This window comes from Camelus ferus, chromosome 6 (genome assembly GCF_009834535.1).
Source record: "Camelus ferus isolate YT-003-E chromosome 6, BCGSAC_Cfer_1.0, whole genome shotgun sequence".
Taxonomy (NCBI): domain Eukaryota; kingdom Metazoa; phylum Chordata; class Mammalia; order Artiodactyla; family Camelidae; genus Camelus; species Camelus ferus.
The window spans coordinates 83,996,541-84,140,719 of NC_045701.1; the positions used below are offsets into that span (position 1 = coordinate 83,996,541).

The 144,179-nt window shown below is 36.4% G+C and overlaps 1 protein-coding gene across 3 annotated transcripts; it reads right to left on the reverse strand.

The window, feature by feature from the left end:
• Positions 1-467: 467 nt before the first annotated feature.
• Positions 468-84,145, reverse strand: BTBD7 (BTB domain containing 7). Of its 3 annotated transcripts, none has more exons than XM_032482549.1 (11): positions 83,877-84,145; positions 50,458-50,645; positions 48,675-49,754; positions 21,258-21,466; positions 19,647-19,722; positions 16,425-16,585; positions 13,678-13,821; positions 11,845-12,034; positions 8,896-9,074; positions 7,362-7,796; positions 468-5,759 (listed from the first exon to the last, which is right to left on the reverse strand). In XM_032482549.1, exons 2-11 carry the CDS (start codon positions 50,537-50,539, stop codon positions 4,944-4,946), a joined length of 3,372 nt encoding a protein of 1,123 aa, XP_032338440.1. In that variant the 5' UTR covers positions 50,540-50,645; positions 83,877-84,145; the 3' UTR covers positions 468-4,943. The 3 variants fall into 3 exon arrangements, with proteins under 3 accessions (XP_032338440.1, XP_032338441.1, XP_006184241.1); XM_032482550.1 differs by lacking the exon at positions 83,877-84,145 and adding an exon at positions 83,355-83,378; XM_006184179.3 differs by lacking the exons at positions 468-5,759; positions 7,362-7,796; positions 8,896-9,074; ... (4 more) ...; positions 21,258-21,466; positions 83,877-84,145 and adding an exon at positions 38,211-44,568.
• Positions 84,146-144,179: the final 60,034 nt, after the last annotated feature.

Consider the following 144,179-nt stretch of genomic DNA (forward strand, 5'->3'; position numbering starts at 1 on the left):
CAGATCGTGACTGCATTTCCCTGTCAAATTGAGAAATACTAACGTGCCAGAGTTTGACTCTAAGCCAGGCCTCTGAAACTCAGAGGCCTCTGAATCTTGGGGCACATCTGGGTCTCTCACTGTCTGGCCACAGCCCTTTCAGGTGCTGACCCATTCCAGGTGCGGGGGCCACGTGGACGAAATGCGCAGCTTCCTCTGGAGATCCCTGAGCAAGTAACGTTTGGCTCAAATTGTAAAATGAAATCTCTCAGAAATGCCCCAATGAAATCACAGAAAAATTTGACCTTGATTCAAATGAAAATTTTAATACTCTAAAAAAGCCTCTGAACAACTGAAATCCTAGAGACAGAGGAGAAGCTCCCCTAGAAAACCTCCCTCTTCTACCCTGGTGGCGGGGGGACAAGATCGCTTCTGTAATTGGGGGCTGTGTGCTGCCTGCCAAAACAGACTATATCCAACTCAGCAGGTTCTATCCAAGCCATTTATTTGAAACGCCAACTATATGTAGGATAAAGTCAGTGTTACATGCTTATCAGGAACAGTAGAAAAATAGAACCAGTGAAAACCTTTGTACAACTGTGATGATACTCAAAAGAGAAATGTATCGTTTTACAATGCTTCACACAGACGAATTCAAGTTTGGAGGTACCTAAATAAAAATACTATATATTTCTTTAAAAAACACTATGTACAATTGAAGCGTAAACAAGTTTTACAAAGTACTGGTTATGCAGGTTGTAGAAAACACTTGCATAGGACATGAAATCAGTTTAAGAAAAATTTCTGAGCCTTTAGCATTGAAGGCACTTGACTTAATACCAGTAACAGCACAACCACAAGAAATGCAGTGTTGTAGAAGATACCGCCTCTCTGAAGTACAGACGTGGTACCTGAACAGCAAGTGGAGATCAGGAATCTTTAGCTTTCAGCCACCCCACCTCAGAGCAGGATTCCGTCCTACCTGCCCATGGAACCCAGAAGCAGTCACGTGCAGGTACATGATGAAGCTTCCAGAGCTCATCTCATCTCTAAGACAGAACCCACGTAAACACACAAACGCAAGAGGTTATTTTCAAGACACACACTTGAAGTAATCTTTCTATAGAAACGGCCACAGCATTATAATATTCCAAATATGGAAGACTGACTCACGGTCTGAGAGTTTTCTAGAGGAAAAAAAAAATCAAAAGACTTGCCAGTACAACAATTACATAACAGCTATTGCAATCTACAGGACAAAAAGACAACTTAACAATTCATAAAACATTGTTCATACAACAGTGTTAATGGAAAATAGTAAAATATTTTTTAGCGTGTGATGGTAATTCTTTTAGTAAGGTTATCTGTAATGAGGTTTGAAAGTAAATTCCTTAGTAGACAAAGTAAACCACTGCAGAACGGGGAATAGCACCCATCACTGCTGCTTTAATAGTAACTTTCAACAGTAAGCTGAAAGTCAGCCAAACAATTAAAAAAAGTGAGATAAACATTTCCCTTTGAGTTCAGTCCTAAGATAAATGCCTTAGAATTGTAAAACAAGTATTTTACAAGTGTTTCATGAAACATATTTTCCCCTCAGAGGCAGATTAAACATTATGAAAATACATATTTTGCTGAGTAGCTACTGAGAAGTGTTCACCTGTCACCTCCAGAGACTGATGCACGGGGACATCTCTGCGCCCACTGCTGCTGCTGCGTGTGCTGCTCCCCCTCCAACACCTAAACTCAAATGCACCAGTGCTGTCCACTGACACTAAAACCTGAATGACAAATCCAAAGAAAACCCAATAAATAACAGGTTTTTAAAGAAGCAAAAACAAGAATTGGGTGAAGTTTCATCAAGAGTTCAAGAAAAAAAAAAAAAGAAAAAGAAAAACCCTCAAATATAAAGAACCCATTTACAATCCTTAAAATCTATCTGGTTATCAAAATGTCAGAAGCGCTTAGGTCCAGGCACGTGCCTACAAGAAGCTAAAGGGGTGAGAGAGGGTATGGGTAGTACATGGAAAATTCAAACGATTACTTTTTCAGGAATCATTTTTGCCTTTCACGCTGGTATCTTTTTTCCTTAGGAGTCACAGGTGACTTTGAGCAGAAATTATTAACCACAATCACAAAACTAAAACAAAAATATAAGAAAAAAGACCAACAGCATCTTGAAGAAATGGGGATCTTCTCCTTCCGCTCCAGGGTCTCACAGGTATCTTCTAACCTCAACAACGCGGGCACCAAAGGTGGCGATTGTCTGACGGCCTGATTGTCCATGGCCTCAGGAGGAGATCTGTTTTCTGAGGTTTGGTTCTCATGGAATTTCTACACTGAGTAAAATGCTAGCTCCTGGGGCCTAAATTTTATATTATACATACTTTTTTCCTGACAGCAATCTTACTCAGACTTCACATTTATCTTAGTACAGCATTAAAAGATTTTAACGCTTAGTAAGCAATAAAAAAGATTGAATAGATGGGTTCAAAAGCCAGAGGCACAGAGCTATCCAACCTACCCAACTGACCATACTTCACAAGAGACATTAAACATCCATTAACACTTTCCCTAACACACACAAGACCACACCTGTTTTACTTTCTGCAAGTCACAGCAGTCCACAGTCCACCACAATTCTCTCTATACATATAGTTTAGCAAGGTATGCTACTCAATTATTAAAAGCAAACTTTATAAATTAAATAAAACTATAAACAATGGCCACTTTTGTTATAATTATATTTAGAAATATGAAAGAATATTTAATAAATTTTCAGAAAAATCAATGTGTGGCATCAATAGCTCTTTCTCTAACATTGGAAAAAAACAGGTAAGAGATGAAAAAGATATTTTTACCACCAATTAGCCCTACTCACTCCTATTTGCAGTACCAGCGCAGTATAGTCTGAATTCGTAACAGAAATCTGAAACTGTATCAAAAGAATTCATGTCAACACATGTATATAAATCCACATTAAGGGATATGATAGAATTAACACTTTCTGTTTCTGAAGAGAGACAGACTGAGATTGGCTTCAAAAGACACCATCATCTATTATAAAGAGTCAAACCTCCTAAAAATGAGACCAGAGTCCTATGCTTTTCTTTAAGAAAAAGGAGCCTCCAGGGCGACGACGCGTAGCCGACCTCGCAGGGGCCTGGGGTTGACTCTGGGAGATCCGGAGCGCGGTGTGCAGCTGGGCGGACATCGAGGGACGCACGCGCAGCAGCGAACTAGCCAGGCAGCAGAGCGAACGGCAGCGTCTGCCGGTGTGTACAGATAAACTGACGTGTTCCCATCTTTGAGACTATCTACTGTTAGTATTTTTTTTTTTAATGTCAGATTATTCCTGAGTGTACATCCACAGGGTAAAGTAGGAAAAGACTGTAAGAGAAACTACAGTTTCAGGAGAAATCAGAGTTGTTGACACCCAAATAGAAACCTATTTACTTAAAAGTGCATGTAATTCATTTATATGGTAGCTTGTAAAGGCTCCCTAGCCCTGCATAGTTTTAGAGTGAGTGAGTGATTCATAGTTTATATATATACATACATACACAGAAAAGAGGCTCCCAAACACCCTTCATGTGAGGGAGTGTTCAGAAACTCCCTTTTCTTCTAAGTGCTACGGCTGTGTGTGTATGTGTAAAAATACAAAGTGATGCTCAAATAATGTTGAAGTGACTAAAAAACTCAAATACTACTGTATTTACATTGGAGAGTAAGAAAAAAACAGTCCTTAGCTCACACATTGCCCTTCCAAGGGAGAGGATCTTAAAAGATCCCATGTGCTCAGTGGTTCAGTAAAATTCCAAACCAGCGTGCCCAGTGGAGTTCAAGTAGGACATGTAGTGTTTCACTGGAAAAAAAAATTTTTTTTCTTTTTTGGTGACAAAGCATTTTGCATTATACAACAACTTTTTAAAGGACACCAAAATTCAGACACACTATGAAAAACACTTAAAACATTTGCTTACAAACACCAAATGACATCCTTAAAACCGAAGCCCTTTTGTTTTTTTGCTTTTTTTCCCACACAGAGCAAGACAACTGAAGGCAGCAAGCAGTCACTTCCCCCACCTCAGCTGGAGAGTCGACACTCAGCACCAGCGATCCTGCAGTGCAAGCTTAAGTTACTTCGCTGTTTCCACTGCTTTAGGACTCCAAGAAAGCCAGTCTCTCTAGAACCTCATCTAGTGAAACTAAGCCATATTACCCGAATTTGCAGTGGTTCTAACAGCGTCCACACTGTGAATAAAGCAACACCTTTAGCCTGGACACAAAAGGCTTTTCTCCTTTCTGTTCTTTACTGACCAGAAAACTTCAGGATTCTGATTGGACTCCCGCTGCAGGAATGAAGACCAGCTCCCAAGACTTATTTAAAAAGTATGACATTAGATTTATGGAGACTGAGCAGGAAGATTTCTGAACTAAAACAATTACTGAAAAGAGAGGAGCATTTTGATGTGCTGTTCTTTGGAATTTCTATAATTAAAAAATAAACACAGAACTATTTCATAAGAAAATACATCTTAGTGTGCAATCCAATGCACGTGGAAATTGGTAGATGAAAGGTAAAATGCAAAAATGTATGAAAATACAGTCCTTTAAATGTGGCAATAAAGTTTAACATACTGATATAAAACCAATACAGATAAAATAAAGGTACAAGTGCAAAAAAATTCCATCATTTGTAAAGAGAAAAAAAAGTGCCAGCTTGCTTGCTCTTAAAAAATGCTTCCCCACACAATTGTTCAAACACAAAATAGACAGATGCAGCATTCAAAATAACCCTCTTAGCATGCCATGTCTAATAAACATGTATATACAAAAACTAGAATAAAATAATGTGAAACTGAGTTATCAGCTGGCATCAATAAACTGGTCTCTAAGTTGTTGGGTTACATCATAAAATGGGATGTTTCACATCTCAGGCACAGACGACTTGGAGGTTGCTCTCAAAGGGCAGACTTTTTGTAGAGGAAGTCTGGCTTGCTCGGTGACCTCCTCCCTCTGCTTACTGAATCTTCCCTTTCCAAATCCACACTTCGCTGAGCTCCATGGCCCAGGGACTCGCTGTCGGCCAGTCTTCTACCAGATCTCTCTTCTGGAGCTTCAGTGCTGCATGCAGAATGTGAAGGTCTGTTAGAAGTCAGCCCAAAAGTCAAGTCAGTTTCCGCTGCTGTTCGTCCCCGGACATGGGCTGCACCACTACCGGCATTTTCCGGGGCTGCCAAAGGAAAGTCTGACCGTTGGGGAGGCTGCTCCACAACGTCGAGGTGTATTGGCTCATTCTTTTGTCTGTGTGGATGCCCGTCAGGGGAAAGTGGATATTCTCTCCTAGCTTCTTCCTGCTTTTTAGGAGAGGTCTGGCCAGGTAGGTAGGCTGACTTTAAGCCACTTGGTGACGCCTTATTGTGGCTATACAAATCGGGACCGAAATATCCACCTTGCGAAGGGGAAGGGGTGCGCCTGCCAGGTGCAGGAGTAGACGGTCTGCAAGCAGCATTTGAGAAGTCATAGAAATCGGGATATTCCTGCTGATTTTCTCGAGCATCTGTCTTTTGCTCTAGTGTATGTTTCTTCCGAGACGTGTGTGTATGCCTCTGTGGAATACATGATAGATGCTGGGGAGGCCCTGGTCCTACTTCAGAAACTGATTGGCTTAATTCTGTGTCTACAGCAAGTTCTGGAAGCCTTCTGTCCTTGAGTGATAGTGTGGACACACCCATGGCGATATCTGGCATTAGGTCATTAAGCACAGGTTGTGTACACTGTGGACAGAAACAAAACAGGGGGAGGGTTAAAAGAAAAAAGGCTCTCGATTCCCATTTTTAAAAATGATGCTTACTGAGATAGCCACTATTATTAATTTCGAGGCACTTTTCTCACTTTTTAAAAGTCTGCACGTTAATTTTCATAAAATTTAGTGCATTTATAACACTGTCACTAAATTTTCTCTGAGACTATTATTTAAATTACTGCAAGATATTCCACTGTACTGATGAGGCATGACTCCTTAACCACTCTTCCACTGTTGGACCTTAAGGTTGTTTCCAATTTTTCATTATTATAATCAAGACTTTAATGAAAATACAGATAAATGACCTTTGAAGGAAGTTTTATCAGAAATATAAAGAAGTAGAACTTTTGTAATTGTAGAACTGAGGCGCAGGCCAACAGATGGGAATTTGGTTTATCCAACACTATCAACCTTTGTTATTTCTTTTTTTTTAGCGGGGGGTGTGGGGGAGACAGTAGGGAGAGCAGGTGTAAGGCTCTAAAGTGAGAAAGGACCATAATTTGACCCCAGGTGTATACTAGTCCACAGATTCCAAAAAGCCATCTTTTAATAAAGATTCCCTGAACTAATACACATATCTTTTTTTTTTTCTGTATTAAATGCTACTGAATAGTGTGTCACTAAGCAGGAAGACTTAAAAATCACTAGTGTTTTCAGAAACAGACTCATAGACATAGAATACAAACTTGTGGTTGCCAAGGGGGCAGGGGGATGGGAAGGGACAGACTGGGATTTCAAAATGTAGAACAGATAAACAAGATTATACTGTATAGCACAGGGAAATATATACAAGATCTTATGGTAGCTCACAGCGAAAAAATATGTGACAATGAATATATGTATGTACATGTATACCTGAAAAATTATGCTCTACACTGGAATTTGACACATTGTAAAATGACTATGACTCAATAAAAAAAAATCACTACTGTGTTTTTTCAAAGGGATTATATAAAATAGAAATTCAATCTCTAATGCAGTGCAAGATCAGGCAACGAATTTTCGCTTAATTTACTAACTACTAGCTAGCAACTGTGCTTCCTAATCAAATGGGTGCTCTAATGGGATGGTTTGCTAGAGGCAGGGACACGCATGAGGGCTTATTTTCTGCCCACTTCATGAACGAGGAGTCTTCTGCCACATGATTCCTGATGGTGTACTTGGTTGTAAGTAGTGCCCCCTTCCTGCCCACCAAAGCCTTTGGTAGAGGAGCAGACTCTACAGAAGAGAAGTCAGGGACAAACTCTAGAGGTGCCTGAACAGCACACTGCGAAACTGGTAGCACCCATCTGTACTGCCCAGCAATGCCACCCTCCCGAACACCCGCACACGAACTAAAGGCAGGCGCTCGCCTCCTCCACCAGACACCCCCAGTCTCTCTCCTCTGTCCCTGCTTGTCCCACTGCACTCTCTTTTTCTCTCCCTCCTGCACATCCCTTACATCCATGCTTTCAGCTTGTCAGTAACACTCCTGGGCGCTGATGAGTCCCAGGAGGCTCTCAGGGCCAAGGAACTGGCTTCTAATATCCCACAAACTTCTGACTTGACATGGGTTACTGACACGCTAACTCACCACCTGCTTCTCAGATGTTACAGCTGCTGCTGCGGCGGCGGCTACGGTCTGTCTGCCCAGCCCTGCGGGGCTGGTACAGTCGGGTGCTGCTGCTTTAACACTTGGCAAGTAGACGGGAGGGGGGCCAGCCTTAGGAGCTGTCCTGGAGTGAAACAGCGAATGATTACAGGGATACGAAAACGACCGTGAAGGATGCTGACTGGGAGGCCTTTGCTTCCAGCCTGCTTTGAGTTGGTTGTGGATTGGGGTAGCTGGGGGGTGGTACGGGGGTGGTGGAGGGGGCAAGGGTGGATGGAAGGCCACGAAAGAGTCCAGCTCTGTAAACATGGTTTCTGCGGTAGGGGTGCTGTTAACTCGACATCTCCCAGACTGTCTCACTGTCAAGAGTGGACTTTCATCCCCAAAACGTTCATCAGGAAAGAACTTGTGAGGATTCTAAGGAAGAGAGAAAAAAAAAGTTAGGATATTTATTAGCAGATTTCCTAGACAGACATTTAAATGCTGAGAGAATTAAGTGAGTGTGTAAAGAAAACCACACAGAGCCAGTGTAAAAGACATGACATATTTTCCTAGGCCAGAAGTCCAAGGAAAAATTACCTTAAAAAAAAGTACAAAAGGGCAGAGTGCAGCTTCTGTAGCCTGAAATACAGCTATCAAGGAGAGCTGCTTGACTGAATATTCCAGAAAGCAGGTCAGTAATCTTGTACGATTATGTGATAATGCAAAAGCAGAAAATAAGATCTACTTCAAATGTCTTCACTAAGAAAACAAAATTACCATTAAACATCAAAGGAAGAAAAGGCACACAGTGAGAATCCTCCTAGAACTTTCTGACAAAACATCTGCACACTTTCAGTCTGAAATAAAACTACAAAATACTGTTTCTTACCTATTACATAGGAATAAGTTTGATTATTATTTTGATAAACATTATATGGGAATACTTAAGTTATAAAGCTTATATACTTTAGAATATCAAATTACAATTTAGAATGGCAAAGAGAATAGAAATGAACAGAAAACAAAACTATTTCAGAGATGAAAAACCACAGCCAAAACTGAAAAATCAAGAACTTACAAACAGCCTGCTCCTTGCCCAAGACCACCATACCACGTTTCCCTTTGAAAACTCAGGCTAACGTTGTAGTCGGTGGCAAGCCAGTTCTCACTCTAGAGCTGTGCCCCGTCCACTCTACCACTCCTCTCACCGGGGGCTTTCAGGTCACCCAAGACACTAGGGGCAGTGAACGAGTAAGTACTAAGAACAAGACGTATGCTATGAGGGCTCCTCAGTATCTCTGAAGTACTGCCTGAATAAGTGGTCAAGGCTCCCTATTTATTTTTCATTCATTTATTTTTTGAGGGATAAAGTTGAATATTTATATAGAATTAGAAATTGCAAATTTAAAAAAATATGACAATTAACACAAACATCACAAAATCCAAAAGAAAACCATAATATTTTTCTTATTAATAATAATCGACAATCTGACACAAGGCTCCCTATTTTAAATGGTTTAATGCCGTTTCCCACCTGCAAGAGCTCTGCAGCAGCATCCGCAAGCCCAAACTCTCTCAGCACCCGAATCTGAATTTCGTAGCTGACCGTGGCGCCTTCCCCGCAGTTAAGCGCGTAGGCCCTCTGCACCTGCTCAGTGTGTCGTAGCTCTTGCAGACGTCTGACCATGTCTTTCATAATGAGGAGACGAGGAACTGGAAGGAGAGAAACAGTCTGTAGGCACAATACCTGAGCTACACAAAAGATCACCTGCTGAGTGCAAGAAAAAAAGGCATCCATTTTGCATCAGAATCTTCTCATAAATTTTTGATAATATTTTAATTTCCTGGAAAGATAGTCATTTATATACTTCTAATTATTTTTTCTAAGATTTTAAAATTTCATTGTGCCCAAAGGGCTCCTGGTTAATAACAAACAGCTCCTGCACTGCATTAGTTCACAGCCTAAGTAACATTTTACTTGCATATATTCTCTTCTGAATCTCGGGGTATTCTGAAAGTCTTTTAAATATATTCATTCTTCTATTCAAACAATTTTTTGAGTCTTGACTATGCACCAGGGGTTCGACTCAGGTTACTAGGGTGCACAGAACAAAAGATGTGACCCCTCTCCTTTCAGAGCTCTGGTTTTAGTGAAGTAAACTAGTACAGTTCCGGGCCATAAATGGTCGTAGAGAGAAACATGTAAAGAATACTGAAGGGATTTGGAGGAAGGGGTTCCCAGTCCAGACTGGAGGCAGACAGGGAAGGCTTCCTAGATGAGGTGAACCTGGCAGCAAAAAAAGTGGAGCCAAGCAGAAGGACCAGGCGTGTGTAAAACACGCAAGTGAGAGACAGCGGGGCACAAGCAGCTGGCACGCCCAGAAGAACTTATGGTTCAAAAGTGTTAGAGGATAAGGCTGGAAAGACAGTAGGAAGATGGGAAAGGGCAGATCTTGAATGACCCCGTATGTCACGATAAGGAATTTAATTTGTACCTTATGCACAACAGGTAGTCATTTGTGCAGGAGAATAAGATCAGAGTTGTGGTGGCACAAGTGTACTGAGTGTAGTATAAAGCAGGGGCTGGCAAACTGTGGCCTGTGGGCTAAACCAAGTATGCCACCTGTTTCTGTAAACAGTCTTACTGGCTCACAGCCACACCCATTTGTTTAGGTAGTGCCTATGGCGACTTCTGGTCCACAGTTGCAGAGCTGAGCAGAGTTAGCAGGTTCAACAGAGACCACATAGTCCACAAAACCTAAAATAGTTACTACCTGGCCCTTCACAGAAGATATCTGCTGGGCCCTGGTGTGAGGGCCAGAATGGGAGTGAGCAAGGTTAGAGGCAAGAACGTGGGCAAGGAACCTGGACTAAGGCCGTAGCAGATGGTTGGGGAAGAGGGGACAGTCTATAAATATCTATGAGACAAACTGACCAGAGTGGTCATTGATTATTTTGGGGGAACGGGGAACTACCATTTATTGAATGCTTTACTTTCTGCCAGGCAAACTCCTAAGCATGTTACTCACGATGTTTCCTTCAATCTTCACAACAATCCTAGAAAGAAGACATTATTCCCATCTCGCAGATGAGGAAATTAATACTTAGGGAAGTAAATATCTTGTGCAAAGTCACACAAATAAAGTGGCAGAGCCAGGATATGAGGCCAGGAGTCTTCTCTAATAAGCTAGATGCCTTTATTAGTGTGGTGGGCAAGGAAGAGAGAATTAGGATGACACCAGAATAGGGCCATGTCTCATTAAACAACAGAAAGACAAGTCCTATTTTGCTGAATATACTTAACTGTGGATGTCTTTGGGCTTTTGCAATTCAGTTCTAAGACTAAATTACGCTGCTATCCAACTGTATTAACTGAAGCCGATAAAATCTGTGCTAAATACCGAAGCTTCAAAATCCGCACAAATCAGCTACAGAAATATTTCCTTCATACTGTTATCCAATGTACACTTTTTAAAATAAACACATAGTGGTCAAATCTGATTAGGCAACAATTGATCAGACATTAGTTCCAGAATAAAAGAAATGCGTTCAATGAAAGGTTCTGTCATTATGTCTTCTATTTATCCTTAATTGAAACAGAGATTTATAAGCAAAAAGTGCATGGCATCATTTCCAATAATGCTATAGTTTGATGACTTTTTTTTTTTTTAAATCTTGCAGTGGTAACTAGCAAGAACTATACACTTCTAACCCCCAGATCTCTGTGGATTTTCTTACCTCAGAAACTGACATGACAGCCCTTTGGTTAAGGTCAGCACTGACTGATGCTCAGATGTTTTTGGACATGACAATTATACCTCTATCTATGGTCAGTTTCCTAAAAGTCATAAGACGTAAGCCTGCATTACAATAAAATACACAAAGCAGATCTTGTGAAACTGGATCTCTAGGAAAACAACAGTAATCACATTTTTGGGGGCCATATCTACACTTGAAAATGTAAGCTTACAATCCTCTCCCCAAAGGGTCTTATAATGTGAGAAACACCCTATGGTGATGAAAAATATGAATTCCATTAAACCAGTGGTTCTCAACAGGAGGCAATTTTACCCCAAAAGGCACATTTGGCAATGTTGAGAAACATAAAAATGTTCCACAAGGCTGTAACAAAGGAGTGTGTACGTGTGTGTGTGCACAAGCATTCGCACTGGTTTCTAGTGAGTACAGCCAGAGATGCTGCCAAACACCCTACAACGCACAGGACAGCCTCCACAACAAAGAATTACCCAGCCCTGTTAAGAGGACCAAGACTGAGAAACCCTGGGCTAAACTGAAAAACGGTATGTACTTGTTGCTACAAAATACAAAGCAAAAAACTACGCTTCTAAGTATTTATGCTTTAATGAGAACAATGCATAATGGGTATTGGAAGGTGGAAAGAATAGCATATATAAAGAGGTTACAAAAAATTATCAGATTATTCATTTAAATATAAATGCTTGACACAAGGCTACTGCCTTACCTGGGATTTCATTTGCCACAACCGAAGGAGGGCTTGACTGGTTACTGCTGATCTGCTGGTGGCTGATCATGTGACAGCACTGTGGCACGGCATTATTGACCATGTAAAGTGTGTCTGGCACATTAGACATTCTAACCATTCGCAAACGAACAAGATCTGTTTGTTCCACCATCATCTCGTCTAGCACTGACTGAAATAACAATTCAGTATTAACAGCATTAGTCAACCCTTCATCTCTGTTAAATCACATTTAGAGAAAGATTATTACCATCACCATATAAAAAGGGAATTAATTTACTGTTTCCAGTATATGAAGCTTAAAATTAGTGGTGGAAGGAAAAAGTACCTCTACCTCTTTAATTTTTTCCTACCTCTTTAATTTTTAAGGTATCTTTTTGGAGCATCTTTGAAAAGAAACAATCATTTTCTGAAAAGTTTGTTTTTAATTGAAGTATTTGAAATTTGAAGAAGGGATATAAAATTAATCAAAAGTAAATTACACATAAAGTTACTATAAAGAAAACAATGGACTCAATATCAGAGCTAATAAGAAATGCTCAAAATACAAAATATTAAAAATTGATATTAAATTCAACAGACCTATAAACCCATTTCCTGCTTATGCACAGGTACCGCCCCCTGAGAAAACAGGGGAAGTTCCAGGACTGTGATCAGCTTACTGCTATTCTATTTTGAGACAGAGCAGAAGGGAGGGTAGTTCTAGCTTTTTAGGACCTTTTATCACCAGACTCAACCTTCCAGAGGCCTTAGCTGCTTGAGTGACTTTAAGCACTGAACTTATTTCAGAAAAATCAGACCCAAACTCTGTTTAACAACTAAAGTGTCAACTGCTCAATAAGAGATAATTATCAACTAGTCAATAAAATGAATCTCTCACAAACCCTTTCATTCATGTATCTTAAACTATGGACTCTGACAACAAATATGAGAAAAATTTTAAGGTAACTTAATTCTATATCCAAACACATTGTTCTGTCTGTTAATTCATTTCATTTAATTAATTCATTTCTGACTCTCAAAGACTGTCAGTTCCTCAAAAGGCCACCTCAAAGTTCTTATGGCTGAATACATTTAATAAAAATTGCATTATTTCATTTTCATATTACCATATTTACTTAGAGAATTCTTGTATGTTACAATATACATAATGCCAACTTTTTACTTAATAGGCCTAAAATTTTGTCTTAGTTTGTACACTTATTCTAAAACTGAAGACAGTTTCCTGAAGTCAGCCATTACAGAAATACGTTACAAGAAGTCACGACATTTTTTTAGTTTATGAAAGGAAGAAAGTATGTGGGGAGGGTATATAGCTCAGTGGTAGACCACATGTTTAGCATGCCTAAGGTCCTGGGTTCAATCCCCAGTACCTCCATTAAAACAAACAAACAAACAAACAAACAAACAAGTAAACAAACTTAACTACCCCCCTCAAAATTTTTAAAAATAAAAGGAAGAAAATATGCATGCAATCTTCTTTTAGAACATTTTTCCCATCCTGAAGATCACAAAATACTGAAGACCATTTCATTAAAATGAAAAATTTTTTTCCAAGCTAACAATTTGTGGGAAATACTGAGATGAGAAAAATGTAAAATACACTTTAACATAACTTAAGTTATAAAAATGAAAATATGCTTGATAATTAAACATTTTGGAAAATACTTCGGTGGGTAGTCAAACTAGCATTTTACTTTCACTTTCCCTATTATTGGACATTTAGGCTATTTCCAAATATTTAATACCACAATAAATATCTGAGTTTATAGTTTGTAATAAAGGAGCCTAGTATCTTAAAACGTTTTTTATTACCTTTGCTTCTTCCACATAGGGTGAGAACAGTCGAGGACGAACATATATTCCGGCATTTTTCTGCCGTAACCAGGCATTTGACTTTCCACCTTCTGCTGTAGGAAGCATATCTGATGGAGGAGTACTGATCAAGCCTCTTTTCATCTTGGGAAAAAAAAAATCATTTTTTAGATAAACTAGAGAGTTGTGGAGCACTGCAATACTACTAAGATAAAAATAACTATACCTCTAAATCAAAATGTTCAAACTCTACCATTTAAATACAAATTTAGAAATACATGTGAAATTTTAAAATATTTCAAATGTTTAATAATATTTAAAGGATTCAGCAAGTAATAAAAAGGTATTACAACTTCTCATTTTTTCTCTAAATAGAGGGATGATGTGATGTTTTAAATACAAGAGCTATATTAATTAAAAATATGAGTCAGAGTAACTTCCAGAATTCTCTTTTTTCCTCCCATATTTTTGGCTTGTACTGTTTGTTTTTTATGAGGGGGAGGTAATGAAGTTTCTTCATTGATTTCCACTTGGAGGAGGTGCTGGGGATTGAACCCCTGACCCTGACCTCTTGGGTGCTGAGCATGCGCTCTACCACTTGAGCTATACTCCTCCCCTCAGAACTCTTAATGAAAACCAATTTCTGTTTTTTTCTTTACTCATCTAGGAACTGATTCCATCCCCACTCCACCCTTCACAAGTCAAAACAAGCACCTTCTTGGGCCTGCATTTACAGTCCAAAGATGCAGACAGTCTGCATGGTGGTTAGGGGTAGGAACTCCAGGGGAAGGAGAACTTGGCTCAAACCTTAATTCCCCATTTAACAGCCACATGACCATGGACATCTCCTTTTACCTGGGCCTCACCTCAAGGGCTCCTAGATAGCCCTGGAGATGCGACACTGCACAGCTAACTAAATGTAACAGCCCTGTTGTTTCCTCATGTATGCTAGGAGAATATAATCCAAGTACTTATAGCCCAAAAGGCGGTTGTGAGGATTAAATGCAGGTAAGGAAGATAACAAGCACTTGACACAGTGTTTAGCATATACTAAAAGAGCACCACAATTAAAAGCCATATTCGCTTTTACTGGGGACTTATTATGTATTAGGCATGGAATTAAGAGCAGAGATATACCTTTTCCAAGTCTATTAAAACAAAAGTTCTGCAACATTTTTCTAAACCAAATTCAGGGGTTAATTTGGTTTGAGTCTCAGGTTTTAAACAAAACCAAATATTGGTTCTCCGATATTACTCTTGTTAGATACAATAAACACCTAACTGCTGAATTAAAATTATTTTTAACTAATTAAATATAGCATTAGACATATTTTGAAAATAGGAAAAAACCTCACAACTCCAATCTGTTACAACTGTAATAATGTTGATATATGTCCTTCCAGTCTCTTTCAAATGAACTTCTACCTAACTAAATTTTAGAATACATATAAACACATATTTTGTATCCTTCTTTCTAAAAATACATTCCATTATTATGTTCCTATATTAGTCTTTACAACTATAATTCAGGGAAATAAAACATTCTGTTGAGTAGTTTAACTATAATTTATTTCCCGTTATCAGGCATTTAGCCTTTTCCCAAATATTTAATGATGATTCCGCCAATGTACCAGCTATATTTCCCTATGCACAGTAATATTACTTCATAAATTACTAACCTAATTAGTGAAAAAATGATAACTTACTGTTTAATTTTGATTTCTTTGGTGTGTGTGTGATTACTAGTGAGATTAAATATTTTTCTAATCAGAGATTCTATAAATATTTAAATGTTTTCTTCTAGTTTCTCCATGTTTCAACTTAATATTTAATTCTTCAATCCTAACAGGGATTAATTTTATCTGCAAGTGAAATGAGGGTTTAACTGTAAGCATATTTCCTCCCTCCCCCACTGATGGGTTAGTGTAGCTGACTGATTTGTGATAGCTCATTTAGTATATGTTTAATTCTTATATTAATTAGGATCTTTTTATGGGCTATTTCGTCTTCTCTGTTATGCATCATAGATTAAATATTAGAGTTTTGAAATATATTTTACATTATGGAAGAGTTATTTATCCCTCTTTAATTACATTCTTTTTAGAGAACTTTAAAAAAAATTCTGATCGGTTTTTTCTAGATGACTTTTATCATGGTTCTGTGCAGCTGAAAAAATTATTATGATGTTTATAGCATTATATTAAAGTTATAGACCAGTCTGTGAAGAACTAATATTTATAAAATTTATTTTCTCATCCATTAATTAGATCTAAAAAATTCACTTTTTAAAAAGAATTACAAAAGTAACATGATCAGTCAGCTCTATCATTTTTAACTGAAACACAACTGTAAGATTCATTCATCCCTTTTACATTGAATCAATCTCCTTCTCTCCTGCTCTCTGATTTACTGCTGTTCTTAAAGAGTCTCCAAAGATAATTTCTACCCTTTCCTTTTTTAATAAAGATCTACTTGATCTGCGCTGATAAATGGCTGGATTAACTCCCCTAGAAACCATTCTCTTGTAAAAGTTAGAATGATATACCACTCAGCTCTCATCCACCAAAAAGTTATTTGTGCCATGGGCCAGACACTGGGGACACACTATAGTACAAATCAGACATCTGTCTCTGTCTTCATGGAGTTTACAGTTTCACAAAACTCCATTAGTAGAAATTACTTACAATGGTTTATAAAAAAAAAAAATTTTCTTTTCATGAAAGGGATAAATGAAGAAAGACACTTACTGCATCACTTAGGACTTCACTGTTTATAGGTAAGATGTGTTCAATTCTCACAAAAGGTAAGAGAGAAGAAAGGATCTCTCTAAGCTCTTCGATGTCCAGGTCTCGTCTTTTTACACCTCTCTTGTTCACACTGTGAGCAGTGCCACTCAGTAAGTTTGGCTCTATGATAGAGACAGAAAATGAGAAGTCTCCAACCAAATCCAAATTTTCAGAGAAAGGCTTTCTTTCTTCTCCAGTACACTTTCAGTAATACTCTTTATACTGATGTATATCTCCTTTAAAAAGGGTTATAAAGAAATTATTTTATGTCTTGAAAGTCTTCTTAATAGAGATGTTCTTGGACAAAGAAAAAGCATGGTGTCCACAGCACAAAAACATTCTTTATGATTTTTTTGCACCAAAGAATACAGAATTCTCTCCCATATACTAACTCAAAGGAGGAAAAAAGGACAATCTGTTAAAATCTAGTTTGACCAAGGGCTTTTTCTTAAGGTTTCTCACTTTTGTTATATCAGTTTTTTAAAAAAGTACAATAATGACATTGCAGGGCCAGTGTTATCTCTGGTTACTTCAGGTTATCAGTATGTTCATTAGGCTACTACATGTTTAATGGCAATTTAATGAGTATTTAAAACAAAATCACCTGGTATCTAAGGCAGCAAAACCTAATGTACACTCTTAAATGTAAGATTTTTATGAGTCTCCTGAATTTCCATAATATGGGGATTTTACTGCATTAAGGTGAACCTTTTAATCCATGACATGTAATATATTTCCTGTCCAGAGCAGAGAATAAATGTTTTATTCATTGGGTATCAGTGAAAGGGGAAGACCTGAAGTACATATATGCTTTTGATACTGAGGTGGGGAGAAAGATTATGTAAATTTTGAGAATTTTTAATCATATCTTTAAACTAGGGGGCTGTATATTTTTCTTAAAAAAATAAGACCTTTGATCATTCACAAATACAAATGCTGGATTTTTCAAAACACTACAAGCAAACTGGTATTTTCCTTAAGTCATGTGACAGATAAAGAGATACTATTTTTGAGAGGCTAAGCTTTTCCTGGAATCATTAAAATAAAATTGTTGGAAGTGTGTGGGAAAAGGTTTTTTTTTTCTCGCCTTGCTATGCTTTAGCTTCAATACTTATACAAGGTATTGCTTTTCAAAAGAATTTTTTTCTCAAAGTAGGGGTGTCCTGTTTTCAAATGAAATCTTACATGAAATCCCAAAATACGTAACAGGAAAGGGCAGAAACCTCATATACAAAGGTGACTGAAAAAAATGTGCAGCCTAGTTCATGTAGCTTCCTCTTCATCCCTGTGGAAGAGTCCTCCATTCTAACTCAGTCTGAAAACTGCTGTTTTAGGGGAAATTTTATCAAAGATGTTCATTATCTGCCCAAAATAAATGTGACATTTCATCATTATCACCCTTACTGATGACTATTTACTGAACAAGCCTATGATGATTATATAGCATTATATACAATCAATTCTCGTTATTTGGGGTGGTTTTGTCCTATAAAGCCACTGCAAACAATCAATGAATACTGAACCACTGCTCCTAAGGGAAACACAGGGCTAGGTTCCTGCGAGCCTCTGGTCACAACATTTTTGTCAACCTATCAAGACATAACCTTGTTTTATGTGCGTTTCTGTTTAAAGTCACCTTATTAATATATTTTGTTGATTCATTAACAATGAACTTGTGGCCAACGGCACTGTAACTCAGGCCTGAATGAAGCTTATCTGACATACATATTTTCTTGGTAAGGCACATCATGGCCTTCTTAGGCTTAGGAATGCTAGACAGCACTAGGCATTATGTCTGGAGGCCACTTTAGATGGTGAGATCACTAGAAAAACCCATTAAGATGTGCAAAAACATGGCACTAACAGATTATGTAAAGGACACTTGTTTATAGCATGAGAGCTGAATAAGAAGACAGAGTATCACCTTGTTCCACCTTAAGCTGGAAACATGTGCATCAGGGGACTCAAATTTTTTGTCACTCTGCACATGTCTGCAAATGACCATGAAAGTGTTATCAGTACTGATTTGGGGATTACAAATAAATTTTAGCAAGTAGGTGAATTTGCAAATATAGAATCTGCAATTAAAGAGGACAGATTGTATGCTGGTATTTCAAAAATGTCCCAAATTAATAGCAGTGGTTTTTACATTAAAAAAAATTAAAATCTGAGAATTGCTAAAGGCTTTCTGCAGGCCACAAATAAATAAATTAGGAGAAATAAAATAGGAGGACTGCTTTTGTTCCCTAGCACTTGGGTAGTAGTATATTAAAGGGGCACTATAAAAAGATCTGAAGGCAGGTTAAGCTTGATTTCTTTTTTAATATATTTAAAAATGTGGCAGAACAACTCTGTTAAGTGTACTAAAAAACACTGACTTGAACACTTTAAATAAGTGAACTTTATGGTATGAAAATTATATCTACATAAAGTTGTCATAAACGACAGGAAAGGGAAATGCGTATTTAATTTTTCTAATTAAAATATTTTGATTTGGGTTCACTACATAGAGGAACACGATATTCTGTGAAGGAAGGCACACGGGTGGGTGGGCCAACCCCAGACATAAATAGAAGACTGCTATAGAATCATAACCTTCCAAAGTTGAAAGCCCACCTTCTACATATGATGCTTCCATCTCTTCTTTAAAAATATTATTTCTCCTTTATCTGTCTTCCACAAAATTTTAAAATAAACAACAAATATGCCTTCTCTGGGTAGTCATACATATATTTTAAATTGAGATAAAATTCACATAACATAAAACTCACCATTTAAACCATTTTAAAGTGTAAAATTTAGTGGCTTTTAGTACATTTAAAATGTACACCTATCACCACTGTCTAATTCTAGAACATTTTCATCAACAGCATGCTTTTGTAACACTTTAATCATTAAATGAAAAATTTCACTCTAATACTTCTGTAAATTAGTCAACATGTATTATTAAGCACATAGAAAGATAAAATATTAAGAATATTCTTTTGAAGTTAGTTTGCAAAATGAAATTTTCCAGTATATTTATTTCTAACAAAGTGTACCCTTTCTACTAAAGGATTTTACTGATGGTAAATATTTCTATTTCATAAGGCAACAGTGGGCACTGTCAAGACTGACGGGCAGCATGCAGTTCAGTAACTTTTGGGAAAAACTTAAAGTTGCAAGTTAGTTTTCTGAGCTTACCTCTGTCTGCTATTCTCTTCATTAACTGATGCTCACCCCATTTAATCAGATACTTAAGGATATCTTGTTCACTTGCCTATAATAAAAAAATAGTTCATATTTATTTTAGTGAAACTAGATAGATGGTTAATCTCATTAATGACTTTTCCTAGGTCATAAAGTAAACACAACATGCAAGCTGCCACGTTTCACTCTTTACACTGGCTGTTTCCAACGCTGGAGTTAAACCCGTGGTGCACCGGCAGCAAATACGCAAGACCACATTACATGTGGTTTTTTGGTCCAGTAACCTCGCTCTTGGCTCTAATTAAATTTTTATTCTTATTTCCATCTTTATTTTTTCTTTAGTCTGTTTTAAATTTATCTTACTATCTGGTTTCTATACATCTGCCTTAAATTCTTTTCGGGACAAGATGGAGATAAACAGATAAAAGTAAAAGTGTAAGGATATAGTGTGACTGCCATCTCCTGGAGGAGCAGAAAGAACAAGTGTGGCACCTTGGCAGCAGAGACTACCATCTCCACAAAGTATGCTGCTGACTAGGGAAGGGCCCTTGAAGCACAATCTGCGAAATGGCAGTGTGCCCCTCATTTCTTTGTACTTTCTTTAAAATCTTATGGCAAATCTAGGCTGCTTTCCAAGATTTTTACTTTCTAAGAAGAAACACAAAGCTTCTAAAGACAATAATTGAGAGAATCGACAAATCCTAACTCCCAGAATCCACACAGTCTGCATTAAGACAGTGAAATGAGGTTAATGAATTAAGATCCTAAATAAATCAAAACCAGTTATGACAGCATTCATACTGCAATCAAAGCAATGCATGAAGGAAAAGCACAGATGCTAGGTAGATTATTTAACTCTTCACTGCATTTCTGATTGAGATGGAAGCATTTCATAATTTTCCTAGTACAAATACAAAGAAGTAGAAAATGGCTCAATGAATTTATGCCTTCGTAACATTAAAGCTGATGTACAGCTTCCAGCATAAAATTCATACAGCCAATGCAAAAACAAAAACAAAAACACCAAAAAACTTGAACATACTTTACCTGAAAGGATTTTTTACAATATTTTAAATCTATTGTTACTTTGAATTACCTAATTATAAATGACATATAAGTCAAGGACACAGGAGTTTGCTTAAAACTACTTCTGATTAAAAATATTATTATCCTTTGGCAGGACACATACACTGAGTTTTTATTAAGTACTTGAGTAGGTCAGAAATTGAGTATTATTCTTACTTTGTGCTACTTAAGTCTAAGTATCTTCTGATGCCTCATCAAAAATAAGAAACTGTTACAGAGAATCTGCTATTAATGGAAGCCAAGAACATCACCATTGGGATATGCTTCTGACCTTGCCTACTGCCACAACCTCTCTGGTGTAGCTGGTTAGGACCTGCGCTGGTTCACAATGCTGAGTCATAGCAGCAGTGCGCACAAAGTGCACAGAGTGCCAGAGAACCAGAAGGTTTTTGCTGTACAAATTGAAGAGGGCATTCCTGGGTGGGCTGATCTCCTTAGATGGGAGAATAACAGAGTACAGATGGGTTTCTTGGTGCACATATGAATGACAATGAATTTGAGAGGTGTATAAATGATTACCTGTAGGTAGTCAGACTGGATAGCAGTAAGCAGATGGTCTTTGCTGAGTTCATAGAAAACATCCGAAGTCATGACCTGGGAAAATTCCTCACAGAGGAAATGTAAAGCTTGTCGGTGCACCCATTTAGAGCCATATGGATGAGAGCTCCACTTGAGGATGGCAATTAAGGTATCTAATGAGATGCTTTCAGCAATGATATCCTCACAGCCTAAAAGAGAAGGCAAATACTTCTTGAGATTAATCAGAAATATTACTTAATGAACATTAGTGTGTAGACACTATACTTAAAAGTAGCAATAGTAAAAAAGAACAAGGAGATAAATAAAATCTCATGGAAATCACCAAGACTTGGTGGGATGGGGTGACAACTGGTAACTAAAATAGTTTATGATATCTATAGGAAATCTGTTGTTCCTTAAAGACAGGTCCATAGGAAAAGGCAGGGAATCCTCACAATTGTTTAAGAAAATAAGTATCTATGTGCAACTCAACAACTTGTGTAAGACATTACAATGGAGCACTGGACCTAAGGGGAAAGAAAGAGTAGGTAGAAAGGATACAGCTATGGGAACTGGCCGGAAGAGGAAGGCTAATGGATGACACCTGCCTGATAAGAGAATCCACACTTGAGGATAAGACAGGTAGGCTATCTTCCAGGAACTAGAAGAACATCTGTTTTTTTGTATTATTCTAATTTAAAAAAAAAAAAAACACCTTGCATTGTTGATAGTTTAGTTCCTCAGTGTAAAGGCAAAATGTTGCAATTTTATATTCATCTGGTGAACTAAAAAGAAATAAGTGGTTTAAGTGAAAAGGACCAGGATTCTGGAGAAAGTGACTATGGCACTTAAGAGCTCAAAGAAGAGAAAAAGAAAGTCTGAGGACAGTCAAGCTATTTTCCTTAGGAAAGATAATTTCAAAATAGAAAGATAAGATACAAGTAAAGTCAGAGTGACAAAGACTGTAGAAGGGAAAATGGATAAAGCTGGACAGAGATTCTTCACAACCAAGTTTACTGTAAAATAATAATAATAATAATAATAAAAACAATAATAGGGGCAGGGAGTGTTTAAACATCATCACCATTATCAACAAAAATGTGGCTAAACAGGTTGCTCTCTAATGAGCTCAGAGCTTTAAAACATACAGTCAAAAAAGGAAGGGCAGCAACAAACTCCACAGACTTTCAAAGCTCAAAGTTCTTGTGAAATCAGGAAAAGTGAAGAGAGAAAGACAGTAATTCCCATTTTCAGGTGATATAAGAACATTAGGAATCAACAGAGTTTGTAAACCAACAGAGTTTGTAAAAAGTAATGCATCCACCCCTTTTCTGATATGGTCCCAGATAAGCAGAATATCATAGAGAGAACTGTGTAACCCGATTTCTGCAAAGCATTTAATAAAACACTTCATGATGTCTCTAAGATTGTTAGCTCCACAAGACAGGGACAACTATCTTCACTGTACCCGCAGCACCCTCTTGCACATGGAGAGTATTAAGTAAAAATCTGCTGAATATACAAATGAGATCTTTGCAGATAAGATGAAAAGATGTAAAGGGTGACAGAACAGTGGTTAACAGAACCCTTTGTAAATAGCAGTGATTAACTCTGAGGATGGAGTGGAGAGTCTCTGTTTTTTGATATTTATCAAGAATTTGAATGAAGATGTGGAAAATATGCTTCAAAGTTTCCAGATGACCTAAAACTAGGAAACACAGTTAAAAATACACTGGATAAAAATGATCATAATTAGCTAAAAAGATGGATCAAAGTGAAGATGAAATAAAACTTAAAAAATCAGAAAGTTCCACATTTAGATTAAAGAAAATGAACTGCACAGTAGATGACAGGGTAGAGCTAGGTTAACTATATCCACTTACATAAAAATAATATCTGGGTATGTTAACTAAATGAATGCAAAATGTGTCATTGCTGCTATAAAGTTAAAGCAATCTCAGGCTTTTAAGATACAAGCACAGAGTCCTAATCAAAGAAATAACGTTGCATGGATGGTCCTGGAGGTAGTCATTCTAAATGAAGTCAGCCAGAAAGAAAAAAAAAAACCATACAGTATTGCTTATATGAGAAATCTAAAAAAAAAGACACAAGTGAACTTATTTACAAAACAGAGACAGACTCACAGATACAGAGAAAAAACTCAGGGGGTAAAGGGGGTGGGAAGAGATACACTGGGAGTTCGGAATTTGTACCTCTTGGGGAGTGATGGAGATGTTAGGTATCTTGATTGTCGTGGTGGTGTGGATAAGTGTATACATCTCTCAAAATTCATCAAGCTGTACAGCTGAAACATCTGTAGTTTACTGTACAAAAATTGTATCATAATAGAGTTGTTTCAAAAAAAAGAAATAATGCTGCACCGCTCTCCTGTAGGGTGCTGTGTTCTGTTTCGAGCCCTGTGTTTTAGATGGGGCACTGACAAAACTCCAGAATTCTCAGAGAAAGGCAAAAGAACAGTGGAGAGTTTGACACTTGTCACAGAAGAAAATCTCTGAACAAATTAGATTATTATTGGCTTATGTAAGAGAAACCTGAGGAGAGACATAAGAGCTATCTTTAAATGTCTGATAGATCCTCATGAGGCAGAGGAGAAATGAATGATTCTCTATTGTTCCAAAGGCAAATCTTGGGAAACAACTAGTAAAAGGAGAGAGATTCTGACTCACTCTTAAGAAATTTCTAACAATTAGAATTGCTCTCCTTACCTCCCTTCAACAAAAGATCCCTCTAGAAAAATGTAGGAGCAGAGGCTAGCTCATCACATTAGGGATGGAGTACCAAGAACTTTTACACTGGATGCAGAACTAAGGTAGGATGACATCCAAGTTTTTTCTGTCACAAAGATATAACCATTTTTAGAAATAACAGAGTAAACATAAGAGTAATGAAATCTGAAGATTATTTAATCTAAATACTAAAATGAGACCCTTATAAATGATATCTGCATGTAAATGACACCCAAAGGCATGAATATATGCTGATGAGAAGTGGGGAATATGGAATAGTTCTGGAAAGTTCTCATGATTTATTGGTAAGCCATGAATGCCAAGCTGAGGACAGGCCTCACCCAGTAGCTGGTGGAAGACTTGTGTTAGTCTATTGTTTTAAAGCAGGCACAGGAGTAAAGCCAATTAGTATGAGTTAGTATAACAGGGAAGGCAATCTGAGAGACGTGTTTGGGAACAAAGCAGGGCAAATTAGAGAAAGAGGGTTATCTAAAAGGATGTGTTGCAATCCTACTAAAACCAGAATACTGACAGAAGCAAAGAAAAAGAATTAAAGATAACATCCTATGTTTAAACTTCTGAAGTCTACAAAGAAGTGAGACATGGGAGGAAAAATGGGTTTTGAAATCAGAGATTAGACTTGAACTCCCAGCCTAGCAGGAAAATCACTTTGGGAAAATCTCTACCTCTCTGAGCCTGAAGTGTTTTCATCTGTAACATTGGTATTACATTCCTAACTCAGGTTGTTATAAGATTTAAATGAGACTGTACTCTTGATACTCATTCATTCAAACGTTCTGGAGTACCTACTTGCCAAGTGCTGTAAATACAAAGCGTGATGTCATCTGCCCTCATGGCCTTAACCCCATTGTATCCTCTGTCTTTCAAGTCTACAGTTCCAGCCTAGAGTTCTCTCCTGACATTCAGATCCATTCCTTAAACTTCCCAGACTCACTCCTTAAACTTCCCAGGTTCCACATGTATATTCTGTAGACATCTTAAATCTAAAAGTTAATTTGTTTCCTCTGGGAAATCTAGTCCATCCCCTACTCTGCCCCTATCATTTTAATCCTTGTTTTAGAGAAAAATATCTCATCTACCCGGTCACCAAAGCCAGAAATCTGAGTACTACTATTGATTTCTTATCCTGAAGCCCACATCCAATTTACCATCAAATGTTACTCATTCTATTTTTATTTTAAAACCATCCCATCCAGAGTCTCTACCACCTGTTTCAGAATCTGATACTTTCTCCCTCCATTATTGAAATAGCCTAAAAAAACTCCCACTCCAGTCTTTCTCCCTTCCAATTCCTTCTCCATAGTGTTGCCAGAATGATCTTTTAAAATGTAAATTAGATTATGTATGTAACAAATCATTCAACAGCTTTCAAATGACTTCAAGATAAAATCCAAACTGCATCTTTTGGGATGATCTGGCCCCTGCCACTTTCTCCAGCCCCATCCCTGCTCATGTTCTGTACTCTAATCATACTGCATTATTTACCACTTCCTAGAATTCCATCAAACTCTCTTTTTCTCACCTTTAGGCCTTTACGTATATTGTCTCACTTTTCAGAAATGCTCTTAATTCTGCTTCTTAACTTCTCCACATCTTTTCAACTCCTCTTAGATCCTGCCTCTTCAAAAGCCTACCTTAATCTTGTTCCCCAAAGCCTAAGCCAAAAGTCAGGTGTTCCTCCTAATTACTAGTTTATCTTTCTGACATATTTGTCTGAATCCTCTACCAGACTGAGAGCTTCTCTGGAGTACTGGCCCCATCTTGTCTCTGATTCTATAGTACGTGACACCTGGTAGACAATTAAAAACAAACATAATAGCAAACATTTTTGAAATTTATTTTGTACCAAGCTCTGTGCTTAATTTAGATATTTAATTCTAGCACTTCTTCTTAAAGAAGGTGGTATTATTATTATTCCCATTTTACAGATGGGAAAACTGAGACTCACAAAGGTTAATTAACTTGCCCACAGTCATGCAGCTAGGAAGAAGACAAGTCATACTTAACATATCTTTCCCTTCCCTTCTAAAAAATCCCTTCCTACCTCACTTTTTATGCCTCTAAACTAGTCTTCTACTAATCAATCCTCATCAGAGCTTTTTCACTTAGAACTACTTCTCTCATAAACAGAAAGGCATCTTTTTTTTTTTTTTAAATTGAAGTACAAAGTGTTGATTTCTGGTGTATAGCACAATGTCCCAGTTATGCATATACATACATAAATTTGTTTTCATATTCTTTTTCATTAAAGGTTATATTATACAATACTGAATATAGTTCCCTGTGCTATACAGAAGAAATCTGTCTTTTTTTAATCTATTTTTATATATAGTGGCTAACATTTGCAAATCTCAAACTCCCAAATTTATCCCTTCCTACCCACTTCCCCCAGTAACCATAACATTGTTTACTATGTCTGTGAGTCTGTTCCTGTTTTGTAGATGAGTTCATTAGTGTCCTCTTTTTTTCTTTTTTTAAAGATTCCACATATGAGTGCTATCATATGATATTTTTCTTTCTTTCTGGCTTGCTTCTCTATGTCCATCCATGTTGCTGCAAATGGCATTATTTTATTCTTTTTATGGCCGAGTAGTATTCCACTGTATAAACATACCACAACTTCTTTATCCAGTCAACTGTCAGTGGACATTTAGGCTGCTTCCATGTCTTGGCTATTGTATACAGGAAAAGCATCTTATAAATATACCAAACAAGGTGATATTAATTCATAAATGTAAAAGCCTCCTCCACCCAAAAGTTGGAAGGTATATTTTAAAGAGATTTACCTAATCTTGTCAAAATCAATATTTTCGTATTATAGTAAAGCATCTCAATTAGTGGTAATTTGCCTTTTATCGAGGTTGTCAATATTGTAATGAAAATGTAGATATTTCAGCAGCAAGGCCGAAGGGACACTGGCAGGGAAAGGCTAGGAAGTGAGATGCAAAGAGGCTTCACACAATGCCATTTCCTTGGTAAAATTTAGACTAGTCTTATAGGTCCAAAAACATTTATTAGTCCACTTGTGGTGACAAATGGTATTAACCCAAATCCCAAAGACCAATGTACAAATCAGAAATTAATTTATGTGCAGTGCAGGTATTCATTTCCAGTGAGCCAAATGTCATATTCTACCTCAGCTCTTTTCAAACTATCTTGGGTCAAGAAAGAGCTTTTTGCCTTTGCTTCTTTTTAAGTTTCCAATCTGCCATGGACCAATACTTAAGTAAAATTCAGCAAAAACAATGCTTGAATACTATGGCAATGTCAAATTGCTACAAAAGTTTTTAAATGCTTACTTGCAGTTTCTCTACTTACCTCATCGTAGACACATATTGAATAACATGCTCTGTCTAGAATCCCTTCCCCTTTGCCAGTTTCAGGATACACAGAAGTCAGATTTGTTTCCTCCCATTTGGTACTAATTGACTTCCAGAGGACACTCTTCCTCTTTTTTTGCTATAGAGCTTACTGACTCCATTTCCTAGCTATAGATAAAATAGTACATATCTTGTATTTCTTTTAAGACAACTAGATGACACAATCAGAATGACTATCTTTTTAAATGACTTTAGAGTTTAGACTGTTACCACATATGATAGATGACTGTTCAGACATCTTCACCACCACCAGCCCTTTGATCTCACCTCCAACCCATGGGCAGAGTGTATTTCCCTGCCCCAGGACTTTGGAATTGGCCATGAGATCTGCTTTGACCAGTTAAATGTTAGTGGACGTGATGTGACAAAAGGCTTCAAAAGTACTTTTGGGAACTAGGAGTGCCCTCTTGCCTTCTGCCACTGCCATGGTAAGAATACACTGCAGCTAGTTTCTTGGTCCCAGGAGGAAAAGAAGCAGCAGTAGGAACAGAGCCACCGGCCCTACTAAACCATGGCGGCAACCAGAGTGACTCCAGATGCTGCAAACAAACCTGTGATTTCAGCTGATCTGGAAATGTGTGAGAAATACATGTTTTTTATTATATACCACTGAGATTCTCTGGTGGTTGCTACACAAAAATGGTTAACTAATAAACCATATAACTTTTTGGATGAACTCAAAGGCTTTTAGCAATTTCTGTGTAACAGAAAAACTCATCCATAGCCTAGACATTTAATGGCTCCAAGATGCCCATGTATTCGCTCAGGCAGCTGACTTCCAAGGATGCTGCTGTGAGGCTGGCAGACAGTATGAAGTAAACATCTTACAATTCTTTTTGCTTGTGTGATAACCACATTTTTAAGATTCATCTCTTACTTGTTTAATTCTTTCTTGTATTCTCTCTCACCAGAATAGTTTCTTTCTAATTCTTAATGTGGGCAAAAATGCCTCTTTTCAATAATTTGAGCTACACAGCCTGAATGATCAAGGCAGATATATCAAGAAGTAAAACAAATTAATTTACACATTTAGTAATACAAATGATTGTTACTGTATGTTAGGTAGGACCACTTCCTGTTTTCATTATGAACATTTTTTTTTCCTCTTCATATTCCTCTGATAACTAAAAGACACTCCAATGTTGACAGATTTCCTGAAGACACTGTCCAGAGCTATCTTTACTGCCACCCTCACACACTTCGTTATTCTTAGGAACAGCCTTATACATGTTTCACCAATATCAGTGGGAAACCTTTTCATTGGCTCATGACCACCAGGATATAGATAAACTGCTTCCAGATTTAGAGTTTCATATTGAGTTTGAGGTGGGAAGTAGAAGAAAGAAACAGGCAAGGGGGAAGAAAGAAAAGGAATTATGGAGGAAATTACGGCTTGCCATGCAGCATAAAACAATATAGTAAGGTTAGAGGAAGGCTGGCCTTAGAGCAGGCAGAGTGACTCTTCAGTGGCCCCAGAGTTTTAGAATTAAGACCTCAAGTGCAAATAGGCTTGAGAGAAAAGTTGCTTCAATTCTTTCCTACTAACCTGTACGTGACTGATTCCAAATCCCAAGGAATGGAATTATGAAACAAGAGGGAAGTGAGGGCAGCATGAAGTAGTAAAAAGAGCATAAAGGCCTTGAGTTCAGGTAATTATATCACTAACTCTTGACTCACTCACTCACTACCCTGGACTGGATCAAAGCACACCCTCTGTGAGTCTCCTTCCTTATATTCAGGACAAAGTAGTCCCATCAGAACTCTGGGGATTATGTTAAATAATACTGGGGGGCCAAAGTGTCCATTAACACTAGCCTTTTTCTAAGCAAGAAATCCTAAATTGGCTGTGCCAACTCACCCTCCAGGACACACACACACACACACGTATATATAAAATGTATATATACACACACACTAGTTACCATGTCCTACTGATTCTTCTTTCAAAATTCTCTTTGATTAGCTTTATTTTCCATTCCCAACCTGGTCCCAACACCAACCTGGTCCAAATCCTCAGGACCTCACACATTGATTATAGAAAAGCCTCCTACAGTCTTTGTCCCATCAGTATTCCAGTCCATAATGTTCACACCGTTGAAAGGTTTGTTCTCTAAAACATCACTATCAACACATCATCCCTGCACATCTACCTTAAAAAGGTGATCAGAATTCCAGCTAGAAGGCAGAAAATAAGTGTCAGACATGCGAGTGAGAAGACAAGTCAATCTGTGCTTCAGTGTTTTTCATTGCCAGTCCTTGGACTCTGCAACATCTGAGCGCTGGTTGGATAAACGCTCCTCTCTGCTATTCTTCAGAGGACCATCGTGAAGAAGATTCTACAAAGCTCCTCAAAGGATCCTGGCAGGGCTGAAGCCCAGGAGCCTCCAGTGGTGACAAGCACAATGGCCCACTCTTAGGCTGCTTTCCCTCCTCCCGGGTTTCATTCTCCCCAATTCTCACTCCTGTTTATGGGATTACTTACCATATAAACTACGTGCAAACAAGCCTTTGTTTTAGGCTGTGTTTCAGCACAGGTTGTGAAGGAATGGGAGGAGACACCCACCCAATGATAGTAAGAGAAGTGGCCTTAGAAAATAAAATTATTGAGTGAGATTCTGGAACTAGATCACTCACTGGTCAGATGGCTGAAAGGAAAGGACCACCTTCCTAATGGCAAGTAGGGTGGTGATAACCCTGCATGTAGCAGCATGACAATACTCAGGTTTTTCACTAAGTGAAGTATTAGTTTAGTAGTAGTGGTAGTGGCACTTGAATGGAATAGGAACATTAGTAATTCCAAGTACCTGATGTTGGCTGGCTTAGTTAACAGCTTTAGAAATCATGTAAGAAGAAAATGATAGTTAGCCACCCCTCAAGCCCAAGAACTCTTGTCAAAATTCAGAAGATTTCTAGGTTGGTTTTCAAAGAGACCCTTATTTCCTGCAGCTGCAGAAAAGACATAAAAACTCAGGCTCAAGATTTAATTTTAAGGATATCAGAGCTACAAAGAAGACTTGAATGCAAGGTTGTGACAAATCTAAGACAAAATCTAGGTCCCAACAGAAACGGTTGGACACAGAAATATGGAAGGGGGATATCTGGGTGAATGAGCTAGGAATGCTGAACCCCAAGATTCACTTGAACTTTTCTGGGCCGGGAGAGGCGGTTCCTGCCCCAACTCCTTGCTAGAGGACAACAACATTCTCTTCTCAGGAGATCCTAAAGGTGCCTGAAAAGACAATGCCTGTCCTCTTCAAGATCTGCTCCTGCCTCCTCTCACTAGCTCCAAGCCAATAATCAAATCTGTTCATTCATAATCACAATCTGAGAGAGAAAATACAGTTCCTGTTCTGCGAACAAAGAGCGTACACACCCAAGGAATTGCAAAACCTGGGTGTATATACTGGCAGGTCCACTTGTGGGAATGGATATCGAGGGTGCTGCCCCAAGGTGCTAGGTTTGTGGCAGTAGGAGCAGGAAGGTGTTCTTTTGGAATCCAAGAGACTCAACTGCAGTACCTTTTGGTGCTTCTTTGCTCAGTGATAACAGAGGCCGGGCACTTGTAGCTACCCACTGATACAGCAACTAAGTGCTCAGATACTTCTGGGATGAAGGTCTGGGTCATCCCACCTGGTAGGCTATCTAGACCTGCTTAAATATTAGCAAAGCATGACGAAAATCTAGGTTGGGTGATGGAAGAGAGGGACTGTGGTGATTTGTACTGCTTCAACTTGCTTAAGCTAGAACTGTTTTCAACAATCTCCATTTCTATATGGTTCTAAGCTAAAGTTGGCCAAAACAGAAATGTGTGAGATTTGAAAAGCAGCAGCAGCAGCTATTACTCTGTAAAAGTCACTATGGCTAGATATGGTGACAAGCAGACACAGAGGTGCCTGTGAACTCAGGCTTTTCCTTGCTTTCCTCAGCTCTGCATCCAGCTCTCCCTCCTAACTGCAGCCCTGGTGACAACACTGCCCCAGGCCACAGATCCACAGACACAACTGCCACTCTCCATGTACCTCCCCCTTTGCAGCTCTACCTTAGTGTAGGATGTCCTTGGCTTTCCAGGTTAACTGGCTGTTGTCTCTTCTGGGTCCAACTCCTCTCCTTTTCAGACCTTCACTTCCCCAGCTTCTCCCACAATTGTGCGAAGCCCAATCTCTGTAATTATTCCCTTACCCCAGAAGTCCGAGTTGCTCAGTTTCCCTGACTGAACTCTTGAGTGATGTTATGATGAGAATATCAATTACAGCTTGCAGCCAATTGCAGCATCTGGGACTGTGGCTAATCGCACCATCTTTCCTGAATTGAGTCTTTAATAGAAGTGTGGCTGGTTACCACCTTGAAGATTCTGTGAGGAACTGGATTTAAATTATTGCTTTCCCCTAAGTTAAATCACATGAAATTGTTGATATTAAACCATTCTGACTTATGAAAATCAGAAGATTAAATAATGTTATTTGTTTTCTGTTGCTATGTAACAAATTACAACAAACTTAGTGGGTTAAAACAACAAACATATCATCTCACGCTTTCTGTGGGTCAGGAGTCGGGGCACAAGTCACTTGGGTCCTTAGTCAGGGTTTCTTCATAAGGCCGCAGTCAACGTCAACTAAGTTTGCATTTATATCTGAAGGCTCAAAAGGGGAAGAATTTGCTCCCAAGCTCATTGAGTTGTTGGCAGAAATCATTTCCCTGTGGTCATATGACTAAAGGCCCAGCTTCCTGCTGGCTCTTAGCTGGGAGGTTCACACTCAGCCCCAAGAGACTGCTTGTAGTTCTTGCCATGCCGTCCACTCAACAGGCCATCTCACAACATCGTAGCTTGCTTCTTCAAAGCTGACAAGGGAAAAAGTCTCTAGCGCAAGTCTACTAGGAAGATGGGAGTCATACACAATGTAATCATGAGAGTGCTTATCCTGTCATCTTCACCATATTTCACTAGTAAGAAACAAGTCATATGTAGCACTCACAGTTAAGGGGAGCAGGTTGCATAAGGGTATGAATACCAGAAGATGGGGATCACTAGGGGTCCTCTTACAGTTTACTTGTCACAGTAACTTTATCAGTATCTTAGCAATACCCTTTCTACATACTGGACAATCGTAATCATTTTAATCTACCCATAGTACTCATTTCTTTGATCTACTTAAGCCTTTGCTCAGAATATATCTAACTTTACTATGTCTCTGAAGAGTGGTGAAAACTGCAATCAATATTTTAGGTAAAAATGCACCATAGTTTGGCCAAAAAAAAAGTAGGCTAGTTGATAAGAAAGCCAAGAGTACTCAACGGGGGAAAGGATCATCTCTTCAATAAATGGTACTGGGAAAACTAGATGTCCACACGCGAAAGAATAAAATTGGACCCCTACCATACACCACTCAAAAAATTAACTCAAAATGGATTAAGGACTTAAAGACTTTAAACCATAAAACTCCTAGAAGAACTGAGAAATTGTGCTGAACACTGGAATTTGACACAATATTGTAAAATGATTATAAATCAATAAAAAATGTTAAAAAAAAAGTAAAATGAGAACTACTGAAAAAAAAAAAAATAAAACTCCTAGAAGAAAACACTGGGGAAAAGTTTGACATCAATCTCGGCAATTATTTTTGGACATGATGCCAAAAGCACAAGCAACAAAAGCAAAAACCAACAAGTGGGACTACAACAAACTAAAAAGCTTCTGCAAAGGCCACCATTATGGATGTTCCTTACAAAATTAAAACTATCATATAACCCAATAATCCCACTTCTGGGTATATATCTGAATATGAAATCCCTATCTTGAGGAGATATCTGCACTCCCAAGGTCATCACATCATTATTTCCAACAGCGAAGACACAGAAGCAACTTAAGTATCCATCAACAGATGAATGGATAAAGAAAATGTGATATACATATATACATATATATATAAAAATAACACACACAGACATATATATACACATTATTCAGCCATAAAAGGAAGGAAATCCTGCCATTTGCAACAATATGGATGTGCAACAGTATGGATGCACCCTGAGGGCATTATGCTAAGTGAAATAGACAGAGAAAGATAAACACTGTATAATCTCAATTAGATGTAAAATCTAAAAATATTGAACTCATAGTAACAGAGAATAGAATGGTGATTTCCATGAGGGGTGGGGAAATGAGACAGTGGTCAAAGGGAGTACCAACTTTCAGTTATATGATGAATAAGGTCCAGAGACCTAATGTACAGCATGGTGACTATTGCTAACAATATTGTATTGTATTCTTGAAAGCTGCTATGAGAGCACAGGTTTAATGTTCTCACCATAACAGCTACATCAACAAAACGTTAATTATGTGAGGTAACGAATACATTACCTAATCTTATTGTGATAAACATTTTGCAATATATACATGCATCAAATCACTGCATTGTATACCTTAAACTTACACAATGCTGTATGTCAACTATAGCTCAATAAAGCTGGGGGGAAAAGAAGAACTCTAGATTCAAATCTATCATCACTGCAAAAAAAAGTAGGTTGAGATTTTCTGGGTTATATTTCTCATACCCTTTTGGCTAATGGTCAGAATCTGAGTGTCCCTGTTGGGTAAAGAGGCATAATATACAAGCTGAGTCTTTTAAAATGTAACATACTTATCTACATGGAAAAATATCTTTCAAGTTTCTGCCCCTTTTGAGTCTTGTAAGACTTTCTTGCAATAGCTAAATGCCAGAAAATATGACTAATATTATAGATCTAGTCTAAATACCTTTTTATATTCCCTTCCAATTTATTTTAAAAGTTATGTTCTAAGACAATCTCTGGATTATCCATCTGGATGGATACACAAGAAATTGGTAGCACTGGCTGCTTCTGTGAAGGGAAACTGGGGAGCTAGCTGGAGGACAAAAAGTTGAGAGGGCAGGAGAACTTTTACTTAGTACTCTTTTATACCTTTTGAATTCTGTACCATTTGAATGTATAATCTATTTTAAAAATTAAATAATAAAAACAAACAAACAAAAAAACACCACATTATGGAAGTTGCCAGGAGTTCCTTCCCTCAGTGCTCAATGTAAAATCAATCACTGACCACAAAATCTAAGCAAATACTGGAGAGGAAGTGAGAAAGTTCTCTGCTTTAAGAACATTACTCCCTTCTGATGGGAAAGACGAAGTCACTGAGATTTATGTTGCTTGCGTGTGAAAATGTACAAAGGGTGCTTGTACTCTGTTCTTACAGCTTTTGCTAAGCTGTGTGAGAGGGAAAAACAGACAAAGATGGGAAAGAAGCTAAAGAGTCTAAGGAGTAATTTCAGTAAATAGAGGAGGAGGCGAAAGCACACAATTGGTGAAGATTGAAGATTTCTCTTCGTACCATGAAAGGAAGAGGAAAAAAAAAAAGATTTAAAAGACTAAGAACCCCTAAGATACTTAGTTGCATATAGACTTATATTCCTTCAATGTTTATGGTATAATGTTTTCTAATATGACATTTAAAATATTTATGCCTGAAGTTTTTTTTTAGGAGGGTGAGAACAGCATAATGAAAGGGAAAAGCATTCACGTGGATGTTGGTTCTCGTGACACAGATACTACATATAAGCCTCTGCTAAACTAAAATGTAGGGGGATCTAATTCTGGGACCTACAGGATACCTGAACTCCTTGAAATCAAACACATGTTCTTATGTGCAGGCATCTCACTTGAAGAGAAATGCAAGATACAGCCACTAGAGTCGGTGATCTGAGTCCCAATCTTGATTCCCTTCAGCTGTGTGATGTGTGAATTTCTGCCTGTTTCCTCATCTGAAAAATGTTTCCTAATCCTAAAAATCCATCTCATCAGGTTATTTTGAGGATTAAATAAGATAATATACACATAGCTAGCACACTGTTTAACTTATGATTAACATTAAATAAATGGTAGATACTACTCTAATTAAATTTCCTTGAAGAGAACACCCAATGTACTGGTGTATTCTAATTCAAAAGCTAGCATGGGGATTTGTTGGGGGTGGAAGAGGGTAAGAAGGGAGCATATTCACAAGAGAGTAGAGCACGTCAAAGATCATAAAGGGAACAGAAATATTCAGCGACAACCTAAATGTTTTGTGTACTTTCACAGATCATTTAAAATGTTATATAAAAACAATCCTAGTACTTAGTATGTGAAAAACTCAAAGGTTCACGCCTCTTTATGTAAAAACAAAAAATACCCATTTATACCTGTATCTTGTTTCCCAGCCTAAAAACCATTTTCCCACTAGTAACAAAACAGTAAGTAACCTTAATTTTATTATTGTAAAAAAGGAAAAAGTCAAAGCTTTTGGGGTAGAGCCATGTAACTATGATTTTCAGAAAAAATTTTGATTATCTACTGGTTAGTTATCTCTTTAATATGATCATGTGGGCCCAATGCACCACAGATGATTTCTCCTTAGAGATCTATTCCCCCTACCTTCTCAAATGGAAAGAGTAGCTTTGGAGTTGGAAAACTTAGGATTCAAATCTTGGCCTTAACACTTTCTAGCCGAAATGGAGATAACTACCACAGAGGATAATGCGAACTAAGAGCTTACATAGTGGCTGGCAAAAAACAGGTGCTCAAAAAATTCTACTGAATAAATGAATAAATGTGGTAAAGAACTTTTAAAAAGAGTTAGCTTTTTTGTTTGTTTGTTTATTTTGGGGAGAAGGTAATTTATTATTTATTTTTTAGTGATAATAGTTGGGATTGAACCCAGGACATACTCTACCACTGAACTATAAACTCCCCCTCCAAATTAGTAATATTTGATGTGTAATACATAGATTTTATCTGCTTAAAGAATGAATTTTTTTAAAAAAAAACAGTATTTCTGGAACATTTCTTATGGTCTTTGCATGCTACAGCCAAAGAGATCTTTCAGAAAGTGTAATTTAATCAGGTCACATGGCTTGCTGTGCCCAGGATAAAGCCAACAGTCTTAGCATGGTATACCGAGTTATTATACAGTCCAGCTTGCCAACATAGCCTCATTTCTCGCCACACCACTCTTATCTCTGTAACCCCTACTCCTCCCACAACCAAAGTGCCTTCTTTTCATTCATTTCTAGGCCTTTCTACCTGCAGCTCCTTCTGCATGATAATGCTCCCTCTTATCTCCCATCTTTATTTATTTAACTTCTATTCAATCTCCAGGTCACAACTTCTCTGTAAAGCTCTTGATATTGTCTCCACTTTGCTAACTTCCTATTATTGAGGTTTGGGGCTCCTCTTTTTCCTATGTGTTCCCTACCATTCAGGGCTTTGCTTTATTAGGGCACTTACACTATAACTGCCTATTGGTACCCACCACTAAACTATCTTATTCATTACTTTAATCTATGGGTCTGGCATACAGCAAGAGCTCAGCAAGTGTTTACTAAATGAATAAAGTATAGGAGTCACGGTGCTAATTCTATATCAAGGGTCCATTTGAACTGACAGATTATATTACTCCCTTTCCTCACTGTGCCCCATTTTTACCTTTATTTGCTTGAAAACTCAGGCAGCTGCTATTCTTCCAGGTTTATAGACCTATTATGATGACCAGATTTACAATACTGTATCCATCTATTTCCATTTAACTTAGTACCTCTAAATTTGATTATCAAAATGTAGGTGGGGGGGGGGTCACACCACTGAAGACTTTAGTTAATATTTTTATTGTTTACACTCATAAGCAAAGAACTATCAACCCAGAATTTAAGATGAGGAATAAGAAATAACAAAGAAATTAACCACACATTTCTGAACCTCTCACAATTAGATACATGCTCAGATATCAAGAGATTTAGAAAAGCAATGTGATGCCCCATGTATTTTCTAGAAATACTTTAGTGAATCATAGTTTCAAAATTGAGCATTGCTTTTTAACTTTTTAACTTCATTAAGAAGGAACACTGATAGTGAAAACTTAGGGGGGAAAGGGGGTAGGAAGGGATAAATTGGGAGTCTGAGATTTGCAAATACTAATATATATAACAATAGATAAACAAGTTTATACTGCATAGCACAGGGAACTATATTCAGTATCTTGTAGTAACTTATGGTCAAAAGAATATGAAAATGAATATATCCATGTTCATATATGACTAAAGCATTATGCTGTATACCAGAAATTGATACAACATTGTAAACTGACTATACTTCAATAAAAACATATATACAAAAAACCCCACCACTTCTGAAAAACCTAACTCTATTATAGTTAAAGAGGAACACGGTTAAAAATAAAGACATTTAAGTGTGCAAACTGTTTTCAGTTTTCTGGCAACATTTTCAGATTGGTGGCTCTTTCACCTTCAAGAGTCATGACATGTAAAACATGTATCAGAACTTTTATGGACACATCAGTGCTAAGTATGAGGCATAGAAAAATGTTTTAAGGAAAAGAACGAAAACAGAGCTCAAAGTCTTTTAACATATCAAAGCCATCTCCTTTGTGGAGGCATATTTAGTAAGGCTAGCCCAAGTTAATTTATAATAGGAATTGAAATTCCTTTTCGTCTAAATATATGAAAAACTAACTGGAGGCAAAAACTTTCTGGTCAGTTTATATTCATTGAATGTTTAGCAGGTCCATAAATAAACATTCCAAACTAAGATTCAGTCTTCAGGAGGTATTTATAAAAAGATATTATTTGTTAAGTGTTTTTCATTGGGGAGTGAGTCTAAAGGGCTCTTAAACACCTTTTGTACTTGTATTATCTTAATATTCAAGCAGGGCATCTCTCATATTTTCAGAAACAAAAATACAGTTATTGAAATAAAGTAACTATTCTGTACCCATATAATTTTTCCAAAATTTATTAAGTATGTAAAAATCAAGACAGAATAACATGTATGGTGTGGTACTATTATATTACAAAAGAACAAGATATGCATGTGAAATACACACACACTTATACACATTCAAAGGTTTGTAAGGAAACTCATCAAACTGTTCACAGTATGTCATTAATAAAGACTTGGGGAAAGAAGTGGTAGTAGGAGAAAATACACTTCAGGCTATGTTTCTATACTATTTCCTTTTTTTCCAACAATAAGCATGAACTGCTTCTGACATAAATTCATTCAAATTTAAAATTGTTACAAGGAATGATTTATTTATGAATGTTACCGAACTTACTCTCTAGAGTTTTTTATACTGAGTATACAGGAAACATAGTTACTGAGTATAGAGTTTGGTAAATTCTTGTTTTGAAGTCCATCTTTTGATCAGTGTAAGTAGCCTTGGGGAAGTAACAACTTAAGTTATTCATCTCATCTCATTTCTAAAACGGGCAGGATAGCAGCTACCATATGGGCTACGGTGAAGATTAAAGGAGGTATATTACACAAAAAGAGCTTAGCCCAATGTCTTGCACACAGATTAATAGCTCAATAATCAAATCTATTTTAATTCTTGGAATAGTTTCCTCTAGCTACATCCAAAACCAGAAGTAGACAGAATGCTTGAGGCTGGCCAGAGTCCTTCCACCCTGGATATTTTAGGAGTTAAGTGCAACATTCGATTTTAAGGCAGAAACTTCAACTCTCCATATCAACACTGAGTTTGAAAAGCCAGGATATTTGTATAGTCCAGAGGTTCTTCCTTTGTTATTTTCCATCTTCACTCACTAATGCCCACCTCTCCCAATCCTATTTTCCTTATATTGGCATAACCTTCATCTTGGACTGCATTAGTTTCTGCTCTCCTTGGCAACAGAAGACGTAAGAGGAGTAGTCAAAATCTGACTATGGTAGAGTCAGAAAAATAAAAATAAGCTGGGGCTTCAGGAAAAGGCAACAATTTAGGCCACTTCTCTTGGTGTTTCTGAGAGAAAAAGGGACTATAATGGAATCAAAGCAAAATGGGAGTTCACACCAAACAGCCCACCACCATAGGGAAAGCTCTATGAATCATTTTTGGGGCTCTGTTTTGCCATCTAACATTGGATGTTTCCTGCAATTGTATCATTGTTTAAAAAGTCTGAATCTGGTAATTTTTTTACACTTTGGAAACTTGGTCCTGTGCTGTCAAATAATACAAAAAGAAAATAACTCAATTCTTATCTTTAGAAATTGTCTACTAAAGAGTTAACACAATTCAGTTTTTAAAACATTTGTTAAAGCCCTCCCACCTGTGAGCCAGGCATAGTGCCTGGTGCCTGCACTTCTATGAAGAGGAAGAAACGTGCCCAAATTGAGGAACCCAAGCAGAATTTATATGGTTAGTATGTGGCAGAGGCAGGATTAGATGTGGCAGACTTCATACTTATAAAACACCAATTAATTTAGTCACTATTATTTATCTCTGAACCTCTCTGAGCAAATGGGAGACCCATTCTCCAAGTTTCATGGAATTGCTGTGCAGATGAAATGAAACAACATATGCCAAGTGCCTGCCAGGTACACAGTGGCATTCAAAGACTGTTTAATTGTCTTCTCCCTGGTATTGCACCTTGTATAACAATGGCGTTCAAAAATGTTAACCTGAAATCAAGCTTCTCTCTGTTTCAGAATATGTTGCACTGGGCAGCATCACTGCAGATGCTACCTGCTATCCTCATGGTGACCAGAGTTCAGCATACTCTTTAAATAATATAAATGCTCAGCTCTTTCTCATCCCAGAGAGGTAGTTTATGTTGTTCAAAGTTTTGTGTTCATATCCATACTGAGTATAGTATCTCATCTTTTATCTTATATTAATATTTGTAAAGTTCAAATTAAATCCAATTGCTCAGACCCTGACTACAATAAATACACAATTTGGGATGGGGAAAAAACCTAACCACACCAAACTAAACCAATCTTCCTCTATTTCATTCTCCTCTACCGTGGCATCGTTGGGATTTCTGCATCACAGAATAAAGATTTTGCTTATTGTTGAGAAAAGGCTTCTAATTAAACTCTGCATAGTTTTAAATAAAAAGGAACAGAAGACATTTGATAGAATTTACTTCAAATGAACTGTATGTATTTTTAAAATAACACTTCTTGCTATAACTACAAAGTACCTGATATACATTTACATTCAAAAAGTCATTTAACGAGCCATGATATTAATTTACATTCACTGTGTTTTAAGTATACAAAATAAGGGCGAATAAACACTCCACTTTTAATAGACAAGAAAATGACAACTCCTTACAATTTTATTTTCCCTTAATAAAACAAGACAAATAAGCAGCAAAAAGATGCCTAATTTAGAATAAGAATTTCCAAGTTACTTTAACATCTTGAATTATATTTGCATTATTATTGCAAATGTTTTTATTATTGAAATTTTAGATACATAATTAGTTAAAAGATAAGATTATCCTTAGGCTAAATTTCTTTGGACTCAAAAGATTAATAGCCTTGACTGGCTTTAGAATATTCTAAATTCAACTGATATTCTATTTTATATCAATGGGGCAACAAAGTAAAGAGTTGATGAGACAACTGTATTGAAATTTAACTTAAAACCGAGTTTAACAGTAGAGAGTTAGACATCATTTAGACCACATCTAAATTTACTTTTATAAATAATACTTATAAATAATGTACTTAATAATACTTAGTAAATAACATACATAATGTGAGTTTGGTCTTAAAGACAAGGTTAGAACTTGGACATTTAGTGATCAAAGTCAAAGATATTCTAAGACCAAAGAAAAGTGTGAGCAGAGGGTCAGAGGTGAAGACTTCATAGGCTGTATGAAAAATGGTTTAAGTTTTAAAATAAAATGTGCAATTAAATATTTTAAATATTACACATTAGAACTCTACTCACAATTTTGAGTAAGTTTTTGTAAGTGCTAAGTTTCATTATGATTAGAGATGTTTAACTTGAATCATTTGAACTGCCATTCCTGAAACAGATTAATTCTTCATCTATGTTGGATGTTTAACTGAAACTTGTATTTACTACTCTGGTCTGTTGATAATAGTCTAACTTAGCTCCATTATTCTCTAGGAAGTATATCCAGACTGATTTGCTCAAGAGGAAACAATTACAGACAGAAGCAAAATGAACTGTCAGCTCAACTGAAATGAGACAGAAGGAAGAGTGTCAATGTGGGGACAATGGAGAGGACGGGAAGAGGGAGGAATGAATTTGAGTGGGGACCGTTAGTCTCTGCTATTTTGCATTTGTTTCAAGTCACGCACTCCTAGAATCTGACCAAGCTGCTAAGAGAAAAAATTAGGTCATCGCTTTCAGTTGTTTCTCTGTCAGGTTTTTAATTCAATAAAATAAAATCACAGGTATTACAATTAAAAATATGGGCAATGAATTTGAGTCCATTTTGGAACTAAAGGTATAAATAAATTTCATACTCCAGAGATTGAAAAATGAATTTCTGATCAAGATAAAGAAAACCTGCAGTTTAAAGCATTATACTGTAAAATGTCCTGCACTGGAAGAGGCATATAGATTTGCATGCTAATTCTGGGCTATTTTGTTCTGAGGTCAACAGCATTTATGACAAGGAAACACAAGTTCTTCCTGTACGCCTGTGGGTTGTTAAAAGTTGATGAGAAACCCTATAGTTCTCCTAGAAAGTGGATTTTTACTAAAAAAATTTATAAATCAATAGTATATTCTCACTGTCCTCAGATTTTCAGAGCTGTTTACCCAGTGCATGCTAAGGTCATTGTATAAAGTCAGTGATCAAACACCTTGTCCTTCTTTTGAGTTTCTGAGGCTCTGCCAATCTATTCATCTGTTTTGGAGTCTTATACACTAGTCCTTTCATTATAGGTACTGTTATCAACCAGGTTTCTAAGCTGCAACCACAGAAAACAACTCTAGTTGGCTTAAACAGAAAAGGAATTTATTTGAAAGGATATTGTCAGTCCAGAGTTGCTAGGAAAGCTGGAGAGCCAGCTCAGAAAATAAACAAGAACAAAAGGCTGCAGAGTGAGGACTACCCCACAGAAACAGCCCAGTGAGCACCCTGTGCAGCTCTGGGACTCTGGCCATAACTGCTCCTGGACAGTGAATACCATTACTGGCACCACTGCCACTGACTTCTCTCCTTTTCCACTAGATGCTGCTGCTCCCACTCTGCTTCCAGAAAGAATTCTCTACAGTCCCTGATTCTCTGTGCTATCAGATCTAGATTCAAAAAGCCTAGGTCATGTGCTGAAGCCCTAACCAGAGAGAAAGCTGAGAAAGCAAGTATCTGACCTTTTTAGGTTTTTACACTGGGAGGTGGGCTCTGCCTTCTATTAACACCTATACAGTGAGGAATTTCCCAAAACTAGGACGGAGTTCCTTATGCTGGGCAGCTGAAAAAGTCAAATGACTGATACAGAAATACTCGGCTATTCAGGAAAACATCGCCCACTCAGTACAAAGTCCTCTGTTCTCTGGCTAAGTGCTCTGAAGCAAAGTCTGAGTGGTGAACTACCCAGGCTCCTGCGCCCACAGCATTTAAACACCAAGCTGGCCCACAATTCCCCCACATGCTTAGCCCCATGCCAAGTGGGTCAGCTACAAATCAGGCTCACAGAGGAGACTCCTCTGAGTCAATGCTTCAATCACTAGTCTGCTGATTTGTCCCTATGAGTCGGCCACATCCCTCAAAATTGCTTCTCATACTGCTCCCCTGTCTCACCATGTCCAAATTCCTGGGCTTGGGGTTGGAAGAGCTGGTGTGAGTCACAACTTCATCATTTACAAGCTTGGGAAAAGGTTAGTTATTAATCTCTGAGCCCCACCTACTCATAGGTTGTCAGGATAACCAAAAGAGAGAAAGTAAAGGCTCTTTGTAGATGAAAACTGTAAGCATGATCTCATTAATTAACATTCCTGACAGATTTGATACATTCCCCAGTTCTTCAGGATTATGGCCAATCTAGGTGTCTCTGGTTCTTTTGGGTACTTATGTCATGTCTTTATCTTATTATAAAAAATTAATTTTGTAATCAAAGCAGTATATGCTCATAATTTTAAAAGTCTTAAACCAAAGTCTTACCCTAAAAACAAAACTTCCTGTCCTCTCTCTTTACTCCCAGTCCTGCTTCCCAGAGACAACTACTATCAATTCTTTAGCTGTTTCTTCTGGTACTTATCTCTTTACATTATAATTTTTATGAAATCAACATTCAGTGTTCAAATCCTCTTTTCTCACTTCATTTTCTATAAATCTACTGCTAATTCTTCATAAATAAACCAAAAGATCCATAAAACCTCTTTCAACGTCACTTGTTACTTAATATCCAAACATTTAGGTAACTGATTTCTTCCAGTCTAGACTGGATGCCCAATGTACCTAATGCACAGCTAATACCTAGGATTTCTCTTTTTTCTTTCTGGTGTTAGACCCCACTTTCTGGACCCACGCTTCACTCTTGGTTTACTTCATTCTTTAGTGGAATACATCCTCAGTAACTTCCTGAGTAAGGGTACATGGGAGGTAAGTTTTTTGAGGCAAAACTGAAAAAATGCATTTATTTAGGCTGACACTTGATTGACAGTTTGGCTAAGCAATGAATTTTGTGTTTAAAATAATTTTCCATTAGTTTTTTTGAAGGCACTCTGTAGCATTCAGTTGTTGCTACTGAAAATTTCAGTACCCTTCAGATTTCTATGGAACCAAATTCTCTCCTCTCTGCACCATTTTAGAATCTACTTTTTCCTTAGTATTTCCAGTGAAAAGGATGAAATTTTTTAATATAGAAATTCCTTTAGTTTCGGCAATATTTCTTATATTATTCCTTAGATACTGTCTTCTCTTCCAATTTCTCTAGTATATATTTCTAAAACCATTATTTAACATGTTACACCTTCTGGATGAATACTTTAGTTTTCTTATTTGTCTCCACTGTTGTCCATCTCTTTGTTACTTACTTTACTTTCTGGATTTCTTCAACTTTACCTTTCAATTCTTCTATTATAATTTTCATTTCCAAAGTTTGTTTTTACTTTTATAGCATCCTATGTCTCATTGTTCAATAAAATATTCTGTCATATACAGATATTTTGATTCTATTGAAGTTTTCTTCTGCTCCCTTCATTGTCTGTTTCTTCTAGCATTTTGTCCTTATCTCTGTCTCTATTTGGAAGTTTTCCTCAAATGTCCAGTGAGCTCTGGATGGCTTTTTATACTTAAGACCGAGGTAGTAAATAGCTATTTGGATGCTGTTTTGCACAAGCAGGTTTGCTGCCTGTAACCCTCTCTGCAGAACAACTGGAAGGCAAATCAGCTATTTGATTGTGTAACTCCTGAGCATAATTTCATCATGAAGCCCCAAAACAGGTCTATATGCTCTTGGGCTGTTTACCATTCACCATTTCTGGAGCCCCGTTTACTGTCTTGTATCTGAAGGTTTGGACCAGAGCAGGAGAAGGTCAGGGAATGACTTCATCACTTAGTCTGTAGGCTTTCACATAATTCCAGATTTCAAACGTGTGCCTTATCTCCACCCTTCTTTATAGCTATTTCCAGATTTGGAATCTGTCTAGTTCACTTTCTCTGAAAATAAGCCTCATATCTCTTGTGTTCAGAAGGGAATTGAGGGGGCAGGTCAGGATTTTCCACCTGGCTGCAAGTGATAGTATTGTAAGACTAGATAAATGGACCAGTGAAACAAAATGAAAAAGTACTGACCCATGTATATATACAAGGGAGCTTAATAAAGGGTGGCACACATCAGGGAGGGAAATGCATTGTTTAATAGAAGGTGCTCAGAAAACCAGCTTACTATGTGGAATAAAACAGAACCATATCGTTTTCCAACACCATATATCAAGATGCATTCCAGAATGGGGGAAATGGTACAACCACTTGGTATTTAGACTCAAAATCTAATCTCTTTTTAGTTGTATACTGTGCGTATCCCTTCTTTCCAGAGTACTTAGCACCTGAGTACTTCCCAGCCTGAGCCATTCCACAGTTCTGGTAAGTGGGCTGCCTCCCTTCTCCTCAGGAGCCCCTTCCAAGCTCTAGAAGTCTACAGACCTCTCCTCTCTGGTAAGCCAGTAATCAGTTCTTTATCTGCTTTCAAGCTTCCAAATATTTCAATATCCTCTCTTCTACTGTTGTTTTCTCCCCAAATATCTTTGTCCTTGAGGGTTTACTTATTTTATTCCTTTACTATAATATTAGTGCTTTGGAGGAAATAAAAATAAATGTGTATTCAACCTGCAATGTAGGAAACCAAGTGAAGTTAAATCTAGTCCTAAAATGCCAGGCCAGTAAGTTGACACCCCCATTACCTGTTAATTCACCTTCCTAATAGTGACTGCCTACTTGTCTGAATAAAATACATTCTCATTGTGGGCCAGGAATCCTCCCTTTTATCCACTTGCCAAACCACTCTTGCTATTTGCCTATACTGTCCCTTTTTATGGTGTTCTTAAAGCTATTGTATCACCTCTGTATCTTAAAAGGCATATGTAGTGTCAAGGTCCTAGCCTCCCTTGCTAAAATTTGTCTCCTTTTAAAACTGGGTTTTAACTTTAAAGTTAAATTTAATCTGGAATAAAAGGTAACAGTAGTTAATTCATAAACATTTGCTGAGTAACTTACTATGCCCCAGGCACTGGGGACACAAAGATGAGAATAATATGGCCTGGTCCTACCCTCAAGTTACCCAACAGTTAGTCTCACAGCCTTTCTTAACTGGGAGTCCTCATCTCACTCATAGAACACAGAAAATTATTTCAGTGACTATTTTCTTAATTGTCTCCAAAATGGCACATAACTAGTACCATGCTGGATGCATAGGAGACATGCTAATTCATTACAGGTAATAGATACCTCAGAGTATTTACTGTAAGATTAATCTGCTTGCAGAACTCTAATAGAGAAAAAATAACTGTTGAGTGACAAACAGCCAGATACAATAGTTTGCTAAGTGGCATACACCAACTCACTAGTGATAAAATTATAAGAAAATCTTAAAAACAGTGATTACTTAGAAAAAAATCTGTAAAATATTCTTGATATGGGGTTTAGTCAATATAATCATAAAATTATTTTTTAAAACTTAAAAAATTAGTTTCAGAAAAGACTGTGGTAGTGAGTACTACATGTTGTGATGATTATCATTCAGCAGCTAACATGCGACAGTAAGAATGCTTACTATGTACTGGGCACTACTCAGATCACTTAACTATATTATTTTCTTTAATCTTCATAATCCTACCTTACACGGTTACTATTCATATTTTACAAATGAGAAAACGGGGGCTTAGAGAGGTGACTTACTTTAAGGTCAAACAAGTTAAAACATGGTAGTGAAGGATTCAAATCCAGTTTGTCTGGTTCTAGAGCCTGAGCTCTTATGCTTTATGGTATAAAATCCCTCTCCAAGTGACTCAATATTCTCCTTCCCATGGAAATGAGGTAAAAATTATATTGAAGTTATGGTCTATTATAAACCCTAAATCCATAATGGGTGTGGGAGAAAGATAAGACCTACATGGTGTGCAAAAAACAAAATACCAAATAACCCAAACTCCGTAATTTTGAATAATGAAAGAAAACAGAGAGCCATGCACAGCTACATTTAAGGGAATATTTGTTTGCTTGTTTTAAGTAACTAAGATTAAGGTACTGCAAGGAGTGTTGTTTTATATTAAATGTGCTCCAAAAAATACAATTTCTAGCCAAATTACATATATAAAAATTTTAACTCACTTAATATGAAAGAACCAAGTATTATCCAAAATCCAAGAACTGGCTCACCATTTTACTTTTCATTAAGAACTTAACAACAACAAAACAAAAAAAATATTTAAGGGATGTTCTCCTATTTTTAAAAACAGTAAAGTATATACAATATACTTTGGTTTCTCATTATTTAAACTTGTAAAAAAATAAAACCAATTTGAGAAAAATAGAGATTATCGTATCTTATCGGTAATGTTGCAACCTTTAAATTTTTCTGTAGAGGCATTTTCTGACAAATTTGGTTTTACAGAATAAAAGAATGGTAGATCAAGATGCTAGGTTATTTCTGATAACATTTTCCTATAGTCTGACATCTAAATAGTCTACTATTACTAACAATGTTTGTTTTAAATAAGAAAATATTTTAATGACATTTTGATTATAATAAAACAAAATTAGTACTATTACTACACAGGTAATGGTAAAATAAGATTTAAAAATTCTTTATGTAATAGAAATCTCAACTTTTCCCATTCACGCTTATCAATGTCTTCTTATAATTTCTCCCATTTTATTACTGACACTGTTACTTAACTGGGGCTTTTATTTTTATTTCTCAAAGTCCTATTACTTTGTTGATTTAGCCACATAATACACATTATTTTCAAGTCAGAAAAATGTGCTTAGATTTCATTACCTAAATTAATGTCTTTTACCCAAACCATAAACATTCTTTTCTAATTGGCAACTTATAATGTTCTTTTAGCAAATACTCATTAGCTAAATTTCTCAAGTAATTTCATGTCATACAGCTTGTTTTCTTTTAATATACGGCTACAGAAAGCTAAGAGTGCATTCTGTCAAGTCTGCAAATTCCCTTTGCTCTCACAGGGAGGGTCTCTTTCCAGCTCTGAAACGTTAAGATTCTAATATTTACCAACAGATACACAATTCTTTTAATGCAACTTTCATGTATTTATTTGCCTATAACACAAAAAGTGTGCCATTCTAACTTAAAAATTTTAGTTTAAATTAAATGAAGAAGGCATGTGAGTCTAAGCACTAAGTATGCCTCATACCTTATAGGCTGCTGCTTGATGTACAAGCTGAACTTGAAAAGAAGATACAGAATATTTTAAAATTTATATCAGAAACCTTGCCCAATTGTTTGATTCAAATAAATTTGTATCCAAATGGGATTATCTTCATTTTTGTGATGAACTTTCATTCTTATTCTAAACATTTAATCATCATTAAGGCACTGACTATAAATATGAGAATCCGTTACCCAAGGAGTCTTCGATCAAGAATAACCTTGAAATCTGGGAAACAAGGCTAGCTCAAACCTCTAGGGCACACAGGGTGCAGGTGGGTGGTAGCTGAGTAATTACATATTCCCACACCGATCATCTAACATTAGGGAAGAAAGAGCCTGCAATCTCATCTGTTGCTTAGTCACTAGTTTTGAACGCTTGGTTTTAATACCAAATGAAGAGCCACATTAATACTAACCCTCAATTCTGTCTCAGATGTCGTAACTACAGATTTGAAAAAACTGCCCCTGTCGTATGCCAAACACTGAAATCATGCAATGTATTGGTTGTGTTTTTAATTTGGAAGACAAATATGTAATTCTAGAAATCAAGATTAAAAATCAGAATTTCATACCTTGTGCAAGCATGTTAAATTCCAAGAACAATGCTATGTGGTAAAGTTCCATGGCTTCTTCTGCCCTAGTCATGTTTGGCTTCCCTGCGACGAGAGCCTGAACTTCACTGAGACTCCCCACAGAGGGGCTACAGTGCAAAACGGAGAGGTCCACCATGTCGGTATACATACAGTGTAATATAACTTTCGCATATTTTTTTGGTATAATGGACTCATCTAATATAATTCTTGTGGGAGTCCTCAAAGTTCGGTCTGTGATTTCTTCACCAGTCCGTATCCTCCTTTGCAATAAATTTCGAAAAAATGGGGACCGTGCTGAAATAATAGCCTTGTGAGCTTTGAGCTCTTCATCTAAACAGTTCTGATTTCCACCAAAAGCTTCAACCAGTTCAGAGTCTGAAGAAAAACTAAGGACAACATCATAATAACACATGTAATCAAAGAGTCCACGCATATCTACATCAAGGGAATTTGGTGTTCCAAATTCTTCACTAAGCTGAACGAGGATATCAACATTCTGAAACCTTGAGTCCTCCATTCCAAACTCTCCCGTATAAAGGTAGTGTAACAACGCAGAAAACATGGGCATATCTATACCAGCTGTATTGATGTCCATTATGATCTCTGCCCCATACTCGGGTGAGGAAGAAAGTAGTGTTTTAAAAAATGGACATCTTGCCGCCAAAATGGCACGATGAACAGGAAAACAAGTTTCTTGAAATATTAAGTCTACATCAGTACAATACTTGTACTCATAAAGGTCGGCCATATCTTTCTGCAATGTCCGGGCTTCTGGTCTAGCCAAACTGGCTTGTAGAGAAAGTTCCTTTAAGGCTGAAGTTCCCTCATATTCCTCCACTAATGCATTGACATCTCTAACATCCCACCCAGAGAGGAGTTCTCGCATCTGCTTGGCGTGATCAGCAGACCTATTAGATTTCCGACGCTTGATAAACTTCTTTTTGAGGGTGGCAAGGCCAGAGGTTCTCTTTTTTTTGTCTTGTGGTTTCTCATGGCCATGGTCAAGGCTATATAATTTTGATTCACAACCATAGCCTTGCTGAGAATAGGATGATGTTCCTAAGAAGGAAATTAAACAAATGAAAATTTGTTTCTTTTTTCTTAGCAGTAGTTTTCAACATTCAACTTAACACGTATTTTGTGGTAAAAATTTCTTACAGACAGACATTCATGAACCATTCAAATAAATAAAATTGACTTTTTTTTTTAACAAAGGAAGATAAAAAGTTCAAAGAATTCATTTTTATATTAAATAAGGAACAGGGACAAACAAAGTACATTATTAACTGTAAAAAACATTGTTGATTCTTTGGCTATCAAGGGTATCACAGATCTTCATCATGGATTTTTGGGAAGTAAGAGGCAGATTTGTAAATTAAGAATATTACTTATATATAATTGTGAAATATTTCTTTTTTTTCCTTCTTAACTACACCAAGGCTGCATTTGTATGGGCAAAATAAATGGACCAAGACACAAGAAATATATATTTTGCTATTTTTCACACCAACAGAGATTGCTAGTTTTCCTAGGGTAACTGGCAATTATTGTTAAGACAACCAAAGAAAAAAAATCAATTGTGCTATGGCAGAGTGGTTAGGATAAAAATCATATAAATCAGATTTACATTTTCTGGGAAAATAGCTGGATGCTACAGAATTATTATACATAACTTTTACCATAGCTCAATCCTCTTTTATCTAAAAAGACCACTGAAAATACAATTCTATTTACATTCACAAAAGAAAACTGAAACAGTTACCTATAAAAGTCTGTTGGGCTTGAGAATTTCCCCCTACCCTCGGGGAACATGAATGAGGATAGTTAGATGCATTAGCACCCATTTTCTTCAGTCACTCAGGCATTCCATCTGCTGGTTCTTCAGAGTGTAATCCCAGAGGCCTTTATGAACTTTCAACCCTGGATCCAGTAGCCTCTTTTCATCCATTTCTTGATATAAAACAAAAATAATTTTATTCATTTTTTTCAAATGTATCTCAAATTGCACAGTTAAAAAAAGCAAACAACCGAAAACTGCTTTTGTTTGCAAATAATGATATGCTGTCAAATTCACATGTAAAAATTCCAGAAAATGTAAATAGTTAAACTTGAATTATGAATCAGTGCTAGTTGCAATTTTGAGCCATAAAATGTACCAATTATATATTTTCTAAGAAAGTAAAAAGTGGTATATCAGACTTATTTAAATATAGTTACAGAAAGAGTATTTCAAATCACAGAGAAAAGTATTTAGACTAAAAAGAAATTTAAAAAAATTATAATCCTTAGAGGCAACCACCAATCGTTATAATCTAATATTCTCAGAAATTTACAAACACTTAAGAGGTTGATACCAGTACTACAAATACATGTATGTTGATGCAGACATACAAAATGCAGATAATTGAGTGGTCTGCTGTTTTTCTACTTTATATAAAATTGTTTAAATTGATCCTTAACCTGTGTAATTGGGCATTTTACTGGAAGTGGGGGAAAGGAAAGGTGGACAGTTAAAACTAAATTACTGGGCTGGGAGAGGGATAAATTAGGAGATTAGGATTAGCAGATACAAACTACTATACGTAAAACAGATAAACAATAAGGTCCTACTGTATAGCACAGCACAGGGAACTATATTCAATATCTTGTAATAACCTATAATGAAAAAGAACATAAAAAAGATTATGCATACATATACACATATGACTGAATCACTATGCTGGACACCAGAAACTAACACATTGTAAATCAACCATACTTCAATAAAAACAAACAAAAAAAGCTAAATTATCTTTAGGCTACTTGTTCTATAGTAATTTTGAGAGAAGTTATAATAAATACAGTGGGGAGACATAAAAAAACCCCAAAACTTTTATCTATCTTCCCTATAAAGCCCTGAAATAAAAACACTACTTTCTTTTACCTCATATTATGACTTAACATGGACAGGGCAGTACCAGTAAGAGTTAATTTTAACAATTATTGAGTAAATTCCACATCATGGAACCTTAACTCTAAGAGCTACCAGCAGGAGACATAAACACAAACAGAAGAAACTCTATAAGAGAAGAGTGTTAATAGGAGTACTTCTAAATCCTTATATCATCTGGACATATAAAATTTATTTGACTAAAAGGGATAATGGTTCAAGAGAAAACATAATTTACAATCTATTACTGGAACCAACCAGTAGGCAGTTTAATCTAGCCTCATAATGAAGGATGAAATGTTTTAACAAATAAGAGTTAAATACACACACATACATCACAAAAAACATGCTGGAAAACAGAACTATGTCAAGATTCTTGGAAATTATTTTCATTTCTGTTACACAGTGTAACCTTAGGAATTCAAGTTTAAGAAAAATCACTCAAAGTTTGTGGTTTCCTTCAATCTTTCCCCTATAAGTATACAGAAATTTGTTTATCTAAGCATAGAATTATCTACCTACAGTGTTCAAGAGAAGACTGGGAAACCTTCTACTAATTAAATATTACGCAAAGTAGCGGTAACTCCAATCAAATCATATACTCAAGAGAGCAAATTAAATTTGCTATTTGAAATTTACCTACCTATCCTAAGAGAACACAGCACAATAGACTTTTTACCTCAGTGCACACTACTGATGAATGGCAGCCAGAGATGTGACAGTACGTTCTGTTAAGAACCACCCAGCAAGGAACCCAAAGAGTTTAATATACTAGTTTAATATACTGTTTTGTGAGTGTTAAATGGTCAAGAAAATTACTACTTCCAGAAAAGTCAGTCTTCTTAAAGTTTGATGCTTAGTGTAAGTAGATTCAGTTTTCTATTTCTTTGTAATTCATATTGAATGTTGTCAATTTTTATCAAATAGAAACTAAATCCTCCTGTGTTAATTTCAGTTCAAACTTAAAAAACAGTACGTTTAATAAATCTTAGTTTCCAAACTGAGCTCCTTAAAAGCGTCAAGGTTTTATCACACATTTTTAGTGGTTCTTTAAAAGAAAACAGGATCACTAACAAAATAATACAAATCAATTTTTGTAAATAAACAGAAACAGACTCACAGATACAGAAAGCAAATTTATGGTTACCAAAGGGGAAAAAGGGAGGGGGAAGAATTAGGAGTATGAGATGAACAGATACACACCACTATATATAAAATAGAAAAACACCAAGGATTTATTGTATAGCACAGGGAACTATATTAAGTATCTTGTGATAACTGATAATGGAAAAGAATCTGAAACTTACACAATATACCTGTACATCAGAAATTAACACAATATTGTTAATCAACTATAGTTAAGTATTAAAAATTAAAAGAAATTAGGGTCCTGGAAGCCAAGTTTGTGGCCTCATTTAAGTCAAATTCTAGTCTCATTTACTAAAGATTTGTATTTAAGACATAAAAACAACACAGACAGTCCTCTCTCAAAAAATCTGAATATATTAAGAAAAATACAGAATAAAAACATGCAAAATAAGCCAACATGAGAACAAAAAAAAAGATTAAAAAGATGAGCTTTGAGTCTAGAAGTAATGGTGGATGGTAGAAAGAGCTAACAAAGTGTTTCTAAAGTGTCACCTATGGTAGTCCTCGTCCCACTTCCTTCTTTACTCATTCCTAAAGTTCCATATTGCTTCATTTTATTTTGGATTGTTTTGTTTTGTTTTTTGATTTCTAATGATTACAGAGTAAACTCACTAACATAGCACAAAATACATTGTTGAAACAAACCAAGGAAAAATTGAGCTTTGCTTCCAGATGAATAAAGGTCACAGTATCCACAGAAGTGGACAGAGTTAACTATTCTCACTTCATCACATATATGCACACGCACACACAAGAATTATCTTCATCTGAGAATTTTGCAAGGTTTGCAGGGACACAAAACATTATTACATTGGTTTGCTTGAGATTTAAACCATGCCAAAATGCCTTAAAAAATGAAAAAGTTTTATTTTACGATGAACTTAATTAGATATTCTAAAGCAACCACAGAAGGGTTACAAGGTATCACCAACCCCACTGAAGACACAAGAACACACAGCAAGCACTGGAGAAGTCACCGCTGAGATACAGATGCTTGGCTATTTGCCACTATAATTAGCACCAAAGGGACAGCTGGGGTCTTACCCTGGTGAGGTGGCTTGAAATAAAAATGTCTTTGGGACTTAGGGACAGAGTCTCTTCCTAGAAGCTCCTAGTCAGTGGGAATCTCCTTCAAGATGAACTGATTTGGGTGACATTCACATCTCCTACTAGAACTCTGATACTAAAATAAACATAGGCCTTGGAAAGACCAGGTGGGAGAGATTTTTTTCTGGATCAGACATAACCCTTTAAGTCCACCCTGTGTTCTCAATTCCAAATCCTAGGGGTAACCCTGACTAAGCAGCTCTAGTGCCAAAGCCGTATTTCTCAAAATTCTCAAGGAACAACTTAATTTATTTCTTAGGAAACCAAAACCCTATGCCAGTATTATGCTATTTACTTCTTAATCTAATCCTCTGTCTTTAGAAGCTGGAGTGAGACTTAGTCACAGTCTTATCTCTCCAGGGATGTTTTCATTCCAGGCAAGCTTTGTCTCCTATATAAAACAGGATAAACTCTAATCTTTGGATGATATGACAGAAAGGAAAGGGAAAAAGAGAGGGCCTATGGGACTAGGAGAGGCCCACAGGATGCAAATGGCCCTAAAAAGCTGATAAATCCTTTTTCTAGAATCATCTTTCTGAGGGAGCTCCTTCTGTTAACAGTTGACATGACCAATCTCAATCAGATGATTTAACTGGCTTTAAAAAAGATGCAGTGATTGTAGCAGAGCCAATTGAAGGGGAAAAAATCATGCTGAATGCAACAGAGAGAATTACCAACTCCATAAATAAAGATTTTAAAAACAAAAATCAACCTCTCTCTCCCCAAAAATCCCTAGGCTAGCACTTCCAAAGAGTTTTCCCAATATTTGGAAAATCCAGAATTTATCAAAGCCAGACAGGTTTCTTCACCTCAGAACTTTTTAGCATCTTTAAAGTACTAAGGTGCATTATGAACCTTCAAGAGGAAGTAGCCAGCATAATCTAAAGGAGCTCCTTTGCCCCACAAAGCATTAAAGAAATGGACTTACATAACACACTTTGGAAAACCCCAACCTTTGCCATAAAAACACTTTTTTCTGCTTTAGGCAGCAGAGAGAACAATGAGTGTCAGGTATCTGGGATAGAGTTCTCTCTCTTGTTACTAATCTACCACTTAAGTGGGATAAGTTACATTTAACTTCTATGAGTCTCAGTTTTTATAAATTGAAACTGAGATGTATGGTTTGCAACATCTATAAAATAAGTCAAAATAGAGTTCCTAAAATTCATTGTAAGACTTACTGATTTGGAAAATGAGAATGGAGAAGGAAGTTATTTCTATATTAAATGTTAGTGTACGGAGGAAAACAAAGCAATTGGACTTCGGATTTCAAGCATGTTTTCCACTTAGTCTGATTATTAGGGATAATTATAAAAAGACAAGAATGTGGGGCACATGTGACTATTAAAAACAATTCATAATGAAAAAGAAATGTAAAACTACAGTAATACTTCACGCCTGTCAAATCTTAGATGACCACATCATTCAAATCGTATCATTCAAATAGGGATGCTTGAGTGAAAAAGGGTACAAACCAGATGGGATGTAAAAACGTGTACAGCCCAGGCCTAATGCGACAAAGTAGGATGAATGGATGGTTACCTCTATAGCCAAATCTCAAATTTCCAGAGCAGCTAGAAATAAAGTTTAAAAAGAAAAAAAATCAAGTTAGAAGAATATGATTTCCTATGCCCATACTCATTTCCAACCATGTTTTTACCTAATAACTAACACTTACTGAGGGTTACTATATGCCAGACTCTGTTCTTAGAGCCTTTATATGTATTAAACCCATTTAATTATCTCTCTCTATATATTTTTATAACTGATGAGTCTGAGAGGTTAGTAACTTGTCTAAGGTCACAGGTATTGCTGTACCCTGTAGTTCTATCCTTGGATACATTATAAGAAGAACAAAACAAAAAGAAACTGGACAGCAAGTCAGAAGCAACCAGCAAGAGACCTTTCCCTTCTGAAGGCATATTCAAATAGATGAGATTTTTGAAGTCAGATTTCAGATCGAGTTTAGAAAACTACTAACTAGGCTCATACATCTCTCTGGGGCCAACAATATAGAGGTAGATGAACTCCACCCAGCACCACAAACCCTTATCATTCCAGTGACACAGAACAACAATGTTTATGATAGCAGCAACTCAATTAAGGAAAGGCAAAATTAGGTTCCACTAAACATATTTATTAAGTCAGAGAAGTCAGATTCATGGAGCTGAAAGGGACTTCAATTTTATTTTGGTCAACCTTATTTTTGAAAGTGAACTATAACCCCATAGAATGAGAGAAAATATTTGCAAATCATATATCTGACAAGGGATTAACATTCAGGATATATAGACTTCCTACAACTCAACAACAACATAAAACAACCTTCAAAAATGGGAAAAGAATTTAAATAGACATTTCTCCAAAGACGATACATGACTGTCCAAATAAGCACATGAAAAGACAACATCACGCATCATTTGGGAAATACAAATCAAAACCACAATGAGATACCCCCTGAAAACTCTTTGGATGGCTATTATCAATGAAATAGAAAATAACAAGTATTAGGCAAGGATGTAGAGAAACTGGAAACTTTGTGTACTGTTGGTGGGAACATAAAATAATATATTGTGGAAATAGCTACTGTGGAAAACAGCATAGCAGTTCCTCAAAATATTAAAAATGGATTTACCATATGATCCAGCAGTTTCACTTATGGCTATACACCTAAAAGAGTTGAAAGCAGGATATCAAAGACATATTTGTACACCCATGTTCACAGCAGCATTATTCACAGTAGCTAAAACATGGAAGCAACCCAAGTGTCCATCAACTGATGAATAAGCAAAACAATGGAATATTATTAAGCCTTAAAAAGGAAGGAAATTCTGATACATGCTACAACATGGACGAACTTTGAAGACATTATGCTAAGTGAAATAAGCCAATCACAAAAAAAGACATATAGTGTATGATTTCCCTTATATGAGACACTTAGAGTAATAAAAATCATAGAGACAGAAAGTAGAATGGTGGTTTCCAGGGACTGCGGGGATGGAGGGAGTGGGGAGTTAGTGTTTAATGAGTAGAGGGTTTCAGTTTTGAAAGATAAAGAGTTCTGGAGATGAATAGTAGCAACAGATACACAACAGTATAAATATACTATTGAACTGTACACTTAAAAATTGTTAAGATGGTATATTCTGCGTTATGTGTGTTTTACCACAACTTTTAAAAGTTTGAAAAAAGATCATAAACATTGCCATCAAAAAACTTCTCATCCAAAAAACAGTTGTGAAGCTGTTGGCTAAGATTAAAAATTCACCTAAGGAAACCTCTTCCAGGTAAAGTAAAGTAGATTTATTATTACTACATTTATCTTCAAGCATCACAGAGCTCATCCGAAAAAAATTCAAACAGGCAAAATCCTTCCACTTCAGAAATGTTTCATTTTATCAACCATTAATAAAATATATATAAAAATACTTCAACATCAAATGAAATAAACAGTATTTTATAAAATCATAACATTTGCCAGAAATAATGTAGTGCATTTTAATCTTTATGTCTAGAAAAAAATGTTACTTGCTTTTTCATATTTACATATTTCTGATTTTAAATTGTATCATGAAAAATTTCAAAACTATACATAAGGGAATAGTATATGAGCCCCCAAGCCTCCATCACCCACCTAGATTCCAGAATTACCATTCATTTTGGTTTATATTAAATGCTTAAATTTGACGTGTATAACTAGAATTTAAATGTTTGCTATTAGCTTCTTTTCAATTTATTTTTTATTTGTGATTTATTTATTTATTGGGGGGGGAAGTAATTAGGTTTATTTATTTATTTTTAGTGGAGGTACTGGGGATTGAACCCAGGACTTCATACACGCTAAGCATACAGTTTACCAACAGAGAGCTATACCCTCTCCCTATTAGCTTCTTATAGAAATAAAAATCTGAAGAGATACATGTAAATTGTGACTTATTAATTATTATAACACCCACCAGTTACTGAGTACTGAGCAGTTTAAATGAATTAACTCCTTTAATATTCTCAATAATATGAGGTGCCAGCCTGTTATTATCCCCACTTTACACAAAGAGAGACTTGGGAGATTAGGTAAAGCAGGTATGGAAGGCTTGGTTACTTACCCAAAGTCACAGAGCTGAAAAATTGCAGAATCAGGCTTGGCATTCAGGCTCTTATGTATCCATGAACAATGCTATCTTTCATTTTTTTTTCTCCTAAATGTTTGAAGGAAAATTTCCAGAGCAGACAAATATAGTTCCATTCCAGAAATGGGAAGTGAGTACACACCTGGCAGTGTTACTTTTGGCACTTAAAAGGATCTCTCATATAAAGCAAGAAATGACTTAACTGAAAGGATAGCTTATGAAATCAAAGCCAAAGTGCCTTTCTGGATATTTACAGCTAGACTACACGTTCCTTGATGGTAAGATGAGGAACATTTTTTAAGCCTGATCATCCAACCATCCATCATCCATCCATCCAATTATGAGCACCTGCCATGTGCTAGGTACTTTCATAGGCCTAGGAATACAGCAGTGGATTGCATTCTGAGTATGACTTCTTACGAAATTAAAAAGACTATTGTTCTGGCTTCTCAGTTTAGAGCCAGATCTTCAGGACTTAATAAAAATGCATTAAGTAAAAAAGGAAAGGTCATTCAAGGTAGAAGAACCAGATGAATAAGCAGTAACACCTCTCATCCCAGTGTCCCACTCCCAGTTCTTATTATCCTAATCCTCTATTATCTACTAATACTGCAGCATAATTACATTTCCACTAAATTATAAGTTTCTCAGGGTAGGTCTTCAGCTTATTTAATTAGAATCCTTACCATCCACCACAGAACACAAAGTAAACACACATTATTTGAGCCAACAAATGTTAGCTATTATCATGAATATTGGTAAATAATGTGTCTAAGGCCTAGGGAGTACATATGTTTGAGTATATGAGTAGCAGTTGGATCAAAAAGCCTCAAATCCCATACTAAGGTGTGGCCCTTTATTCAGAACACAGTGGGGGGACTACTGGAGGAAAGCATAGAATAGCAGGAGAGAAGTACCATTATATTTGTGCTTTAGAAGATTACTAGATGACCTGAAGGCAGAGGACACTTGATGCAGGAAAACTTATTAGAGGAAACCTGTTCCAGTCAGGAAAGTGTTAATAGGACCTGGCCTTTTTTTTAATCTTTAAAATGAGGATAATATAACCTACTGCACAAGGTTGTTTTAAGAATTAAATAAGATAATATGGACTGAAACTGGAAAGCAGAAGTAGCCCATCACAAGAGAAGAGCTTTCATTTGAGGGCCTGGTCTTGTACCAGGCTTGATCTGGCCTGGATGCAATACATCTTACAGATGTTAAGATATTCTGAAAAACTCAGTTTCCAATACTTAAAGTTGAAGATCAATTCCTGGAAATTGCTAAGTAAAGGATCTATGTGGCTACACTGTGAAGATGTGAATGGACCTCTTACTCTGCCCTCTTTACCTCAGAGCTCATACTCAAAATGAGTCATGTGGACCTAAAGGCTCAGAATAATATCCTCCTGAAGTAATGGGTGGAAAAGTGAGAATAAAGGGCTGAAAAGGTTGCTCCCTGAGGAAAGCCTGATTCTCGATCCCCGGGCCTTGCTTATCCCCTTGTCTGGGTCTCTGGCAGAGTTAAGTGTGGCCCGACGGAGCAGCCTGGGCCACAGCAGTGCCGCCCACAGTGGCTAGTGCAGGAGCTGCTTGGCCCAACTATCCCCAACACCAAAGCCTCTGCTGTCTTCTTCCAGCAAGTACATTCCCCGAAACTGAGGTAGCTCTAGAAGCAGCAGAATAAATTTTCTCTAACAGGTAGGAAAAAGAGCCTACAAACAGGGGTCAGAAAATTATTATGAGGCCTCCAAGTCAGACTGCAAAACTTGTTCAATCGTCTGTTATGGTAATGGTACCATTTGGGATTTTTGTGTTCATCATAGAAGATTAGTTTGAGCCAGGCACACAATATTTGAGTGAATAAATGAAATCACTGTTCTAATAGGGTATAACTGTTTTTACTGTTGGTTTAGTAGTATCCAGAAAAGCAGCTCTGGATGACTTGGAAAAGGCAATGAGAAATCTGAGTCTTGATTTCAATTTACAGAGGATTTGCAGAAAGAACTACAGATGAAATCAGAGAACACATTCAAAGCACTGAATTTAAAAGAAAAACATGGAATTTCTTAAAAATTTCATTCAAAGACACAAAAATTCAGATTATCTGACACCAACTTAGCAAATGTTAAAAAGAAAAATGCGAGGGCATATTTCTTGTTGATGGGCTCCACTGGTAGAGTTGGAAATGTAAAAAAACATGCTGGTGAATCTGACAGTAAGCCTGAGACTATGTCTGCATATAGAGAAGAGGAGAATAAAGAACAAAACAGAAACATGAATACAAACACTCAAAGGTATCTTCATCCAGGGCAGTCTTCATAAGGACACCAAATGCCAAACTACTGGATCATCAAGGAAATAGTCAAGTGAATGCGCCCATGAATTATTCAAGTTCTTATAAATGGGAGGATAATAATGGTTTAGGAGCTGGAGATAATTCTGTACTATAATTCTATTCTTCCCTCACATCAATCAGAGTAATGGAGTCCAAATAAATATGGTGGGGGCGGGGCTGGTAGTTTAAATTTTCAGGAAAGATAAAGCTATATATAATGGGGCATTGGCCTTAATAATGGCCACTCACTTCATTCTGATAGGCTTTTGCCTGTAAGAAAACCTCTGATGTTTAAAGAATCTTTGCTGGCATGTCAAATGAAGATGTGTTCCTCCTAGAAGTTTCCTGAAGTCTATAGTTAGGAAGAATCTTGCATCCAGTAGTCCTAGTGAAAGAAGTACCTGTCAGTTTGATGATGAACAAGTTTTGACAAACTTCAGTTATGAAGGACCCTCTTACAGAGAGATCAACAATGTCTCTTAGGTAAAAGAAGAAGTAGAAAATCAGACAAATTCTTTCCTTAGTAAGGATTATATGAGGCCTTTCTTTGAACTATGATAAAAATTTTTTTTCTCTTTCCTCAACCCCACTGCTTATCCTGTGCTACTGACTTGTAGCAGAAACACTGGAAGAGGATACAGTCCAAATATATCAGACTGAAACAGATATTCTAGGTCTTGTTTATGTAATACAAGTCTGCATCTTAAAACACTGTTTTGTATTTGTTTAATACATCTATAACAGAAAATTAAGATAACTCACATGGAGTCCTCAACATAGAACACATAGTAAATGTTCACCATATTGGTGAGGGTGGTGGTAGAGAGGAAAAAGGGAATGATGATGAGGTCTACTTTGCATGACTGGGTGGTTAGCCATTCTGTGAACTAAGAAGAAACACAGAAGCAGCAATTTGTGGGTGAACTGGGAGTAATAAGAGAACGGGCTTGAGGTCCCAGAAAGACATACCAAAGAAGAAATAATGCAAACAGAGAATACATAAAAGAAGAAATCCAAAACAAGAGTTTCCTAATATAGTTGGCCTCCTGTATCCACGGGTTCTGCACCTGCAGATTCAATCAACTGTGGATAAAAAATATTTGGGAAAAAATTCCAGAATGTTCCAAAAAGCAAAACTTGAATTTGCCACATACTGTCAACTATTTATATGGCATTTACATTGTATTAGGTATTATAAGTAATCCAGAGATGATCTGAAGTATATGGGAGGATATGCGTACGTCATATGCAAGCACTGTGCCGTTATATGTAAGGGACTTTAGCGTACACAGATTTTGGTATCTGTGGGGATCCTGGAATCAATCCCCCTCTGATACTGAGAGATGACTATAATATTTTCATTTCTACAGGTAACACTCAGACATGTACTATAATACAGCATTCTCTCAATATGGTAATTCATCTACTTCTGATTGAGGGTATTATTTATAAATGTCCTATCAATGTCTACAAAAAATGGAGAGTCTAAGAAGTGACAATTCTCATTTTTTGAGGCCCAAAGCCATTTCTGGCATAACTTTGCATTACTGCACAGCTCTTCAGGGAAACAAAGGTGATATCCAGGCTCTCCCCCAATTCTTAATGTGTCTGAGCCCGTGAGTTCTCCATATAGTTTTGCATTATTGTCACACATACTATCAGTAAGGTATCTTGGATATTAAAGTATTTTATTAACTAAGATTGTTGGAGATCACTTCTTGAAACTGAGATTCTCTTTATCAGTTGTTTCATTTCTGCCTTCTCTGAATAGAAGATAACACTGGGTTCACTGTGCCAAAAAAAATCACACCTCAGAGGAAGAGGGTATGTCCTCTATGTGGTAATCATTGTTGGAATGTCTTGTCAGCAGCAATGTCTTGTCACCATCTCCCAACCCACAAATGAATAGATGTACTGTATTTTCTAAAATCAACAGAATATACAAATAAACTTCCCTAACATTTTTTCCATCTTTATTTTTTTTTAACTTTTCTTTCCAATGAGATATTATAAACAAATCCACCTCCTCATATAGGTACTGGGTAGTGTTTGACATTGGTCTTCATTTAACTCCTTAGTTGTCTCCTTTAGAAGCTCCTACCTTGGGACCTGCTATTCCCTTTATCTGGAAAACTTTTCCACAATGTCTTCACATGGTTCACTCTCTCACTTGATTTAGGTCTTTGCTCAAATGTCATCTCCCCAAAGAGGCCTTCCCTAATTATCTTCTGTAAAACAATATTCCATCCCATCCCATGATTCTCTCTCCCGTTTCTTCAGTCTATTTTTCTTTATAGCACTTTTCAGCACTTGAAATTATATACTTGTTTGCTTGTTAATTGTCTCATGCTACAATGTAAAGCTCCACTTAACACAGAGCCAGAATTTCATTTATGCAACTTAAATCCTCAGCACATAGGATAGCACCTTGCATATAGGAAGCACTGAGTTGAAAACCGGTAAATGAAGTCATTAAAAAAAAACACCCAACCACTTAATAAGGAAAGACTTGTCCATAATCATTCTTTAAGCTTTTCAGTCTAAAAATTGTTTCCCAGGATCCATATTCTTTGTATATAGTCTAAGCCTCTTAGAATACTGCGATTTAAAAATTGCACTAAGTTCTTGGGAGAAAAAAAAAATCTCCTAGAAAAAAGACACATGGATCACAGTGTAATACAGCCTCAAACATTACTCTGTTGAGATGTTTCAAAATCCATAAGCAAAAAGTAATTGTCAAAAAACCCACACTGATTCTTCAAAAAATTAAATGTAGAATTACCATGTGATCCAGCAATCCCACCTCTGGCTATATATATTCCCTAAAAAGAAAACAGAGATTCAAACATAAATTTGTACACTCAAAAGGTGGAAGCAAACTAAATGTCCATTGACAGACAGATGGATAAACAGAGTGTGATATACACATACAATGGAATATTAGCCTTAAAAAGGAAATTATCATAACATAGCACAACATAGATAACCCTCGAGGATATTATGTTAAGTGAAATAAACCTAGGCACAGAAGGACAAATATTATATGATGCTATTTACATGAGGTACCTAGAACAGTTAAAATCAGAGAGACAGAAAGAAGAATGGGGGTTGCCAGTGGCTGGAGAGTTAGGGTTTGACGGGTGCAGAGTTTCCACTGGGGAAGATGAACAGTTCTGGAGATGGATGGTGGTGACGGTTGCACAACAATGTAAATGTACACTTAAAATTAGTTAAAATGGTAACTGTTATGTTATATATATCTTTAATCATAATTTTTAAAAAGTAAATGGGAAAAAAGCCCCACTAAAACAGAAAAAAATGACATATGTTCCCCCTTTTTACATTCTTTTAATGACTATAGCAGGAGTATCGTCTAACAGGAACATATAGTTTACAAAGTGCTTTTCCACACATTAAGTCATTTTATTCTCACATCAAGTCTTCAATGTAGATAGGAAAGGCTTCATTCTCTAATCTCTGAATGAGGCAGTTAAAGTAGAAGGATGAAGTGACTTATCCAAAGTAAAGTATACAGTAAAATGGTAAAGCTAAAACTAGATACCAGTCATTCTAATCCCTAATCTAGTGTTTTCTCCCTAAAACAAGAAAGCATCTCAAAAGTTCTCAGTTCTATACCAACCTTTCTCATGGGAACAGCCATGTCTTCCTTTATGCTCCTCTATGCCCAACTGCACTGCTGCTTTTGTCACAAGTTTTAGACTGTTAAAGTTTCCACTTTATTACCAACTAAGGTTAAGGGACAGATCTTATTTACTCCATAAATATCAACCCCCCTCCACCCATAGTATTCAAACACCAAAGACAATCATGACTATGCGTCCTTATTTTCACTCATCACTTATTTGTTCCTCCTCTGCAGGAGATACTTTTGTAATTTCTGTAATAAAGGAGAAAACTATAATAAAAGTAAAGAGAAGAGTAAAACAAAGCTCAACAATTACCAAGTTTCAACAACTACCAATTTGTGACAGTCCTGTATCACTATATCCCAATACACTCTCTACCCAACCCCTCTTGCCTATCCAAATAGCATATTATTTCATCTGTAAATACTTACTTATGACTCTCTAAAAGAAAGGATACAAAAGAGCAACTACAGTACCATTATCACATCTAAAATTATGAACAATAATTCCTTAATATGAACTTGCTGGGCAGTATTCACATTTCCCCCACTGGTTTATTTTTTATTAGTTTGTTTGAATCAGGACCCAAATAAGGCCCACGCATTGTGACTGGATGACAATGTCTCTTAAATCGCCTTTAATAGGCCCCTCCCAACCCTTTCCCCTTGCAATTTTTGTTGCTGTTGTTCAAGAAATCAGGTAATCTGGTAGTTTCCCATATTCTGGATTTTGCCAAATGCATCACCCATGATGTAGCTTAATATGTTCCTCTGATCCCTGTATTTATGGTAATGGATAGTCTGATCTAACAACTTAATCAGATTTAGGATCATTTTTGTATTTTTAAAGTTTATCTTGTCAAGACTGCTTCACAGGTGGTGATGTGTACTTCCAGCAACAGCAAATGTCTGCTCATTCTGTGATATTAACAATTATCAGTAATCACCAACTAGAGTCATTAATTCATTAGGGGTTGCAATGTGGTGATATTCTACCATTCCTTCTTTATTAGCTGGAAAACTTCTTTAAGAGAAAGTCATCAACCATTCAGTTGTTTGCATAGAAAGGGTAGAATAACTGATTCTTTACCTTTATTTACGAATTTTCAAAACAATTAACATTTTAGCATTCTCTGAAGATAATCTGTGAGTTTAAAAAATTGTATGTGTTCATGGATTTAAACATATTTGATGGGTTTCAATTATCTATAGTTATCCCTATTGAAACTTAAATTGTCCCATATTTGGACAGTGGAAACTTATTCAAACTGGCTCCTGAGACCTTATGACACAACCCTACTTGTCTCCGATAGCTTCTTTGCTTTCTAGGGTTACACCTTATTCTAGGCGTATCTTGTTTTTTGTGGGTATTTTTTTGTCTTAGACCTGGTAGTCCGCTTCCTTTAAAGGAGCCATAATTCCTTTCAGTGGGAAATGGTATTTAGAAAGCACAATCTGGGTGCTAGGAGTGCTGACTGCCTTTTTAGTACACAGAGCTAGGATACTTTATACACATGTGTATATAAATACATACACATATGTATCATGAGTGTATACTGATGCTTCCAATTTAAATTCAGGTTTAGAGGGTTTTTAATCTTATTCACCTTACACCTATTTCTCCTTTCTTACATGCCCAAATCCTTTTCTCAGTGCTGCCTACATAATTGTTCATTTATTTTATCCCACAATATACAAACAATAGCCAAGAATTAAAATGTCAATACAATCATCAACAATATCATAAATGAAAAAACTTTTTTTGCAATCCTTTTTACCCTTAGGATATACCCAACTCAAGATATCCTAAAAATTACTGTATATGTAAATCACTTAGAACAGTTTGCTCTGGGTGATTACATCACTAAACAGAAGTACACTTTTACTTCACTTTTGATTTTTAGGCACTGCATTTTTAATTAACTTTGTTACATAATTTTGCAAAATATTTAGGTAAGTCTAAAGACAAAACCACAAAATAAGATATATTCAAAGACTAGTTGCTCTCCCTGTCTACCTTAACCTAGTTCCTCCCTACCCCAGAGCTAACTTTACTATTTTTATATATTACCCCAAACTCCTTCTTTTTTGGCTACTATCCACTGGCTCCCTACTATGAGCAATACTAAAATTAGCCAGTATCTTCTTCCTCCTGTCTCTCTAATCTAGCATCTAATTTTAAGTAGTATATTTTTATTTACAGTTGATACCTATAAAGTAATCATTGAGCTTATTCTACTTTTCATATATTCTTTCTGCATTTTTGGTATTTAAACTCTATCTACAGAATTAAACTATAACATGTTACATACTATACTGTCTCTCAATCTGAATCCTACCAATAAAATTTTTATTTAATGGCCATCACCAGTAAAGTACCAGTTTAAAAGTTATTCAGAATACAAGTCCACAATCCCTTATCAGGTAGAAACCTTGGGTGCTAGATATATTCTAAAATTCAGACTCTTTTCCCTTTCTCTCTCTCTCTTTCTCTTTAAAGAAAGTAATACACTACATGGAACATTTACTCTATACCATGTAAACACCCCCAGGTTAGTCATATTACCCCCATAATCAAATATTTTAATAAATTATATTAAATATTTAGACTAAGTGATGTTAGTTCAGGTCAGGTTTTGTTGCCAAATGAAGTCAGGTCCTATTAGTGTTTGTCATTAAATGAGTCTCCCTAAAAAATGGTTTTCAGAACTTTTAGAATTTCAAATTATAAATAAGACAGTGTGTATCTGTAGTTAGTTGCTCAAGATCATGTATAAGAATAGTTCTTATACATGTACCCCAATGTCACAGCAGCACTATTTACAGTAGCCAAAGGCATGGAAGAAACCTAAATGGCCATTGACAGATGACTGGATAAAGAAGCTGTGGGGTGTGTGTGTGTGTGTGTGTGTGTGTATACATATATGTATATATATAATGGAATACTACTCAGCCATAAAAAAGAATGAAATAATGCCATTTGCAGCAACATGATGGACCTAAAGATTATCATACTAAGCAAAGTCAGACAAAGACAGACAAATATCTTATGGTATCACTTATATGTGGAATCTAAAAAAAATGACACAAATGAACTTATTTACAAAACAGAAAAAGACTCAGACATAGAAAACAAACCAAAGGGAAAAGTTTGGGGAGGATAAATCAGGAGTTTGGGATTAGCATATGCAAACTACTATGTATAATACAGATAAACAACACGGTCCTATTGTATAGCACCAGGAACTGTATTCAATAGCTTGTAATAATCTAAAAAGAATATGTACATATGTGTATTACTCAATCACTAAGTTGTACACCAGAAACTAACACAACATTGTAAATCAAATACACTGAAAAAAAAAATAGTATTTCCCTTACCCACTCCCCAAAAAGACAAGTCAGAAAACATTTTTATTCGTATTAAATAAAAGTATCTTTTAAATTGCATTTTTCTATAAAATTAACTTATATTACTGCAAATATAGATTACTTCTTAGAGTTTTGGTTAGGAACATCTTATTAAGCCCATGTGGGCATTTTCTAATATAACCTATTATAATTCAAAACAGCTGTCAGTCTCCCACTGATACGTTTTTTCCTATTAAACATGCATTCTTAAAAGAATATTTTAAAAAGTACATCCCATTCCACCAATCTTAACAACATTCTTTTAAGACTAACCAGAATTTTTAAAACTAGAAAAGGGAAAATATGCAGATAAATTAAGTGAGCTGGGTTCTTAGAACTCTGGCTATAGTGCAGATTCATACTATATATTCTTGCTGTTCTTAACATTTCTAGTTATAAAATACTTCTTAAAATAAAATATCTCCTCTATAAATGCATATTTAGCATGGTCTGAAATATGTTATTTCTTAGCATTTTAAATGACTTTAAAAAATCTCCAAGGAGTCATGAACAATCTAGAAATAATGCTTAGGGAAAACTGGTGATCATTCTAAATAGGGTAAGAAAACCAAAACCAGTGAAAGAATCATTAAAAAAAGATACTCAATTATTAGATGTGTGCTTTTCTAAAAGGACCTCCCAAATTGTATGAACATTGAGATTCTGAAATAAAATACTAGAAAAATAATATGAAACTGTGACTAGTACATAGTATGCTCTGTAAATGTTAACTAAATAGTGTGTATATGATGAATTGCCTAACCTCCTGACATAGAATATCTTATATTTACAGAATAAAATACACTCACAGCAAAAAAAAAAAGATACTCAATTATTAGAAATAATTTTTAAATGTAGTAATTTTCTCATTTGTGAAAATTAAATGTACATATAATCTTAAACTGGAAAACTACGATGCATTCGGATGTGTTTTGAAACATAAAATTAGTATCAATATTTAATTAGGTTATCTAAGAATAGAAGTGGCAAACAATTAAGTGTAAGCAGTCAATAAAAACAAAAGCTGAAGTGAACCATGTTACAAATGTTTCACCGCTTGATGTCTACATCAAGCATGTGAATTAGTTTGAATGTAAGTAGTATTTTAGGGGATTGTTTCCAAATTTGATAATTAGCTACAAGACTCCAAATTATAAAACTAATTGTTTTTACTCTGTACCCTCACATTTCTTTTGCATAAAGAACAGATCATTAGTTTTGTTCATTTTTAAATCCCTAAATAATTATTCAACTTTTACATTTAACATAAATCATTAAATTTCTGATGAAAAGTCACTGTGCTCCAGAGAACATTTTCAGATGGAGTATCTGATTTAAACAGAGAACTAATCATACTATTTGGTGACAGTACACACGCACTGCCATCAAACAATGTACATCTCCACCTCCCCAAGTAATTTTGCTATTTTATAAGATTAAAATATCATTTTATTTTCTTTATTGAAATCCAGGAAAAATTTTTATCACCCCTGTAATTTTTAGCTGTTTCTTCCTCTCTCCAAAAGTGTTTTTGTCTTCTATTACTAGAGAATTTGAAGTTGGGATTCACACTGTTGAATCTGAAAGAATTTTAAAGATCGTAGAACAGATCAAAATATACAAAGAACAAGATATTTGCTAAATCTTCTCTATTCTACCCACCCCAGAACCTTTATGTTTCCCCATTCACTTATGAGAATTAAACACCTTTGTTGTTTAAATTAAACACACACACACAGAGGAGAATATAACAAAAAGCAATTTCTTAAAATTTACCTCCCTTTCCACAAAGACAACTAATAACAATTTGATTTCTACTTTTCTAGCATTTTTGACATAAATTAAACTTTAAATAGTTTTAAGTAGGAATATTTTACAGAGTTCTGTAAAAAGCTATTTTCATTTCATAATATACCAAGGATACAAAAACATGGCCACATATAAACTTTATCTTTTAAAAATCCCTAAATAGAATTGTATTGTGTAGCTATGCCATAATTTATTTCACCAAATCCATACTGACGATCATTTTCAATTTTTCAGTATTATAAAGTCTTGCAACCCTTTTACCTCTATCTTTGGCCACTGTAAATTATGCCATTAGAATAAATATCAAGTAGTAGTATTACTGGATAAAAGGGTATACATATTCCTAATCTGGAGATGCATCTGTCAGAAAAGTTGCAATTTACACTCCTACCAACTTTGCATCAGAACATCAAAACTCTGGTCATTATTAACCTTTGCCACTCTGGTGGAGGAAAAATGATCTCATTATTTTAATCTTTGTTTTTTAAAATTGAAAGGGAAACTAAATCTCAACGTATTTATTAGCCTCTATGTTTCTTTATAATCTTTGTCCATTTTTCTATGTGGCTGTTCTTTTTACTAAACTGGACATTTTTTATATTGATGTTAAAATATCAAGGGAGAATACTCATGTTAGCCTTTTAAAACTATGATGGCTTTTGTCATAAATGTTTAAATTTTTTACATAGTCAATTCTATAAGGCTTTTCCTTTTGTAATATCTGGGTTTCATGCTTCTTGCTGTAAACATTTTTATGTCAGAAAACAAAGTTGTATAGGTGGGAGGATACAGCTCAAGTGGTAGAGCTCATGCTTATTAGCATGCCCGAGGTTCTGGGTTCAATTCCCAGCACCACCTCTAAAAAATAAATAAGTGAACCTAACTACCTCCTTCCCCTCAAAGAAAACAAAGTTGTATATAAATATGTAAGTAGTTAGGATAATATACAAAAAATTTCTCTTAATTTGTTATAATCTCCAAATTACATTATGTAGGTAAAATACTCTTCAACCACAGCAGAAAGCTGACTTTAAAGAGTTTACAGCAGTTATTATTAATTCATGTGCTAACTTAAAAATGTTATGAATTCCTAAATATGAAGATAACCCAATTATCTAGTGTTGCTTAGAAACAAGATGGATACATTTTCCAGATAACTGGAGGATGATTTCAGGGAGAAGAAACTCAATTAGTCCAATCTATTTAAATATCATTTGCTGAAGGTATCTTGGGTACCTGGGGCCAAAATTGTAGGCATCTTTCCCTCATCCTTCTCTATAGCAAACTGGTTCACCAATCTCGCTGCAAATCACTTAGACCAAGTCACTATTTATTACCTCTTTATTGAATTGTCACAAAATCAATTTTGGTCTCTGCTTCTAGTCTAATTCATCTAACAAACAACATGGAATTAATCTTCCTAACAGAGGTTCAATCAAGAATATACAATAAGTATAAACTCCTATCCACAAATCTTAAATATGTAAAGTATTTTACACTTTAAATCGTATCAGTATTTCCCAAAGAATGATGTTCTTCTACAGAACATCAGTCTTGCAAAATACAATGAAGGTAGCCTTTTAAAAAAAAAAAATCCTGGTTAGTTTGAGAAGCACCACTTACTATAGCCCAGTTTTGTAGAATTGTTTATATTACTCATTAAGTAAGTATTTGAGTACTGACTTATGTCCTACCCTAAGTGTTGGAGGTAGTGAACAAAATAGTCTTGGTTCTCATGTTGCTTACAATCAAGTGAGAGAAATGAACATTTAAACAAATAATTACAAAAATAAAATTATACATTGGGATAAATGCCATGAAAAACATGGGCTGCTATGAGAAAGAATAAGTTGATTTATTGACATTAATAAACCCATAAGACATAAAGAATACATACAACATACAGAAGAGAGAACTTCAATACATAAATATAAATAATGCTTGACATCATTTATTGACAGAGGTAGTAGCGATGTAATGCTGGGGAGTTAAGGCAGAGTCAACAGTTTAGCAAATTCTAGGAACAGCAGGAAGGCCAAGGTGGCTGATGCAGAATAAGAGGGGATGTGAGGAATGGAGATAATGTAAGAAGAGACAAAGACAGGCAGGTAAAGCCAGGTCACACACATCACTGCAGAAGGCTGAGAGTCCTGCAGCTAAGTAACCTGTTTAACTTTGCTTAATTCAGCTTTCCCAAACTTTCATGAAAACCTTTCTAAGAAAAACCAGTAACAGGTCATGTAGTGTTCCATGGAACACACTTTCAATCACATGATAGTGGCAGAATGAAGTGAAGGTCTGCACTGGGCTAGTGTTGATACATTAAGAGAAAAGTAACACAATGGGTTTTTATTTAAATTTTGAATTAAGAAGTATTAACCAGAAAAAAGTTAGCACAGCAGCCCTGAAACTGCTGTCCTAAAAACGCCTGCCTGAAGGGCTGGCCTTGGCTGGTCTTCAGGACCTTGGACTTCTGGTGTTTTTACCATTTCTTAACTGATAAGAACAGCTCACTACCCTTAGACTGTTTGTACAAACAATATGGTTTATGCTGAATATTTGCTTTCCTTCAGGGAGCCTGTAATTTTGATACATGCTTGGTGACTAGCCATCAATAAAAACCCTGGGCGCTAAGTCTCTAATGAGCTTCCCCACTAGACAGCATTTCACTTGTGCTGTCACAAGTCAGTGCCAGAGGAATTACGTGCAATCTGTGTGACTCCACTGGAAGAGAACTCATGGAAACTTGTACCTGTTTTCCTTTAGACTTTGCCTCATGGACCTTTTTTCCTTTGCTCATTTTGCTTTGCATCCTATACTGTAATAAATGATAGCCATGAGTCTGGCCATATGCTCAGCCTGTGAGTCCTCCTAGTGAACCTAGGGATGGTCTCGGGGATTCTGATGTAAAAACAAAATGGAATATTGTGAAATGTCTCCCTCCACCTCTGTCTTCCAGTCTCCCAAAATGAAACTATATTGTTCTGGAATAAATATCTAGTTGGCATTCAGGTACAAAGTGATTTTATTTTTTATTTTTTAGAAGAAATTACCATAAAATGCAGAATAGTGGCAATCTTTAAGAGAGGAAGGTGGTTGTGATTGAGAAGAGGCATGACTGGGGCTTTGGGCACATTTACACTCTTCTATTTCATAACCAGGGTGGTGCCAGCTTTAAAATAATTTTTTAAAAAATTAGGTTAAACTTAAATGTGTTTAATGTGCTTCTTGGCATGCGTATTATTTCACAACAAAAAATGTTTTGTTGTAGCTGGTACAGATTTGAAAGCTGTCAGCCGAAGCCTTGAAACTAAATCCATTTCCTAAATAAAAGGACAAAGAAGAATGAACGGAAGGCTAAGTACTGAGGCACAGGAAATGCTTATGATTTGGGAGCCGGAAGAGAACTGAGTAAAGGAAAGCATGGAAAACACTAATCAGGCTAGGTGGTGACCAGAATAGGCTTCAAGAAAGAAGTGGCATCTGAATGAGGTTTACTTCAAATTGAGAAGTCACCCCCTTTCTTCTGTGCTATCAGAAAGTTTTGGATACAGTTTAATTTCAGTATTTATCACTCTGTAGGGACAATTAATTGTTAAGATTTCTACATCCTCAAAGAGACTAAGTTCCTAGAGTACTAGGACTGTGTCCTTTTCCAGTAACTATGTATTCCAAGTACCTTGTACCTTGAAGAGTGCCTGGTTCATAAGTGTCCTTAATAAATAAGGTGTTTAGAAATGGAGAATGAAATCAGGAAAGGCCCATATAACAGAAACCATGAAAGGAGAGAATGTAAAGAATTCCATGATAAGTTTTAAATTTTCTTTATTTTTCGTCTTTTTCTCCTACCTTTAGCAACCTTTCAGGTCATTACTGTTTTTAATAAATCCTTTCCACTATACTGCTACCTCCTAATCATTGCTTTAGGAACTACCTAAACACCAACTATGTGAAGGGCACTTAGCCAGGTACTGTCAGGGATACAAAAATGAGCTTACTGTCTAGTGCAGGACATATTCCAATACATAAATAACACAACGTAGCAAGTAGAGTATAGAAAGAATAGGAACAAGGCATGGAAGTTAAAGGAGTGTGATTAGAAAAGGCTTTCATGAAAAGATGATACCTGCTTTGGATCTTGAAGGATGTTAGAATTTAAACATGGAGAAATACAGGTAAGGGTATTTCAATAGAGAGACTAGCATAAGAATTATTAGATAAACAAGGGACAATATACAAAAAAATGAGGCAAGAAAGGCAGCTGATGACTAGATAGGAAAAAGTCAGAAAGAAGCAAAGATGATGCCCTTGTCCAAGTGAGTAGAGCTGATAAAGCACACCAAAATGGAGCAGCCAGAGATGCAAAGGAAAACCAGAAAAATGTGGTCTCACAGAATTGGAGAGGAAACTGAACCAAAGTGAAAACTTGGAGAGAGCAGATGTTTTATAACTCTTTTTAAAAAAGACTGCAAAACGTGCTAAGAAGTGAGGCAGTAGTAGAGAGGATGTGAAAGTCTGGAAAGGTGTGTGTATGAAAGAGAGGGAGATACTGCAACAAATGAGCAGGGATGATGTAGTAAAGCATCAGTACTCAATCGGGTGACTTTGTTCTCCTGGAATATTTGGCAATGCCTGGAGACATTTTTAGTTGCCACAACTAGGGTTGAGGGTACTATTGGTATCTAGTGAGCTGGGATGCTGCTAAACATTGTGCAATGCAAGGATAGTCCCCCATACAAAGAATTACCTGGCCCCAAATGTCAACAGTGGCAAAGCTGAGAAACCCTATACTGGAGCATAAGGGATACACAAGAGAGAATGATTAACCAAAGAAGCAAAGTCTTTGAAGAGAGAACATGCATGGAGGAGGAAGACTTTTCTGGTTCTCTACCTAGTGACCCTGATTAAAACATGATGCTGGAAACAGCTTCAAGGAATTATTTGTTTGAAAAGTGTATTGAAATATAACAACATTCCAATTTCTCTCATAAACATGAATAACAATATGCATGTCTTATATCATTATTTACCCTGTGACTATTCGACACAGATACATCACTTATTTTTTGGGATACTGTCAAGGTTTATAATATGGTTACTTCTATTTTTTCTAAGTTCCATATATGTACAGCAATCACATCTATTAAAAGGTTAATAGATATAAATAATCAGAGTCCATATACTAGTGTAATTTTATTTTATAAAATTTCCTATGTACCATTTGGAAATCAGTTACAAATGATCTATACTTTAACAGTTCATAGGGATACCATGTGAAAAGGAGCCCTACAAAAGCACCAGTTTAAGATGTCAAGTAATATTGTTATAAAAGACTAAAAGGAGTTAACAGTGATTATAAAAGTGGGACTGTATCTTTGGTTAGTAGAACAATATATTTCAAAGCCACAATTAACTTGATCATATAAATTTCACTTTGTATCTTAAGCATGAAAAGACTACTTACTGACATGTATTATGAGAAAGGTATTGAGAGGAATTTTATCAAAAATTCTGCTCTCAAATAAGAGAATTTTCACTCATTTAAACATTTTCTGAGCACTTACTATATGCTAATAATAAACACATGAGGCTATAACAATGAACAACATAGAAATACTTTTTCCTTTTAAATTACTTAGGGACAAGCTGGTAAATAGGCAATTACAATGTAGAGGAAGTACAGATTAGTGAAGATGCACCATGGAGCCAAACTGTCTAGTTCTGGATCCAGCTCTGTCATCTATAAGCTTTGTGATCGTGGGCAAACTGTTTATCTTCTCTGTGTCTAATGATAATAAAAGTATTTACCTTATGGAGTTGTTGAGAAAGTGACATCTGAGGTAAGATCTAAAACTGACAATCGTGTGAACTCTTCCCTTTTCTTGGTGAAGGTAATGGGGGTAGGGGTGGGATATCAAAATAGTGCTCTAACCAGCAGAGGGAACTGATTACGTGAAGGCCCAAGGAAAGAACAAAACCTGGTTCTCTGAGGAAATAAAAGCAATTCTATATGTAGAGTGTAGTGGGAAGGGGTTTGGCAGAACAAACGTATAAGCCCAGAGAAGAAACAGAAGCTAGATAAGAAAAAGCCATATGATCCATGAAAGGGAGTTTGAACTTTATTGTAGAGAGTTTTTTGTTGTTAAGTAAAAAAAAATACACACATGCACACACACCTTTGCTTGAACTGACAGACTTTTTCTCATTCAAGAATTAATAGGCCCACAAAACGGAAAGAACGCACTCGTACAGAGAAGAGATCTTGGCTTACATTCTCAAAAGTTGAAATCCAAACAGCATTAAAAGTATTTGCTTAATTTAGAAAAGTTGATGAAGAAAAAAGGAATACCTGAGCATCTATGTTAGAACACCATATTGTATTTTCACATAGATTACCTTAATTAATCAAGGAAGAACCCTAAGGAGAATGATACTGTTCATTTCACAGATGTGGAAACTAGGGTAAAGTGAGGTTACTTTAATGTACAAAGGTAACAAACAACTAGACATCAAAATAAGAAGGCTGTTCTTCATAGACAAATTTGTCTTTTCATAATCATCCCAACACATGATATTACAATTTCTAATTGTACTGCATTCCTCTTTACCTTGTTTTAAAAATAACTACAAATTACTATGTCAAAGTTTTATATGACTGAAGCCAACAATTGGTGAAGTATACCAAGTACACAACTCTTCTTCACCATCCTTCCTCCTTTGTCAGACTTTATTGTTGCAGCATGTGACAGAACAATGACTTTGTAATTAAGGCTATAATGAGACTTCTCTGTCATAAGCTATTACTAACATTCACTACAAACTCACCTAGTTCTGCCACAAAGCTTTTTTGCTTACCAGAAAATTCTCATGTCTAATCTCAAGCAAGCAAGAAATATTCTGGGAAAGTCTGAAGACAAGAATTAGGTCTTGTGAAGCATATTATGGAATTTTTCTCTAAAGAACAACTCACAAATCTCAGATAAAACATAAGTTAATTAAGTATAATTTCAAAATACAGAGGAAAAAAAGACACAGTATACTTAAAGTTGTTCTGGCATTCAATCACCTCCTACAGAAGGAAGGAAACTGCACAGTAACAACACAATTCATTATTGCTCCTTCCATGATTCCTGCTTTAGTGGGTAAGATTTTTTTCATAAAATTAAAGGATTGTAGCCAGAAGAGACTGTCAAACTTTTTATCCAAGTGAGTGTTTTCACAAAACAATTATAGGCAAGCAAAGAACACTTTGCATGTTTGGCCTAATTGATTTTTCCATTTCACTTTAGTTTTAAACACAATAACATATCTCATATTTATTAAAAAATTATTTACAAAGCACTTTCTCATGTTATCATTCCATCCTAACAACTCACTGAATATCTATAATGTACCAGACACTGTGCTACATACATCCTGTAGGTTTTGGCTCAAAGTACACAGTTATGTGGAAGAGTCAGACATATAAGCAAGTGATGATAATATAGTACAGCAAGGGCTGGAAAAAAGGTCCAAAGGACTAAGAGAGTAAGTGTATGACTAATGGTATAAGTAACTTTTGAACTGAGTCTTGAAGAATAAAGGTGACTATATGAATCAGGAGATTTGAGATGGCAAATAACTTCGAAGAACTGGCTTAAACAATAGAAATTTATTCATGAGGAGAAATCCCACAGTAGGGAAAGTCTCATGTCTAGTACAATACATGCCCTAAATGATGTTATCAGGGACCTATGTTCATTCTACCTTTCTGTTCTGCCATCCTCAGGACATGTTTCACCATCTCTTGTGGTCATAAGACGGCTGTCAGTTGTGACTAGGGCCGCATGTTCTCTTATTCACATATGACAGGGGGAAAAAATCTTCTCCTCCAGAAACAGAATATCTCCTTCCTTTCAATCTAACTGGCAAAAATAATATTTTACAGGAAAATGCCTTGAATGGCTTGGAGTGATCAAAATCTACCCCAGGAATGGGTGATGAGTCATCTTCATCCTGGATGGCAAAGAATAAGGAGAACTCCAAGCACTGGGATAAACACATGAAAAACAGAAGTATATAGAATAAGAAACAGCTGGGTATGGTTGGAGTGACGAGAAATCTAAGGCTGGACACAGTCTACAAACTTTTATGAGTTTGGACTTTATCTAGCAGACAATGGGAAGTTAACACAGGTGGTCTAAGTAGGGAAGTAACATGCTCCCACTGGGTTTTTTTAAAATGTGTGGTAGTAATACAGAGAATAGTCAGAGAAGGGAACGGAAAGTGGGAGAACAAATGGCAGACTTGACTGGTAGTCTGTCCAATAAACAGTCCAGAACAGTAAGGAAGTGGTAATAGGGAAGGAAAGAAAGGAATGAAAAATACAAAGTGGCAAAGCTGCTATGTAAAATATTGTGTGTGTATTCATTTTTCCCCTTTTACAGATGAGGAAAATTAAGCCTCAGAGAGGCTTAAATGGCTTGCTTAAGATTGCAGAACTATAAATAGTAATTAGAATCTGAATGGAGGTTTGATTCCCAGTCCATTGTTCTATTGCATCACAACTATATCTAAAAACTCCAACAATGCTCAACAAATGAGACTTTTTTGAAACCTGTGATTTAAAGGATATTCTGTGTATTGAATTAAAGTGATTCCTATTTATTCCAACTTCAACATAACATTCATTACATGGATTTAAAGTCAATTTATAAAACTTTGTATGTTTTTGAAGTTTATATATCATTTGAGATAGTGAAAGACTCAATTTGCAATGCCAAATTTAGACTGTCAAAATGTTTTAAATAAAAAAAGTAAAAGAACCGAAGCTTACTTTAAAAAATTTTGAACTTGTTTTGCAAATAAACTAGGTATTGAATGTTTGAATTTCATTATAAATCTGAAGTTAGCAGTCACTTAAAAAGTTTCTTCTAAATTAGGCTTCCCTTTGAATTTTGGATTCTGAAAACCAACTTCCACTAGCTGCAACTTAAAAAGAAAAAGGTTGTCTCACTTTTAAAAACATAGTTGTTTTAGAAAAAGTCGCTTGCCTGTTTCTTGTTAGAGTGAAGTCTGATCTAGTTTTATTACCAGTGTACCAAGATTGAGTTAACAGAAAACATGGTTTAAAAAAGAATTAACACTTTCCATTAAAAATTATAAACAATACATTTTTTAGCTTATTGGGTTAAATCTTAGTCTTCTAGTTCTAAATTAAATTACTAACTTTTGGAGGACCTATGTGCCTGGCACTATGCTAGATGCTGGAAATACAGCTGAAAGCAAAACTGTACCATAGTTATTCAGGCATACATTTGTATGATTATTTGATTTGTGTCAGTCTTCCCTACTGAATAACCATAATACTATTTTTCTTCAGCCAAAACATGACTGCAAATGTACAGACGATGCTTAAAACATCAACTTGGCAATATATATTATTGTGCAAAGGACAAAAAAATTTTCTTTCACCAGGTTAGAAACTCAGCACCCATAACTGAGTATTTTTTCCTTAAAACATACCTGCTAAAAACTCAACAAACCAGGAACATAAGAAAACTTCCCACATAATAAAGGTTATATATGAAAAATCTACAGCTAACATCATACTCAATGATCAAAGACTGAAGGCTTTTCCCTCTGAGATCAGGAACAAGACAAGGATGTGCATTTTTACCATTTCTATTCAATATTGTACTGTAAGTCCTAGTCAGAGTAATTAGGCAGGAAAAAGAAAGAAAAGGCATTCAAATTGGAAAGGAAGAAGTAAAATTACCTTTATTCAAAAACAACTTTATCTCATATGTAGAAAACTCTACAGATTACACACACACACACACACACACACACACACACACAATCTTTCAGAATAAATGAATTCAGTAAGGCTGCGGGATACAAAATCAACACACAAAAATGAGTTTTGTTCTAAACGCTAACAATAAACAATCCAAAAAGGAATTAAGAAATCAATCCTATTTACAACAATACCAAAAATAATAAAATACTTAGGAGTAAATTTAACCAAGGAGATGAAAGACTTTCACACTGACAAACACAAAATGTGGGAAGAAATTAAACACAAATAAACAGAAAGATACCTGGCGTTCATGGAATGGAAGACTTAATATTAACATGTCAACACTACTCCAAACAATCTATAGAGTCAATGCAACCTCTATCAAAAAAAATCCCAATGGCATTTTTTGCAAAAATAGAAAAATCTATCCTAAACTTCATATGAAATCTCAAGAGACCCACAGGCAGACAAAACAATTCTGAAAAAGAACAATGTTAGAGGCCTCACACTTCTGATTTCAAAACTCACTATAAAGTTAGAGTAATCAAAACAGTGTGGTACTGGCATAAAGACAAACTTATAGACCAATGGAACATAATCGAGTTCAGAAATAAACCCTCGAATGTATGATAAAGTGATTTTTGACAAGGATGCCAGACCATTCAATGGAAAGAAGACCATCTTTTAAACAGATGGTATTGGGAAAACTAGATATCCATATGTCAAGACCTAAATGTAGGAATCTGGGGAGAGAGGAATGCTTAGAAGAGTTTTAAAGGGAGAAAGCTTCATGACACTGGATTTGGCAATAATTTCTTGAATATGACACTAAAAATATAAGCAACCGCATTAAAATTAAAAACTTTTGTGCATCAAAGTACACTCTACAGAGTGAAAAGACAATGCATGAAATGGCAAAAATACTTGCAAATCATATATCTGATAAAGGACTGGTATCCAGAATATATAAAGAACTACAACTCAACAACAACAAAAAAAACTTGATTAAAAAATGGACAAAGAATTTCCGTGGTATTAGTGATGTTGAGCAATTCTTCATGTTCCTGTAGACCATCTGCATTTCCTCTTTTGGAAAAATGTCTGTTCAGTTCTTCTGCCCATATTTTAAATGAGTTGGTTGCCTGGTTGTTTGCTTTTTAATTGAAGTATAGTTGCTTTAAAATGTTGTATTAGATTCTGGTGTACAGCATGGATGGACTTGGAGGGCATTATGCTAAGTGAAATAAGTCATACTGAGAAAGACAAACACTATAAGATATCACTTACATTTGGAGTCTAAAAAATACAACTAACTAGTGAATACAACAGAAAAGAAACAGACTCATGTAGAGAAGCAATTAGTGGTTAGCAGTGGGGAGAGGGAAGGGGGAGGTGCAAGATGGAGGTGGAATATTAAGAGGTACAAACTATCAGTATAAAAAAGCTACAAGGATGTACTATATAACATGGGGAAATATAGGCAATATTTTATAGTAACTATAAACCTTTTAAAATTGTGAATTACTATATTGTATACTTGTAACATGTAATATTGTACATCAACTATACTTCAATTAAAAAATATGGTATTGTAAAATACATAAATAAATTTAAAAAAATAAAATGGGCAAAGAATTTAAATAGATCATTTCTCCAAAGAAGATACACAAAAGGCTGATAAGCACAAGAGATGATAACATCACTAATCATCAGAGAAACGCAAGTGAAAACCACAGTGAGATATCACTTTACACCCACTAGGATGGCTGTTATCAAAATGATTAAAACAAGTGTTGATGAGGATGTGGAGAAATCAGAACTGTCGTGCATGCTGGTGGGAATATAAACTTTTCTGGATATTTACCTAAATGAAAGCATAGACTCAAACGGATATTTGTACACGCACATTCATACAATAAATAGCCCAGAAGTGGAAGCACACCAAGCATCGATGGACAGTAAACAGATGAACAAAATGTAGCATATACATACAATGGAATATTATTCAGCCCTAAAAAAGGAAATTCTGGCAAATGCTGCAACATAGATGAACATTATGCTAAGTGAAATAAGCCAGCCACAAAAGGACAAATACTGTATGATTCTACTTATATGAGATACCTAAAGTAGTCAAATTCATAGAGACAATAGAATGGCAGATGCCAGGGACTGAGAATAAAGGGATGCGGGGAGCTAGTGTTTACCATGTACAGAGTTTCAGTTGGGGAAGATGAAAAGAGTTCTGGAGATGGATGGTGGTGACCACTGCAGAACAATGTGAGTGTTCTTAATGCCACAAAATTGTACACTTAAAGCTGGTAAAAATGGCAAACTTCATGTTATACATATTTTGCCAAAATAAAAAAACAAAAACAAAAATAATATCTGCTATGATCTTTCCTACTGACTCTATCCTAGTGTAGGATCTCACCTCTTTATACCCAGGTAACTGCAACAGCTATGTAAAAATGCTTATTTCCTCATTACTACTGTCCCTGGTTCATTCCACTCTCTCCTCATTCTAACGCAACCAACACATCACTGACAGGTGCATCTTGCTGTTTTATCACATTAATGTCTAGCCTCCAAACTTTCAAAGGTTCCCCATATCTTGCACAAGAGAATAAAAATCCAAATCTTCTCAATCCAGTACTCAAATCCTTCTACAGACAGATATCCTTTCAACTGTCTACTGTCTTCTCAAGGAAATTCAGTGTCAGCTCATCTTAGTTCCCTCTCTATTCCCCTCCCCTAAAGCTAATCTCCACACTATATTCTTGCTTTTCCTCACAAAGTAACTGCTTCAATCTCTCTGTAAATCTAAATCCTTACAGAAGCTAGCTCAAGTCCCAAGTGTTCCAGGAAGTTATTTAGGCTCCTGAGACCTCACTCATCTCCCTCTAACCAGAACACATACAGCATTCTTTGTATCGACAGAACTTACGAGATGGTTTTCTAGACTCACAGGGGTACATCTTATCTTTCCTGAGGGCAAAGTCATTATATTACAGTTGTTTCTTTTCCTCCTGTAGCATCTAGTACTGCAAAATACAAAGCAGATCTTCAATAATTACCTGTGTAACTGAATACAAGGTACAATTTTGGTGTATGAGTTTCAATGACTAGAATATGATACCAGAATCATTCGACATGATTGTATTTCTAAAGGTTAATCTGTGACACACAACAAAGAAAAACTGCTGTGACTCAAGAAGCTATGTGGAAACCAGGTGGTAGAACCTGGCAAATACAACACAGGTTTTTTCAAAGCCTAAAATTAGAGTCTGATACACAAAGAACTTGTTTAAACGCTGGTGTTGAAACACTGAACAATAAAGTAGTTAGGTTTTGTGGGACAGAATACTGACCTATGGTTTTACTGAATGCATGCAAAAATGAGCCATGCTGTAACTGGACATACAGTCACAGGCCTTTGAAAACTCTTAATGAAAAAATCTGTCAGTTTTTATTAAATTCAGGTCAGGAAAAAAAAAATCTTCATGTTACTTGTGGTAACTGACAGCAACTGTCAAGAGTCAGAGTGAGGTGCTCTCTCTTTTCTCCTTTCAACTTTACTGCACAAAGACCCGGGGATGAGGATGGGTACTGGTAGTGAAGAATGCAATCAATGAAGAATAAGAGGCTCAAAAGTGTAGTAAAAAGAACTCTCTAAGTGGGGCGGAGAGAGGCCTAGATTCTAGTTTTGGTCCAATCCCTGCCAGCTGTAAGACCTACAGCGAGTCACTTATCTTCCTGGGCCTAGTTTCCCAGCTCTAAAACAAGTCACACCAGATCGCTAAAGGTTTTTCCGACTCAATAATTCCAGGACAAGTTTAATCAAAGCTGCCATTAACATGTAAGATTCTTGCAATTTCAAATCTTTCATCCACATTTCCGGAAGAAAGTAATTGATTTCAGCAACCTAACAGAAATGGAGGCTACTCAGAGACAAAAAACTCTGTTAGTTGAAAAACGAAGTAATTCTGTAAAAATGCTTATTTCCTCATTACTGTGAGATGTTTTAGTAGAAGGAACAGTTCTCTGGTAAAGAAAGCCAAGACTGTTTCTGCAAATTAGGCCTAATCCAGAGTTACTTATTATCTGTGCTGGTATGTGAAGAGGTGCTTTTGTAGTTCAGAGCAGAAACAACACTCCTCAGAGCTTCTTTCAAAAAATGATGATAAAGTTCTCAACCTCGGGGTAAGGCTAGTAAACAGCTATGCAAATGACGAGACATGGGAAAATGCATGCTTTTAGCCTCACAAGTACTCCAAGTACAGTCTCCTTTATCAAACACTCGGTATTGTCTCTCTCCCAACCTGTCAAAACGCAATTTCAGTTTGATCCCGAAACAGTAACTTACCCGGACAATCTAACTTCTCCCCCTGGGAGCAGAGGTCCACAGGCCTGCCCCCCGCCCCCCGATTCCGGCCCGCCGCTCTCACGCCCACCCCGAGGCGGTCGCAGCCCCGCAGCCAGATAAACACGCGTCCGAGTCTCGGGAGCGGTTTCCCGGAGTCCTGGGAGCAGCAGGTCCCGCCCCTCGGAGCCCCGAGCGGAGAGCCGGCCAGGCCACCGCCGCGGCCACCTCAGGCCCCTCTCCCCGCCCCGAGCGCCACACCTCGCTCCTCTGCCCCCGGGACGGCGGCGCACAGCCCAGCTCGCCCCTGGGAGCGCACCAGGACCGGTCAGTCAGCCACCACCGCCACCTCAGCCCCAGACGGACCACTGCCCCTTCCCCGCCAGCGGCCCCGCACTTCCCGCGGCGGCCCGGCCCCAGCGCCCCCCCAACCCCCACGCACAGCCCCCTTCCTCGCCGGGACGCCCAGCGCCGCGCCGGGCACAGCCTCGGCTCACAGCCTCACAGACACCGAGGGACACTTACCCCGGAGGCTCCTCCCGCCGCTGCTGCTGCTGCTGCCGCCGCTGGGACCGCGGCCGTCGCCCCCGCCGCCGCCGCCGCCACCAGCACCGCCGTCCGCACCGGCGCCAGCGCCCCGGGCCATCCTCCTCCTGCCGCCGCCTCCTCCACCCTCTCCGCTCCTGTCAGTGGCTCAGGCTCCGGGGCTTCTCCAGGTTCCCCTCGCCGCCATTTTGACTCCTAGAGGGAGCAGGAGGGGCTCGCCTCGGTGCGGCCCTGGGGCGCCTGCGCGGCGCTGCGGAGCCGGCCCGAGCTCCCGCCCGCCCCCGCCGTCGCCGCGCCCGGGGTCACGTGGGCCGGCGGCGGCGCGCGCGCCGGGGCGGGCCGGGAGGCGCGTTCGCGGGACCCGGGAGCGGTCGGAGCCGAGTGCGCGCGCTTTATTCCCGCTTTCCGCTTGGAGTTTGAAGCCGGTTGCAGCATCTTGCTTATTCTAGGAAACTGTGGCAAATCGTTAAATCTGTCAGAATGGAAATATAATAACTATGTTACTGGACGGCCAGTTCTACCAATTCATGTTGCCATTCGACCGCTGGCATTCTGATCTGTCGCTCACAATGGATCTTTCTCAAAGCGAAGACTGCGCTTCCGCGCAAAAGTCCTTTTTTACAGCCTTGGCTTTTCGGTGTCTTCTTAACATTTATCTTAAGCCCTGTCTGTATAGTACTTCTACAGACACCACCTTGCTAGTTGTATAATGGATTAAAAAAAAAATCAGACACTGAAAAGTTTCCCTCAGCAAGATACCCCCGTAAAAGAGGGATGAGAATTGATGAAAGCAGACAGGCGCCACATGGGAGAGCCAAATCACTCTCCCTGGATGCTCCTTTTCTGGGAGTTTGCGATCATTTAAGCGATGCACTAACAGAAACATATTTATGGAGCACCTTACAGTTAGCAAAACACTGTTAAATACATAGCCTCCTTTGAACACCAAAACTATCCTTTGAGGTAGTCGGAACAGGTATTATTACCGCCGTTTTACAGCTAAGGAGATAGTCTCGAAAATGCTAAGTCGTTTGCCCTGGGGCGCACATGCAGCATTCGTAAGTAGGCAAGCCAAGACTAGAACCCAGACATCCTGACCCTGGTCACCAGGCATATTATCCCTCACAGTTCTCTGACAGGTCTTAGCAATACATCATGTGTTTGTCCTCTGGGAATTTATTTAAAACCCTCTTTAAAGTATTTGCATTGTCAATCGCTATCCACCCTTTGAGAAACAAGTTTTCTGAGTCATGCTTGAGATTTTTTTGTTGTTGTTCTCAAAGTGCCTCTAAGCTTAAAAGAATAAGAGCAATTTTAAATTTTGTGATGTGTTTTTAACCATCTTTTGGTCCTTTATTATTTTATACATTTCTCATTTGGTTGGAAGATTTAAGTTTTGGGTTTCTTTTTTTTTTTACATCCTTCAATGGAAGGACTTTATATCTCTTTGAATATGATCGTTTCTTTTCTCTGGACTTTCTTCAGATTTGATATATCTTTATTGTGAAAATATATCTTCTTCATTCATCACTTCCTTTCTTCCTTAGAAAGATATTTATTTCCCATTTGCATTATTTCATTTTTTTCCCCCATACACCTCATGTGTCTCCAACTCCAATCCTTGACGGTTTGAAGATTTTAGCTGACATTGTAGTATTCCCTTGTCCGAAAAATGATCTCCTCTAGCTGGTACGGGTCTCTTCAGCTGAGCACACGTGTGTGCAGGAGATAAGAAGTACATGGAAAAGTGAGAAAAAACAAGAGAAATAGGCCCCTTTAGTTGGAGCAAAGGATTGGCTCTGGGTGGGTGCCCACCTCCTATTCTCCTATACTGTTATAATTCCCCTAAATACGTAATTGAATCTTACCTATATTCAAGACACCTACCGTTATTTTCCATTATTTTGCCCTTGTCTTCAGCTAAAGATTGCATTAACTGAAAGCTGTTATATGCAAACTAAAGATTCCATTGTCCAAACCACCTCTTGATAATTTATTAAATATTAAATAAGACCAGCCACCACTGTTTATACTTTCTCATTTATTCCTAACCTTCATTGCTTGACTTTAATTCTGTCTACACAATTTAACAAAATTAAAACGATACCAACAATAGCATTCTAAAATCCCAGGACCATTTTTCTAAAAGCTTTTGATGTGAACATCTATCAAAGGCTGTTTTGAAAAGCCAAGTAAATTCTGCTGGTTTCACCTTGTCCTTTTGTCTACTGCATATTTAGAGAACTCTAGTAGACTAGTATGATTTAACTTCACAGAAACCGTGTTAGTGTTCCATGATTTTTCTATCCTTTAATTCATTCACCTTGTGTTTTCTTATTTTACCACTTAGCTGTAATTACGAGATACTGAATTAACTCAGTTTACATGTCATCTGTCAGAGTTTAAGTTTGTCTATTTCAGTTAAGTCCTACACACATTTTTTAAAGCATGCAGTACCATGTGCTAAGCACAGTGCTAGATCCTCAGGGTAAAAAATAAATGATTCTTTGCTTTTAAAGAGGTTAGACTCTAATGGGAAGGCAGACTAAACAATTTTTTTAAAGGCTAGTGCTAAGATAGTATTCAGTAGTGATGAAGAATATGGGTTCCATAATCAGACAGATCTGGGTGCACTGTGACACAAGCCAACCAGTTAAAACCTATTCTGGAAATTTCTGCCAGGCTATCCTAGGAGATGTTTCCTCAATCTACTTCTCTGGACTCATGACCTTAAAGAACAATGTAAATTGTCTTCCTTAGCCATGAGGAGAAAGCCATGGACAGTAGGAGAGAATAGAGACCACGAACAGAAAGAAACAGAGAAATTGTGAAAAATGAAGCCGTGAAAATAATTTCAACTCCTGGGCATAGCTGTGCCTTAAACCAACCCAACCCTGGTCTTTTTGTTTTGATGAGCCATCAAATAGCCACTAAGTAGCCCTAACTCTCTCTTTCTCTCTCTCTCTTTTTTTTTTTTTTCTTCAGTCTTAGACTAGTTGGAGATAGATAAAAGCAGTAGGTTTCTGTCACTTGCAATCAAAGAGTCCCGAGTTTGGGGTGGGGGAGGGTATAGCTCAAGGAGTAGAGTGCATGCTTAGCCTGCACAAGGTCCTGGGTTCAATCCCCAGTACCTCCTCAAAAATAAATAAAAAGTAAATAAAATAAAATAAAATAAATAAATAAACTTAATTCCACACCCCCCTCAAATAAGAGTCCCAAGTTTGTGTTTTGTTCTTTCTCTGACTGCTTCATCAGTGAATGTCACCCCATCCACCTGGTCACTTAAGCTGAAAACCTGAGGCATTTTCTACATTAACTATGTATTCCATTTTCTGTTACTCCAATCTGTTCCTTCCTTTTTCTACCATTCATAGCCATCCAACAAAGCCCCTCCCTAGGCTCATCTTTCTGGAAATACAATATAGAAGCTGGGTTTTTGAAATCATGAAGAAGAGGAAAATTCTATTTCATTCTATGCTTTGCGTATAATGCTGTTTCCAAGCATTTTTCTGAATCTCCTGGAGTCTAAAAAGTGAAGAGAAATGAAAACACACATATCAAAGTGCCCAGGACAGTGATCTTGAAAGATGTGAAAGATGTCCTCCCTTTATTAGAAGGAAAGAAATACCTTTATCACCAGATACAGGAATTGAGGATGAGGGAAATTTATACAAACACACCTTGTTAAACTAACCCTTATCTTCTCTAGTCACTTCTCCACTATTGACTGCTCTGTCCCAATTCCCTCTGTCTTGTCATTTTCACAATTTGCTACTCTTTGTACAAGTTAGTGTATAAGCTTTGACTCTAACTGCTTCTTTGGGTCTTCACTTTCCTACATGCACATGTAAAAATCTGTATGCCTTTTCTTGTTAGTCTGTTTAACATCAATTTACTTCTCAGTCCCAGCCAGAGACCCTAAAAGGGTAGAGGTGAAGTTTTGCCTCCCCTACATGGATGCAACTACATTTAAAACATAGACTTCAGTTCATGAAAATACACAATAAGAAGGGTGAAAAGACAAGGCACACATTGGGAAAACATATTTGTAAAATAATTTTCAAAAGCCCTGAACAAATGAGGAAATCCACATGAGGCAAATTAGAATGTGCCCAACCAGGTTAGTATAATGGAAGTGCAAATTAGAGTCACAATAGGATAATACTAACTAACTAATCACATTGGTGAAAATGAAAAAAAAAATTGCAACTGTTGATGAAGACGTGGATTAATAGGAAATTTCTATGCTAAGATGCACTTTTTTTTTTTACATTTTTTGGTAATGCTGAAATTTGTTGTTTTACAACTGGTGAACTCTTTGCACTGGGTCATGATTTAGTTAACAGATTTTTTTTCCTTCTTAGTGAGATATCAAATAATGGAATCTTAAATTCCATAAAATACAAAAACATGCAAAGCTAAACCATTTGTTTTATAGATATATAAACCCTAAACTATACAGGAAAGCAAGGATAAATAATGGTGATACAATCTCAAATATTTAAGATGCTATAGAACATTCTGGAGGTCTAATTGGCAAAGATACCAGTCGATCCTTAATCCTTTGAAAGGATATATTTCTTCCACAAAACCTGGAAACAGAATTCAACTCAATTTATTCAGCATCCTACTTCAGGGTACATTCTCACATATTGTCATGTTCCCTCATCCATTTCCCCTCTTCCTTCTTCATAATTCCTCACCTTCTCAACTGAGTGGTTTGGATGGGATTAATCCCATATTTTACACCTGATTGCCTGATTTGATTAAGATTTTCAGCAAATGCTACTTTGCTGGCTTTAAGGATTGATTCATGGGAAGATATGTAACCCCATCAGGAGCCAATGTGATGAAATGTTTGCTAGGACTTCTGGAAGAGAAAATCTCTTCTGCAGAAGATGCTGGAAAAGTCTCTCTCTCTTCTATTGAATATGACTGAAAAAGGACATCGCTCCAGGAGTTCCTGTCAACAAGCTTGCTACTAGTAGGGAGTCTGCCTTAGGGTACAACTAACTTGTAGCATCCACCCTTGTGGCATCATTAGAGACACTTAATCAAGCTTCCCCTGAAGTCAGTCCTACCTCTTGCCTTTCCAATCATGTGACCCAATCATTTTCATTTATTGTTAGGTTTTCTCTAACACTGAAGGAGGTACATTCATCCAAAGTAATCTTAACCAGGGAGAAGTGGGGAAGGGTTCTTGATGGTAGAGCGCACGCTCAGCGTGCACAACGTCCTGGGTTCAATCCCCAGCACCCCTATTAAAAAGAATAAATAAATAAATAAATAACCTAATTACCTCCCCCCAAAACAAAACAAACAGAAAAGTAATCTTAACTGATACATATGTCATTTCATATAATCTCCATATCAGCATTCTAAGAGAAATGTTACTATACTTCCTTTATTTGTCCAAGGCTCTGCAGCTAGTAAAGCATAGTGCTGAGGTCTGATGTTTGAGCTTTTGGCTCTGATTGTCAATCTCGTTTTATTCCAGCATAACAAGAATCCATTGAAGAATTTCTGGATGTAGTTCAGGGGAGGGCGAGGAGTGTCAGGTTTAAAAATGAAAAAGTGATGTAAGGAAACTAAAATTGTTTTCATCACATTCAAAATTTTCTAGTAACTTTTTTTGAAGACTCTGCTAAAAAAAATAGTGGTGCCCAAATTTAAACGAGTGAACTTGGAACACTACTTTTTTTTTTTTTAATTTTCTTTCTTTTTTTTTCATTGAAGTATAGTCAGTTACAATGTGTTAATTTCTGGTGTACAGCACAGTGTCCTAGTCATGCATATACATACATATATTTATTTTCATATCCTTTTTCATTTCTTTTTTTATATTTTTAGACATCTTTTATTGAGTTATAGTCACTTTACAATGTTGTGTCAAATTCCAGTGTAGAGCACAATTTTTCAGTTATACATGAACATATATATATTCATTGTCACATTTTTTTTTCACTGTGAGCTACCTCAAGATCTTGTATATATTTCCCTGTGCTATACAGTATAACCTGTATAACCTGTATTCTGCATATGCCTGTCAGTATCTACAAATTTTGAACTCCCAGTGTATCCCTTCCCACCTCCCTCCCCCTTGGCAACCACAAGTTTGTATTCTATGTCTATGAGTCTGTTTCTGTTTTGTATTTATGTTCTTTTTTTTTTCCAGATTCCACATATGAGCAATCTCACATGGTATTTTTCTTTCTCTTTCTGGCTTACTTCACTTAGAATGACATTCTCCAGGAACATCCATGTTGCTGCGAATGGCATTATTTTATTTTTTTGACTGAATAGTATTCCATTGTATAAATATACCACATCTTCTTTATCCAATCATCTGTTGATGGACATTTAGGCTGTTTCCATGTCTTCACTATTGTAAATAGTGCTGCTATGAACATTGGGGTGCAGGTGTCTTTTTGAAGTAGGGTTCCTTCTGGATATATGCCCAGGAGCGGGATTACTGGGTCATATAACATTGTCTTTTGAACTGCCTAAGGGCAATTCTTTCTCAGGATTCTTTGTAATAATGGACAGCAGCTTTTGTTGGATCTTATATTAGCATTGTGCTTTCAGTTCAAAAGTGTGTTACTGATGTTACCAGTTGCATAACTGAATGTTTTTCCCACCCTTACAACTCTGCTCTTGCTGCTTACTTATCTTGAGTTTCTCTCTTTGAGGTCATGCAATTGTAAAGATAGACACAAGTAGACCCAGAGAGAGGCACTGCATTCCTCAAAGACCTCTGGTCCTTGAACAGCAATTAAACTGTTTTCTACAGAGGAGAAAATTGAAGATGTTTGAGCCTAAGATACTGCAGTCTTAATATATTATATAATTTTCTAGAACCCTGACACCAGTTTATTTAGAGCATTAACATTTATAAAATTCACATTAAAAAGAAGTAAGTGGGTGAGTGTTCCTTTCTTTTTCATTGTATACACAGAGCTCAAAAACCTGATCTCTAGGCTATAGCTCTAATTATGCCCTTTTATATAACTGCAGCAGGAAGGTTCCACATTGTTGGTCACTGAGAATATATTGAATCCGGGGCCCACTAAGCCCTTTATTGAAAATTGGAGAGGTTTGAGTTAACAGTGTTAGTCTTTTGTGACTTGGAGAGATTAAACTGAGAAAGGTTGTTTGTACCTATAATTTGAGAAGCTAAAAGTGTCACCTCCTGGGGTAGAGGTGGGCGGCAGGGAGCTTAATTGTGTTGTGGCTGAATTTGGAGTCAGATTTACTGACACTGTCAGAAGTAATTTAAGGTTTTTGTCACAGAGAAAGACCTAAAATGCTTGAATCTCACATCAGCTGCGCTCCAGTCTAAACTTTTCGTGACTAGAATTAGTTCAGCCAGGCTTGTCTCTTATTGAGCAATTTCTTAGCTTGCTTTAGCATTTTCGTTACTTTTTTTTTTTTTAATTGAAAAGCAGGGGAAAGCCTGAGGGAAAAAAAGACTTGACTAACATAGTCTTCATTAAGACTCTTTTGGTTGCTAGTGATAGATCCAGCTCCAACTAGTTTAAGCCAAAAGCAGGATTTATCATAAAGAAAATAAAGAGTGGCCCAGAACTCAAGCACAGGAAGGTATGCAAGCTTCAAGAACAGTGAGATTGGGGGATTTGAACATGGTCAGGATGTTCCTTCTGTTGCTTGTCTCTGCCTCTTTCAACAGCTTGGCTGTAGAAGGGCTTTCTCCATGGTAAAGGAAAAACATGGCTCCCAAGTTAGACCATACATCACATAAAAGAGTCTGAGTTTCAGCCCGCTGATCTCAAGCGTAACATTCCTGGAGAGGGGATCTTTGGCCCAAAATTTCAGTGAGGAGCCAAACTTTAAACCAATCAACCGTGGCCATGAAATGGGGATAAGTTGTATTAATTCAATTCTTACAGGACTTGTGTAACCCACAGGTGCTTAACCTATGTGGACTTAGGAGTCCTCTAGACCCTCTTAGGGTCTAGAATGCCACAGTTATTTCACTAAAAATAAACAATTAAATAAAAATTATTTTCATAAAAACACTAAGATATTTGACTTTTTCACTGATTCTCTGGAGAGTGCACAGTAGAATTTTCCAGAGACTGCATGCCATGGGATATCACAACAGCTTGTACACAAAAAAAGATGTGAGAATCTAGGTAGCTTAATCTTTTATTAAGCCTGACATTAAACAGACTTAAAAATGTAAAACAATGCCATTCATCTCACTATTTAAATATACATTCATGCTTCATAAAATGTTATGTATGTTAGTATGTGATGGGTTTGTTACTGCTATTTTGAGAATTAATAAGTACATATTTTAAATACCTCTAATAGAGCAAATATTAATAGTTATAACTAACATAAACAAAAACTCTTTAGAGTCATCAATAATCTCTAAGGATTCCTGAGATTAAAACAATTTGTGGACCACTAATGTAACTATGGGCAACTTGTTTGATTTTTCTGTCGTTCAGTTTCTTCATCTGTAAATGGGTATATTAACAATGCCTACCTCACAGGGGTATAGGAGGATTAAGAGGGTTAATACTTTGTGAAGTGCTCAGAGCAGTTCCAGGCACATAATAGGTACATTAAAGGGGTTAAATACTATTGCTACCCCTACACTACTAATTATAATAACTACCACCACCATCACGTAGATGAGGGAGAGGCAGCTCCCAGAAAAGAGAGGTCCACAGGCTATCCTGGATGTCAACAACATTGGAACCAAAAATAACCAGAGAAAATTGTATGAAAATGTCCAGGATTTTATGCTAAGGCAGGTACTACACAAAATGAAATGCAAGGGTAGAAATGATCTCATTACTCAGGCTCTATAGATCTTGATTTAGGTCATTCAGTAGTTTGAGTATCTCTAATAATATGATTGCTGATTCTATGTCTTAGGGTTAGCAATTTTTCCTGTGTGGCTCTCCTTTTTTTTTTAAATTTAAATTAAAAAAAATTTTATTGACATACATTTGCTATAGAATATCATATAAGTTAACTTGTAAAAGTTCATTACATAAGTATATTGTAAGGTGTACAATGTACTCATTCTCAATTTTTAAAGATTTTACTCCATGTTTAGTTATTATGAAATATTTGCTATATTTCTTGTGTTGTACAATATATCCTTGTGTCTTATTATATACCTCGTAGTCTGTAAATCTTAATCCCTTACTCCTGTATTGTACATGGCTCCTTAGATCTACTTTGACTGTTTGTTGTGCCTTAACCCACAATTTGCCCTCCCATGTTGGTGATACATGGGAAAGTATGATATCATTGTGTGATCCTCTATATGCCAAAGACACATTTACTCCTGGAAGTAATCCTGAACTGTAGGTGTTGTTAACTGAATGTCATAAGTGAGGCAACAGGCTGAGAAGGGATGTAAAATTGGCCCAATGTGACAGTTTTAACAAAGCCAGAAATTGAACCAGGATTTGTAGGATTGTAAAGTCCAACATCTTTAATATTCCATTGGTTTCCTATCTAGAGAGAAAGAAAGAAAGTCTTTAGTAATAAACAAAGTCTCTCAATTCATTATTAGAAATGAAAGATTTAATTACCCCCTCCTTCTTTCTAATATATGTGGTTAATGCCAAAAATTTCCTTCTGAGTACTGTTTCAGCTACATCCCACAAAATTTGATGTGTTGTGTTTCAATTTTAATTCAGTTGAAAATATTTTCTCATTTCCCTTGTGATTTCTTCTTTGACCCTTGGGTTACTTAGAAATGTGTTGTTCCATTTCCAAATATTTGAGGATTTTTTTTTCAGATACCTTATGGTTTTGATTTCTAATTTAATTCCATTGTTGTCAAAGAATGTACTGTGCATGAGTTTCAATTCTTTCAAATTATTGTGACTTTTTTTTTATAGCTCAGAATATATTCTATCTTGGTAAATATTACATGTGTACTTGGGAAGAATGTGTGATTGGGTATTTTTAAATGCAGGGCTCTACAAACATCAATTACTTCAATATGATGGTGTTGTTCAAGTCTTTCATATCCATGCTGATTTTCTGTCTACTTGTTTTATTGAAAACAAACGTTATCAAAAGGGGAATTTTAAATTCTCCAACTGTAATTTTAGATTTGCTTATTTTTTTCTTTTGGTTCTATCAGTTTTTTCTTCAAGTATTTTGAAGCTTTATTATTAAGAAAAGAGCACAAATATTTAATAATTTAATGTCTTCTTTTGAATTGATCCCTTAATGACTATGAAATGTCTCTCTTCATTGTACTAAAATTCTTTGTGATAACATTTACTTTGCCTGAGAGTGTAGCCACTCCAGCTTTCTGTAATTAGTATTTCCATGATATATCTTTTCCATCTTTTTACTTTTAGTCTATTTATATCTTCATCTTTAAGTGAGTTTCCTGTAGGGAGTATATAGGTGGATCTTTTTAAAAAAAATCTAACATGGCAGTCTTTGCCTTTTATTACCTACATGTATTTACATTTTGTGTAAATAGTCTAAAAATACAGTCATCAACCATGTGGCCCAGGCTAAGAGATGTCAATTGAAATATATAATTTGTCACCCCAAAACAATTTCAAAATTTCAAGTTTTTAATCTAAACTTTTCAGATATCCAAGGAGATATGGAGGCCACACAATTTTTCTCAAAATTCTCCTTCAGTTTTCCTTCTACTTTCCCTACATAGTGCAATTCTTGCACTCCTTTCTTTTCAGCTCTTCAGAAAATTGCACCCAATAGTGTCTTGAGCTTCTTGTCCTTTGTCCATCCTGTTTCCTCCTGATACTGCATTACAAGAGTTCAAAGAAATAGTTCTGACCCCTTCCACCCCCATCTTGAAGGGTGAGGGAGAGAAAAATACTGAATAGGCAAAACTAGAGTCCTCTTTTGCCCATAGAGGGAGAGGAATGTCTGGGAACAATTATACATTAACATCTCTTGTCCAGCAGTGCTGTCCCGTAATCTCATGGCTACAAACAGGTGTCCAATACTTAAGTGTGCCATCATGCATTCATTCCCTCTCTTCACAAGCTAGTGCCTCCCTTTCCTATTTTGTCAGCTTCTACTGTGCAGTAGAGGGTATTATTCCTCTCAGCATTTAATCCTTCACTCTCTCCAGTGTCTTTAGTTGGGAAAGGAAAAGAGATGGCCAAGACGCATATGAAAAGATGTTCAACATCACTAATCAGAGAAATGCAAATCAAAATCACAATGAGAAGGGGGGAGGGATAAATTAGGAATTTAGGATTAGCACATACAAAGTACTATATACAAAATAGATAAACTACAAGGTCCTACTGTATAGCACAAGAAACTATATTCAATAGCTGGTAATAGCTTATAATGAAAAAGAATATGTATATATGTGTAACTGAATTACTATGCTGTACACTGCAAACTAACACATTGTAAATCAACTATATTCCAGTTTAGAAAAATTACAGAAAAAACCCTCAAGTAGTCCAAAAGGATAAAATTAAATTTGTTTTAAAAAGGGCACCCCCCCCACAATGAGATATCACCTCACACCTGTCAGAATGGCTATTTTCAAAAAGACAACAAATAGCAAGAGTTGGTAAGGATGTAGAGAAAAGGGAACCCTTGTACCCCTTTGGTGGGAATGCAAGTTGGTGCAGCCATTGTGGAAAACAACATGGAAATTTCTCAAAAAGCTAAGAATAGAACTACCATATGACACAGCAATTCCACTTCTGGCTATATGTCTGAAAAAAACCTAAAACACTAATTCAAAAAAATACATGCACCCCAATCTTCATAACAGCAATCTAAGTGTCCATCAAAAGATAAATGGATAAAGAAGGTGTGGTATGTACACGTGCATGCGCGCGCGCGCGCGCGCACACACACACACACACACACACACACACAGGAATACTACTCAGTCATAAAAAGAATGAAAATTTGCCACTTGCAACAACGATAGACTTGGAAGGTATTATGCTAAGTGAAATAATTCAGATAGAGAAAGACAAATTCTGTGTGAAATCACTTATATATGAATTCTAAAAAATAAAACAAACTAGCGAGTATTACAAAAGAGAAACAGACTCACAGATATAGAGAATAAAGTAGTGGTTACCACTTGGGAGAGGGAAGAGGGGAGGGACAAGGTAGGGGGTAGGAGACTAAGAGGTATGAACTACTACACATAAAATAAATAAGCTACAAGCACAGAGAATTGTACAGCACAGAGAATATGGCCAATATATTATAATAACTTTAAATGTTGTATAATCCATAAAAATTTTCAATCCCTATGTTGTATACCTGAAACTAATATAATGTTATAAATTAGTATACCTCAACAAAATAATCAGTAAGAATAAAAAAGTAAATTAATTAAGGTATAATTGACATATAACATTATTTTAGCTTCATGTGTATAATAATTTGATATTTATATATATTGAGAAATGACCCCTACCACAAGTCTAGTTAACATCCATTACCATACATAGTTACACATTTTTTTCCTTGTGATGAGAATTTTTAAGAACTAAAACTTTATTAATGAGACATTTTGCATTTTTTTCTTACAAAATGCAATCTACTGAATGTTTATGTTTCCCCTCAAATTCATATGTTGAAATCCTAACTTCCAGTATTATGGTATGAGGAGTTATAGCCTCTGGGAGATGATTAGGCCAAGAGTAGAGCCCTTCTGAATGGTGTTACTGCCTTATAAAAGAGACCACAGAGAGCTCCCTTGCTCCTTCCACCCAATGTGAGTATTCAAGAAGACAGAAGAGAGAAAACAGAGGAAAGGATATAAATAATACATGGAAGTAGATCTCTAGAGCTAAAGAAAGATCCAATTCTATATGAATTGACGTCTCACCACTGCAATTCTATATGAATTGAAAAAGAACCACAACTAGCCATAAGTTAGAGAAACTTCACAAGTCCAAAGACCAAAAGATTCCAAGCAGAAAAAAAGAGGCTACAGCAAAGGAGTGAGAATCATATTAGATCACACTTCTTATCAGTTACACTAGATGCTAGAAAACAAGCAAAATTCCCTTAAAATTCCTGTAGGAAAATGATTTTAAGCCTAGAGTTCTATACCCAGCCAAATTAGCGTTTAATTGTGGAGCAAAAAATTTTTTTGACTTCCAAGGACTGAGGAAACATATCACCTAAGACCCTTTCTGAAAGAACTGCTTAAGGTTGTACTTCAGCAAAATGAAACAGGAATCTAAAAAAAAGAGGAAGATATCAGGTAGCAGAAACAAAGCAACGTAAAGAAATCCTAGAATGCTAGTTGTGTAGTAAGTTTAAAATGAAATAGTGTGAAGAAACTAGATCATCTTAGAGAGTAGATAAAAGTTTACCATGACATTAAATTTGAAAACCACAATATATTCCATTTTTCCTTCAAGAGCTACAAGTTTGGTGATATACAATCACATCGTCTTCTTTACTGGAGCCAAACCGTGTATTTGATCATGCCATGAATATTTTTTATATTATCAGTATATGGCAGATACTTGTTCTTGATTTTCAATGTTGGGAATTAATTTATACACAGTGTATGGAAAATTTAACTTAACATTAGAGAACAGAAACAAATGCTATAAATTCTGCCAGTGAGAAGTAATGGCATGTTGAGAGGTACAGGTAGGGAGGAAAGAAAGATAAAGGGACGTAAATGTAGGGGTATTTAGTACCTCAACTTACCCAGCAGAAAATCGTGATACACTGTGTCGTAGGGCTGGGGGGCTGGGCAGGGCAGGTAGAGGAGAGGGCAGTGTGGGAAGGGTAGGAAGCTGGGTTTGGGGGCACAGGGATGGGGGTCTAGGCGGTGGGATGCAAGGAGAGGTGCATGAGAACTAGGAGAGTTCCTGTGTGAGGGCGGGGCATAGCCGGGTGGTGAGCGGGGGGGGCGTGGCAGGGGCGTGGCTTGGCAGGGTAAAGGAGAGGGGGTGGCGGGGTGAGGGACCCCCCTCCGTGGTCCAGGCGCTTGCGCAGACCATTCCATCGCCCAGCTCTGGAGCCAGCGCAGCCAAGCGGTGCCTCGCCTCACTTCACCTCAGCCTGCCTGGCCGCGCCTCGTGTCTTCGCCTCGCGTAGCCTCACCGGACGAGTCATGCCGCGCCTGCCTGTTCTCTGCCTGCTTCCCCGCCGCCGTGTGACCCTGCTGGTTCTGCAGCGCAGCCAACGCCAGGCCCACTCGGATCCTCCGAGCCAGCACCCGGTGTCGACCATGGTGAGTTGGGGCCCACCCGCCAGGGCGGCGCAGACGGCACGCGGCGAGCCGGAGCGCGTGGCCGAGGCGGTGGGCGCCCCGATGGCTGGAGGCGGGGAGCAGGAGGGCTGCCCCTCCGGTGGGAGACTTCGGTGGCCTGGCCGCGGTTAGGGGGCCCGGGGCGGCGTCGCGGTGAGGGCGCCGAGGCTGGGCTGGAGGTGGCGGGAAGCGGGGACCTGGAGGAGCGCGCGGGCGTCAGAGGCTGGGACCATGGTCGTAGGTACCTTTTACGGGCACGACGTCCGAGGCGCAGAGCCGTCGTTGCACCTCAGAATGTCTGCCACCTTCGAACGCCCTTTTCATTGCTGAGATCTAGCATTTCCCCTAAAACGTTGGTAATCCTGGGCAGCGTCTAGCTTCCAGAGTTCAAAGGTCAGAACTGGGGAACCTTGAGAAGGAAAATTAATTTTCTTCAAAAATTTCTATTGGGTCGTCTAGGAACGGAGTTCTTGCTTTTTAGATTTCGCTAGGCCCCTGTTTCGAGGAAAATGGCAAATTCCTCCAAACGTTTAAAGCGGTTTTTGTTAGCCAGCGAGTGACTGTACCAGGAAGCCGTACTCGCTAACAGCGCTTTTCATCTTCTTTTCCAGGAGGTGGCTATTGCCCTCATGGTGCTTTTTACCGCCTTCTTAACCCCCAGTGGGTATGTCTTGAGCAATCTGAACCACTTCAGAAGAGACTAGCTGGAAGAAGATGTAGAGCTGCTGTTAACGTCCTACCAACTTTCAGAAAATGCTATGGCTTCTTTAAATGATTGAAATTGCTTAGTTTGGTTGATGGTGCAACTGTTGTGGGTTATTCACTTTCATAACCATATGCTTATGGTAAATATTTTGCACTTTTTTAGTATTGTGCATTCTAGGAAGAGTTGCATAGTCATTAAAATGTTAAATAAACTTCAGACATTTGTTCATGCTTGCTATAATGTGTGATCCCAGGTTATTTTATAAACATCGTGAAAACTAATGAAATCTGATGAAAAATACAGTTGACGCTTGAAAGGCGTGGAGGGAGGCGGGGTGGGAGGGGAAAGGCGACAGGGGAATTAAGAGACCCAATCCTCTCTGCAGTTGAAAATCCGTGTATAACGTTACAGTCCGCCCTCTTTCCAGTATCTGAGGTTTTGCATTTGAGGATTCAACCAGCCTCGGATCCTGTAGTACATATTTACTGGAAAAAACAAAATCCCCGTGTAAGTGGACCTGTGTTGTTCAAGGGTGCATTGTACAATGATGAGAAATGCTGTGAAAGATCAGACTTAACTTCTTTTTCCTTCTCTGATTCTGATGACTTTGTGCTTAAGTTTCTGATGCCTTCCTCCATGTACTCCAACTAATGACAAAGGACTGATCTACCTTTGTGCTGACTGGGGAAGAATATTGAGTTATGAGGGTCTTACCCATAGAACTTGAGCTTTAATTTTCTGAACGATTTCTTTGACATTATTCATTCAGTATTCTCACGGGTTAATTAATGCTATATATTGAGAAACGGTAGCTCATTTTGATGAACAAACTCTATTGCCTTGTCTTGTTAGTAAATTTTACATGCATAAAGGTGTCACCTTCAAAGTACAGTTGATTCTGTTACTAGGGGTAGTTATATTCTGTAGTCATGGTGAATTCTGAATTAGCAAATACTGAGCCATTGCTCCTAGGGGAAATACAAGCTTAGGTTCCTGTGAGCCTCTGGTAATAATATATTTCTCAACCTGTCAATATATAGCCTTGTTTTGTGTGTGTTTCTGTTTAAAGACACCTTATTTATTATACATTATTGATTCCTAAGCGTTATACTCATGTCTGATTGAAACTTAGATCTAATATGCATATTTCCCCTCTAAGGCACATCAGAGTCTTGTGCTTAGGAATTCTACACAGCACTTCAGCACTATGCTTGGGGGCCGTTTTAAACAGTGGAATCGCCAACAAAAATGTAAAAAGTGTGACACTAAATAGACCATGGAAAGGACGCTTGTTTATAGTCTGAGCTGAAATAAGAAGGTAGAGCATATCCTTGTTTAACTTTAGTGTTGGGCAAGTCAAATTTTTCACCACGCCAGCATGTCAGTGAATAATGTGAAAGTGTTGTATTGGTTTTGGGAATGTAAATCAATTTTAGCAAGTAGGAGAATTTGCAAATATGGACTCTACAAATAGTGAGGATCAAGTGGCTTTTCTTGGAGGAGGTCTTGCTCCTATTTGTGAGATGTTCTGGGAGTTTTTATTTTGAAATTTTAAGAATTTACAGAATCTTCTTTTGGGAAGAATTAGTATGTAGAAACTTTGATTTCTTCAAGTTGGATTTTTGTGGAATAGTTTGAAAATGTGAGTTTGACTTTGGGGAATAAATGTAGTGAAACTCTTGGTTTAAAGATGAGATTTGATGATAAACTAATGATTTTCTTGGTGAAACAGTCAATTATAAAATATTTTGATAGTGATATCATTGGTAGATTAGAGCTCTCACTGTTCCCCAGATGCATACTTTATTGCCAAAATCCAGTGGGTATGAAGTTCTGGTATCTGATAAAAAGTTAGTCATTAGCATGTAGATATACTGCCTATCTGTCTCATCTCCATAGCCAGATTTTAAATTCTTGAGGAATGATAATTTTTTAATCCTAAAGTGTACAGTGGATAAATCAAAATATTTACTCTTTGATCAGAAGACTGAAATTACTCCTTCATATGAACAAGCACCTAATGAACATCTATTATGTAGTCTGTAGACAGGAAAACGGATATTTCCTTTCTTACTATTTTTCCAGCATTTAGCTTGATGCGTGGCACATATTCTGAGCTCTTTTTTTTTTTTTTTAGTGTATTGAGTGGTTAAACTGCTAAGACAAATAGGGATCATCTCATTTGCAAGTTTCAATCTTTTCTAGTAGTGGCTGTATGTAATGCTGTGTTTAGGAAGATTATAGAAGAAATGGAGTAATATTAATCAGCATGTAAGTAAAATGTAGCATTTATATTGACTAAGCTTATTAATTTTTCCTTGATGACTTTTGGCAAACAAATTTATAGAAATTATAAATTCAGGTCTTTAAGCAAGGACTGATAAGTCATATGTAACATTTAATTTATAAGCATGTTGAGCACAATAATTTATAAGCAACATATGTATGATATTTGTGACAAATACCTGTATCAAAGATTTTTATAAGGAAGATTGATAATTATGAAATATTTTTATTCAGAAGGATCAAGCATAAGCTGTTTTTCAATATGGAAAAAACATTTTCTGCAAAGTTCATTTATTTTTAAAGTTCTGTTGCTATGGCAAATTGCTGAATTTGGGTAAATCACTTTACTTCTGGAAATTTGTTTCCTTTTCTGAAAAATGAACAGGTTGACCCAGACCAGTGATTTTTAACTTTTTGCTTTATTCAAATCAATATATCATCATTGAAAGATTTTGTGGCTTACCATGTAGGCAGGGCATTTAAAATTTTTTTTAAACAGTAACCTGAAGTTAGAAATAAACTTTATAAATCAAGTACTGATTAAAATTGATCCTGTTTATGATCTATGCACATATACATAAACATGTACATTCAATATGATATTTGAGTAGGACCCTCATGGGGAAATTCATTTCTCTCATGTCATATTCATGATATCAGCCTGCACTTCTCTCAACTTCATTACTCCGTTGTTCCCACTACACCTTTACTTGGCATCATTTGGATTTCTACTCCATTCTCTTCTGTCAGGAACTTGCTATTTTTCCTTTTTTACTTACTCAGTCTTTCCACCTTACCCACTCTCATTTAAATGTTCTATTGCCAATACCTTTAACTTCTTTGCCCTTTTATCTTTTTGTTAATGTGCCCTCCAGAATACAAATCCTGTATCAGTTTTGGTCCCCTAAATTTGTCTTGGGCAAGTGCTGCATAGGGAATCACAGAATCACACTTAGCGCTATTAGAAATTCATTGTCTCCAAAATCATAAGCCTGCAATGCTTCTTGAAATTCCTTTCTCTTTTCCTTTACTTTTCATTATAGTGGCCATTTAAGATTGCATGTTATCTTGATTTATTATATTAGCCCTCTGTTCAGTTTAGCAGACTATCTCATCTCCTACTAAAGCTGAAACTAACCCTTAATTATTGCCCCACCCCCCACTACAAATGTAACTGAATCCAACCCGTGTTTAATTGCAGTGGAAGGGTGAATTACAATTCTAAGGCTGATCCCTTTGCCTATGCTCTGGGTCCTACATCCTTCCTACCTTATGGGATACAAAACTCTAGCAATTGTCTGACTTTGAATTCTCTATCAATTCCATCTTATGATAATTTAAATATGGTCAGCTTTCAATCCTTCTTTTTTCAATCTTTAAAAAAGTAAAAAAAAAAAAAAGCTCTTCCACCCTTTTAACATAAGTATCCAAGTTTTTGGTAGCTTTCTCAACTTTTGCACTACTGCTTTAGTTTTCAATTAACTAAATACTTATTTCTACTCATCATTCCATTGATACTGCTATCCAAGGTTATCAGTAGTTTTGTCACTGAATCTAGTAGATAGTTTTAGTCCTTTCTTTTTGCAGTATTTGACATTATTTATTCTGTTTCTGAAATAATCTCTTCAATGGTATCACACTTCCGGTGTCACAAACTTCTTACTTATCTCCCATCAATTTGATTGTTCTTTCTTAGTCTTAAACTCTTCCTGTTCTGTTTAAAATTTCTTCTCTCTATATATTCTCGTCCCTTTGGATGGCTTCAGTTGCTTGTTGATTACTCCCAAATCAATCTTTCTGTCCTAGAGCTTTCTCCTGAAATCCAGATAGTTATGTCTGTCTGCCTAGCATTTCCTCTTTGATACTGCTTAGAAACTTTAGAGTAAAAGTATCCAAACCTGTGGGGACCATATAGCTCAGTGGTAGAGTGCATGCCTAGCATGCATGAGGTCGTGGCTTCAATCCTCAGTACCTCCATCAAAAAATAAATGAGTAAACCTAATTACCTCCCTCCAGAAAACAAATAAACAAACAAACAAATACATTTTTAAAACATTAAAAAAAATCAAGAGATTAAAAAAAATCCAAACCTGAAATCTTTCTCCCCTCAAATCTGCTGTTCATCCTGTGTGCATTCATTCATTCATTCATTCAATATTTGAGCACCTCCTGTATACCACTGTACACTGTGCTAGGTACTGGATATATACAGGAGAATTAAATAGATAAGTTCATTGCCCTAACTTAGTGTGAACGGGGAGATAGACAAATGTGTAAACTTAAATACATAATCACAAATAGGATATGAAGAATAACCAGGGGACCTAACTTAGGTTGGAGGAAGGGGAGTCATTGAAGGTATGTTTGCTACAATGATATTTAAGTTGAGACCTAGAGATAAATAGGAAAAGATTGGGTAAGGAAATCAAAATTTTAGACAGGAGGAACATCATGTGTGAAACCCTGAGGTGACCAAGGTCTTGACATTTTGATAGAACTGAAGAAAGCTATGTAACCTTTAAGGGCTGTGGATGAGAAGGAAAGTACTGTGAGAAGGTGATGAGGGAGTAGGTGGGAGCCAAATCATAGGTGGCCTTATAGACCATGTTTGAATTTTAAAAATTTTATTATATGCACGGGAAAGCTATTAAAGGGTTTTGAACATTATCTTCCTAATCTGATTTTAGGAAGATAACACAAGCAATTTTGGCTTATGAAAGTAAATGTAATGAGGAGTGAGTGTTTGCCTTGAATCTGTAAAGTAAGATACCATGGTCTGTCTTTTGGCTGCCTATACCAGAAACAAATGTAGGAACCTTCCTTATCAGTCTTTCTTTACTATGACCCTGATCTTACAAAGTCTTACTGATTATACATTTTTAACTTCTCTTACATTTGACCCTCTTTTCATCCAGCCCCAGCTTCACCTCTAACAACTCTTACCTGTCTTAACTGTGCTCTAGTATATTCATCTGCTCATATTTTCATGTCCTTATCCCACCAATACAAGAGTTTTCAGATTGCCTCTAGTCTTTGCATAGACAACTACTCTCTCTAGAATGCTTTCACCCTTCTTCTACCCTTTACTTCTCCGATTTCCACTTTAGCTTGGAAAGTTTTTACTCACTTCTATTCCTCTCTTAAGTGTCAGATTTAATGTGTCCTTTGGGAAACTTGCCCTGCCTCCATGTTCCTATGACATCCTCAGCTTACTCTTAAAATAGATGTAGCCTCTTTACGAACCTGTCTACTTTTGGTTCACTCTTATTTCTAGGCTGCACTCCTTTGAGGCCCAAACCAAATCAAGGGAGATTCACCCACTCACCTGATTCCTTTCCTTCCTCTGTATTCCCCCACCTTACTTGACTCTGAACTTCAGTCCCTATCCCACTAGCTCTGAGAGGCTGTCAAAAGCACTTTTCAATCACTTCTTCCAGAACTGACAAAACAAGGCCTACCTCTCTTAATCTCCATATTTCTCAGTTTCTGTCCTGGTAAGTCTTCAGTGTCTTATAGTACAGTCTTAGTACAGTGTCTTCAGTACCTTCAAGCAGATTTTTAAAAAATGTTTTGTTCCACTTGTCTAGGTGCTCAACAGAAATATCAGTCTGACCTGCCTGTTCTGCTGTTTCTAGAAGTGGAAGTCCTTAGCATGTGCTTTGCAGTATTTATAACTATGTAATCTAATTTTGCAGATTTTGACGTATTTATTAGTCTTTTTAAAATTATGGTTAAAGTAAGTGAAAATTTCTATATAAAAAGAATGTGAAATTTAAAATAATCTAAATCCAGTTTTAAAGAAAACCTTTTAATTGAAGTATAACATACATAAAAGTGTGTAAGTTGTAAGTATATGGCTCAGGTAATTTCACAGTTAATACAGCTCTATACCCAGCACCCAGATTAAGAAACAGAATATTACTAAGATCCAAGAAGCCCTTCTTGTGCCCCCTTCCAGTCATTAGCTCCCTAAAGATAGCCCCTATCCTGACTTCCTACAGTGTAGATTAGTTTTGCCTGTTAGAACTTTATGTTAATAGAATAGTACAGAATGTACTATTACCTCTGGCTCAGTGATGTTATGTGAGATTTATCCATATTGTAATTTAGGTTTCATCTTAGTAGATTTATTGTTCATGTGATGGGATTAGATAAAGAAGGTAGACTTGGCATACGTATTCCACCTCTAAATAAATCTGGAGAAAAACTCAAATAAATAATGCTTAAATAAATAAATAAGAATAAATTATAAAAGCCTATACCTAAATAAATTATGGTGAAATCTGAAACAAAAGATGAAGAGAAATTTCTAAAAAGCTTTCAGACAGAAAAAAAGTTTTCTGCAAAGAAATAATCAGATATCTTACTGTAATGCCACCTCTGAAGGCAGTGGAACAACATTTTCAAAGATAGGTGGGAAAATGATTTTTTTTAGCTAATTAGAGTATTATACCTAGCTAAAGAAGCATTTCAATGGAAGAGAAGAATAAAGATAATTTTTAGACGTGCAGGGTCTCTAAGTTTACCACTTGGGGTATTTCAGGTGGGTTGTGGGTTGTGGAAAATGATCCTTGCTTTTCTCGCCCATGCAAATATACGTTTTATTTAAGTTTCTGATTTAATTAACGATATAATGTGCTATTACAAATGAGGTGGTTGTACAGAGCAGATCAGATGTAGCATATCTTGGCGCATCTTTTCATAGACCTCAGATTAACGAGATGTGCAGCTGCTGGATATGATGTCCAGGCAGAAAAAGGTACTGTTGTATCTGGGAAAACCCAAGTCTTGCTATACTTTTGCCCATTTATACTTGGGGCTAAGGTTATCATTCAGATAAACGTAATGTATATGCTTCCATAAGTAGGAACGAATACTCATCTCTCTTGATTCTTAACCAAAATACAGCATCACCAAGGATGCATCTTCCCCTGGGAGGAGAAAGCTTTTTTTTTTTTTTTTTGAGTGATGAATGATTTATTTTGGAATTTCAGATGGGAAAGCCCAAGCTGAATGTCTACCTCCCTCCTCCATCCCTGCTAGCTGGCCTCCCTCCCTGTAGTTCTCACAGGCCCTTGGGAAGGGGGCAGTGAGAGGAGGGATGATCCCATTTTGCTGCTCCTGGTTTGGGCTTCTCCTCAGCTGGTGTCCAGTGTCCCCGAGCCTCTTGTTTTATAGAAATCTATTTTTTTTTATAGCCTTCACCCCTCACTCTTATTTGGGTAACTTTCATACTGATTTTGATTTGAAGATTATCTTAAATCCATTTCTCCTGTTAAATAGCTATTAGAGGCCTTATTCTCGCAAAATAAATCCAGGGAAGAGGAAGAGATGGGTTGATGAAATAGTGTTGAAAAAGACCAGTTGAACAAAATAGTTAAGTCTAAGTAATTTTTTATTTGTGAAGTTAAGCAATTTAATAATCTGGTACTGGACCCTCAGATGATTGCCTCTGATGGTAGGGTATGTGTTGGGGTAAGGGTGAATGGTGACCAGCAGGGAAGGTTCTAGATGCTGAAACTGATGGAGAACTATCTTAGCCATGGTGATAATACTTAAATGAAAGTTTATTCTTTCAAAATTTAAAGGTAATTAATGTGATCCAGAAATCTCACTCCTGGGCATATATCCAGAGGGAACTTCATTACAAAAAGATACATGCACCTCAAAGTTCTTAGCAGCACTATTTACAATAGGCAAGACATGGAAACAATCTGAATGTCCATTGACAGATGATTGGATAAAGAAGTTGAGGTATATTTATACAATGGAATACTAGTCAGTCATAAAAAATAGTAAAATAATGCCATTTACAGCAATTCAGATGGACCTGGAGACTGTCATTTTCAGTGAAGTAAGCCAGAAAGAGAAAGAAAAATACCATATGATATCACTTATATGTGGAATCTAAAAAAAAGACAAATGAATTTATTTGCAAAACAAAAACAGACTCACAGACATAGAAAACAAACTTACGGTTATGGTGGAGGAGGGAAAGGAGGTGGGAAGGGTAAATTGGGAATTTGAGGTTTGCAGATACTAACTGCTATATATAAAAATATATATATATATAAAATAGATAAACAACAAGTTATACTGTATAGCACAGGGAACTATATTCAATATATTATAGTAACATATAATAAAAAAGAATATATGTATGTATATGTATGACATTTATGCTGTACACTAGAAATTAACACAACATTGTAAACTGACTATACTTCACTTGAAAAAGACAAAATATAAGGGTAATTTTAAGAAGAATAGAAATAGGCTATCTATTTTTCCAAACTTATAGAGGAAAAAATGGAAAGGAAAATGAATCTGAATAAAGGTAGGAAAGAGAAAACAACAATTAAGAATGACAAATTGGAAAAATGATACAAGAGAGCAGGAATAAGTTTAAATATATTAGTAATTAACAATAAATGTGTTGACTCCCTGTGTTAATCCCTTGTCTGGGCAGGCTCAGCTTTCCTGGGCAGTGGGAAAGGCAAGCAGACCAATCTAATCAACAGGCTGCACAATTTGTCCTGGTCAGCTTTTACTCAGAGCAGCAGAAGAGTGACCATTTGTCTTTTTCTAGTCCATGATTTCTTCTAGGCATGGGAATAATTAAAGAAATCAATATGAACATAATAGTACGTGATTTATTACAATGCCATGATCAGAGTAAATGTGAAAAGCAGTAGGGACACAGCATTCCTGTGACACAGGTTTGGATTTACGTATTTATGCAAAATCCAAAACTCCTTCCTTTGTTTCTATCTAATACTTTCTCAGAATGATTCTACTGTGCCACCCATACAGGAACCACGTTAGGCTCATTCTTCTAATTTTGTTTATTTTGGAGTCATAAGTGACTTAGATATTACCTTTTCATTATATCTGCATTTTTAAAAATATTATTTTTTAATTTGTATCTACATTGTGCTGAAGGATAAATGTTTCTGATACATTGAGACATTTATTTTATGTTTTACTCACCAGTCAAAACGTTAATGAATCAAATTCCTCTATTAGAGTATTCAGATTTAAAAATCTATCTATATTACTAGAGACACACACCTCCAAAACTGAAAATAAATGATGGGTCTTATACAAAAGATGATGGAAAAAAAATCTCCTTTGACACTCATTGAAAATAATAAACATGAAAATGTAGAGGAAAAAGCACGATTTTAAATGAAATATAAAGTCCATAACTTTAAGACACAAACTATAAAGTAGCATATTTTACCAAATACTGTAAACAAAGCATCCTGAAACAAAGACTGAAACAAAGGAGCTGTCTCTTTATTTTCTGAGCAGAATCAAGATCTCACTGAAAGTTTTGACAGGTATATACATTGATTCTTTGTTTAGAGGTACTTGGATGGAGTCACAGGAGAAGTGACAAATACCTCTTCAGAAAAGTGCCTATTACAGGCGTCTTAGTTTTGCTATTTCTATGATCTAGCCTCCCAGTAAAGAGATTGCTAGAGGTGAAGTGAAGTGAAGGAAGGAGAAGTGACTGCTAAATCACAACACAAAATACCTTAACCCAAAAGACGTTGCTATGAGCCTCAGTGCAAAAGAGTAGAGGCAGCAAAGAAAATAAATTACATGGAAGGGTATTGCAGACATCAAGTCTGTGAGCTTGATTCCCATTACTCCTGCTTATACTTTTCTTCAACATATATCTAGCCTAATTCAAAGACTAGACTGTGCATGACAGCTTTTTGAAAAAATTAAAATATATAGGAGGATGTATAGTCAAGAATTTAACTTAATCCCAAAAGAGGTCTGACATTTGTCCTCGGCTAAGAAAGATCTCTAAGCTTTGGAAAGTTGTGCCTAACAGAAATGTCTTGTTTGCTTGGGGATTTTGGATCATATTAGATAGTTAATGTGATTTTGGGTGGGGGCTGGCCACACCAGATAATGTAATTTAGGGTGGGGGCTTTGGGTCATGCAGTATCAGGCCATCTCTGGGAGAGGCTGGAGACTGGAGACTTGAGATGTGAGCAACCAATTATCCCTATGTGATGGGACCTCAATAAAAACTCTGAACATTGAGGCTTGAGTGAGCTTTCCTGGTTGGCAATATTGCTACCATTACACATCAATGCCAGGAGAGTAATGCTGCCCTGACTCCATGAGGGAAAGGTCAACTGGTAGCTATATTTGGAGCCCTCCTGGCTTCTGTCCTATGCACTTCTTCCCTTGGCTGATTTTAATCTGTATCCTTTAGCTGTAATAAACCATAATTGTGAGTATCATAGATTTGGTGAGTTCTATGAGTTCTAGTGAATCATTGGAACTAAGAGTGGTTTGCGGACCCTTCGAACCTGAAAAGGTGTCAGAAGTGAGGACAATCTTATGTGGGCTGTCTCACTGACTGTTAGTCATAGTTGACTAAACTCTTTGCAAGAGGTGTTCAGATAAGAATTCCAACAAAAGCCAGGTAAAGAAAATTACTTCAAAGGAGGCATGGGAAAACAGGAAGAGTTTGGACAATTGTTCTACATACTCTCAAAAAAATTGCAAAAAACCTGTTCCCCATTTCTTTATGGGGAAAAGAGATTTAACAGAAAGCTCAAAGAAAATCAACAGAAGGAGGTGAAAAATGAGCTGGAAAAGTACAATAAAAAAATGAAAGAAGAATATAAAATAATGAAAACCTCATGAAAAGCAACAAAAAATAGAATAGACACTGCTGAAAATACATTCAGGCATATAGTAAATAGGATAGTTGAGAAGTTTCTGAACTTTAAAAATTTAGGCAGAAAAAAGCAAGGCACACATCAACTATTTTATATATAATGTATAATTATTATACTTATTATATTATTATAAATGATTTAAAATTTTGAGTAGGAATTTAAATGTGGTTCCATTCATAATCTCTCCACTTCAGTTGTTTGTTTGTAGAAATATTTTTGCTTGATGACTTTAGAGTGAGAAAATACTTTTCTTCATATTATTTATTTTTAAAAATACCATGGTAAAATTGACTTTTTGGGATGTGTGTGTGCAAGTTCTTAGTTTTAACATGTATACATTTGTGTAACCACCTTCACAGTCAAAATACAGAACTGTTCTATCACCTTAAGAAACTCCCCATGCTGCCCCTTTGTAGGTACATTCTCTGCCCACTCCTAACCCCTATAACCACTGATCTGTTCTCCGTTCCTATAGTTTTGTCCATTTTAGAATTTCATATAAATGGACTCATACAGTAAGCAACCTTCTGAGACTGGATTCTTTCACTCAGCGTAATGCCTTTGAGATTCATCCATTTTATTGTATGTATCAGTAGCTCATTTTAATTGCTGAGTAGATTTCTGTTTTATGGATTTACCACAGTTTGTTTATGCATTAATCTATTGAAGGACATTTGGGTTATTTCTACTTTTTGGCAATTATGAAAAGAGCTCTTGTAAACATTTGTGTGCAGGTTTTTATTTGAACATATTTTAATTCCTCTAGGCCCAAGGGCCAAATCCAGCCAACTGTCTGTCTTTGTAAATAGAGTTTTATTGAAACACAACAATGCTCATTCATTTACGAATGATCTGTGGTGACTTCCATACTATAATGACAAAGTTGAGTAGTTGCAACGGAGACTGTATGTCCCACAAAGCCTGTAATATTTCCTATCTGCTCTTTACAAAAATAGTTTGCCAATCTCTGCTCTAGGGGTGAGAGATTGCTGGTGTTTGTTTAACTTTATAAGAAACTTCTCAACTGTTTTTCCAGAGTGACTGTACCATTTGTATTCCCACCAGTAATGTATGAATATTCCAGTTGCTCTGTATCCTTGTCAGTACTTGTTATTGAAAAATTTTTTTGCCTTTTTAATAGATGTTCATATACTCTCTAAAAGAAAATTTGGCACACTCAGTACCTTTTAACCTATCATCTTAACTCGAATTTGGGATTAAAAAATACCTTATTTAAATTTACTAGTGCTAATATAGAAAATGTTTTCAAAATGAAACCATGTTTCAACTTGAATGAAAGAATGAGATAAACTCCCACAAGTCAATGATAATTCTATTTTTAATCAATTCCCAGGAAATGAACACAAAGCAGTCATTTTAACACAATAAAATATATCCCTACAGTTTAATAATTGTGCATCTGCCATTTGGCCTACATAGTAGATTGCCATTGTGAATTTAACTGTGGATATAACTACTAGCTTTTTGAAGGTAGAAACTTGAGTTTTTCACTCATTAGAAAAGTAATTCTGAAATGTATATTAAATGCTTAGTGTGGCAAATTAAGGGTAGCCACAAATTCTTTGACACTCCTCCCATTGAGAGGTGCAGTCTATGCCTCTTATTTTTTAAAAATTTTTTTTTAGTGGGAGAGGTAATTAGGTTTGTTTGTTAATCAATTAATTAATTTTTAGGGGGAGAGGTAATTAGGTTAGTTAGTTAATTAATTAATTAATTTAAGAGGAGAGGTAATTAGGTTTGTTTGTTTGCTTATTTAATGGAGGTACTGGGGATTGAACCCATGACCTTGTTGTGTGTGCTAGGCATGCACTCTACCACCGATCTATACCCTCCCCTCTATACCTCTTTTTTTGAATCTGGTCAGATTCTGTGACTACTCTGATGACTAGAATATGGTAGAAGTGATGCTATGCTAGTTTCTTGGCACAGGCCTTAAGAGACTGGCAGTTTCCACTTCCTATTTTTGGAACATTTTAGGATTCCTCAGTTGCCAAGTGAAAAGTCCAACTATTTGGAGGCTACCCTGGTGGAGAGGCTATGTGTAGGCTCATGGGTTGGAAACCAAAGCTGTGCCCAGCCTTCTAGTTATTCCTGCCAAGATGCCAGACATGTATGGGATACCATCTTGGGTGCTCCAGAACATTCTATCTGCTAGCTGAGTGACCTAGTGACTTCAATTAATGACAGGGGGAACAGAAAAATCACTCAGCTGAGTCCTGCCCATATTCCTGACCAACAAAATTGTGAATTATAATAACTGATAAGGTCATTAAGTTTTAGAGGAGTTTGTTATGCAGTAATGATAACCAGAACACTTAATATGTATTGGAACAAGAGAGTGTTGAGGCAGCTAGAGAGAATTTTCGGGAAGAACAGAACAATCTTATAGAGATTTAAGTTTTTTTCATGTGCTGTGTGATGATGTAAAATTTTTTCCTCATCTTTCCTCACAGTCTTTTGGAAAATTGTTATTATTCACTAACATATTCTGGAGTAAACTACAGTTGGGAGTTTTCTGAAGGAAAAAAAAATTCACAGTGGCAATCTATTAATCTGTCTATCTAATCTTATATGTACAAATATAGTTATATATGTGTGTATTATATACACATGTATGTGCATATATATATCTCCATCTTTAAATAAACTTTTAGTTTAGAGTTATTTTAGATTTACAGGAAAGTTGCAAAGATGATATAGAGAGTTTCCAGATATTCATACCCAGTTTTCCCTCATGTTAACACCTTATATAACTATGGGACACTTGTCAGAACTGACAAATGAAAATTGGTACATTACTATTAACTGAACTCTAGACTTTTTCAGATTTCAGCAGGTTTTTGGTTTTTTTTTTTTTTTTTTGATTAAAGACCTTTTTTTTCTGGTCTAGGATCCAATCCAGGGTACCACATTGCATTTAGATGTATTTGTGTTTGATTCTTTAGGAGAAACCCCAGGCGCAGCAGGCTTGGTGGTAGAGACAGTTTGAATTCAAGATCTCTCTCTGTCTCTCTCTCTCTCACTACTACTTTTGTTTCCTCTCATTTTCCCTACCTTTCTCTCATGCACCCACGTACAAACACATGTGAGCATTCAGATGATGAGAGCTTTCCTTTTCTGTTGGTGGAATCCTTAGAGGACTGCGGAGACAGAGACTCTGTTGAAATTCAGCTGCAGCTGAGGCAGTGGAGTTTTGCAAGATTCAAGAAAGGAGTAGGGTGAACATAGTTGTTTCACAAAGGAGATGATAGGTATACTGAGGGATGAGACCTTAAAAAGGACAAATGTGAGAGAAAAGGGAAAGTGTGGGAGAGAAGACAAGAGTTGGAGAATAGGAATGATTACGTGGGACACATCCTCAAGGCTGAACAAGTGAGGTCTTGCTTATGTTGTATGATATGAAGAGAATTGACTATAATAATTTCCTTCTATGCTTAGCATTCACCATCGTCTACTTGGCTTCTGAAATGTAGTTGGTTTCTTTTCTTTTGTGAGAGGATGAGAGGTGGGAGTTGGGGTTGTTGAAGGAAATGGTTGTGAATGGGTAGGAAAGTAGAGTAGAAAAATGTTTAATATAATTGATTTTTACTTCATTGTAGAAAGAGCAGAACTCAGGGTGCTGATCTCCCAGCCCCAAATTGTCTTTTTCTCTTCTAAGTACTGATTAGTTTCATGTACTTGCTTTGTTATGGGTTGATCTCTTTCTGCCTTCTGTAATTCTGAGTTATAATACAACACGAGAGAGGAATCTGAATTTTAGAAAGTTTATGAGGAGTTTTAGTATGTTGAGGAAGAGAAAGCAGGAAGATTTGTGATAACAGGATGGTTGGTGAGAAGAAGCTCTGCCTTTAGAGTCCATTTTTTGGGTATTATTTTAAAACCAAAAAGCCAATTTATTAATTTACAATGAGAAATATGTCAGAGGGACTGAATATTGGCATCCTTTCGCCACAATACTCTCTATAGGCAAGTTGTAAAAAGTTTTTAAATTTGGTAACCATGAAAATAAAAACAAGGGACATAATTATGTAATTGGAATACTTACCATCATCAAATTGAGATAATCTGATATAGCTACTTCCATAAAACGATTCACCAAGACCGGGCAGTTTGAGTCCCTGGACTAGGGTACTGCTAGTGAGATGGTACCCCTTTTTCTATGCTTCCATGTCAAATAACCATTTCTCTAGATCATTATGTGTAGATATAACTCATTCTTTTTTTCACTTTTATTGTGAAAAACCACATATCAAAATTTAAGCATCTTAACTATTTTAAGTGTATAGTTCAGTAGTATTGACTTATTCTTTTAAAAAACTACTATTCCGTAGCATGACTATACCACAATATATTCATCATTCTCCTTTTGATCCTTTCTTTTTTCCATCATTCTTTCCTTCCTTCCTTCCTTCCTTTATTTTATTACTTCAGACAAAGTTGAAAAAACATCTTTTAGACACTGGTGCTTTTATTTCTAAAGTATACACTTCTCCAAAACAGGATTTCTGGTGGAGAAAATATGTATCTTTTTTAGAGAATATGTATTTTTAATCTTAGTAGATATTACCTGATTAGTTTCCACAGGAGGTTGCAGCAATTCATATTCCAATCAGCAATGCATGAGAATGCACATTACGCTGTAACTTCATCAGTAATGGATGGCACTGCTTAAAAAAATTTTTTTTTTTGGCCAGTTTGTTGGGTGAAATGAACACTTTCAGATTGAGACTACCTCCTGAGTGAAGCAGTCTTCTTTCCTTTTCCAATATTCCAGCCTTAGTACCTAGATCGGGGCAGTTCTTTTGAAAAATACTGAAGAACTCTTAATCTTCTTTCTTATGAGGAATCTGATTTTCCTCTTCATCCACAGCTTTGTAGTAGACTGTTAGAAGTAATATATTTTTACATCTTAGATTCATAGAAGATTAGATCAATTATGTTGTGTTTCAATGTGTCCAGATTGGCTTTTTCTAATAAAATTCACTGGCTAATATTCATGTTGTATAAGGACTAATAGATAATCTGTTTAGGTTTGAGGTGGATCAGCTCTGACTTTTTATCCTTTTATCACTGAGTTTATGATTCATATTCTTAGTAAAGAGAGTCTGAAAAACATTTTGACTTATGTTACTATTTCTTGGTCAGAGGTAGGTGGGCACCTCAGTTAGTAGTCCCACTAAAACTATGTGAAATGGAGGGTAGGATGTTTCCTTACCATCACAGTAAAATCAGGGTACTGTAACCAAAAGCATTTGGGAAAAGATATTGGGGAGACTAAAACAAGCTGCTTAACCTGAGATGACAGAAATAAAATTAAAGGTAAACTTCCATCTCTGACCATGAGACAGTAACTACTATCTGCACAAGAATAGATAATAAACTGACACAACAAAAATAGAGTCCAGAAATAGAGCCAACAATGTATAGATAATTAGACAAAGGTGCCACTGCATAGCAGTGTATGGCAGTGGATTAAGGATAGTTTTTTCCAATAAATTGTGTGGACGAGTGGATATCCTAACACAATGTAAATGCTGTGTAAATAGTTGCCTCTACGTGGCAAATTCAAGTTTTACTTTCTGGAATTTTCTGGAATTTGGGGGAATATTTTCAATCAGTGGTTGTTCCAATTCTTGATGTGTAGAACTCATGCTTACAGAGGGCTGACTAGTGAGTCTTAATTAAGTCCAGTTTTTTAAATTGAGAACATAATGGCAGCGATCCTATATTTAAAAAAAAACTAAAGAAGTGATTTCCTCTTCCCCCGCCATAGCTACAGGAAGTCTCTGACAACTTCTTTTTCCACTTCATTTCCATCACATGTTCCAGAGGTTCCTTAATAAACATCTTCCTTGAATCAGGATTGAGTGTTCTGTTTGAAACTTTGACTGTGGATGAGTGACCACCCAAATATCTTGGGATACACTGAGAACTTTGTGCTTGTACCACCTACTACTCACATCCTTGAAGAAACGAAGCCCTGCATGATTGATTTTGTCGTTAATGATAGGCTACAGAGGGTTTGGGACACATTAGACCTCAGGATTGAAATATGTTGTGGGGATAATTTTAAAGATTAGTAAAATTATAAAAAGTATTATGATAATTCCTTTAAAATTGGTTTTGACTATATGTTCAGATATGTGTATATGTATTTAGTGACTAAATAAAATTTTGATAGTTTTGTGTTCTTTTAAAATCATCCTGTGTAAGAAGTGCAGAGGTAATTACCCCTCAAATCAGGTAATTAATTGTAAACTTTGGGGGTCAGGGGAAGAGATCTAAGTGAGAAAAGCAAATTACAGGCTTTTGTAGTGTTAGCAATGTCCTATTTCTTGACCTTGGTGGTGATTATATGGGTGTTTGCTTATCTAACAATTCATCAAGCTACACATTTCTGTTTTATATACTTTCCTGTATGTGCATTTGCCACATTATAAATGACTTTAAAGAACCTGGGAGAAGATAATATCTTCTTTAGGAAGATACATAATGTGCTTTTTATGTATCTTGCTAAAGAGGACAAAATGTTAGAATGGTCCTCTAGACTTAAGGCAAATTTGATTCATTAGAATCAGTTTCATCAAAGATAAAGAGGTAGAATGGTTGATATTCTTGAAATATGAGCATTCTTTGAAGAAAGATAGGTAATAAGTAGCATAGGAGCTTGTGGTCAGATATCTACATATGGGGTAGCAGAGAAAGTCTTTGGTGTTCCAGACAATTAGGAGCAGAAGCTATTGCATATAGTAGGATTCAATAAATGTTTCTTGAATTAACCCAAGACTCAGTCATTAAATGGGATTCTTTTCAGAAGCTGAATTTCCATTAATATTTTATTGAGAATAAAGGTTACAGTTCTTCATAATTAACATAAGAAATAGGATTCTCTTCTTTATCAAAGTGAGCCAAATGACATAGGCTTATTTCCAAAAATTTTAGCTGTCAAGAGTAATTTAGAGATAAAGACATTAAAGCATTACTTAAATAAGCTTGCTATTTTTCTAGGTGAAATTACATTTCAGGATCAGTCACATGAAGTATGTATGTATAATCTCTTCTGGGTAGACCGGATAGAATCTTTTATTTTAGCATTTTCCTTTGAATATTCTTTTTATAGAAATAATAAAATTGAACCAATTTTTAAAAGCCACATTATTATTAGAAATTCAAGAATTCCTTTTTCCCCTTGGATTATTGACTATTTTCCCCCTAGAAAATATTTATACTTTGGCTGGCTTTACCCCCACTTATTCAGTTTTCTTTAAAGTCTCAATCCTTGGTCCTCTGCTATTCTCTATGCATACTAATTCATTTAGGGAGCTACTGTTACCCCTTTACTTCAACCACCACTTTTATGGTGATAATTTCCAGGTTTTACTTCCTATTCAAACTCCAGTGCAATTTCATCAGATTCCTTTAGGATATGTGAATGTTTCACTATTACTTCAAGCTAAATGTCTTCTAACAGAATTCCTGGAACCCATGACTAACTTCTCTTATACCCACAGTTTCTACCAGTAATCTTACCATGCTCTACAGGGAAAATGAAGGCTATTTGGCTGTGAAATCTATTATCCCACTGATCATCAGGTTTCATTTGCCTTATCTAGCTAAGTGGTTATCTACATGGAAGTTTGAAACACATTGAAATAATAAATTATAGTAATAATACTTCATTCATATTATTAAGAAGTTACTGGGGGCCAGGTACTTTTTTTAAGAACTTCTTTTGTGTTAACTCATTTTATCCTCACATCAACACAGATTTACAATTGCTTTGCCTTCATTTTTGAAGATAGTTTTTCTGCATGTAGAATTCTTGGTTGATAGGTTTTTTTTTTTTTTTTCTTTCAGTACTTTGACTATATCATCCCACTGTTTCTGGTATCCATGGTTCCTGATGAGAAATCAGCTGTTAATTTTACTGAATTTCACATAATAAGGGGTGAGTTGCTTCTCTCTTACCACTTTCGAGATTCTCTTTATCTTTGGCTTTTGACAGTTTAATTGTGATGTGGCAGTGTGGATCTTTTTGAATTTATCCCATTAGGAGTTTGTTGAGCTTCTTGGATATGTAGATTAATATTTTACATCTGGTTTGGGACGTTCCCAAATATTTCTTTAAATATTTCTGTACCTTCTTCTCCTCTCCTCTTCGAACTTACATTATGCATACGTTGGTATGCTTCATGATTTCTCTGAGGCTCTGTTCACTTAAAAAAATTATTTTTGGTTCCTCAGACAGGATGTTCTCAATCAACGTGTCTTCAAGCTAACCAATATTTTTCTTCTGTCTGCTAAAATCTTCTGTTAGGATTGTCTACTGAATTTTTTGTTTCAATTATTGTCATTTTCAACTGCAGAATTTTTCTTTGGTTCTTTAAAAATTCTTTTCAGTCTTTTTATTGCTATTTTCTAATTAGTGAGACATTGCTCTCATGCTTTCCTTTACCCTTTAAATATGGTTTCCTTGAGTTCTTTGAACATATTTAAAATACTTGATTTGTCTTTGTCCGGTAAGAAAGCCCAATGTCTGGTCTTTCTCATGGCCAGTTTCTACTGATTGCTTTTTTCCTTTTGTGTGTGTCATACCTTCTTGTCTCAGAGTTTTTTTTTACTGAAAACAGAAATTGAATATAATGTGGTAGCTCTGGACATCAGAGCTCTTTCCCTAAGGTTCTTTGTTGTTATTGTTTGTTATAGTTTTTTAAAACCATTTAACAAAAACTGAAGTATAGTTAATTTACAATGCTGTGTTCATTTCAGGTACACAGCAAAGTGATTCAGTTATATATATATGTATCTCTCCTCTCTCTATATATATCTATATATATGTCCATTTTTTCCAGTTTCTTTTCCATTATAGGTTATTACAAGATATTGAATATAATTCCCTGTGCTATAAGTAGATCCTTATTTATCTATTTCATATATAGTAGTGTGTATATGTTAATATCAAACTTCTAATTTATTCCTCTGTGCCTCCCCTCCTTTCCCTTTTGGTAACCATAAGTTTGGTTTCTATGTCTGTGAGTCTATTTTTGTTTTGTAATTAAGTTCATTTGTACCATTTTTTTAGATTCCACATATGACTGATGTCATATGATTATTTGTCTTTATCTGACTTACTTCACTTAATATAATAATCTCTGTGTCCATCCATGGTGCTGCAAATGATATTGTAGTTTGTTTGTTTAATTCAGTTTTCTGAATTAATTATGTAAAGTCTATATTCTTTGTTGTGTGTGGCCACTGAAGTCTCTGCTTGGTTAGCTTAGTGGTCAGTTAATTATTGGATGGAGATTTTCTTAACTGCCTAGAACCAATATGTCTCCTAACCTTTGCTGAGAATCTGTGTGTTTGTGTGTGCATGCATGTGTGTTTGTGGTGGAGATAATGCCTTCAACTTGCATCAGGGCAGTGGAAAATTCTGTCTTAGCCTTCACTTCCTATACAGTGTCTTAAGGTCCACCAGAGATGAGAGCTTATGGCCTTCTTGGGTTTTTCTTGTGAATGTGCATACCTCTGGGCATGTGCACAGTCCTTTATGTATGGATGATCTTCTAGATTCCTAGGAATATGTTGGAACCTTTCAAAGCCCTCACAATATCTCATCCTCCATCTTTTCCTTTTAAGTTTTTTGGTTAGTCTACTGTTTGCTTCATCTCTTATCCACCCCCTCAGGCAGCTGTGGGGTTAAACAATTGCCTGCAGTTGTTTTGGATGAATACCTCAGGAAAAGTCTTTTCAAATTTGCACTTGGGCAAGTTCCGAGTCAGGTCAAATATAGAGAACTTTGTAAATAGGATCTTGCAGGAAGCCATGAAATAGATCAAATAATGGCAGTACTCTGAGAATAGGGGTTTAAAGAGGCTCTTACCTGGTTCTGCCCCATTTGGTGGCTGCCAGCTGCTAGTTTTCACTACAAATGCAGTCTGTTAGTTTTCAAGGCTGCCTCAGAGCAGGAGAGTCGGGGATGGGACTAGGGCAAGTTAAAATGCTACAAAGCTCTCTGATCTGAGATTCAGTTTTTTGTTTTTGTTTTTGTTTTCTTAGTTAATGCTGCCTAGGTTGCTGTAAACCTTTAGTTAATTTCCAGAGTTCAGAAAAAGTTGATTCTGGACGTTTCTGCTAGTTTTCTCTTTGCTTTTCTGGAGAAGAATTTTCAGAAGTTCTTCCTCCCCCTTTTCACTGATATCTTAGTAACTGTTAGGAGCTTAGCTGCTCTTTTTTACATAATGTGGGTATATAAAAGCATAAGATATTATTTTTTGTGCCACAAGAATCTTGTGATTTGATCCTGTCTACAGTATTGAGATAAGTCAGTCAGGTGGAATGTTGCCTTGGGCACAAGATTGAATGTAACCAGGAGGAGTGTAAGTGAAGGCAATTGGAGGTAAGGCATCCAGGACGGAGAAGCAGTGACATTATGGGGAAGAGCTGAAGTTGGAGACTGGATTATAATATTGCCCATAAATTTGGAAGGGCAACACAAAATATTATGTACAATGTTCATATAAGTTTATTTAAAATAGCCCTAAACTGGAAATAATCCAAATGTCCATCAACAGATGAATAAATAAGTAAATAGTGGTATATCTATACAATCAGACATTACTCAGCAACAAAAAAAAAGAATGAATTACTGATACCTACAGCAATATGGATGAATCTCAAAATGATTATGCTAAGGAAAGAAGCCAGATACAAAAAAGCACAGACTGTGTGATTGCATTTATATAAAATGCCATGGAGAATGAAAACTAATCTATAGCAGCAAACTAATCAAAAAGCAGATCAGTGGTTGCCTATGGCTAGGAGTAGAGGGAGGGATGCACGGTCAAGAGGTGCAAGTTAATTTTGGAGAATTATGAAAATTTTCTGTATCTTGATAGTGGTGGCAGTTTCATGCATACATACATTTGTCAAAACTCATTGAATTATACACTTTAAATGGATATAGTGAATAATATTTAAATTATATGGCAAAGTTATTTAAAAATGTTAAAAAATTTGGAAGGACACATACATTTTGCACATGAATTTGGAAATGTAGGTAGAAATAGAAAAATGTATAGAGTAATTAGTAGAGGCTACTCATATAAGCAGGCCTAGGTGATTAGTTCAAGACTGAGACTGAAGTACCAGACTGGACCAGAGCTTCACAAACCTAATGTCCATTGTTAAGGACTTTATACATGTATTTCATTTAATCTGCACATCTGACCTTTTGAGGTAGTCATCATTAGCCATATTTTATAGAGAAAAGAAATTTGGTATTTTAGCTGGGCTTGTTGGTTTCTGTGGAACCAAAATTCACCATAAGTAGTAGAGGGTTTATTGTTGAGGGGCACCCAGATATTAATTGATGCCTTTCTTTGCATTAAAGATTTGTTAAATTGGCAATTATACAGCCTTTCTTTTATATCTACTAGTTCCTATGGCATATTTTATCATGTTTCTTTTAGTCTCTACAACTGCATTTCTGATATTATCTTGGTTCCATCTCATATCGTCCTGGGCACAAAGCCCAGACTCTTCTTTCCACAAAATATCCACTTGCATCAAGACTTTTATCAATTAGATAACTTTATTGAAGATTTAAAGGAGGACAGGAGGGAGTCAGATCAAACACTGGACAGAATTCTATCACTTTTCTGTCTCTACCTTTTCCTTCTCTTTTCCCTATCTTTATCAGGAATAACAGAATAATTTCCTGTGTGCTTGGCAGAATAATTCTCTCCATACCCAAATCTATAGGACCGTCTTTCCCCAAGCTTGTCAGGGTATTTACCAGAGTAATAGAACTGACCTCCTAGAAGGAATTCTGGCTCCAGTTTTTAAAATAAAATATAAAAATATGTCATAATAAGCTTATAATAGTACAATATAACAATTTAATAATATTTACACACTTACACATTTGAAGATGTGCAAATTATTACATTAAATAGAGGAAATAATGTGTGTGTGTGTGTGTGTGTGTGTAGGAAATCTTAGTAAAGCATTTATCCTTAATGGTTGTCTGGGAAAAGTTGAATTAGTAGGCCTCAGGAAGAATGGGAACCATGACAGGCTGAGATAGAGCCTGGAGTAAGAAGGTCATTCATATTCGTTGGGCGTTTTAGGGACCTTAGAAGCAGAGTCTGTGGGTCTTTGTATGGTGATCTATCATTGACCTAACTTAGGTATCTCTGCTTGCTCTTCCTATGACTAACTGGCTGATTCTTTTACTTTCTTATTTACACTTCTGTAAGGGGGAATCTTTTGGGGAGGAACTTACACTCTTTCAGTAGGGGTTGTTTTAGGTCAGTTTACCTGAGAAGAAGCTGTGGGGGTGTCAGGTACAGTATTTGACAGCTTTAATACTTAGAGAAATTTAATACACCGAAGGTCAAGCAGTGGCAGGGCCAAGATTTGAATGACAATTTATCTCAAAGGTTATATTCTTTTTACTGTTTTTGTGGGCAAGACTTGTTTTAGGCTTGATGTGGCTGTGTAAATGAACCCTGTCCACCAGGAGCTGGCAGTAAGTAGTTAAATGAAGTATAAGTTAGCAGGTAAGTGCCATATGAATGGTACAGGCAGAGTGTTCTGGGAATCAGATGAAGGAGAAATTTTTCCTGAGTGAATGCTGAGGATTCATGGCTGAAGTAGCAATTGAACAGTAGAAAGGTAGGTTTTTAACACGTGGGAATGGAGGGAAATGAATTCCAGACAAAGGGAATAATGTAAGTAAAGCCTTAACGATGAGGAAGTCACAAGGATAAATTTGCCTATATGATAGTGTACTGGAACCTGTGGTAGACAATACTTTAGGATGATTAATCTGGGAGCAGCATAAAGGATAGATTAGAATTGAATGAGATTAACATTAAGGGAACTACTGAGGAGGGAGTTTCAATGATTCAGGTGTGAGATCAAGAAGAAATGAATTACTGTTACGGCAAAAATTATGGAAAGAAAGAATTGAATTCAAGGATGGTTCTGAAGGAGAAATGTTGAGACTTGAAGCATGTATTAGTCTGCTAATACTATAGAATACCATAGACTGCTTGGCTTAAACAACAAGAATTTCTCACAGTTCTGGATGCTGGGAAGTCCAAGATCAAGGTGCTGGCCCATTCGGTTCCCTGGTGAGGGCTCTCTTCCTGGACCATATTCTTACTGTGTCTTTACTTGAGGGAAAGAGAGAATGCAAGAGAAAGAGCAAGAACGAGAGAGAGCATGATCTCTGGCCTCTCTTCTTGTTCTTATAAGGACACTAATAATCCCATCATAAGAGCTCTAGCCTCATTGCCTTATCTAATCCTAATTACCTCCGAAAGGCCTCACTTCCCAATATCATCATATTGGGGATTAGAGCTTCAACATATGAATTTCCAAGGGTGGTGTGGACACAACTCAGTCTGTAGCAAAGCCTGACTGTAGCATATGGATGAGACATAGTGGAAAGTAAGACAACATTGAGATTTCAAGTTTGGGTAACAGTGAGAATAATGGCCTCAGTGACAAACCTACAGCTAACATCATACTCAGTGATGAAAAGCTGAAAGCATTTCCTCTAAGATCAGGAACAAGACAAGGATGCCCATTTTATTCAACATAGTTTTGGAGGTCCTAACCACAGCAATCAGAGAAGAAAAAGAAATAAAAGACATTCAAATTGGAAAAGAAATAAGACTGTCACTGTATGCAGATGACATGATACTATACATAGAAAATCCTAAAGACACTACCAGAATACTAAAGCTCATCAATGAATTTAGTAAAGTTCCTGCATACAAAATTCATATACAGAAATCAGTTGCATTTCTATACACTAACAATGAAATATCAGAAAAAAATCAAAGAAACAGTCCCATTTACCATCACATCCAAAAATTGCTAAACACCTAGGAATAAACCCACCTAAGGAGGCAAAGGGTCTGTACTCCAGAAACCATAAGACACTGATAAAAGAAATTGAAGACAATACAAACAAATGGAAAGATATACCATGTTCTTGGGTTGGAAGACTCAATATTGTTAAAATGGTCATACTACCTAAGGCAATATACAAATTCAATGCAATCCCTATCAAATTACCAATGACATTTTTCACAGAACTGGAACAAACACTTTAAAATCTGTATGGAAACACAAAAGACCCCAAATAGACAAAATAGTCTTGAGAAAGAAGAACAGAGCTGGGGGATTCATGCTTCCTGACTTCAGGCAATACTAAAAAACCTTATGTAATCAAAACAATATGCTACTAGCACAAAAACAGACATACAGATCAATGGAACAGGATAGAAAATCCAGAAATAAACCCATGCACTTATAGTCAATTAATCTATGACAAAGGAGGCAAGAATATATAATGGAGAAAAGACAATCTCTTTAATATGTAGTGCTGGGAAAACTGGACAAGCTACATGTAAAAAAATGTTATTAGAACATTCTCTAACATCATATACAAAAATAAACTCAAAATGGATTAAAGACCTAAGTGTAAGATCAGACACTATAAAACTCCTAGAGGAAAACATAGGCATAACACTCTGACATAAATCACAGCAATGTTTTTTTGGATCCGTCTCCTACAGTAAGGGAAATAAAAGCAAAAATAAACAAATGTGACCTACTTAAACTTAAAAGCTTTTGCACAGCAAAGGAAACCATAAACAAAATGAACAGATAACCTACAGAGTTGGGAGAAAATATTTGCAAATGATGTGATTGATGAGGGATTAATTTCCAAAATATACAAACTGCTCATACAGCTTAATATCAAAAAGCCAAACAACCCAATCAAAAAGTGGGCAGAAGACCCAAGTGGACATTTTTCCAAAGAGACATCCAGATGGCCAACAGGCACATGAAAAGGTGATCAGTATCGCTAATTATTAGAAAATGCAAATCAAAACTACGTGTGGTATCACTTCACACCAGTCAGAATAGCCATCATTAAAATGTCCACAAATAATAAATGCTAAGGAGGGTGTGGAGAAAAAGGAACCTTCTTATACTATTGGAGGGAATGTAAATTGATGCAGCCAGTAGGAGGACAGTATGGAGTTTCCTTAAAAAACTAAAAACAGACTTACCATATGATCCAGCAGTCTCACTCCTGGGCATATATCTGGAGGAAAATATAATTTGAAAATCACATGCACCCAATGTTCATAGCAGCGCTGTTTACAATAGCCAAGACATGGAAACATCCTAAATGTCCATCAACAGATGAATGGATAAAGAAGATTTTATATATATATATATATATATATATATATATATATATATATATATATATATATATACACACACACACACACACAATGGAATATTACTCAGCTATAAAAAGAATGAAATAATGCCATCTGCAGCAATATGGATGGACCTAGAGATTATTGTGTTAAGTGAAGTAAATTAGAAAAAGATGAATATTATATGTTATCACTTATATGTGGAATCTAAAAAAAGATACAAATTTTATTTACAAACCAGAAATAGACTCACGGATATAGAAAACAAACTTATGGCTACCAGAGGGGAAGGTGGGGGAGGGAAAAATTAGGAGTTTGATATTAACAGATATACACTTAAATATACACACACACACACACACGCACGCGCACGCGCAAGGACGTATAGTATAGCACAGGGAATTTGTAATAAGCTATAATGGAAAAGAATCTGAAAGTATGTGTGTGTGTATATATATATGTATACATATAACTGAATCACTTTGCTGTGCACCTGAAACTAACCTTGTAAGTCAACTATACTTCAATAAGAAATAAAATTAAAAAAATAATGGCCTCAGATAGGTGTTCGTGTAGGTAGGAAAATAATGCATGATTTATGTATATTGAGTTTAAGGTTCTAATGGGACCTCTGGAAATAAACATCTATTAAACATTAAAAAATATGAGCTTGAACACCAGCTTATAGACTGGTTGGGACAAAAGAAATTAAAGATTTGAGAATCTTCACCATGTAAGTTGTAGTTGAAGCACAGGAATAGATAATATATATATGAAAAAGAGAGATTTAGAGAAAAGATTAGAATTCCAAGGCTGAAACTTTGAGAAACAACTCACATTTTTGGGAACTAGGATCAGAAGATGAAGTGGGGGGTCAAATGGAGTAGACAGATACTACTCATCCAGGATGGTAGTATGTATATACATTGGGCCTAAATTCATGGTAACGATAAATAAAATATGACTGAGTTCAAAACAAGATAAACATAAATTTGTATTGGAAACTGAACAGAAATGCAGATTTATGAGTAGGCTTGATATGACGAGCCTGCTAGACTCCAGGTTGAGAGCAGGCAATGGTATTTTGGATTTAGCTCCTGTAGGGTAATAGGGGTTTAAGATGTCCATGTAAGACAGAAACTAGAACCACACTTACTGCTTGAAGTCTCCTGTTTTCCCCCTACTCTATCTTGAGAAAAGAGTCTGAACAATATTGTAAGCTCTTACTTGGGATATGTACAGCTTAGAGCACACTGTAAGACTATAGATTCAGAAAGATATTGATATAGCCTTGAGACTTGAACTGAATCAAACCAGATTTGTGATATCTCTATTTAACAATCTCATCTGCTAGTAGTATAAGGTCTGGTTCAGGACTCTGTGCAGGGAGTTAGATAGAAACAAACAAACAAACCACAAATTGCTAGATAGAGAGAGTTGAATACAGAGGAACAGAAGAGAGAGAAAAATAAAAATGAGAACCAGAGTCTCTTATACAAATGCAAATAAATCCACAAGAAACATGGCCAAGAAAAAAATTATGATAATGTGAATAAATTTTTTTTTATGAAACAAGCTGTCAGAGACCTTAAAACAAGTATGTTTGGCATTGAATGAAGGAATAATGAGGAAAAAAATTATGAACTAAAATCAAACATACATGAAATGAGAACAGGTGGAAATGAAAAATACAATTAGATAGATGAAAATTAAATATTTACATCATTGAAACAAAAAAATCCAACTTTTGGGACACACACCAGATTGGACACAAAGAGAATCAGTGAATTAAAAGACAGTTTTGAGGAATTCATTCAGAATATACCATGAGAGGTTAAAAGATAAGGAATATGAATAAGCACTTAAGAGATAGGAATAGAATGAGAGGTTATGAAATATTAAATAGAAGTTCCACAACAAGAAAAAGGAAGAGATTGTAGAGAAGAAATATTTAAAGAAAATGGCAGACAGTTTTCCAGAATTAAAAAATGTCCTGACTTCTCAGACAGAAAGTACACTATCAATACCAAATAGGATAAAATAAATCCACATGGAGATACGTCATAGTGGATTTGCACAACGTTGATGATCAAAATAATGTCTTTAATGCTACCAGAGAGGGGAAAATGGATTGTACAATAAAAGACAATTAGAGTGACAACTCTTCTCATCAATAAAGGATTCCAGAAAACAATGAAATGATATCTTCAAAATACTGAGGGGAACATGATTTTGGACTAGAATCTTATACCCAATTAACGATGTAGGTCAGAAGAGAAACATTTCAGCATACGAGAGTTCTCTAGTTACACAGCTTTTCTAAAAGAAATAAGAGGATATACTTCAGTAAGAAAGAAAAGTGAACCCAGAGGGTAGGTATGGTATATAAGGAATAATTGTGAACACAGATACGTGACAAAAATGACAGAAGTTTACTTAACTATTGATCAAGTGAATGATGTTTTAGTTTTATAGGCTAACTGAAACCCTAGACAACAATACCAAATAGGAATCATGTTCAATTGCAGGGAGGATAGAAATATTGAATAGTCTGAATTTGTTAGGAAAATTCATAATTAAGCATTTTATCTTAAAATCTGCAACAATAATCAGTAAAAGACTAGAAACACAATCTATATCTTTCAAATGAGCAGAAGGAAAAAGAATTGCAGAAAAATTTTTATTAAAATGATATGGGAGTAAAGGAGAAAACTGTTGGCAGACAGTCAAACATATGTAAAAATTTGATTTATGACAAAGTTGGCATGAGGTCAGAAATTATTGGAGAAGAATTTTATAAATGGTTTAGGATGATACTTATCCATATGGGAAAAAGTAGACCCTGCCTCACACTGTAAACAAAAATAAATTTTAGTTACACTTAAATGTAAAACGTAAAATCTTAAAACTTTAAGAATGAAATGTAAGAATCTCTTTGCAACCTGGGGGTGTGAAAGAACTTCTTAAAATATAAAAAGCACAAATTATAAGGAAAAATACTGATATACTTGGCTACATTTTAAAACTTCATTCAATAAAAATTCTATAAAGAAAGAGAAAAAAACAAAGAGCTTGGGAGAACACCTGAGTTCATCTGATACAATTTTCCTTCACTCTGAAGGTTTTGTTTAGCATTTCTTATAGTGCAAGTATGCTGATGGCAAATTCCCTTAGTTTTCTTCTGTCTGAAGTGTTTTTATTTTGTCTTTATTCTGATAGATTTTTTTGCTGGCTACAGATATACTGCACTGACAGTTTTTCTTTTCTTTTCAGCACTTTAAAGATGTTGATTCATTATCTTCTGATTTCCATTATTAGTCAGTGGCTAATAGAATTGATATTCCCTTGTATGTAATTTGTCATTTTCTCTGGTTGCTTCCAAGATTTCTTTTTTATTTTTATTTTTTGGCAATTGGAATCTGATATATTTGGAAATGATTTTCTTTGTATTTCTTCTCAGGTTTGCAGGACTTCGTGAATCTATAGATTTATTTCACCAAATTTGGAATTTTTTTCTGCCATTATTTCTCTAAAATTTTTTTTCTATCTGTTCTTTTTATCTTTTCCTTCTATGACTAACATCACATAGATCTTAGACAGGTCCTAAGGCTTTGTTCATTTTGTTTCTTTTTTTTCCCCCTTCTCTGTTCTTTATATTGGATAATTTCCATGGATTAATATTCAAGCTTACTAACTATTTCATCTATTTTCTGCCATTAAATCCATCCAGTGAATTTTTAATCTAAAATACTGTATTTTTAGGCTCTAAAATTTCCAGTTGGCTCTTTAAAAAAATATTTTCTGTATCTCTGCTGACATGCCAATCTTTCCACTCATGAGCATATTTTCTTTTACCTCCCTGAGCAGAATTAAGCTTTTGTTTGTTTTTTTTTTGTGGGGGTGGGGCAGGTAATTGAGTCTGTTTATTTATTTATTATTAGTTTTTTTTTTTCAAATGGAGGTAATCGGGATTGAACCCAGGACCTTGTGCGAGCTAAGCACACACTCTGCAGCTGAGCTATACCCTCCTCCCAGATTAAGCTTTAAAATTTTTGTCTGCTAATTCCAACATCTGAATCATCTCTAGTTTTTTCCTGTTGACTGTCATTTTTCTTTAGAATGGGTCACATTTCTTTATGTGCCAAGTAAATTTGAATTGTATTTTGGGCATTGTGAATGCCATGCTGTAAAGACTCTGAATTTTGTTATTTTCCTCTGAAAGTTGGTTTTTTTTTTTTTTTTTTTTTTTTTTTAGCAGATAACTGATTTCTTTTCTTTATTTTTTATTTTGTTTTTGGGGGGCAGGTGGTGGAGGCAATTAGGCTTACTTATTTATTTATTTTTAGGGGAAGTACTGGAGATTGAACCCAGGACCCTGTGCTTGCTAAGCATGGACTCTACCACTGAGCTATATCTTCCCCCCTGCAGATAACTAATTTAAATTAAATTTAATTTAAACTACAAATTAACTCTTGGGTAATGGCTTAAATCTGAATTTATTTCTTTTATCCCTAGCTGGATTGTTGTTTGCACACACTGTGCATATATGTGGTTCAGGGACCAGTTAGAGATTTGGACAGAGACACATAATTTACATTTCCTCCTTTTAGGCTTTCTCTTTCTAAGAGTTATCCCTTCTCTTTCCAGTAGATATGGTTGTTCTAAACTATGTACTTTGGTAATTCAGACCAAAAAAGCTGTGACTATGCTGTTGGAGTTTTAGCCACCCTGTGCATCACCAACTAAAGCCATCCCTTAGGCTAAAAGCCATAAAGAATGGAAACTCATATTCCTGTGCCATTTATTTCTTCCAGATGTTGAGTTTGTAGTTATTATCTTTGGGAGGGTAAGTCTAGCAGTCATTTATTTGGCCATACTGGAAACTGGAGGTCATGTAAGTTGATACAATTATTTTAGTAAGGAATTTGGCAGTATCTAGTAAAAACTGAAGTTGAGAATATCTTAGAGAACTTTTTGCACAAGTACATATGTATAAGAATGATCATTGCATTTTTTTTGTAGTAGAAAAAAATGCAAATTCTCTAAATGTTCATCAACTAGACTGTAGATAAATAGTGAGGTATTTATAAAATGAATTGCTACACAGTAGTAAACATGAATAAATTAGTGATATATGTATCAATATGAATAGTCAAATGTGATGTTGAGGGAAAATGTAAGTTTCAGGGATATATGTGTAGTATAGTATTAATTATATAAAGTTAAAAATGTATGAAATTATATATATATATATTTTATCTTTTTTATTGAAAGATATTTGGTTTACAATGATGTGTCAATCTCTGATGTACAACATAATGTTTTAGTCATACACATATATATATATATTCCTTTTCATATTATTGTTCATTATAGAGTACAAGATATTGAATAAGGTTCTCTGTACTATATAGTAGAAACTTGTTATTTATCTATTTTATCTATAGTGAATCTGCAAGTCTCGAACTCCTAATTTATCCCTTCCCACTCCCTTCCCCTGCTGGTAACCGTAAGTTTGTTTTCTATGTCTGTGAGTTTGTTTCTGTTTGTAAATAAGTTCATTTGTGTCATTTTTTAGATTCCACATATAAGTGATATCATATGGTATTTTCCCTTCTCTTTCTGGCTTTCTTTACTTAGTATGACAATCTCCAGGTTCATCCATGTTCCAATGCTGCAAATGGCATTATTTTACTCTTTTTTTATGGCTGAGTACTATTCCATTGTGTGTATATATCACAGCTTCTTTATCCAGTCGTCCATCAGTGGACAATTAGGTTGTTTCCATGTCTTGGCTATTGTAAATACTGCTGCTATGAACATTGGGGTGCATGTATCTTTTTGAATTAGAGTTTCCTACTGATATATGCCCAGAAGTGAGATTGCTGGATCATATATATAATAAGTCTATTTTAGTTCTTTAAGGAATCTCCATTCTGTTTTCCATAATGGCTGCGCCAAACTACATTCCCACCAACATTGTAGGAGGGTTCCCTTTCCTCCACATCTTCTTCAGCATTTATTGTTTGTGGACTTTTTAATGATGGCCATTCTGACTGGTGTGAGGTGATACCTGATTGTAGGTTTGATTTACATTTTTCTGATCATTAGCAATACTGAGCATTTTTCATGGGCCCATTGGCCATTTGTATGTCTTCATTGGAGAAATGTTTGTTTAGGTCTTCTTCCCATTTTTGGATTAGGTTGTTTGTTTTTTTGTGAAACAACACACATTGTTTTGGATACAGATATACGTATATAGCTACCTTATCAAAAATTTACCCTATCCAAAATTCCAACCAATTTCAGCATTTCCTATCTCTTTTCTCTGGTTTAGTATTTTTTTTCCTTTATGAAATTATCAGTACTTAATGTACCATATATTTTACTTATTTAAAATTTTTTGGTTTGTCTTTCCCACTAAAATATTGGCTCCATGAAAGCAGCGATTTGTGTCTTCTTTGTTTATGACAGTATCCTCAAGTGCCTAGAACAGTGATTGGCATGTAATAGGTACTCAATAAGTATTTGCTGAATGAATAAATAAATAGTATAAAAATATGAGGGTTTGATTAACCACGAATTAGGTGTTTTATGGGGGCTTCTAGTGAATCGAAAATGTTTTATTTCTTAAAAGTAAAGTATCTAATGTAAATGTGACAAAATATTAAGATCTAATGGCACTGGGTAGTGGCAAAATCAATGTTTGTGATATTATTATTTTTTGATATTGTTTTCTATATTTATATGTTGTAAATACTTCATTAAACAAAATAGGCACTAAAAAGTTTGGAGAAGATTTTTCAGAACATTACAGCATAGAACTAAAGGGAAGAGGGAATTTCAAAAATGAATAGGGAGATATTTGAAATGTTGGAATTAGTCACCAAGAGATAAGATAATTGTAACTGACTATTAGGAAATCATTAGTGACTATTGAAAGAACCTGTTTCAGCAAGGAGATGATAATAGGTGGGATGCTGAGGAAATGGAGGCAGTAGGTGGAGAAATGGAGATCACCTATTCAGTGTGATGACAAGTACACCTTTTCCAGGATGGAAAATTTATTCATGTTTGTGAGCAGAATGGAACAAGCCATTGGAAAGTAAGGACTTAAAATCCTGGAAAGAGAGAAGACAGTTAATGGGGACATTTGTAATTAGAGGCATAGATCATGAAGAAAAGTTCACTTCACTTGGCAGTGAAGAGATGCACTACTTCTGAAATAGAAGAAAAGAAAGAGAAAGGTTGATACAGTTAGGTGGAGACAAAGAGAAGGAAAGGTGAGGGAGTTCATATTTGTTTCTTTGAAGCAGTAAGTCAGGATATCTGTTGGAATGGAGAAACTGGATAATGAATATGGTTCAGATTAGTGAATTAGCCCAATTGATATGTTAGATAGTTGAAGTTGTTAAGAGCCTAGCTTGATGATTAAGGTATCAATTATATGGATAATTTCAGGCTTTGAAGGATTTGAGAGTCAGAACTAACCTTAATGGAATGGGTGCATTTGAATGGCTTGGACAGTAATACTAATAAAAGCAAACACTCATATGTGTGCCAGGCATTATTCTAGATTCTCATATGTCATTTGACATGTGCCAGGGATTGTTCTAGATTCCTTATGTGCATTCATTTAATCCTGACAACAGCTTTGATGTAGCTATGTTATTATGTGCATTTTACAAATGAGGAAATTGAGAGAGAGGGGAGAAACTTGCTAAAATTCATACTCAGGCAGAGTTGGAATTCAAACCCAGGTTGTCTAACTCCTGGGTCCATTCCCCTTAACTGTATTATACTCTCTCAATGAGGTAGTAGGAGGTTTAACCGATGACAAACATCAGCGTTAAAAAAGTAGGCAAAGAGAGAGTAACACACTTTATTGTTTCTGGGTTATCCAAGGCACCATTTAAAAAAATTCAATTATTGTTTTCTTTTTCAAAGCCTTCGAGTCTCCCAGAAATTTTTGAATAAATCATTTCTGAATAAATCACACCTTTTCTTGATATTTGTTCACACACACACATTTTTTTTTTAAAAGATGCATCCAACAGTTTTCATCTTCATTTAGATAACCAAATGTAATGGGTTGGCTCAATGCTTTGTATTTCAAAGTACTTTCTTTTATAGTTCAAAATTTCTCTTTTTCTTAAGTTGCTGTTAAAAATGTGCGACTTCTGATCGGAAATTTAGTTTTATTCAAGGCTAAATAAAAGAGTTTTAGAACATCATTTTAATTGCTCCCAGCAAACCAATGATCTTAGTTTCAAATTCAAATTCCCTGAAAGGATGATCGTTGGGCACAGTTTTTACATCAGGCCATCTTACAGGGGGAGGAACATGCAGGCCTAGGGACTAACAGGGACCAAGATATTGAGACAAGAGTGATCCTACAGTTTTCAAGGAGCAGCCTCAGGGTCGCTGGAGCCAAGAGACTGGGAAAAGATGAGGTCAGAGGGGTGATGGGATTCGGGAAGGAAAGACCATTCAGGCTTTGTTCTCTGTTATAATGACTTTGGCTTTTACTCTGAGATGGGAAGCAGCTTGAGGGTTCTGTGAGGAGAAAAAGGATGTTCTGTCTTAGGTTTTAATAGGAATACTCAGGAAACTGTTGAAAATAGATCATGGAGTGGGGACTAGTGAGGATTCCATACAGTGAGCCATGTGAGAGGTTATGTTGGCTTGGGTCACACCAGGAGTTAGTCCAGGTTATGCGTAGTTTGAAATGCTCATTAGACATACAGTAGCAGACTGTAGTAGGGGACCAAGTCTAGAATGTAGGGAAAGGTCTGTGCTGGAGGTAAACATAGGGAGCTGTCACAGTGAAGATTGTATTCAAAGCCCCCAAATGTATATTGTTTGACCAAAGCTTGTCGAGGGAAGAACTTTTTATTGAAAAGGAAATTTGAACCCTAAAATGTTGGATCTTCTCAAGAAATAGAGGGAGTATTCTCAGCCCAGGCAGAGAAAGTAGATCCCATGGAATATCACACAACCAGGACTCCAGCCTGGGGGTAGAGACGGCACACAGGAATGACAATGGACTGAATGTTTCTTCCCCACCTCAAAATGCGTACTTTGAAATCCTAGTCCCCAAAGTGATTCTATTAGGATGTGGGTGTTTGGGAAGTGGATTGGGATTAATGCCCTTATAAAAGAAGCCCCATGGAGCTCCCTTGCCCCTTCTGCCATGTGAGGTCACATCAGAAAGCACCAGCTGTGAACCAGGAACCAGGTCCTCACCAGACACTGCATCTGCTGGTGCCACAATCTTTACTTAGAAAATAATTTATTAAGAAATAATTGTCAAAGATTTATTTTGAATATTTTGTCCGTATCATATATAATTTGACATTCTTTTACCTAAACTAATGATTTGTTGTTGCTGTTGAGATGGAAAAACATTCAGTCACCACAGTTATTAGCATTAAAAATAATTGGTCAACTCTTTCAGTTCTGTTCCCATAGCTTATGCTAAACCAGTCTTTGATCATTGCTCCTCAGCTTTCAACAGCTATTTAAATTTTCTGAATTAATTAATAAGAATGGTCATAATGGTTGGCACTTGTATAGTACTTTAATTTTAAAATGGATTTCACATCTATTATATCACTTGATTCACCTACTAACTCTTTACGTGACAGGGCAGGTTTTATTGTTCCCATTTCACAGAAGAAACTGAGGCTTAGGGAGGTTAGAATTGGTCCTAGAATGAGTAAGTGGTAGAACTGAGTCTTGAATCTGATTCTTCCTGACTCCTAGTCCAGGCTCAGAATGTCTTTGCACTCTGTAGTTGATTCTTTAAGTGGTTTCCTATTAATATGCTTGATGTGTTTCCATTGCCTTCTTTTTCTATTGGGTTTGTTTGGTTTCCTAGCAGAGGGCTTCCTAACGTGCCTATCTCCCTCCTGGGTGGTTGCATGGGAGCACACCTAGGTTCGTCCTGTTTCCAATTCTGCATTTTCCTTTTCTGTGGCCCTTCCAGGTTCACCATCCGTGGAAATCTCCTCATTCTCTAGACTCGACTTCTGTCTAAAGTCTTCTCACAGCCCCCTGGCAGTGGGACCTCCCATCCTAATCATCAGCAGGCGAGCCCATCAGAGAGGGGAGACAGAGGGCATGGACCGCAGCACGCTGGGAAGCCATGCTGACGATTACTTCTGCATTTCCTTTCTCGCGGTCCTCAGGAGCATCCTCGCCGCCCTCCGGCCCCGGCTGTCTCCAGCCCGCCCCGGATCCGCCTCCCCCTTCTTCCTCCCGGAGGCTGAGACGAAGCGTGGGACGCACCTGTGTCCCTCTCCGGTCACCCCGTTGAGGCACCGGGGGCTGCTCCCGGAGCAAGATTTACAGGCCCGGAGAACGCCAATGGGAGATCCAAATGGTCGGGGACTCCGGCACTTTAAGAGGCTTTTCTCTGGGAAACACCCGTCCTCTCCGTGCGCCTTATGAATGGAAATACTCCTCCCCCGGTCGAGCCCATTTTCCCATTTCACCAGGAGCCGCAGCTTGCTCTCTCCTTTCGGTCTCCCCGCCCACATCAACGCGGGCAGCTCCAGGAGGGGACGGACAGGAAGCCTTTGGCCGCCTATTAAATCCCACCCATTTCTCCGGGGGCGATTTCCTAACCTTCCGGGACCGAATTCTGCAATTTGATGTGCGTTTTGTCCGAATGGTAGCGACACGGGCCTAAGGGAGGGGGAAAGCGAGGGGGTGGGGGGTGGGGGGTATGCGCTCTTTTCCTCGCAACATCGCTGGCGGAGCGAGGGAGCTCACACGACACAGATTTTGGGGCAAAGCCTTTCCATCTGGACAGCACCATGTCCACCAAAGCGGAGCAGTGTAAGTAGCAGCCGGCCCGGCGTTCCGGCCTGGCCTCCGGCTGGGAGCTATTGCAGTTGCGGCGTTTGCGGCTGCTGGGAGACCTTGGCATCGTGCTGGTGCGGGGGTGGGGGCTGAGGTTGGGGCGGGTGGGGGCTGGGGGGTGGAAGAGAAGGTGGGGGAGGGTGGACGTTAATGGGAACGCGGCGCTGTCCACGGTGCTGAAAATTTATGCGGGCTTCCTCGGCTTGTGGTGGGGCTTCGCAAGACTGAAAGACCCTGCGAAATGAAATTAAAATGGGGTCATTTCTCGGCAAAAAGAGGCCTCGTATCTTTCAGATAAACATTTCAGTATCTCTCGTTGGAGTGGGGGAAGGGGGGCAGCGGCAAATCAGGGGCGGGGAACTGCCAGTGCAACCAAAGCCAGCCTGGCCTTCTGAGCATGCCCAGTTCTCGGTGCTGGAGCCATAGGGGAGTTTGAGTCTGCAGTTTCCACTTTGGGTTGGAGAGGCAAGAAGGCAGAGAAGGGGGAGGGAGCCGAGAGCCAGGCAGAATTCTCGATTAAGTGTGAGGAAAATCAACTTAGGAATACCAACTCCAGGGCTAAAACCAACCACAACCATAGGTTAAAGCAAGAGTCGGTGCTTGCAAGAAAGTGAAAGAGGCTCTGGAAAGATGATCTAATTATTTTTCCAAAGAGATTTCCTTTGTAGGGCAGCTCACACAAACTATAACAAATAGCAGGAGGATTTTAGTTGTCCCAGTAATGACTGGCTGTGTGTTTGGTTGGAAACAACCTGCTAACTCCTTGTGAACATTCGAAGTTTCTAATAGACTCCCTATAGCCTCTCCTATTGCAGTGTGCATTAGGCCTTTGGTATGTACTTGGTGGATTGATTAATGTGAAACCTTTTCTTGAGTGCACTTGAAGGATTCAGGAACTTAAACTTCTGATTGTAAATAAAAAATATATATTTTTTAAGCAATGAGTTTGAATTTTTAAACAAATATACCAGAACCTGTTCATCTAATTGACTCTTGTTTCTTTCAAAGCTGTACACAGTTATGTTGCTAACGCTGTCACTACTTGAAAGTGTTTTTAATTCTTCTTTGGAATGGCTATTAAAGCCATTTTGTGAAAAACCGAAAACAGTAGTCTCATTTTTGTTGGAAGTAACTTGTGTTTGATAAAATGGAGTATGTCACTTATTCACCAGATAGGTTAAATGAACTGAAGACTCATAGAATTCCCACACTGATGATTCATTAGAGATCCTTTATGTTCACCTACTATCCAGCGCTTGTACCTCTTAACAATTTTTAAAATTTGAATCTGGAACACCTGAGTTTGAATCCTAGTTCTGTCATTTACTATTTGACCTTGGGCAAAATGATTGACTTCTCTGAACTTTGTTTCCTCATCTGTAAACCTGGGGTAATAACGCTGATGGGGTTATTGTGATTGTAAATGAGAGAATACACATGAAATGTTGAATAATGAGCCCCACATATAGCAAGTACTCAATAAATGATAGTTATGATACTGACAGTTATTTCCCACTTATTAGTTCATCTCTTTTAAATTATTACGAAGTTCTTTTGTGATTTTTTTGCCTGTTTTGGAAAGTTAAATCTAAACCTCAAGGATAAATTTTGCTTCTACAGAGGTTTTTGAAAAAAATGGATGCATTATGTCGTGAGTAATGGTAACATAGTTGGAATCAGTGCAGAGCTTCCCACTTGAGGATATCACACCCTTGAAGGTTTTATTTTTGTATGGTTGTTAAAAAAAAACACCACCTGTCATTTGCTTTTATAGTTACATATTATGTAAGTAATTTCAGGTTAAAGCCAGTGAGTATTACTGTCTTCTTCCTTGTTATATTTTGAGATGCACTGGATGCTTTGTTTTGTCTCTTTCCTGGGCAGTTAATGCCAAGATGAAAAAAATCTGTATGTGGACTTGGTTGTGTAGTGCACATTGTGTGTAGTTAAATAGTTTAGAATTTTTTTGTAAAACACATTTTTTTCCATCTGTAGATGATAGAAAGGATACCATATTTGAAGCTAGAACATGTGGATTTGAGTTTTTCATGCCCGTCTGATTAACTGTGAGACACAATTAACTGGATAATTAACTTAATAGTTTTGTGCCTCAGAGTTTCCATCTGTGAAGTAAGGAATAGGAGTAGCAGTTATCTTTGTTTAGCCATTAGCTTGTTGAGAGGGCAAAGGAAGTAACATGGGAGTAGTCTGTGGAAAGGACAAGGATTCTTTGGATGTTTTTAGGTATCTTAGGGTGAAAGGAAGTTAAGAATCTTTTTTCTCTCTCTTTTAAAACATGGATGCGTTAACCCACTAGTGCACATTCTAATACTTGAAAATGGAGCAAACACATAAAAGGTTGCATGGTTGCTGTTTATTAAGGGTGAATATTTTTTAATAAAGAGAAGTTGCAGATCCGTGATATTTTATCTTTACTCAGTAGAAGTATGGCTAAGAGGAAGGAGAAAGAGAAGGGAGGGACACGAGATTTTTCTATTCTACTGAATGTGAAGACCTCCAGAATGTGAGAGAAGGAGAGACTTCATTTCTTTTCTGCATTCAGGACTGTGCACAGTATCACTTGCCAGAGGACCAAGGGGGACATTGAGGCTTAATGTAATGTCAACATATTATTTCTATTACTTCTCTTCCTGAGGCCTCTTGATGTAGATAAATTTTCTTTGGTACAGGAAGTGGACATAGTTTGGTTGAGCCAGCAAGAGGAAGTACTTGCATTTCAACCAAACAAATTACGTGACTTACCTTTGAAATGTAACATATCACAGATACGTGAAAGATTATTTTATTTTTATGTAGTAGCGTTTTGTTTAATAAAATAAGTAATAATGAAGAAAGAGAGGCTAGGTTTAGTTAAGATATAGTTTGGAGCCTATTTTTATACATTCAGTCTTTTTCCTGTGCTTTGTGCAGAACATCATAACAGAAGGTGAAAGCTTCCTAGCTATTTCTCAGGCGATCGCACAAGAGTTAAAATTTTTTTCTTCTAAATGCTTCTTTTTCTTAAAGTCCAAGTTCACTGTAGTAAAAACGTTTATGTAGCTGATATAGAATGATAAAAATTTGAATTTATAGTTATTTTATTTGGGATTCTGAAGAGGAGAAAGAGCACCTCCCCCCCCAGTTTTCCCTATCTCTTAAGAGTTAAATTGACTAATCTAGGTTACTTCAGGTGTGCTCTTTCAAAAGAAGCTTGCTTTTGATAATAACATAAGTTAAGAATCAGGGTTCTAGAATCAGACTGTTGCCTGGATTTCAATCCTGGCTCTGCTTCTTGCATTCTCTGTGACCTTGGACAAGTTAACTCAACCTCTTTAAGCATCAATTTCATTATTTGTACAATGAGGATAGTTGTAGTTGTTGTGAAGACAAAATGAGGTGATCCATGAAAAGTGCATAGCATAGAATCCTGGCACATACTGAAGAGTTGATAAATGTCAGCTATTATTATTATCATCATCATCAAGTATAAAACCTTGTGCTTACTGCTAAAATAGGGATACTTATAAAGTTTGGATTTAGCCCTCCAGAGTGTAGCAGAAAAAAAGTAGCCACAATATTGTTTAAATTAGACATGGGCTGTTGGACTATTTTTTATTCTCCTTTCCTTGTCTCCAGGTCTCTTCCACAGCAATCAGCCTAACCCATTTTGGGTGTCAGGGGATCCCCACATGGCATGTCCTTGAGTTGATATATCTAGCACGAAACTAGCTGATCACCTAAACAGTCCATTTCTAGGGCATGAACTGCCTATTCATCACCTTTTGTGTTCTGATGACAGTGTAGCAGCTGGTAAACATAAATCATTTATATAAGTATCCCTCAAAATGTCAAATTTGGAAATTAATCTGCTGATAATTTGGGTAGAAGCTCAATATAGCTATAGAAATGGGCATGTGTGCCATTTTTAAATGTCTTTACCCTACTCAACATCTTTATCTCAGTAACTAAAAATCTTTTGATTACATTAAAACAAACACTTTAAAGTGTATAGCTGATTAGCACTATGATTTGAAGTTGAACTTGTCCCTCTCCCCTGCCATGTTTGGAGAAATCAATAGATAGTTTTATTTATTTTAACGTACATTATTTGGTAATATGACTAAAATGGAAAAGCATTTCTCCTTTGACTAACACTGCAACCTGTAGCTGTTTAGAAATCTTTGTACAGCAGCATTGCTAACTTCTTGTGGAGGAAACTCTGGTTTTATTCACATGTGTAAAAATTAGAGAGTGGCTGTTAACTGGATTTGTGATAACAAAAAGAGCATATGGTTTTTAGCTGTTATCTTACCTGATTTCTCTGCATGACTTGACACTGGCTGCTCCATTCCTTATTTAAAGTCTCTTTTTCTTCTTTCTTTGCTGGCTGTTCCTACTCAGATTTTTTTAGGGCTACTTTTTTTTTTTCTATACTTAAAAACAGGATTCTGTTATTAGTCCTCTTTTTTTTTTTTTAATCCTGTAAACTCTTACTCTTATTCACTCTCATGGTATCAGTTATCACCTCTACGTGGATGACACCCAAATTCAACTTTCTAGTCTAAATGTATCTCTTGAACTATAGACCTCTATCCCTATCCAGGCATCCTATAGGCAACCAAACTCAAATTCATTGTCTTCTGTCAGATTTGTACTTCTTTTTTTTTTTTTTTTTTATAGTACTCATTTCAGCGAATGGTACCATGATCTACCCATTCACCCAAGTCAAAAAATTGAGTCTTCCCAAACTTTTCCTACTCTCTACTATTACTATTAAGTAATCACCATGCTCTATTGATTCTAGCCCATCCACCTAAATCCCTGAACTAACTCCTTGATCTAGTTACATTGAATTATTTTTTTTCCAGTTCTTCCAATGCACCATGTTCTTTTGGACTGATATGCTTTCTGTATCCTTTGCCCTCTTCTTTGCCTTCCTAATGTTTACTTATTGTTCAGGATTTAGCATGGAAGCCCTGAGTGGTTGCCAGTCCTCCCCTCTATGCCCTAGCCATGTGCTCTCACTGTACTGCAGTAGTTAGTTTTCTTGTTAGTTGCCCTCATTTGTGTGTAGACTGTATTAAATTCATCTCTGTATCTTCAGCATGCAAATCATTGTCTAGGGCACAGTGTTTGCACAAAAACTATTTCTTGAATAAGTAAAAATGATTGAGGGTGAAGTAAATGTCTTTTATAAAGAAGGATTACATAATTACATTTTTGAATATCATTAATTTGAAGATTTCACATTTTTATTAATGTGAAGTTCTGTATTCTATACAGTGTTCATATGCTTTTCAAATGGATTTATAGGTAAATAAAAATGTAGTTGTCAGAACTACTTAAAACATATTTGCTAAATCAAATTTTATAGTATTTCTATAACAATGTACACTTTTCCTGAATGTTCATTGTATTTCTGTTCTTTTTCATTATTTAAAACTTTCTCTTGGTATATTCAGCATAATAATTATGATTCCTAATTGGTAGACAATCTTAGCCACAGCCAGCTGTTTTTTTTTTTTTTGTTGTTGTTGTTGTTGTTTGTTTTGTTTTGTTTTTAAGAGAAAGTGACAATACATCTGAAGCCAGGGACTCCTCATGCTGTAGCTTAACTTGGATCCTTTGATAATATATCTGTTCAAATTTTACGTATTGGTTACTCAACCAATAAATAGGCTTTAAGTTGGGATTTTCATTTTGCTGTATTAGCATTCATTTCTTATATTCTGAAAAGATATGGGTAGCTCTGCATAAATGAACACATATATTGGTTAGAAATGAAATGTTTATTGCATCAAAAAGTACGTTAAGCAAAAATGTATTCTTATCAATAAGCTTGCTTCCTGTAGTGTGGAAAGCTTAACTGTTTCATTTAGAATTTTTAGTTTTTTTCAATCTGTATGTTCTCTTTCTGTCTTGTTTTTATCTCCTTTTGGATCTTTCAAGAACAATGCTTCTAAACAAAAATAGTATCATGTGAGTCTCATTTAGTGTTTGATGTGGAATTAAAGTGGGAGAGATATTCAGCATTTAAGGGTGTATTTCATCATCATTGGTCTCACAAACTTTGACATTAAGACAAAATTGAAAGTGTGTGTGTGTATGTGTGTGTGTGTATATATATATATTTATGTTTATATGCACATGTGTGTTTATATACATATAGATATATATAATGCTATTTTCATTTTGAGAAGAAATGAGCTTGCCTCAGAAGTGAAAATAGATAACTCCTAATTATATAGCCAATTTAACATGATGGAGTTATATGTGTTTGAAACATAAGATCTCTAGAAAGGAGAGTTTAGAGATCCATTGCTTGTGCCTATTATGTGGTGAGCCCTTTGACATGTATTAGCTTAATTCATTCTCATAATAGTTTTGAGAGTGAAGGATTATTGTATTAGTATGGTGGTTTTATGTCTATTAAAAAAATTGAGGTATAGTCAGTTTACAGTGTTGTATTAATTTCTGGTGTACAGCATAATGTTTCAGTCATAGATGGTTTTATGTCTTAAATATTCCTCGGATCTCACTTCCTCTTTATTCTTATCATCACTATCCTAATTATGGAATATGTCATTTCTCTATTATAACAGCCTTTTAGTTTATCTCCCTGTATCTGCTTTTGTCTCCATCAAATCTATCCTCACATAGTCCTCTTAGTGACCCATCCAGAATACAGAGGCTATCATATCATTCTCTTCTTTAAAACCCTTCAGTTACTTCCTATCACCTTTGTCCCATGTTAGAGCTCTCCCTCTTTGGGAGTTGAGTGAGCTCTTCCTAGATGTTAGATTATATACTATAAATGTAGAGTAGTTGCTCATCAATGTTGGATGATAACATGACTTAATTTTGAGCCACTTTTTACATCACACTTTAAAATGCATTCCAGGTCCTTTTTTATGTCCTCCCTTAAATGTGGCACTTGCAAAAGGACTTAATACCTTATATATACCTTTGCTAGTGCAGAGTACAGGAATCTATATTTAAAAGTGTAAAGATTCCTTTAGCTCTTGGTATTATAATGTTGAGCCTCTGGTCTGTTGAAACTGCCAGATTTGTTCCATAAGAATACCTGTTAAGCCTGTTTTCCTCCTTTCTCCACCTGTGCAGTGGAAGGTGTGGAGCTTTGCTTAACCCTGTATTAGTTTCCTGGGCTGCTGTAACAAATTACTACAAACTGGATTCATTAAAACAACAGAAATTTATTTCTCACAGTTCTGGAGGCTGAAAGTCCAAAATCAAGGTGTTGGCAAGTTCTTATTTCCTCTGCAGGCCTTCCTTGCTTCTCTCTTGGCACCTGGTGGTTGCTGGGGATCTGCGGTGTTCTTCCGCTTGTCTTCACATGGCCTGTGTCTCCTCTGTGTCTCTGTATCCAAATCTCTCTCTACTTTCTCTTATAAACACTCCAGTCATTGAATTTAGGGCCCACCCCAATCCAGGCATATGACCTCACTTTAATCTGATTATATCTACAAAGACCCTATTTCCACATTAAGTTACATTCGTGGGTACCAGGGTTTAGGACTTGAACATATCTTTTTGGAGGACACTCCTCACCTACTACCAACTAATAAATTTCATCTTTTTAGTGTTATTTCATTGTTATGTGTGATTTTAACATTCGACATAATAACCATTCCTCCATTGGTTTTGCATCAACTACCAAAATGATATGCATTCCTATATGAAATACCTAAAAAAAAATGTTGATCAGGAGAAAAGAGGTTTAAAAAAAACAAACCACATGACATGCCATTAAATACCTTGTTTCAAGTGTCTTTGAGCCATTAATCAATACTTTTTTAAAAACAACTTTATTGTTGTATAATTTTTGTACAGTAAATTATGCACATTTCAGATTTACAATTTGATGAATTTTGATAGATGTATACACCTATGAAACCACCACCACAATCAAGATACCTAACATTTCCATCACTCCCCAAGAGGTGCAAATTTTGAACAATCGATACTTTTTAAAAAATTATAGTTGGTATACAATATTGTGTTAATTTCTGATGTACTGCATAGTGATTCAGTTATACATATATATATATATATTCATTTTCATATTCTTTCTCATTATAGGCTATTACAAGATATTAAATATTTCCCTGTGCTACACAGTAAGACTTTGTTGTTTATCTATTTGCTATATAGTAGTATCTGCAAATCCTGAACTCCCAATTTATC

Coding starts and splice junctions, on each gene's coding strand:
- BTBD7 (XM_032482549.1), bottom strand. CDS start 50,539: ATGGGTGCTAATGCATCTAACTATCCTCATTCATGTTCCCCGAGGGTA. Junction 9,075..11,844: donor TGTGGCAAATGAAATCCCAG/GTAAGGCAGTAG, acceptor CTCTCCTTCCAG/TTCCTCGTCTCCTCATTATG. Junction 5,760..7,361: donor TAACATCTGAGAAGCAGGTG/GTGAGTTAGCGT, acceptor TTCTGTCCACAG/TGTACACAACCTGTGCTTAA.